The sequence below is a fragment of the Vombatus ursinus genome, unplaced genomic scaffold (genome assembly GCF_900497805.2).
Source record: "Vombatus ursinus unplaced genomic scaffold, bare-nosed wombat genome assembly UNPS02014778.1, whole genome shotgun sequence".
NCBI lineage: Eukaryota > Metazoa > Chordata > Mammalia > Diprotodontia > Vombatidae > Vombatus > Vombatus ursinus.
Window position 1 is genome coordinate 21363944 of NW_020954556.1, and position 109015 is coordinate 21472958.

The 109015-nt window shown below is 37.3% G+C and overlaps 2 protein-coding genes across 6 annotated transcripts; one reads left to right on the forward strand and one right to left on the reverse strand.

Moving 5' to 3' along the window:
- Positions 1-2687: 2687 nt before the first annotated feature.
- Positions 2688-68719, reverse strand: APLF (aprataxin and PNKP like factor). 2 transcript variants are annotated; one of them, XM_027865600.1, is made up of 11 exons: positions 68624-68719; positions 63539-63610; positions 56243-56409; positions 51998-52202; positions 51383-51512; positions 45893-46053; positions 43954-44324; positions 34330-34455; positions 16511-16557; positions 12228-12269; positions 2688-6130 (listed from the first exon to the last, which is right to left on the reverse strand). In XM_027865600.1, the coding sequence occupies exons 1-11, from the start codon at positions 68717-68719 to the stop codon at positions 5925-5927; spliced, it is 1623 nt and encodes a 540-aa protein (XP_027721401.1). In that variant the 3' UTR covers positions 2688-5924. The 2 variants fall into 2 exon arrangements, with proteins under 2 accessions (XP_027721401.1, XP_027721403.1); XM_027865602.1 differs by lacking the exon at positions 68624-68719 and adding an exon at positions 68476-68518.
- A 397-nt stretch (positions 68720-69116) lies between these two features.
- On the forward strand, positions 69117-81235 carry FBXO48 (F-box protein 48). 4 transcript variants are annotated; one of them, XM_027865003.1, is made up of 5 exons: positions 69117-69223; positions 72729-73070; positions 75610-76400; positions 77691-77834; positions 80848-81235. In XM_027865003.1, exons 2-3 carry the CDS (start codon positions 72765-72767, stop codon positions 75769-75771), a joined length of 468 nt encoding a protein of 155 aa, XP_027720804.1. In that variant the 5' UTR covers positions 69117-69223; positions 72729-72764; the 3' UTR covers positions 75772-76400; positions 77691-77834; positions 80848-81235. The 4 variants fall into 4 exon arrangements, with proteins under 4 accessions (XP_027720804.1, XP_027720807.1, XP_027720805.1 ...); XM_027865006.1 differs by having other exon boundaries at positions 72745-73070; XM_027865004.1 differs by lacking the exon at positions 69117-69223 and adding an exon at positions 69232-69318.
- Positions 81236-109015: the final 27780 nt, after the last annotated feature.

Below are 109015 nucleotides of genomic sequence, written 5' to 3' on the forward strand. Positions count from 1 at the left end.
TGCTTGATACTCATTTTAACCTGATTTCATCTATACCACAATGGTGATGGGGAAGATGGTGCATCACAATATAATTGGCCCCAAGCCTTTACACACCCCCAAAAGATGTCCTGGTCCCTAGGAGGGCACTGGAGTTCCTCTGCCTCAGTCTTCTTATTCCTTTGACCCAAAAAAGGGTGAAAAGGACATGGGAACTGACAAGGTAGTCTTCGGGAAAAGCCAATTTTCTTAAACTTTTTAGCCAAAACCTACTTTAGTGAGGTCAGCTAAGGCATTTATCTCTTTCTCCCCTTCCTCTTTTTTGTAAATTCTCCAGAAGCCATTCCCTGATCCTCACTTGCCATTACTGACTGCATGCTGTGCTCTGAGGAGCTACTTACCCCCTGAGTAACAGGCTAATATATAGAATCACCATCAATTACATGAACAGAGAATAGCACTTACTATTCAAAGAAGACAAACTCCTAGAAAATTGTTACTTGGAAAAAATACCAGAGTAAGTATTCATAATAACACAGAGGATCAAAAAGATCTTGAAATACCCATTTTACAAGGACAAAAATTGGCCTTTCAGCATTTCCACTTTCCTTCCTGAGGAACTGATTTTTTTGGGGGGGGGGTGGGGGGGGGAAGAGAAAAACCACAGGAGAAGAATTATCCTAACAATTAATGAAGATAAAGTGTAAATTGAATAACTGTTTATTTATTTAATGAAAGGAACACTGCAGTGATGATTACATAGTCTAATCACAATTTATGACTTAGCAATAAAAGCAGTGTTTAAGAAGGATTTTCTAAAACTGACTATTGATAAGAGGCATTTTTAGGGGGGAGTTATCCAAAGAGATACACATGTCTGCAGAGCTATCATTTGAATCTGATCTGTAGTGAAGCTAGATAAAAGAGGAGAAAGCACTGCAACAAAGCATTCTATTATCCAAAGTTTCATTATCAGAAGCAAGAACAAAAGAGGCCTGAAACTGTGTTTCCAGGCCCTAAACTACTCTGAAGAAACGTTTAAGACAAGCAGCATTGTTTTCTCCTGAACTGAAACTGCCTATTCCTTAGCATCTTCAGAAACCACTAGCATCTCTTGAGCCTTCATCGCCAGCTCAACCTTTTCACTTACGTCTGCCATCATCACACCACTTCCACCGCAGCCACAGAACTAGCTCTGAGAAGTCAACTTATCTCTTCCAATAAGCATTTATTAAACACTTACTATGTAAAAGGTATTGTCAGGTGCTCGGGGTACAATGACCAAAAAAAAAGAAAAGAAACTCAGACCTCAAAGGGCTGGTACTCTACTGCGGGTGGAGGGTGAGGAGTGGAGATACAACAGAGAAATGCAATTCATGGAGCTGACCCCAAATAATCCAATAATAGTAGGTCACAGGTAAGTAGTGCTGTAAGATTTACCTAACACTTCACACACATCTCATTTGTTCTTCACAACAACCCTTCAGGTACATGCTGTTAGCTGCCCCATTTTATAGGTGAGAGTTGTGTAAGCGACTTGCCCAGGATGATACAGCTAATAAATGTCCAACCCATATTTAAATCTAGATCTTCCTAACTCCAAATCTGCCTTAAGAAAGAATTAATTATTAAATTTAATATATTAAACAGCATTTATGCCCATGGATGTTTGGAAACGTGGCCTAATGTCTGCAAATGTGAAATAACTAAGAGTAAATTAATTTATCCAGGTCACAGCTTCACTTTCATTTTCACTTGACTCCATTTATTGATTTGAACAGCTAATTAAGATATTGCTGCCTCGCTTGGAAAGAAGCCCTGAAATATAACAAGATGTAGAAACATTTTTATTTAAATCTGCAATTACATGGCAGAAACCCACTCTTATGTCACTATTTTAACAAAGTCAGATTTCAACGAGATTCATTGTCTTAAGGTCACAAATGACAGATGGATAAACAGGATTTTGATGAATGAATCTGGCAACAGTCATTTCCTTTTCACAGACATTAGTCTAAGCTATTTCCATGACCAAAGATTTACCATATTACCTCACTTATGTTCTTCATATCTCAATGATATTCCTTCATATTTCATTGAAATTAAGGCCATCCAGTATGAGCTTCCTCATTTATCCTCTTGTTCATCTCAAACTACCTTTGTATCCATCACTTTTTTCCCCTCCCTCAAAGGGAGAAGTCTTTCCTCTGTTCCAAGGAAAATTCATACTCTTCTGTTCTTGATTCAAATCCTCGCATGCCCACTCAGGGACTTTACTCCATCAATTAGTCCTTCTCTTTGGTACATCTTCAATGTTTTCCTCTCCTTTGACTTCAAAGAAGCTCATGTTCTCTTCTTTTCTATCAGGCTTCTCCAAAAAGCAATTTAAGATACTGAATTTGGGGTGGTGTGGAGGGATTCATGGGTCTTTCCTACTACTTAACATCAAATGCTCTTTAAATAAGTCACTTTTGTGGTAAGTCACTGGCCACAGCAGGAAATGAAAAACAACCCTCACACCAATCACTAAATGAATAAACACATTTATTAAGTTCCTGTTATGTACCAGATATTGTGCTAAGTGCTAGGGACATAAAAAGAAACAAAAGATAGTCCCTGCCCTCAAGAAGTTTACAATCTAATGGCGCAGTCAATATGCAAACAAATACATACAAAGTAACCTATATACAGGATAAAAAGAAAAAAAATTAAAGGAAAACATTAGAATTAAGAGGGCTTAGGAAAGACTTCCAGTAGAGATGGGATTTTAGTTGGGACAGGTAAGTCAGCAGGCAAAGTTAAGGGAAGAGAGCATTCTAGGTATGAGGGACAGAGAGAGGCAAAATGCCCAGACCGAAGAGGAGGAGTGTCTTGTTTGTGGAACAGCCAGGAGATCCTGTAAGTCCTTCTTTGCTGGGCTTTCAGTATGCTGAAGCACAGTGGCTAGACCTTGTCCAAATATGGTAGGCTGACATCTCTTTAGTCTTAGCCACCACAGCCACCCATGCAGTGCTGCAAGGTTAAAACTAGCTCTTTCCTTTGTGAACCCTCCATCTGAGCTGGAGGTCAAAGTAAGTCACTCTTATATACCCCAGGATCCTCTCTGGCTTAGCTGAAAATTAATTTGAGCCAGGACAAAAGGTAATATGAGTTGAATAAGTCAATATGAGGGCATTTGAAGAAGATAGTAGAGCTCACAATCCCCACAAGGGCTGGGTAAGCATGGATGAATCACAATCTGCATTGCTGGAGGTAATATCCAAATCAATAAAATCATCCATTTGATCTATTTGAATATTGAGAAAGGTTTCCTTATAACTTTCACCTTACTTTCTAATATCCTCTCCACCCACCTTGGCATTTTCTACTTGATATTGTAACACTATTTAGATCTACATTATATTTATCTCCATATCAAAGCTATGCCTGAATCCTTAATTGTCTCTTTTTGCTTCATCTTGGACCTCCCTCCAACAATTATCCCCCATCTGTCTGGTATCATTAATCCTATGTCTTGGAGGCAATGTATACAGCGTTAGGAGCCACTGAACTTGGAAGCAGGAGGCTTAAATATTGGCTCTGTCACTATAAAATCACTTAACTACTTGGGGCACTGGTTTTCCTATGCACAAAATTAAGGAGCTAAATGGTTTCTTAGGTTCCTTCCAGCTGTAATATCCTATAGTCTCTCTCTCTGTCTCTCTCTTTAATGGTTCCTACCCTTTAGCCTGTGAATCTATTCAACTCATTCTTATCCCAATGCTTTATTCCCTTGTCTCTGTTACTGTGTCTGATTTAGTTTCTTCCTTTCACCATTCAGTTTCTGGAAGGAATGGTTTAACCTTCATTACCTACACTTTTCCATCATTCATTGTAATGTGGATTCCATTTCTACAACCTCATTGAAACAGTTTCTTTAACTTTAAATGCCCTAAGATCTGACACCACTAGGGTAGTACCATCAGGCAAAAACCAACTTCATAGTACCTGGTTTTAGGACTGCCATGGGAGTTCCCTACATGGAATGGCCCACTCAGCTGGTGAGAGGTACAATAAAAACAACTGATGGATTATATTCATTGTGGGTCATCCTCTGTACATATCTGGCACCTCAATCTGTGGAGATTATCCAGTGTGCTGGCACTTAATCTGGACTGTACTTGCAGGATGACTATCTGGTAAGACTCTAGGAGATGAAAGACATCCTGTCTTTAAATGTAGATGACCCACTATACTTCCACTTACTGTGTGAAATTCATGTGCCTTGCCCAAGGTTCAAAATCCCTTAGGTCATTTGCTAAGAGGAGCATTGCCTCTTCGGTGTTCTTTGGACAGTTATCACATGAAATACATAAGAATTAGGTCAATACAAAAATGTGTTTAAACATGAACATTTAATTCTTAAGTAGGTCAGAATGGCAAGATCACAGGAAAAGTGAGAAGAGGTATATGAACTACTAAATCAGAACCAATACAGCATAAATGAGAGAGGGCTGGCCTTGGCCTAATGAAGATCTGGGCCCATGCGGTGCCTCAGACCCAGTGCCACTGGCAACTCTCTAGGATTCTCAGTTACAGAGGAGTTGCCTATCTGAATCTGTAGAAGGAGTTTCCACATTACAATTTCTTTACAGTGACCAAATAACAAATGTGGACTGAAAACCTCCAAAACATAAAATAAGAATGGTTAAGTTCTTATGCCTAGAGAAAGTAAGTTCATCTCTCATAACCATAAGTATTGCACAATTTAAGCACTGCACAAGTACCTGGAAAGAATTTTTTAAAATATTAGTCCAATACTGATCCTAACTATGGAATTTTAACAAAAAGCTTTTTTAAAAATGAATATGAATAGAACAATATTATGGTTTAGCTTTACAAAGATACCTTTTGATTTAGAGATTAATGATTTCCATGCTGCACCTCCAATCCCTCTGACACATACACACTAGATTGCTACTGAGAGGTATGAGTAAAAGAGACCTCCTTTCCTTCACATATATAGCATCTTATTTCCCTAAGACCTGTTTTTGATACAAACTAAGCTAAAATGCAAACATCATAATTTTTAAAGTGATTTTTACTCAGTTTGATGAGTGTCCCCCCCCTCTTATGTCACTGGGAAATAAACTATTTTCACCAGCTAAAAAGGTACCAACACATGAGTTGTAATTTTCCTAGAGCCAAGGTCAATCAGGAGAACATGTGCATTGTCCCAATTATTTCCATATTCTTAAAGAAAGCTTCTTCGGAGTTAAAAATTATTCTGAGATGACAATTTCATATAAAGTTATTAAGCTTTTCCACACTTATGTTCATCACTGTCAGGATCCATTTTGACTGATTTTTTCCAAGTTCTTAAGAGTGACAGTAGTCTAAAAAACTGCAGTGGTCACTCAGACTATTTTTTTTTAAAGTACAACCATTATATAAAGGCTATCATTTTAAAAAACCTGGTTCAGTTTAAAAGAACTATGATAACCAGGAAAGATTTCAACTTCCTTACTAATGACAGAATTGTTTGCATGTACTTGCATAGCATTTTTTTTCTCTTTAAAGACAAAATTACTGGTCAATGAAAAACTGGTCTGTACAAAGGCAGATTCTCTAAGTCTATTGTTTTTCACTTTTTATTACAAGAAGAAAAGTATGTGAGAAAAAAAAGTTGCCACTTAACTGAGTTCTCTTTTGAACATTTAGGAACAAAATTTAAAAGTCAAGACAATTAAATTAAATTTATTTTTACAATACAAAAGCATGATTGCTCAGCAGCTATTTGATGATCCTGAAAGCTTAAATTTTTACATTTTCAAAAGGACAAGATTAAAAATTAAAACTATAAAAGGTAGGAAAACTACTACTTCCCAGGAACTTCAACCCTGGATGTCTTTTCTTTAAGAGAAAAACAAATTAATATATAATATTGCATATTACTGAAGGAAAAGTTACTTGCTTCTTTTCATGAACTTTTTTGCTTCTTTCAAAAGCTCTTCAACATCTTCGTCTTCCTGGTCTTCATGTGCTGGCTCCCAGTCAGAATCCTCATCTGTTGGTTCATACTCCTCTTCTTCGTCATCTAAAAAGCTGTCATTCAAATCATACTCATTCGGTTGGCCATCATCATCACTATCTTCATCCAAAACACTTGCACCTACACAAATAGAAGATTTGAATACTTAACAACTTAATTACTTCTAAATCATTACTGTCTCTTAGTTAGCTAAAGGCTAATTTCAGAAGCTCTGGTTGCAGGAGAGAAAGAAAAACCAAAAGTGAGATGAGCAGCCACCACAAAGTTCTAGGAAGTACTCTAAAAGTATCATTTATCCACATGATGGGGCAGTATAATATAATGGAAAAAGCACTGGTTTTGGAGTTAGGAAGCCTGAGTTTGAAGACTGGCTCTGACACTAGCTTTGTGACCTTGGTTATTTAATTACTTAATCTCCAAATCTCAGTTTACTCATCTGCTATATGGAGAAAAGACTTGCATTACTTACCTTACAGAGTTACTGGAACAAAGAACTTTGTAAACCTGAATAGTCCTATAGAAGTGGAAGTTATTATTATAAGGTTTTCAGCAACTGCCATTGGTTCTGATCCCCATTAAGACATAGACTGGTATAAATAAAGTTAAGTCCCTATGGCCATCATAATTACTAATAATACTATTTACTAAAATGTGCTATTGAGAGTATCAGGCCACATAATATCTGCAAAAAGTTTTGAAAAGTAAAGTTATTATAATTTTATGTTAAAAGCATTTAGCTTGTCAAAGCTAATATTTCTATAATTATACTTATATAAAAAATTTCCAAATACCATGCTCCTGGCACCCAAATGGAACCTTTATCCCACCCCAATATATAGTTCCTCCACAGTAAGCAAGAGGAAAGCAGAGTACAACCATAACCAAGAGTGGCTCCACTTTGAAAGCCTTTGCCTAAAATTCTATACTAAGTACGTCAGAACACACGAGTTTTAAACAAACACTGAAATGAAACATCTGGTTAGATGGATCTGGATCACAGGATAAGAAGTTAGCACCTTTGCCTCTGAATGCAACCCTTTTTTTTTTTTTTCACCTGAATCTAGGATTTCTTTGGTGTGGTGAACCAGAGTGTGGAAATCCCCTTCCCAAATGCAGATAGGCAGCTCATCTGTAACTTACAGCTTCAGACTGTTGCAGTGAGGGTAAGAAGATTGCCCAGATGTGTGCCCAAGGTAACACAACTTTAGTATTCATCAGAGGCAGTATTTGAACAAGAGCCTTCCTGATTCCAAGGCCAACTTTTAATCCACTACACCTTTCTGCCTTTCACCTCTGTAGACACAATGGTAATTTTTTTCCTAAAATATTTATATACAGTTGGATAGAAAATCAGAGATGGTGGTCACTGAGCTAAAGGCATCTAGAATTTAGAAATAAGCAAAGAAACAATGAAGATGAATGAAGAATTATAAAAGGCGAGGTTTTTTTTTAAGTAAAAGAAAATAAATAGCTTTATTCTTAGCCTCTTCAAGGTCAAATCAAAGCTGCTCATCTTCAAAGTCACTCTTGGCATCTGAGCAAGCTGTAATCTGAAGGACTGTAGGTTTACAGCTAGAAGGGAACTCTGAGACCTTCTGGTCCAATGACTTCATTTTACAGATGAGAGAACTGAAGCTCAATGAAGGTAAAGGACTTTCCAACAATCACTGGGATTCAAACTCAGCTCATCTGACTCAAAATCTAATGTGCTCTCTACCACACAGGCTGCTTCTCTGAGAGCCAGGCCACCTGAAAGGGAACTCCCAAGTGGTGGGCAAACAAAATTAGCTTTCTCCCAATTGTTTTATACAATAATGGACCCAAGTGACAGCAGGTCATTTTCAGCTGACATTATGCTAGAAATAACACTATATGTGTTTTAAAGCACTGACCTGAGACTGTCTGTGTACCAAACAATTATCAGACCTTCTAGCAGCAATTAAATTAGTGACTTTGAGATTTACATATATCAACAATCATCGAGTTGGGAGCTTGTTTTTTTTTAGCTTTCTAGCAGTCTAGATGTATTTTTAGGGGAATGTCAGCCCTCTTCTTCAACAAAGCCATGCCAAACAGCATTCAGTAAAGGTTAATGCATGCCTATCGGCTTGGCAAACTGCTTTGAAAAGAAGGCACTTGATCCTAACTATGACAAGCTTTCTTGTACCTTGGCAACAAGTTCAGGAATCAAGACTCTATTTCTAAAATAAATACTGCTAACCTTTTCATTTAAGTTGCTTGGGAAATAATAAGAAATTGTGCTGTGTCTATCTAAGGAATGAAGTGACTATCTTCATAAAATAAACGTAATTTACTTTTATGCAAAAATTAAATACTGGAACATTTAACACATTAAGAAAAAACACAAGTTTTCTCTGATTTAGAAAATATAGCATAATTATACCTAGAAACTGGAGATCTAAATGAAAAGAGATAAAATCTGTAAAGCTCAATGGGATTCTACAACTTTAGTTACTACAGAGACAATTCAGAAGAAGATCGCCATCCAAGAGAGTTAAGATCCTAGGGTACCAAATGAACTGTTATAAAGCAGTCTCGCCATTAAGGTGGTTGGCTGCTGGGCAACAGTCCCTAGAAGAGAAAAGAGCTACAGAAATGCCTGTAAGTCCTCTCTTCTATATGGTAAAAATCTTCAATTCACCCACCGGATTCTCGTATGGCATTATCTCAATGCCCTTCACCATACTGGTCACTCTCCTCTGGATTCTCTCCACCTTATCAATATTGTTCTTAAAACAAGGCAACCAAGCTAAGGCAGAGTATGGCAGGGTTATCCCTTCACTGACCTTAGATATCATGTCTTTATAACTATGAATATTCTGACACCTTCCTACTTTTCCAGCCTCATTATACCTTTGCTCCATATATATGCTCGATGGTCTAGCCAAACTGGTCTCACCATTCCTCACATACAACAGTCCATCTGCCATCTCAGTGCCTTTGCACTGTCTGTTCCTTTTCCTGGAACAATCTCCTTCTTCATCTCTGCCTCTTGGAATCTGGCTCAGCTCAAGCACTCTCTGAGGTGCTATGAAGCCATCAGGACCACTTTGGGGAGGCAGTGATTCTGAGTATATTATCTGGCCTACACTTCTTCATTTTGATAACAATAACAGAAAGAGATGCTATCAAATACTTGGCCATCATCTAGGTAAACTAAATCTTGATCTAAGTTTTAAAAAAAGGAAATATGGTTAATTTGGCTAGGCCTATTCTTAATGAAGTCATGGTGGCTCTTTGCAATCAAAGTTTCCTTTTCTTGATATTTACTAACTATCATTTTAATACTACATTCTAGAATTTTATCACTCTCTCCTCTTTTTTTAAAAAAATCAGAGCCTCTAACCTTCTCTTCTCTTTAGCACCTCTTCTGTTCTCTACAATCCATCAACTATCACTGGCTCAGCAATCACATCTAATAGTTCCTTCCATAACTTGGTACACCCAGTTTGGCAGAACCTAGTGATCTAAATATATCCAAGGTAGCAAAGTAATCAAACATTGATTAAATGCCTCCTATGTGCTAGGAACAGTACTAAGCACTGAGTATATAAAGTCAAATGTCAAAAAGTCCTCTACCTTGAGTAGCTTACAATCTAGTGAGTAGAGACATGTACAAAATATAGACATATAAAACAGAAACAAGGTGATGGGGAGGGAAGAAGGAAAGAAATGGAAGCTAAGGAGATCAGGAAAGACTTCATGTTGAAAGTAGTACCTCCAGGGACAGAGCCAAGATGGCAGAGCAAAGTAATCACTTTTTCCCAGCTCCCAACATACCCCTCTAAACCACTTTTAAAAAGCACATCACAACCAAATTCTAAGTGGGATAACCAATAAAAAGTCACAGTGAGTCATTTTTATAGCCCAAGGCACCTAAAGAAGACTGAAGAGTTTGTAGACCCTGGCAGCAAGGTGACAGCAGCAGCAGTAGCGATAGCACTGAGAGTGCTTAGCACCTGGGACACTTTAGAGGACCACCATGCTAGCACTAGGTGCAGGACCAGGTGCCATTTGGCATCTTCACTGACCATTACTCAGTTTCAGTTATAAGGTCCAGAGTGAAGAAGATCATTTGCAGTTGCAATGAAGCAAGGACTCCACCTGGGTAAGGACCAAAGCACAGACCAGGAAGGCAGTGACCAGACCTCTGCCCAGGTCACACTACCTAGCAAGCACTAAAAACCTACATGCTTCCAAACCTGAGAAAGCAGCAGGACATAAAAATCAGAAGACTAGACCCAACATCCCCACTGTCCCAGAGTGAGCAGAGCCCAGCTCTAAAATAAAGTCCAAAATCAAACAAAATTTAATCAAAATGTGAACTCTCTTATAGGAAAAACAACTGACCTGGAAAGGAGAGATAATTTGAGATTATTAGTCTACCTAAAATCCATGTCTGAAAAAAGGGCCTAGACATCATATTTCATGAATTTATAAAGGAAAACTTCTCAGATATCAGAACCAGATGGTAAAATACAAAGTGGCATTCCCTTTACCCCCACCCCCACTCCCACAAAACCCCTGAAAATAAGATCTGCTTTTAGGAAAAAAAAATCAATACAAGTTCTTTCAATTTTTTCCAAGTAGTAGTACTGTACATCATATAGTGCAAATAAAAACCATTTCTCTTTTTCTGTTTGTGTATCCTCAATGTTCTAAATGAAGATTTTTTAGAATCTGAATCTACATTCCCTTTATAATTTTACTGTAACTGTCCACTTTTATCAGATATTGTGTTTTCAGAATTGTTGAAGAAGTGTTTGTCAGATGTATTTTTTAAATCAGATCATCATTTTACAAGTAAATTATATAAGCAGAGACTTTCTGAAACTGCTAATTTTCCATGCAGATTTTCTGTATTGGGATTTAAGATAGCAGCTATTTTAACAAAGATCAACAGCTGATAACTAACACTTCAATATTTTCTTCTTTATTAAGCAAGAAACTTCATCAAAAAAATCTTTTTTTCTTTGTAAAAACTTTCATATTATATCTATGGCAGTTTCTTTTCTTTTAAAAGAAAAAAAGATGTGTTGGATCTGATTAGAAATGCATTATAGCAGATCATGAGTAGCATTTTCAATTTCACTGACAAGAAATATATAACATTATAAAATTTCTTTTAAAAATACACAATTTTACTTATAGAAATGCCATTTCCTTTCACGTTCCAATGTTCCAAATTGAATTTTCAAATGTAATAGAAACTTCTATTTTTAGCACTTCTCATCATCAGTGGATGTGCAGATTATGTGAAAAATGCCCCCATCTCCAACTTTGCCTGTTGAAATCCTACCCCTCTTTTAAAGCCCAGCCAAAAACCAACTCTATCATGAAATCTCTTCTTATCATTTTTTTATTTCCCTCAGTCAGATTCTCCCCAAATCAGAAAGTATTTTGTTCTGGACATAAGGAATTCATCATCAATTATTTTGTGTTATAGCTATCTTGTATTAGTTACTAACACTCTCCCCCATTCCCACCCAAAAAAGAGAAACAAAAAAAAAACCCCAAAATCCATCCAAAGAAAAAACCTCTATTTAAGATTAATATTCTTCAAGTGATGCTACATGTTATGAATCATGCAACATCACACTCTATGAAGAATCAAAATTGTGAGTGATCTAAAGTGAAATAGAAAGATACACAGTGGGCATAAGCAGGCTGCAGTCTATTACTAACAATGACATGTGCAAGAAGTGGAGGAGGAGGTAACATTGAGGAAACAACCAGAAAGGGAGGAGTAGGGAAGAACAGAGAGACAACCGGAAGGCGGCACTAATAATCCAAGAAATACTAAAGAGGAAGCCTTCTGGGACATGAGACAGATTCCTTGTGGAGGATTTGTGGAATGACACAAAAAAGAATCCTCTAAGAGGTGTGGATGGCTTGTCACTTGTGTCCTTGGAGGGAGTAACCACCTAAGTGAGGTTGGAGTTCCACTGAAATATAGTTCTTGGTCCCTCTCCCCACTAAGGGCAGGAAGTATCTCATCTAACCTTTTATCTCATCTAGGCCTTAACACAATGCAATGCCCAAAGAAGACACCTGATGTTTCTTAAACTGAATTATTTTTACATCCCAGTATGTAAGAAGATTTCATCAGATTTTCATCTTGCGTTTTTTTTTTCTTCAGTCTTTCTCGCACAGAATAGCAACCTTTTAAAAGTTTGTTTTAAACCACATTACTCACCTTTCTTAGTAGCCTTGTGTCTAGATCTTTTGGTTTTCATCTCTGCAGAAATACACACAGGTGTTATTATAGTAGTAGAGAGATACTTAAGTAGAATTGAATAAAAAATTCAAGCTTCAAAGAATATTTTTAGCAAATTACAAAGAAAATAAATACCAACTGGAGTATGACATTTTAACAAGGGATCAAAATAACAGATGAATATGGCATGGAGATTTCTTTAAATTCATTTTTGCCAAGGTAAAACTAAGTATTTATAAACTCACATACTCCTCTATCAAGAGAGACATGAGCTAGTAGATAAAATGATAGACCCAGCATCAGGAAGACTTAAATCCAGATCCCATGGGTAAATCCCTTAACTTCTAGAAGCATCAGGTAACTCTATAAGACTTAGCTACTAAGTGCCAACACTTAGAAAATTATAGATCCTTGACTTTTCTAAATTAGATTCTTCTACTACTCAAGTCCTTTTCTTTTTAAAGTAATATATTATACACTTTAAGCCAAACCAAATGAATATTTAACAAATATTTATCTTAAAATACATTTTTATTGATATATTTTGTTTTGACATCACCCAAATTTCCCCGTCTCTTTCCTCCTAAAGGGAGCCATCCTTTAAAACAAATATTTTAAAGGGAAAAAAGGGAGAAAATCAATAAAACTTTTTAATATATCAATAAAACCTGACTTATACTTAAGGTTTTGTACCCACATACCCCTCCCCTCTGCAATGGAGGGCAGGTATCTTCTCATTATTGTCTATTACTTATTTCTTCTTTGTACTTTTGCATTCTCCTTTTGTTCCCTATATTTATGCATAAAGTTATCTTTCATATAGTATATTCCTTTTTACAATCAATCAACAAACATTTATTAAGTGTTTAATACATGCCAGGCATTGTGCAAGGTGCTGGGGATACAAAGAAAAAAATTCAACCGTCCCTGCCCTCAAATAGCTTGTCATCTACCAAAGGAAGCAACAAAGAAAATACAAAGCCATTCTAGGGTAACAGGCCCTAGCAGCTACAGAGAACCCCTAGAATGACCCTGTGTTTACTTTGTTTATACCCATTGCAACGAGGCCCACGAAAAGCCTTTGATGAGAAGCAAAAGAGGCATGGGGAGCCAGTGTGCTTATACCACATTTGCATACATCTACTCTCTTAGTCTGGCTTTTCATCACGTATCATTAATTGTTAATGTTTTTACATCCTTTGAAAATCTTGGTAAAGGTATAATTTATTCAAAGGTATTCAAAGGTAAAGTTATGTTCATTCCTTGCTGCGTCCCGACCCAAGGCCCTTCAGGACTAATCCATTTGTAGACTGGTGCGTTGTCTCCCTGATGAGACACGATTCTTCAGCACAAGTACAATGCATTTTTGTCTCTTGATTCCCCCAGACCCAGTATGCTCTGTCACAGTATGAGTGCTTAGCAAATGCTTGTTGAATTGATTTGTGCCTAAGAAGGCACAAGAGCTGAACTTTCAAGAAAACTGGAGGTTTTAAGAGTCTAGGGGAAGAAGGGAATGCATTCTTGGCATGGGAGGGAGTTTGTATGAAGGCACAGAGATAAAGGATCAAATGTCACGTTTGAGGACGAGGAAGTTTGGCTGGATCTCAGATTGTGTGAAGGGGAATAAGGAATAATAAACCTGGAAAGGACAGTGGGATCCGGGCTGGGAAGTACTTTAAATTTCAGATGAAAGAATCTATATCGGTCCTAGAGCTGAAAGGGAGTCACTAGAGCTCACTGAGCATGAGAGGGATATGATCAGTCTGTACTTGAGGAATATCATTTTTGCAGGTGTGTGGAGAATGGGTTGGATCCAGGAGAGACGTGAGAAAGGGAGATCAATCAGAAGATATTACAATAATCTAGATGAGAAGTGTGAAGGGCCTGAACCACAGTGGTGCTGGGTGAGTGAAAAAAGTGCACAGATGAGAGATGCTGAGGAGACCACATATAAGACTTGTCACCTGATGAGCTATGTGGGACATGGGAGAGTGAACCTCAGTTGACTGAAGGATGATGATGCCTTCAACAGGAAGAATAAAGAGGGGGAGGGGAGCTGAAGGAAAGGGACATCCTGGGTTTGAGATGTTTCTGGACATCCAGTGAATGGTAATGTGAGACTGAGGCTAAGGAGAAAGACTTGGACTGTATCTCCAGACTACAGAATTATTTGCATAGAAATGGTAACTGTTGTTAATTCTCTCTCCTTTCATAAATTAACTTTTATTTACTAATCTGTGTCCATGTTGTATCCTTCCCGCCTTACCTCCAACCCAGCCACTCAGTAAATGCTAAGTTTCTCAAGATCAAGGACTGCTTTTTTGTTTAGCTTTATATCTTCAGTGCCTCACACAGCAACTGAAGCCTCGCCATTCAAACAGAAACTTCTCTGTTGAGCTTTTAAATCCCTTTACAGCCTGGTTCCAGCCTCAACCCCTTTTGTAGTTCAGCCAATCCGCCTTCGTGCTGTTCCTCACACACGATCCTCCATCTCTCCCTCCTCCCCTGCAAATGGGCCATCTGTCCTTCATGACTGCAACACACTACTCCCTTCTGCCTCTCAGAATCCCTTGTTTACTGCAAGTTTGCTCAAGAGACACTTTCACTCAAAGCCTTTCTATCTCTCCAGCTTCCAGTACCGACAGATTTTGTATTTCATTTAAATAAATTTTATATACACTTATTTATGTATATGTAAAGAAAGTAAGTTCTCTGAGGGCGGGAATGGTTTCATTTTTGTCTTTGTATCCTCAGTGCTTAGCACAGTGCCTGGTACATAGGAGATGTTTAATAAATGCTTATCAATTAATTGATAAATAAATGGTCATTGGATTATACTGAAAAAATTTTCTATATAGCTAATTGTTCTCCTGTAATTGTGCTTTATCTACCCTTGAATTTTCACTTATTTTGTCAAGTGAATTGTGCCTCATTATTTGCCATTAAAAATTCAAGAATTTCTTGCAAAATGGATAATTTTGATTACATTAAATTAAAAATGTTTTGCACAAACAAAGCCAAGGCAACCAAGATTAGGAGGGAAGCAGAAAACTCGGAAACAATTTTTACAACCAGTGTCTCTGATAAGGGCCTCATTTCTAAAATATATAGAGAACTAAGTCAAATTTATAAGAATACAAGTCATTCTCCAATTGATAAATGGTCAAAGGATAGGAACAGGTAATTCTCAGATGAAGAAATTAAAGCTATCTATAGTCATATGAAAAAATGCTCTAAATAGAGAAATGCAAATCAAAATGACTCTAAGGTACCACATCACACCTATCATATTGGCCAACATGACAAAACAGGAAAATGATAAATGTTGGAGAAAATGTGGGAAAATTGGAACACTAAAGCATTGTTGGTGGAGTTGTGAAATGATCCAACCATTCTGGAGAGCAATTTGGAACTATGCCCAAAAGGCTATAAAAACGTGCATACCCTTTGACCTAACAATAGCACTTCTAGGGTTATATCCCAAAGAGATCATACAAATGGTAAAAGGACCCACATGTACAAAAATGTTTATAGAAGCTCTTTTTGTGGTGGCAAAGAATTGGAAATTGAGGGGATGCCCATCAACTGGGGAATGGCCGAACAAATTGTGGTATATCAATGTAATGGAATACTATTGTGCTATAAGAAATGATGAGTAGGTGCACTTTAGAAAAACCTGGAAAGACTTGTATGGACTGAAGCTGAGTGAAGTGAGCAGAACCAGGAGATCATTGTACACAGTAACAGCTATGTTGTATGATGACTAACATTGATAGACTTAGCCTTTCTCAGCAACACAAGGATCTAAGACATCTCCAAAGGTCTCATGATGGAAAATGCTATCCACATCCAGAGACAGAACTATGGAGTTTGAATGCAGATGGAAGCATATTTTTGCTCTTTTTTTTCTGTTTTGTTTTCTTTCCTCTTTCTTGTGGTTCCTTCTATTGGTTCTAATTCTTCCTTACAACATGACTAATGTGAGAATATGTTTAATAGGAATATATACGTATAGCTTATATCAGATTGCGCGCCATCTTGGGGAGGCAGGCGGGAAGGGACAAAGAGAAAAATTTAAAACTCAAAAGCTTATGGAAGTGACTGTTGATAAATCAAAATAAATTAATAAAAAAATTCAAGATTTCTGAATGTGGATTAATATGTTAAACATTAAAATCACAACAAAATCACAAATTCACAGAATCTCAACATAAGTAATACCATTTTCATGATTTTCAGTTTTATGAAATAAAAAGATTTACCTGATGGTTCACTATGCTTATATTCTATCTTGTGTTGAGGATTCTTCCTGTAAAAAAAAAAGAACAAGCTAAAATCAAGTTTACCAATTAATAATTGCTTAGAAACTAGTTTTTGACATAGAAACAAAAACCACCAGAATTGGCAGGGACCTCAGAAGCCATGCTGTCCAACTCATCCCTGAATAAGAATCCTCTCTATAATATGACCTAAAGTGGTTATTCAACTTTGCTTAATGAAGTACAATGAAGAGGAACTTTCAACTTTCCAAGGTATTCTACAGTATTTTGAGACAGATTCATTTATTGGGAAGTTTTTTCCATCCTAGTGGCCATCGTCTGGAAACTTTCCAGCTTGTCAAGGTTCTTCCTAATATTCTACATGTAGTCTCACTGGGGCATAATCAGGTCTAACCAGGAGTATCAATTAGAGTATCAAGAAAAAACTAGGCTTCTCTAAATGCAGCCACATCTCTCCCATCTTGTTCTTGTGAAGTTGATTCTCTGGACCCAAGGAAAAAACTTTTTATTGCGCTCTATTAAATTAAAAGTCTGCTATATGGCCTAGTGGATAGACCCTGGAATCAGGAAGACCTCAGTTCAAATCTGGCCTCAACACTTAGTAGCTACATGACCCCAGGCAAGTCACTTTACCTCTGTTTGCCTTATTTTACAGGAGGCAGAAAAAAATTTTTTTAAAAAGGAGAGCAAGAAAGCAAAATGGCCTTATGATGAGGTTTTACAAATAGCTGAGGAAAGAAGGAAAACAAAAGGCAAAGGAGAAAGGGAAAGATATGCCCAACTGAATACAGAATTCCAGCGGATTGCAAAGAGAAACAAGGTTTTCTTAAGTGAGCAATGCAAAGAAATATAAGAAAACAACAGAATGGGAAAGATGATATCTCTTCAAGAAAATTAGAGCTATCAAGGGTTCGTGTAAAAATGGGCATGATAAAAGACAAAAATAGTAGAGACTTAACAGATGTAGAAGAGATTAAGAGGTAACAAGAATATACAGAAGAATATATAAGAAAGATCTTAACATTACTCATAACCACAATGTGGTGGTTACTGATCTAGAGCCAGACATCCTGGAGAACGAAGTCAAGTGGGCCTTAGGAAGCATTGCTAACAATAAGGCTAGTGAAGGTAATGGAATTCTAGCTGAACTATTTAAAATCCTTAAAGATGATGCTGTTAAAGTGAGGCACTCAAATATGCCAGCAAATTTGGAAATTCAACAGTGGCCACTAGACAGGAACAATTGCAATCACATGCCAGCAAGGTTATGTCTAAGATTTTGCAAGCTAAGCTTCACCAATATGTGAACTGAGAATTACCAGAAGAGCAGTCTGCTTTTAGAAGAGTCAGAGGAATGAGAGACCAAATTGTCACCAATTGATGGATTATGGAGGAAGCAAGGGAGTTCCATAGAAACATCTACTTCTGCTTCATTGACTACACTAAAGCCTTTGACTGTGTGGATCACAACAAAACGTGGCAAGCCCTCACAGAGATGCGAGCACCAGATCATCTTACTGGTCTCCTGAGGAACCTGTATGATGGGCAAAGAACCAACAGTCAGAATCAAAACAACTGATTGGTTTAAGACTGGAAGAGGAGTACAACAAGAATGTATACTCACCTTATTTATTTCACTTATACACAGCATACATCATGCGAAATGCTAGGCTGGATAAATCAAAAGCTGAAATTAAGGTTGCTAGGAGAAATATCAACAAACTTAGATATATAGATGATACCACTCCAGTGGCAGAAAGTGAACAGGAATTAAGAAGCCTCTTGATGACGGTGAAAGAAGAGAGTAAAGCTGGCTTGAAAATTAACATCAAAAGATGTTAGAAGATCTTGGCAACTGGTTCCATCATTCCTTGGCAAATAAAGGGAGAAGAAATGGAAGCAGCGTCAGATTTTATATTCCTGGGCTCAAAGGTCACTGCAGATGGTGACTAAAGTCATAAAATTAAAAGACACTTGCTCCTTGGAAGGAAAGCTATGGCAAATCTAAACAGCATATTAATAAACAGAGACAACACCTTGCTGATGTATGGCTGTGAGATGTATGGCATGTGGACTATGAAGAAAACTGAGTGCCACAGAATCAACACCTTCAAATTATGATGCTGGAGAAGATTTTTGAGAATCCCTTGAAAAGCAAGGAGATAAAATCAGTCAATACTTATAGAAATTAATTCAGGCTAGACAGCAAAGGATGAGATGGACAGATAGTGTCACAAACAATGAACATGAACTTAGATAGATTTTGAGAGATAGTGGAGGACAGAAAGGCCTGGCATGCTATGGTTCATAGGGTCACAAAGAGTTGGATATGACTGAACAACAATATCTCTCTTTTATTTGTCTACAAAAACAGCATGGAAGACTTTGACAAATTACTTCCTAAAATCTACATAAATGGTATCTATACATCCCTTCAACATAATAGACTAGCCACACTATCAAAAACAAATAAAAAAAAGAGATGTTAAACTGGCAGGACCTATTCTTGATAAACCATGTGAGTCTTCTTTGATCATCATTTTCATTTCCAGATGTTCACTAACGTCTATAATAATATATTCTCATATTTTGCCCAGGAATCAAAGTCAAGGTTATCAGCCTATAGTTTTAAACTCTTATTTTCTTTCCTTTATTAAAAAATAAGGATATGTATTCTTCTCAAATTAGATGGTACCTTTCCTCTGGTCTCTATAGCATTTCAAAGAATAATGACAATGGCTCAGTCATCACAGCTGCCTGCAACCTCTAGAGTTCCTAAGGACAGTTAATTTGGGCATGACTTGAACTCATAAAGCACAGCTAGACACCTCTTACTAAATCTCGACTCATCTTGGTTATCAACTTCCTATTGGCCAGTTTGAGTCTGTCCTTTCCAATGCAAAGATCATTCTCTTTGGCAGAGAATGCAATGTATCTTGGTTGATACACTGTGGTAGTTTCCCTACTAACTGTTCATTTTAAAGACCTTGTGATTAGATCTCCAAGAATATAGGAAAGTACACACTTAAACAACCTGTTTACTTTCTCAGCAACCTTTTACTCTGGGCTTGCCAACTGCCTTTCCTTCTCTTTCTCTTCAAATCCTTCTCCTCTTTATTCTCTTTCCTGAGTTCTCCTTTGTTCTTCCTAAGCTCCATCCCTGTGTAACAGACTGCCATTCCTATTTTAGGCCATGATCTAGAAGTCCAAATTCTATTCTCAAGTGTTTGGCATCACCTTCATTACCAAGCTGTTCATTTCTCAAACATGTCTACTTTCTGAAGCCCTTGCCTTCAATAGGAAGCAATGATATAAATATCTGTTCTGCGAAGTCATGGGAGCTACTCTATCATATCTTAGATACACACTCTGGGAATGAATGAATAGTATTTATCAAGCACTTATTATGTGCCAAGCACTGTGCTAAGTTCTAAGTGCTAAGGATTCAAATGCAAAGATAGTTACTGCCCTCAAGGAGCTTGTATCATAGTAGAAGGAGACCCCATCTATAAATGGCATGCTTTTTCCAGAAGCAATGGTAGTAATGATTTGGTTACTGCTCTTAGAGCATGAAGTAGTAAGCAAGGAGTGACTTAGGGGGAAGAATCAATAGGGCTAACAGCAAGGCAATAATGTTTAAGTGGACAGGAGGTGAAATATATAGTCTGGGGGCTGACTAGATAAAGTAAGCTGATGTGTTTGCTGATGTGCCAATCAAGACAGCACAATTTCTTGCTGATGGTTCCAAAGTAGAAAGAATTAAGTCACTGAGGGTACAAATAAGTCCCAAAGTTGTATTTAATTGTGGCCTGGGCTAGTATTTCTACTTCTTTGACTTGTGCAGTTTGCTAATTTCACAAAAGACTGAAATACAGCCTTGTGGAAACAAGTTGAGTTGGGGATTTTCCACATTTCATTTCAGAGCTTAAATATTAAAATACCAATTATATTTTTGACACTGTTGTTTCACTGATAATGAAAAATGGTACATCTTGTTCATTAGTTTCCTACTTTAAAATATTAGTGACATTTTATTTTTTCCTTGTTTATGACAGATAGACACAACTCACAGAGTAGCTGCATTTTAATAAGATAATTTACATTTTTGAAGAGAAAAAAATTTAAGTCATCAAATAGTTCCTGAATGAATTAAAAGCAAATTATATCAAAGATTTTAGAAATGTTTATTTAACATTCTTTGTTTAAAGTCTGACTCTACTCCCTACATGGTGTGGAGATGAGATTGAGTTGTTAAAAACTATGCCAGTAAAGTGCCAATATTGCACTACCAATATGAAAAAGTTTCTACCAATATAAAAAAGCTTCTAGTAAGGACCAGGTGATAGACTATATGTTTGTCCTCCAAAGATCTATTCTAAATTCATAAATGATCATCATCAGATGGTTCTGCCACTAGGTGATGATTTTAGCAATCATGTTTATACTAGACATGATCAGAATGTCAGTATCAGTGGGACCAAGAGAGGTGAAATCGTGACCCTCGAAGTACTGAAGGGCAATAGATAGGCCTTAAAAATAAAGGATTCTAAGACCAAACAGGGAAGCCAGGAAACAAAAGTTATTAATTATTCCATTTATTCCCTATCATTCGATGCCTGACACACAGATCCCACTTGTGACTCTCACCCAACCCGTAAAATAATCCTTTACCATCTCTCTAATCAGATTATCTAAATCCTTCAAGTACCCAACTAAAATACCTCCCTTGACCACCCCAAAAGAAGAAATTATCTCTTTTCTCTGAACTTCTCTACCACTTTTTGTCCAGAACATTTAGCACTTATCATATCATTTGTTATCTTTCCTTCTAAATGTTTTGTCTTCTCAACTCCATTGTGGGCTCCTTGAAAATAGAGACAATGTCACATAATTCTTTGTATCCATTACAATGCCTAACAGTTTTTTTCATTTATCTTGGATAGAATTGAGCATGTTTCCCATTCTTAAGAAAGAAATTTTTCTCATTGAGCGAATAAAAAATTTTCTACGAAAACTGATGTGGATAAATTCCAGGAGCCAAGATGGCGGAGTAAGCAGTAGATTGCCTCTCCCATTCTTATCCCTGAACACCCATAAAATAGCACCCCAGAAAAGATGCTGGAACAGTGGAACCAGTGGAAAGACAGAGTGGAGCAGTCTTTTGGTCCAGGAGACTTAGAGGATCAGCAAAACAGGTCCATATCACTTAGGTAAAAGGGGAGTGCAGTCCAGGATAGGAGGCATCCCAGTAAGCCAACAACAGGCTCCATCTCAGCAAACCAACAGGAGATCTTGAGCCCTAGAGCAGTGGAGCAGGCAAATGCCAACACTAGGAACCCCCATATGCATTAGCACAGCCAAGGGAACCGGCAGATTCCAGCTTCGAGAACCAACACATGTGCCAGCACAGCCCCAGGGAGGTAAGGTATCTTCCAGCAGCAGACCTCTCTGTGATTTAGCGCAGCCCTGGGCGGGCAGGAATCCTCCAGCAGCAGACCTCCACGTACTTCAGTGCTGCCTTGGATGGGCAGGTGTCTTCCTGCAGCGGACCTCCATGTGCTTCAGTGTAGCCCCAGGAAAACACAGAAAAACCACACCTGGCCTCAACACATGCCAGACACTACCACTAGGACCCCAACTCAGCAACAGGAAAGCTGCCAGACCTCTATAGCCTCCAGCAGCCAGAACCTGAGGCCCCAGGGCACAAACCTAGTGACCAGGCCCCTGGCCCCCAGCACAAGAAGCCTGGTTAAGTGTTCCCTGTGCTCCAGCAGGAGAGCTCAACTTTAAAAGCCAGGAAATAGGCAGACATCATGAGCAAAACGCAGAAACAAACACTGACCATAGACTCTTTCTATGGGGACAGGGAAGATCAAAATACAAACTCAGAAGAAGACAACACTGTCAATATACCTACATCAGAAACCACAAAGGGGGATATGAATCAGTCTCAAGCCCAAAAAGCCTTCTTGGAAGAGTTCAAGAAATATTTTAAAAGTCAAATAAGAGAGGCGGAAGAAAAATTGGGAAAAGAAATGAGAGGTATACAAGAAAGAGTCTATAGCTTGGAAAAGGAAGGACAAAAATTGAAGAAATAGTAAATAGCAAAATAGTTAAATAGTAAATAGTAAATAGTAAAATAGTTAAATAGTAAAATTGGCCAAATAGAAAAGGAGGTACGAAAGTTAATTGAAGGTACAGTAACTGAAGAACAACTCTGAGGTACCATATCACATCTATCAGAATGGCCAACATGACAAAACAGGAAAATGATAGATGTTGGAGAAGATGTGGGAAAATTGGAACACTAATGCATTGTTGGTGAAGTTGTGAAATGATCCAACAATTTTGGAGAGCAATTTGGAACTATGCCCAAAGGGCTATCAAAATGTGCATACCCTTTGACCCAGCAATAGCACTTCTAGGGCTAAATCCCAAAGAGATCACACAAATGGGAAAAGGACCTACATGTACAAAAATATTCATAGCAGCTCTTTTTGTGGTGGCAAAGAATTGGAAATTGAGAGGATGCCCATCAGTTGGGAATGGCTGAGCAAGTTGTGGTATATGAATGTGATGGAATACTACTGTGCCGTAAGAAATGATGAATAGGCTGACTTCAGAAAAAACTGGAAAGACTTGTATGGTCTGATGCTGAGTGAAGTGAGCAGAACCAAGAGAACGTTGTACACAATAACAGCCACATTGTGTGATGACTAATACTGATAAACTTAACCCTTCCTGGCAATACAAGGATCTAAGACATCTCCAGAGGCCTTGTGATGGAATATGCTATCCACACCCAAAGAAAGAACTATGGAAGCCGAATTGTTATTTTTTTCCTCTCCTATTGAGTTTTGTTTCCTCTTTCTGATGGTTCCTTCTATTGGTTTTAATTTCTACTTACAACATCACTAATGTGAAAATATGTTTAACATGAAGGTAAATGTATAGCCTATATCAGATTGTGTGCCGTTTTGGGGAGGGTGGTGGGAAGGAAGGGGGAGAAAAATTTTAAACTCAAAAGAATATGGAAGTGATTATTGATAAACCAAAATTAATTTAAAAAAAAGAAAAAAAATTGAAGAAAACAACTCCTTAAATAGTAAAATTGGCCAAATGGAAAAGGAGGTACAAAAGTTAACTGAAGAAAATAATTTCTTAAAAATCAGAATTGGGCAAGTGGAGGCTAATGACTCTATAAGACATCAAGAATCAGTCAAACAAAATGAAAAGAATGAAAAAATAGAAGAAAATGTAAAATATCTCACTAGAAAAACAAGTGACCTGGAAAACAGATTCAGGAGAGATAATTTAAGAATTACTGGAGTATCTGAAAGCCATGATGAAAAAAAGAGCTGGGATAGCAACTTTCAAGAAATTATCAAGGAAAATTCCCTGGAAGGTCTAGAACCAGAGGGCAAAATAGTCATTGAAAGAATCCACTGATCACCTCCTGAAAGAGATCCCAAAATGAAAACTCCAAGGAATATTGTAGCCAAACTCCAGAATTAACAGTTCAAGGTGAAAATACTGCAAGCAGCCAAAACGAAACAATTTAAATATTGTGGAACCACAGTCAGGATTACGCAGGACTTAGTAGCTTCTACATTAAAGGATCAGAGAGCCTGGAATATGATATTCCGGAAGGCAAAGGAGGTTGGATTACAACCAAGAATCAACTGTCCAGCAAAACTGAGTATAATCTTTCAGGGGAAAAGATAGACATTCAATGAAATAGGGGACTTTCAATCATTCCTAATTAAAAAAGAAAACAGAACTGAACAGAAAATTGGATTTTTGAATACAAGACTCAAGAGGAACATAAAAAGGTAAACAGGAAAGAAAAAAAAAGATATTATTCAATAAGGTTAGACTGCTTACATCCCTACATGGGAAGATGGTATTTGTAACTCTTGAGAACTGTATCTTTATTACAGCATCTAGAAGGGGTGTACATAGAGGGTATGGATATAAGTTGACTTTTATGTGATGATAAAAAAAAAAGGATTGTACTGGGAGAAGAGGAAAAGAAGAGGCAGAAAAGGGTAAACTGCATTACAGGAAGAGGCGCAAAGACCTATTACAGTAGAGGGAAAGAAGGGAGGGAGGCGAGCATTATTTGAACCTTAATTCTCATTGGATTCGGCTCAAAGAGGGAAAAACATACATACTCAATTGGGTATAGAAATGTATCTTACCCTAAAGGAAGTAAGAGGGGAAAAGGGAAAGAAAAGGGCAGGGGGTAGACAGGAGGGAGGGGAGAAGGGAAGGAAGAAGTAGTGGGAAAAGGGGAAAGAAAAGGGAGAGGGGCTGATAGAAGGGAAGCCAGATTAGGGGAGGTGATGGTCAGAAGCAAAATACTAGTGAGGACAGAAAGGGAGAAAGGAGAGATAAAAGCATAAATGGGGTGGAGGGGGGAGGGAGAATAGGATGGAGAGAAAGACATAGTTAGGAATCATAACTGTCAATGTGAATGGGATGAACTATCCCAACGAACGGAAGCAGATAGCAGAGTAGATTAAACATCATAATTCTACAATATGTTGTTTACAAGAAACACATGTGAAGCAGAGAGATACACACAAAGTAAAAGTAAAAGGCTTGAGCAGAATATATTATGCTTCCGTTGAAGTAAAAAAAGCAGGGGTAGCAATCCTGATCTCAAAGGAAAAGCAAAAACAGATCTAATTAAAAGAGATAAAGAAGGAAACTACATCCTGCTAAAAAGGTACCATAGACAATGAAGCAATATCATTACTAAACATATATGCACCAAGTGGTACGGCATCTAAATTCTTAGAGGAGAAGTTAAGTGAGTTACAGGAAGAAACAGACAGAAAAACTATACTAGTGGTGGACCTCAGCCTCCCCCTCTCAAAACTAGATAAATCTAATGACAAAATAAACAAGAAAGAAATTAATAAGGTGAACAGAATTTTAGAAAAGTTAAATATGGTAGACCTCTGGAAAAAATGGAATGGGGATAGAAAAGAATATACCTTTTTCTCAGCGGTATATGGTACCTACACAAAAATTGACCATGTACTAGGGCATAAAAACCTCACAACGCAATGCAGAAAGGCAGAAATATTAAATGTATCCTTTTCAGATCATGGTACAATAAAATTATATGTAATATAGGGCCATGGAAATATAGAGTAAAAATTAATTGGAAACTAAATAATCTAATCCTAAAGAATAAGTAGGTCAAATAACAAATCATAGAAATAATCAGTAACTTTATCAAAGAGAATGACAATGATGAGACAACATACCAAAACTTATGGGATGCAGCCAAAGCAATTCTTAGGGGAAATTTTATATCTCTAAATGCTTACATAAATAAAATAGAGAAAAAGGAGATCAATAAATTGGGCATGCAACTAAAAAAGCTAGAAAATGAAGAAATTAAAAATCTCCAATTAAATACCAAATTAGAAATTCTGCAAATCAAAGGATTAATAAAATTGAAATTAAGAAAATTATTGAACTAATAAATAAAACTAAGAGCTGGTTTTATGAAAAAAAAAACAATAAAATAGATAAACCTATGGTAAATTTTATTTAAAAAAAGAAAGAAGAAAACCAAATTACCAGTATCAAAAACGAAAAGAGTGAAGTCACCACCAATGAAGAGAAAACTAAAACAATAATTAGGAGCCATTTTGCTCAACTGTACGCCAATAAATCTGATAATCTAAGTGAAATGGATGAATATTTATAAAAATATAAATTGCCCAGATTAACAGAAGAGGAAATAAAGTAAATTATCCCATTTCAGAAAAAGAAATTGAACAAACCATGAACGAACTCCCTAAGAAAAAATCTCCAGGGCCATTTACTCCAGGATTTACAAATAAATTCAACGAAACACTTAAAGAACAATTCTAATACTATATAAAATATTTGGAAAAATAGGCAAAGAAGGAGTCCTACCAAATCTTTTTATGATACAAATATGGTACTGATACCTAAATCTGGAAAAACCAAAACAGAGAAAGAAAATTATAGACCAATTTCCCTAATGAATATAGATGCAAAATTTTTAAATAAAATCTTAGCAAAGAGATTATAGCAACCTATCATGAGGATATAAACTATGACCAGCTGGGAGTTACACCAGGAGTGCAGGGCTGGTTCAATATGAGGAAAACTATCAACACAATTGACCATATCAACAACAAAACTAACAGAAATCACATGATTATCTCAACAGATGTAGAAAAAGCTTCTGACAAAATATAACACCCATTCCTATTAAAAATGCTAGAGAACAAAGGAATAAATGGTGTTTTCCTTAAAATGATATGCAGTTATATTTTAGATAAATTAGCTTGTAAATTAGCCTAAAATAAAGAGAACTATAAATTAGCCTAAAATACATAGAACTATAAATCAGCCTAAAATATATAGAGAACTGTGTCAAATTTATAAGAATATAAGTCATTCCCCAATTGATAAGTAGCCAAAGGATATGAACAGGCAGTTTTCAGAGGAAGAAATTAAAGCTATCTATAGTCATATGAAAAAAATGCTCTAAATCACTACTGATTAGAGAAATGCAAATCAAAACAAATCTGAGGCACCACATGACACCTATCATTGGCTAACATGTCAAAAAAGAAAAATGATAAATATAGGAGAAAATGTGGAAAAACTGGACCACTAAAGCATTGTTGGTGGAGTTAAGAACTGATCCAACCATTCTGGAGAGCAATCTGGAACTATGCCCAAAGGGCTATAAAAGTGTGCATACCCTTTGATCCAGCAATATCATTTCTAGGGCTGTATCCCAAAGAGATCAGAAAAATGGGAAAAGGACCCATATGTACAAAAATATTTATAGCAGTTTTTTTTTTGTGGTGGCAAAGAATTGGAAATTGAGGGGATGCCTATCAATTGAGGAACGGCTGAACAAGTTGTGGGACATGAATGGAATACTATTGTTCCATAAGAAATGGTGAGCAGGTAGACTTCAGAAAAACCTGGAAAGACTTGCATGAACTGATGCTGAGTGAAGTGAACAAAACCAGGAGAACACTGTACACAGTAACAGCAACATTGTCTGATGACCAACTTTGATAGATTTAGCTCTTCTTAGCAATGCAATGATCTAAGACAATTCCAAAAGACGCCAGATGGAAAATGCTATCCACATCCAGAGAAAGAACTACGGAGTCCGAAAGCAGATGGAAGCATACTATTTTCTCTGTCTTCTTTTTTTTTCTTCTCGTTATTTTTTCCTTTTGCTCTGATTCTTCTTTTACAACATTACTAATGTAAAAATATGTTTAATATGATTGTACATGTATAGCCTATATCAGATTGCATGATGTCTTCAGAAGGAGAATGGGAGGGAGGAAGAGAGAGAGGGAAGGGAGAAAATTTAGAACTCAAATTCTTATAAAAATGAATATTGAAAACAAAAGATAAATAAATAAATACTTTTTTTAAAAAAAAAGAGAAAAATGGGGCAGCTAGGTGGCGCAGTGGATAGAGCACTGGCCCTGGAATCAGGAGGACCTGAGTTCAAATCCAGTCTTAGACCAGACACTTGACACTAGCTGTGTGACCCTGGGCAAGTCACTTAACCCCAATTGCTGAGAGAGCGAGAGAGAGAGAGAGAGAGAGAGAGAGAGAAGAAAGAAAACTAAAGCACAAGCTATATCAAAACACCCAACTTTTTTGACTAATTTTTTAGCTTCTTATTTAATGGCTAATTTTCATTTCTGATAAGACTTTGATCTTTGAAACTTCAATCTGTTTCAAATATCAATTCTAAGGAAGGGAGTTTTTCTAGTGAGAACACCCCAAGAAATGCCTACTTGTCTTAAGAAGTTGTACTGAGATCTGTAAAACTTTAACCACCAAGGATCCTCATACCACCTTAACTTTACAAACCTGGGACTTGAATAAAGCAGAATTTTCTGGCATTAACAATGTACGTAGCTTTTCTGAAGCCATGAAAATCTGACAATCAGGTTTATTACACAAAACAAAAATAAGGTTTCCTAAAATATGACTAATGAGCATCTTGAACTCCTTATTTACCTTCATTCTTGTTAAGGCCATCACTAAAGTTACTTGGGGGTGGAGAGAAAATACAGTTGTTTTCCTTTCTGATGGCAGCCTCAAAGTATATATTTCCCTTGGACCTGATCTCATTTGAGCATTAAAAACTTGGCTCTGCTAACTCTTGTTATTATCTTAACAATCATTATAAAATGAATCAAGACTCCGCTAATGAGCTGTAGTGGCACATTCATTCATTCTACCAACATAATTACTAAGTCTGAGGTAGTATGAAGAATGCTGGATTTAGAGCTGGAGCACTTATCATTCATTCCTCCCCAGATTGTACTCCTGACTATCTCACAGGATTTACTCTGTGAGATCACAGAAACCTTTTCACCTCAGCATCTCACTTTACCTCCGAACTACCTCTCACATAAAAGCACCCTCCACCCAAGGCCTTCTCTCTGATTGACCAGATCCTTCTGGAACCTCCATTTTAAGGAGACACATCTTCATTTCTCTCCGGACTGTGCTCCCGAATCTCCTGATTTTTCTCTACCATTCCCCTATACTGAATACAATCATCACCTGTCCTCCTCCATGACCTTTCCAGCTCCCTTTTAGGTATTGCTGTTTGTTCTTCATTTTGAAGAGAACCAATGACAACACAGGTGATGTCTTGACTTGCATATGAATTGGATTTTGCAGAATTGCAAAGTCATCAGAATCACTCTCTCTTTCTGAGTCACTGAAGTTCAGCGGCAGGACAAAGTCAAGGTGACTGGCAATGGCCTGGGAGGCAGTAGATGACCTTGGCATTTTTGATGTCTAACCAAACTCTTAAGAGTTTCACAGTGCCTGCTTCAGCCACCTTCATGGCCATTGGAACCAAATGTCCTCATCTAGGGAAAGTCTTCACATCCTTGGGGTAGACATTCCCCCAACGCACTGCCAGATCTGAAGCCTGCCAGTCACTCTTAACTTGGCTTAGCCTGTTTGTGGCCATGGTACATGTTAGAGCTCCTTGGAGTCACAGGGGACAGCTGGGTGAAGGTGGATACCAAAGGTGGATGAGCAGCCGTGAAAAGGGCTGTCTTTTTTTTTTCTCCATGTATTAGCATTCCCAAAATCATGCCTGGCACACAGTAAGCACTTAATAAATACTTATTGACTTGATTTGTTTACTTTTAAAAAATTTCCAGCTATATTTGACTATCTAACCTCAAACAAGTCACTTAAATTCTCTACGATTTAGGTTTTCATGTTTAAAATGGGGACAGAGGATCAGCTTAAGTCTATCTATGTTTCTTCTCTAATCCTATGATGTACTTATTATTAGTAGTAATAGTACCCACTATTTTGCAGATAACAATCTGCCTAACATAGTTGTCACCAACAAAAATTAAGTTCATTCTCAAAAATAATAGTAAAAGAATACAGTATGAATGCTACATTATCCCCACAGAATATTAAAAGACCTCGAGGAAGGTCTCTAGTATATGGGAGATTCCCTGTAAGGACTTATGGAAGAACATGGAAAAGAATCTCATAGGGTAAGAAATGTCACCGACAGGTAGCAGTCTGCACCAAATGAAACCACATACCCGTTTAAGTACTAACATATAAATACTGACATATACCTCACTCAGGACATTTCAAATGAGATAACCTTTAAAAAAAATAAAAAGGTGGACCAGAAACATAAAGGTATAAGCCAAAGAGGAACCGAAAGAGGAGAAAGTATTGTAAAGCAAGTAATGAGATAACCATGACATATATGTGCAGAGGAAAAGAGGAGTATACTAGGAGATTTACCAATTGTGGTAACTAGATTTCAGAAAAGTCAAAGTGGAACAGAGAGGAAAAGTAGCCAGGTAGATACTGAGATGATGGTAGATGAGTGTACTTGGAGGGAAAATGGGAATATCAAGAAACTTACCAAAAGCAGTGACATAACAGAGTTGGTTGATGTAATCAAATACAGAGATAATCTACTTCTGGATTCTTGCACTTCTGACAAGTTTTTACAGCTTAAATGTGGCTGAGAATTACAGTGAACTCCCTACTATGACCATCTAACCAAGACAATAAAAGTAAATGACTCACTCATACATCCAAAAACTAGGAGAGCTACACTAAAAAATCCAGGAAAAAAACATATTACTTTTCATTTACTAACCAATAGCAAGAATTAACAAGGCAAAATAGTCCCAGCTGGGTTTATATACTGTTATTGTTTTGAAAAATAAACTACTTACTGACCCAAAGGCCATTATTTATAGTTTCTCTGTTTTGCTTGAAAAAATGTGTCCCTATTTTGTTAAAAACTTAACCATTGACCTACAAGTCAGAAAGTTATAAATAATACCACCATGCCATCAGTGGTCAGACAGTCATGACTTTAATCAGTAGAAAGAAAAGAAGTTAATTTGTAGGCTTCCATCTGCATTAAGAAGGAAGATGCCATAAGCCCACAGCTCTGCAGCAGATTGTTTTTCATTGGCACATGTGGCTTCTGATGTGTGAACTGGTTTAGAGGAACCATGCTAAAGTATTTTATGTCTACTTTGATCTACACAGAGAATTAAGGTTTTGTTAGACTTAACCTGATAGGAAGTTTTGGAAGTCATTCTTCTTGGCTTTCTGTATCGCTCTCCTTTTGCTCAAGAAAGACAAATTATTATGGTTTAATGATTTATATAAATTATAAAAGCTAGAGAAAGGAGGAGGGAAATCATCCCATACCACCTTGAAGCTAATATTCTTGGAACCTTTTACCTATCTACTCATAGCTTCTCTTTTAGGAACTTTATCTAACTGTAATCTTTTATATAGGTGAAATATTTATGAAACAGTTTTAAAAACAAAGATGTAGAGATTCTTTAAAAAATACCCATTTCAGTTCTCTTTTTGTCATCCCAGACAGCAGCATGTGAAAGTGTCATGTCTTTGCACAACTAGAAAGTTCCACAGTCACAGAAAATATCGAAAGTGGAATGACAAACAGTACAAGAAAATCCATTTGGGCACTGCCCTGGAGGCCAACTCAATTGGAAGAGCATCCCAGGAAGTCAAGCAGCACAATTCTGCCACCAAAAAGTGTTTAAGAGGGAGCTAATTAAGAACGGCAAAAAAAAAAAAAACCCCAACCCTAAAAACCCTGCCTTTGTTCTCAATGATGGCTGCTTGAACTTTACTGAGAAAAATGAGGCTTTGGTTGCTGGATTTGGTCTGAAAGCTCATACTGCTGGTGATAGTCCTGGGGTCCACTTTAAGGTTATAAAAGTGGCAAACATTTCCCCTTTGGTCTTGTACAAAGGCAAGACAGAAAGACTAAGATCACAAAAATTGTATAATGCCTTTGTTATAGTGAAAAATTTCCATGTAACCAAACAAAAATACCCACTTCATCTGTAGGCTCTCCTGTTCTCTAAGTATAAACATTGCTCTCACAAACAGCACCTAGTGAGATGAGTGAGAACCCCAAGAGGCAGAGTTTCTGGGTAATTAATAATCAATTTATTAATTAGGTTATCCAGAAATCAATAAATTGATGGTCAGTGGTTTCTCCTGGTAACCAAAGATACCAGAGGAGACTCTGAAACACCTTAAATTACTTCTGAAAGGGAACTCCCCTGACAAGTGAAAATCAACCTTGATCTGTGGACATTATCAAGGAGGAGGGCTGAAAGTCTTCAGTTCCCCTGCTGAGAAGATGGTTTGCTCATGAGACTCAGCCATCTCAAGCATCTGGGCAAGGGGGAGCTGTCTCTAATCCAGACCTCTCTAGCAAGTTTTCCCCTTCATGAGCTGAGCTGCCCTAAACTCTAATGGAACGCATCAAGGACAAGGGGTCCCTACTGCAGGCAAAGGCTCACCCAGACTGGATTCTGCTTATACTCTAAATAGAAATTAGGTCTCCCAGATGGGTAGGATTCTAGTCATCTAGTTAATGAACATGAGCCTTGAGGGCTGGGAGCAAATATCATCAGTCTGGAGGCTAACTGACCTTTTCAGGAGTTGAGTTTTAATAGAAATAAAAGGAAAAAGGTGAATTACAAATTAAATAATTAATAATAATAACTGATATAATAGTATAATATTAATCTCACTAGTGTGCTGGAGAGTCTACAAAAATGTTTGTTTGCGGTTGCAAAGCTAAGCTTAGAATATGTTCTCCAAAACTGAGATGTCCATCTATGTGCATTTAAGAATCAGTCTGACAAAATGATTCCTTTTAAAAATTTAAGTTTTTAAGTATACTATCAAATACATCTTACAAGGCTTCTGTATTACAAATAAAAGTTCTGAGTACCACAAATATTTTTTAAGTGGAAAAAAATCAATTTAAAGCACATTTAGTAAAAGAATTACAGACATAGAAAATTCAGTCAATTCAAACAGATAGAAAAGTAGCCAACACTACTTCAGGTAATGGCAAGTTTTGTTGATTAGCTGTTTCAGTAGTGTCCAACTCTTTGTGACCCCATTTGGAGTTTTCTTGGCAAAAACACTGGAATGGTTTGCCATTTCCTTCTTCAGTTCATTTTACAGATGAGGAAACTGGAGCAAAGAGGGTTAAGTGACTTGGCTAGGGTCACACAGTTATTACGTATCTGAGGCCAGCTTTGAACTCAGAAGGACAGTCTTCCTGACTCCAAGTCCAGCACTCTACCCACTGTGCCACCTACCTGCCCCATTATTAAGCTTATGTTAAGCTTATAAGGGTCAAAATAAAATTAGATTAAAGACATATTACAACCTATCAAGTAAGAGGGATACATTCTAGGAAGACCAGACATTAGCCTGACAACCTTTTCCCCCTAATATCTTCCTGTTAAAAATTAGAGTATTAGGACTAACAAGCACATCAAGAGGTCACCTCCTTAATTAACCTAGATCACATTTATCACCTAAGATGGCTGGTTGGAGGCAGCACAGCACAGCAGAAACAGGAGCTGAAGTTGGGAGTACTGAACTTGGAATCAAGGGATCTGAATGCAGATTCCAATGCCATTATTTATGGTCTGTGTGACCTGGGCAAGACCCTCAGCCTCTCTGGGAGTCAGTTTTCTTATCTATAAAATGAGGGAGCTGAATGAGGTGACCTCCTTCCAGTTTTAAATCTATGACTCTGTGATTCCTATTTTGAAAGACCTTTATGGATAGAGATTAAATATTCTTTCTGGGTAAGCCTGAAATCACCTAAATGGGAAAGGTTACAGATTGTAATAAATATATTTTAGGCAAAAGAGGGCAATGCAGATGTCTACACAAATAAAAATAGTGATAAAATACCAAAATTTTCCAGAGAAGTTATATACTATTATTCAAAAAAATTAACATGTGTTATCCTTATTCAAAAATTTTAATGTGCTAACAATATGAGCTAGGAGGCACAGTGGAGGGCAGCTAGGTGGCACAATGGATAGAGCACTGGGCTTGGAATCAAGAAGACTCACCTTCATGGGTTCAAATTTGGCCTCAGATGCTAGCTATGTGACCCCAAGTAAGTCACTTAACCTAGCCCTGTTTGCCTCAGTTTCCTCATCTGTAAAATGAACTGGAGAAGAAAATGGCAAACCATTCTAGTATCTTTGCCAAGAAAACTGCAAATGGGGTCATGAAGAGTTGGATATGACTGAAAATGACTGAACAACAACAAACTGAAACCATGAGTGTGGTAACAACAACAACAACAAAAAGAGCTAGAATCTATCTATAAAAATGCTCTGCTATTCTGTAGATGTCCCTTCAGAAATGACATTTATAGATTTACGTACCTATAACAAGAAGTTCCATATGGGCACTCAGGTCTATTGTCATCCTCATCTTGATTCATAACTTGTGCATCTTCGTAATCCCTATCACCAGGGTGGCTGAACTGCTGAAAATGGACAGGGTTCTTCCTATGAATTCAATAAATACCTTGTTAGAAACAAGAACTGGCAAAATTTGAAACATTTTTTATTCAAATGTTGGGCAACCCCAACCTCATAGGCAATTCATTTTTAAAAGAAGGTTCTATTTTATGCCACTAGGTCAATGCAGAATGCTGTAGATTATCACATTCGGGGGTCAAGAACATCAATCTAATTTTTACTGATACTTTATTTTTTTTTACCAAATTTATAGTCCTCATTAGACAAATGGCCTTATAAACATAAAAGTTTCAAATATAGTTAGTATTTCTGAACTTTTAGACTACTACTAAAGAGATTTAGACTACTAAAAGAGATTTCAATATGAAATCTCCCACTAATATCCCACTCTGATGCCTTATTGTGATACGGAGGTTGACACTAGGTTCTCAAAGACTATGTCAACAGAGCCCAATCTATGTCAGGTCCTAAACGGAAAAGATTTCAAGTACAGAATATTTAAAGTTTAGACATTAGTGATGGACTGTGTGTCATGAGAGAGAGAGAGAGACAATTTAGCTAAGCAGCAATTTATGAAGCCATCTACTAGGATTTGGATGGAATTGTGATTTGTATCACTGAAATCACTGGTAATTTCAAAGTTCTACTACACAAGACTTTAAGAGCCTGCCTTTTTTTGTGTAGATGTTAAATACAAGGTGTCCCAAAAGTCTTATTGCAGTTTTAAGCTTAAATAGCTTAAGCCAGCACTAAGACTTCTGGCATGCTTTATATGTTCTATCTTCTCACCAATCCTTCCCCGACAGTCTCCTCTAGGGCAGACACTTTGTCAATTTTATCTTTTTTATTTCTAGTGCCTGGCAGTTGATGATAATTTAATAAATATTTACTTAATGAAAAATGAAAGTCATCCATAACCATAAGAAACAGTACAATGAAAGCTAAGTTACTTTGGTTTGGTCAGTCATGAGAAGAAGGTATGGCAGTTCAAATTAAAAGACAAAATTTACGTTCTCATGTCTTTCTTTAAAACTGAATTCCACTGAAAATCTGGCAATAAGTATAAAAATAGCAAACTCACTGCATGACAATTTTTAAAGACTGTTTTTAAATAACCACTAAAAGAAAAAACCTATCAAAAGCAAAAAAAATAATATTCTGGTATTAATTCAAAACTATAAACATTTGCTGATGAAACTTAAGCACATAAGAGAATATTATAACATTTTAATGGTTTATATGTTTTATTTGTTGATTATATTAAGTATGGTGTTTGGATAAACTGAATACAGTATTCAAAAGGTAAAAGAAACGTACAACACATTTTTCCTGTTGTAAGAGGGAAAGGTTTTACTCTTTTTAAGTATGTGAATTTATGACAACAATGGATATTCAATACTTTTGGAATAAAATAGAATTTTATTTCTCAAAAGTGACAATTCAGAAACCAAATATCTGGATAATAATTATCTACTTGCAGTTAAATCTGAAAGTTAAAGGACAAGATGAGAAAATACAGGGTGTTTGCAGCTTCTATCTTGATTGACTGATTCTGTTCTAAAAGTTCTAAAAGTTCACTACTGAAATAAGAACATGGATATAACCAAAAGGAAATGTTTTTTACATGTATGAATTATTCAGAAAAAAATTTAAGCTGCAAATTTTGAAAAAGTCAGTTTAATCTCTTAGAATGAAGGATTATGTGAAAAGAGGGTATCTTAATTCATAGCAGAGAGAAGGGAATAAGCAATTGTATAGCATCTACTACATGCCAAACTGAGCTAAGCTTTTACAAATATTATCTCATTTGATGATACACATATATTTCACCAAACCTATTTACATCTGAACCTAGTTACTTTCCCCCAGAGGAATACAATGCATTCTAATAAGAATGTGATAATAACTGGGAAATACAAGTAAAGTAGATACAGATGATAAATGAGTAAAGCATTTATTAAGTCCTTACTATGTGCAAACCATTGTGCTCAGCTCTGGGAATACAAATAGAAGAGTATGGCAGACCCTGCTTTCAGGGAGTTTACCTTCTAACGGGGGAGGTAACACCTATGGAAGGTTTCAGGTATAAGTCAGATGGAAAGGTCCCATGGTCCTCAGGGTACAGCAACTAAGCAGATAACAACTCTTCTTTAATGACATTTCCACTGATAAAATAATATCAGTTTCTATTGCTGAATCATATGAGAGTGCCAAGGACTTTTGCAAGAACTTTCTTTTCTGGGTTTTCAGTAGCTCTGGCTGCAGTACCCACAGAAGCAGTTGCCAGGCTGATCTCCAGAAGGGTTGTCTCCCAAGATGATGGCTGCAAGGCCTAGGCTGGAAGGATTGCTATTCTCAAGGATATTGAGGTCAAGGTCTTGAGCTGTCCCTATCAAGGGATGTGAGGGGAGATGGTGGTCAAGGTAGCGATAGTAGTCTGACTTGGCAAAAGCAGCTGGTGATGTAGTGGATAGAGAGCTAGGCCTGGAATCATGAAGATCTGAGTTCAAACCTGGCCTCAGACACCTGTGCAATTCTGGGTAAGTCACTTAACTTCTATTTGTCTCAGATGCCTCAACTATAAAGAGGAGATATAATAGCATCCACCTTGCAGGGTTATTTTGAGGATCAAATGAAATAATATTTGTAAAAAGTATTTAACAAAGTGTCTGGTACACAGTAGGTGTTATATAAATGCTTATTTCCTTCTCCTTCTCTACAGGAATAAAAATAGGCCTTCATAAAAGTTGATGCTTCATCATGATATGGAGGTGATCCTGAATTCCTAAAGGCCATTGTTATGAAAGAACAAGTTCTAGCATATTCTTACATGACTGGTTTTAGCAGCATCCTACACGCCTTACCATAAGAATCTCCTTTTTTCTCTTTCCCATTTCCTATTCTCATACCTAGTGCCGTTGCTGACCCCTGCTGTAAAGAATGAAATGTACATGTGTAAAGAAATGACTACACGCTCCCAAATTGAGGAAGCCAAACTTCTTTAAAAAAAAAAAAGAAAAAGTTTTATCTTTTAAAAATTTCTTCCTTTGTTAAAAAGGTGGGAACAATTGGATTCAATTATCATTAAAGACCTTCTCAACTCTAAGAAATTATGACACACCATACATATTTTCCTGTTTATTCAGAAATAATGCTTTTGGAGAAAAGGGAACTGGAGTTAATATGTCTTAGAGAAAAATTTCTTGAATAGTCAGCATGCAACAGTGGAAATAGGATTGAACCAATATGTCACTCTGTATAACAAGATAAGCTCCAAATGGATACACACATTAAACAAAAAGGGTGACATCATAAACAAAATAGAAACAGAAGAAAGAAACTACCTTTCAGATCTGTGGCTAGGGGAAGAGTTCATGGACAAATGGGGGACAGAGAAGATGAGAAAAGATAAAATGAATAATTTTAATTGTATAAAATTTCAAATTTTTTTTGCATTATCAAAATCAGTGCAATTAAAAATTTATGATGGGACAGTTAACTAGGAAAAAATATTTGCAACAAGTTTCTCTGATAAAAGACTCATAATCAGGTTATATAAGGAATTAATTCAAATCTATAAGAACAAAAGTCATTCTTCAATAAATAAATGATCAAAGGATATGAACAGGCAGTTTTCAAAGGAAGAATACTTATCAGCAACAATATGAAAGAATGCTGTAAATCATTTTATTAGAGAAACATAAATTAAAGAAATTCTGAGCCTTCACCTCATAACAAAGATTAGCAATACTACCAACACAGCTATCACTTCTTAAAGTGTTGGGTTTTGCAGAACTTCTCACTATCTAGCTACTTAAATAATTTGCCCATATTTGGTGTTAATAACAGACTTAGCTCTAACAAATTCTAGCTTGTAAACAGTTTTAAAACTAGTTTTCAGTAAGTATAATATTCAAATATTCTTTCTGAAAAGTATTTACTGCCAAATGTTTGCAAACTAAAATCTTTTCAACAGTCAGTTCAGCACTGTGCAGTAAATAGAAGTTGGATGAGAAAGGGCAAATTATTTAAGTTCTTTGCAAGAGCTGAAGAGAAGTATTTGCCTGGAGATCTGTTTTGGTCATGTGGGCTTTGAACTGAAAATGGAGAAAGACAAAGCAAGTGATGTAACTACACCCGGCTAGCATGAATCTGGCTATTGTAGAGGACACTGGGCATAACCCAGACAAAAGAGCAAGGGGAAAGAAAGCAATGATGTAACTGTTTTCAAAGACAATAAACACAGTGAAATAAAAACCTTAAGAAAGAAGTTAAGGGACTGATGTCTGCAATGTGGTGCTAGAAGAGAATATACTAGGTTTTTCTTTTCTCTCTACAAAATCTCACCTGGTGACCTTAGCAACTCTCAAGAGTTTAATTATCAACTCTATGAGCTCCAGTTCATTACCACCTACTGCCTTGTGGGCATTTTGAATTGGATGTTCCATAAGCATCTCAACTCAATATCTCAACTCAAACAACTCATTATTTCCCAGACCCCCACACTCACTCCTCCCCCAAACTTCTCTATCAAAAGCACCACCATCCTGCCAGTCACCCAGGCTCCCAATCACATTGTCCCCTCTGAGTCCTCACTCATTCTCCAGACGTATTCAATCAGTAGCCAAATCTTGTCATTTAGATCTGCAGACCATCTCTCACACATGCCTCCCCTTCACGCACACAGCACCATCTTAATTCAGGCCCTCACTACCTCTCACTCAGGCTACTGAAAGGCCTCCTACTTGGTCTCCCTGCCACATCTCTCCCCATTTCAATCTATCCTCAGCACACACTGATTTTCCTAAAGTGTGGTTGTGACCATGTAATTCCCTATAATCCCCACTCAATAAATTCCAGTATACTGCACTTACCTCGAGGATCAAACAAATTCTTTTTTTTCTCCATTTAAAGCTCTTCACCATCTGGCCCCATCTTACCTTTCCAGACTACCACCTTCCCTTCATTCCCTCTACAATCCAGCTATACTACCTACTTGCTTGTCCTCACACACAGTCATCTTTATCTTTTTTTTCTTTTTTTTAATTAATTTACTTTTAAGTTTTCAACATTCACTTCCACAAGATTTTGAGTTCCAAATTTGTCCCCATATCGTCCCTCCCCCCACCCCAAAATGGCATGCATTCTGAATACTCCTAATCTACCTTCCCTTCTATCTCTCCCCCCCTTCTCTTATCCCCTTCCCCTTCAATTTTCCTGTAGGGCAGGATAGATTTCTATACCCCATTGCTTGTATATCTTATTTCCCAGTTGCATGTGAAAACAATCTTTTTTTAACTTTTGTTTTTAAAATTTTGGGTTCCAAATTTTCTCCCTTCCTCCTTCCCCACCTACCATCACTGAGAAGGCAAGCAACTCAATACAGGTTATACATATGTAGTCATGCAAAACACTTCCATAGTGGCATGTTGTAAAAAACTAAGTATATTTCCCTTCATCCTACCCTCTCCCCATTTATTCTATTGTCTCTTGACTTTGTCCCTCCTTAGAAGTGTTTGCCTCTGATTACCCCATCCCCCAATCTGCCCTCCCCTCTATCATCCTCCTGCTCTCTTGTCCCCTTCTCCCCCCCCCCATTTTCCTGTAGGGTAAGATACATTTCCATACCCAATTGAGTGTGTATGTTATTCTCCCCTTAAGCCAAATCCAATGAGAATAAGATTCACTCATTCCCTGTCACCTTCCCCCATTTCCCCTCCACTGTAAAAGCCTTTTCTTGTCTGTTTCACGTGTAATTTAGCCCATTCTACTTGTCCCTTTCTCCTTCTCCCAGTATAATCTTCTCTCACCCCTTAATTTTATTCTCCAGATATCACTCCTTCATCTTCAACTCACTCTGTGCCCTCTATTTATCTATCTATCTACATACACATACACATAATTTTTCCCCTGCAACTACCCTATTACTGACAAAGATCTCATGAGTTACAAATATCATCTTTCCATGTACAAATGTAAACAGTTCTGCTTTAGTAAGTCCCTTATGATTTCTCTTTCTCATCTATCTTTTCATGTTTCTCTTGAGTCTTATATCTGAAAGGCAAATTTTCTATTCAGCTCTGGTCTTTCCATCAAGAATGCTTGAAAGTCCTCTATTTCACTGAATGTCCATTTTTTATCCTGAAGGATTATACTCAGTTTTGCTGGGTAGGTGATTCTTGTTTGTAATCCTATTTCCTTTGCCCTTCGGGATATTATATTCCAAGCCCTGCAGTCCCTTAATGTAGAAGCTTCTAAATCTTGTGTTACCCTGATTGTGTTTCTACAATACTTGAATTGTTTCTTTCTGGCTTCTTGCAATGTTTTCTCCTTGACCTGGGAACTCAGGAATTTGGCTACAATATTCCTAGGAGTTTTCCTTTGAGGATCTCTTTTAGGAGGTGATCGGTGGATTTTTTCAATTTCTATTTTGCCCTCTGGTTCTAAAATAACAGGGCAGTTTTCCTCAATAATTTCTTGAAAGATGATATCTAGGCTCTTTTTTCGATCATGGCTTTCAGATAGTCTAATAATTTTTAAATTCTCTCTCCTGGATCTATTTTCTAGGTCAGTTGTTTTTCCAATGAAATATTTCACACAGTTTTCTATTTTTTTCATTATTTTGAATTTGTTTTACAGTGTCTTGATTTCTCATAAAGTCACTAGCTTCCAATTGCTCCATTCTAATTTTTAAGGAAGTATTTAATTCAGTAAGCTTTTGGACTTCCTTTTCCATTTGGCCAATTCTGCTTTTGAGGGCATTCTTCTCCTCATTGGTTTTTTGGACCTCTTTTGCCATTTGGGTTAGGCTATTTTTTAAGGTGTTATTTTCTTTAGTATTTTTTTGGGTCTCCTTTAGCAAGCTGTTGATTTGTTTTTCATGATTTTCTTGCATCACTCTCAGTTTTTCCTCTACTTCTTTTACTTGCTTCTCCAAATCCTTTTTGAGCTCTTCCATGGCCTGGGACCAATTCATATTTTCCTTGGAGGCTTTGGATGTAGGAGCTTTGGCTTCATTGTCTTCTTCTGGTTGTATGTTTTGATCTTTGTCATCAAAGTAAGATAATATAGTCTGACTCTTTTTGTGCTGCTTGCTCATGATTCTGGCCAATTACTTGAGTTACAAACTCTTTGTTAAGTAGGAGTCTGCTTCCAGCATGGAGAATGTACTATCCCAAGCTTTGGGGGTTTTGTGCAGCTGTTTTCAGAGATACTTTTAGGGACCTGAAAATTTTCAGTTCTTCCAAGGTGCTATGATCAAGGGTGAGGTGTTTACTCCTTTCCTGTCCTGTGCTCTGCTTTATGAGTGACCACAAGTACTCTTTTCTGTCTTGGAACTGTGAGGAGGATTCTCTCTCCACAGCTACTACAAGCTCCATCATGCCAGCACTCATCCTCGTCCCAGGACTACCACCCAGAACTATGACCCAGATCCAAGCACAGGCAAAGCAAGAGATTCCTGAACCAGCAGAGAGATCCCTGCAATCCCCCTCTGATCAGCCACTCGATTCCCCCTCAGTCTGTGGGCCGGAAGCTCAGGAGGCAGCCACTGCCTCAGGGCTGCACTCAGGGACTAGGGCTGGGACCCCACGATTCTCTCTCACCACAGACACAGACTTTTCCTACTGACCTTCTAAGTTGTCTTTGGCATTCATGGGTTGAGAAGTCTGGAAACCGCCACAGCTCCCCATGATTCAGTCCTCTGAGACCTGCTCCAGGTTTGCTGTGGCCTGCATGCCCACGCTGAACTGTGTTCCTCTCCCAGCCCAGCATGATATACCTTTCTGACCAACCATCCAGGTTGTCTTGTGGGTTCTGCTGCTTTAGAATTTGTTTAGAGCCATTTCTTCCAGGTATTTGGAGGGGTTTGGGGGAGAGGTCAAGCAAATCACTGCTTTTACTCTGCCATCTTGGCTCTGCCCCCACCCCAGACATCTCTATCTTATCTCCTTGCCTTTCTGGCTATCTCCTGAATTCTCTCCCTCCTAAACGCCATCTCTTGTTTCCTTCCAGACCAGATCAGGAACCACCTTCTACATGAGGTGCTTTTGTCTTTGTATCCTCAACACCTAGTGCAAAACCTGGCACATAGAAAGTGCAAGTTTGATTATTAAGCAAATTATTGAAGATTTATGAATGGAAATGGAAGCAGTAATCAGAAGGAACTCTAGGTTCACTAACAAGTTATAATAAATGAACCAAATTTCCTTTATAATGTCACAGAAATCAGCAAGACATTGTAGTCTTGTGTTTAATGTAAAAAAATGACAAAATGTAACAGATAAAATAAAAGACTAGAATTCAAATAAGGAGCTTTGTGATCTTTTCAATCACATTAGGTTGTAGCACCATAAAGTATACTAAGGGTGGGAATGGCAAAACAACACAGTAACATATTCAGCTGCCATAAAAGGTATTAAGCAGATCCAAGAGCATACTTAGAAAAATACAAAGAGCAATGACTAGGGATAAACAACAAACTAAATAGCAACACAGCACCTGCTGTGCATCAAACACCGTGCTAGGTACTAAAGACAGAAAGACAAAAATGAAACTCTCAAAGTGCTTACATACTACCAAGGAAGATAAGAAGTGCATAAACAAGTCTATGTAGAATGTATACAAAATAAATACAAAATAATTTTGGGAGTAAGATCATAAGGAGTTAATATGAGAGAAGATCAGGAAAGGCTTCATGTAGAAGGTGATAACTGAACTAAGTCTTGAAGGAAATGAGGGATTCAAAAGGCTGAGAGAAGGAGGGACTGGAATCTGGGCATAGGGAACGGCCAGAGCAAAGATGCAAAAAAGGGAGATGGAAAGTTGTGCGTGAGGAAGGAGGCCAGTTTGGCTGGACTGTAGCATTTAATAAAGCTAAAACAGTAGGTGGGGACCACGTGTTTATTCTAGATGCAACAGGCTCTAGGGCCACTGGAGTTTACTGGGTAGGGAAGAAAAATCCCTTTGGCAGCCTGAACACAGATTGGAAAGGTGTGAGACTTGAGGCAGGATATCATTTAAGAATCTACTATGGCATCAGTGCAGGCAAGAAACGATGAGGGGTTAGGCTAGGTTGGTTACCTTGTGAGTAAAAACAGTTATTTTTAAAGAAGTCTCTGTGTCTAAAAAGATCAGAGGCAACATATGCCTAGATTAGATTTAACTTTTTAATTTGTTAAATTTTATCATTAGGCTATTTTCAGTATTACCCTGGAATTTGGGTTATGTACTATATTAATAAGTATTATGGTCATGAACAAACATTCTGCCCGCCCCTGAATTCCAAAACCTTATAAAATTATTTTTTTTAAATTTCAATTACAGAGTTGACAATCCATCAAAGCAGAATAAAACCTTTTCAAGATTTTGGTTTTTCAAAACTGAACCACCACTTTATAAACCAATGTGTTAAATCACACCTTTTTCAAATTTCAGGGAACATGCTTTGTCCTCTAATATATCTGTATCCTTAGTGTAATGAGTCTGGTAATATACAGAATTCTATTGTATGCGATCCCTTTTTACCTGTAGCAACTTGCTCCATAAATGCAAGGTGTTTTCCTGGGATGATTTCCCCCAGAATCTTGTGGAACAGCTATGCTTTTAGTTGAACTCGACGCTTCAAGGTCAGAGCTCATTTCTAGGTCAAGTTCTGGGTCCTTATTCTGTAATATGTTGTCATGGTGACTCTTGGGATTCCCAGAATATTCCATGGGCACATCTTTTTCATATTCATCCATCTTATTTCCTTTGCTTCTAGGAGATGTTGTATGTTCACCCTCCTCATTATGGAGATTTTCATCGATTTGCTCTCCTGGGATTTCAGATCTTTCAGACTCGGCCTTAGTCATTTCTGTTTTATTTACACCTATTACAACAGATGGTCCACTCACTTCCTATAAAGACAAACAAAAAAAATTGAAACATATCCTCACTATAGGAAGCTTAAAATTACAGGATCCATTTTGTTGGCTCTCTACTGCATGCCTTACAAATGCATTTCCCAATCTTTAGAGAGATGCCTAGAACACCAGACAGTTAAGTGATTTGCCCAGGTCATATTGCTAGTACACTGCTTCTCCTGAACTAAAAAGATCAGATTTCAAAAGTTGAAATTTTAATTTTTTTCCTTGTGAATACCAAAATTGTCGATAATAGAAATGTACATTTTTTTTCACTACAGTTATTCTCTACTTCAAGAGATTTATGATCTCACTGACTTGGGTACATATTCCCTCCAATGGGGCAGATCAAAAACCATCCATGCTTTCTTATTCTGTTTGACTTTTGTCAGTCAATTAAAAGCACGTATTAAGCACTGACTATGTGTCAGACACTGTGCTAAGCTCTGGGAATACAAAGAGAGGCAGAAGACAGTCCTGGCATCAAGGGATTCAAACAACAGATGAAGAGAGATTCCAAAGTGGGGGTACCTCCTGACATAGTGCCTCCAGTCAAGCAGGCTGTCAATTATCCCCAGCTCTCACGACATGACTGACCCATCTCCTTTCCTGATCATCCTATCTGCTGCTTCTATTGCACAATTCTTCCTTGGTATCACGATCCAGTTTACGCTTGCTCTAGCTGTGTAAACACATCATTCTCCAGGTGTTCCACAAATTCACCGCATCAGAGATTGTGGTAGCATATGACTCTCGGCCATAGAGTGTCACTGTAGGAATGCTGGTACTAAAAAAATAAGCCCTTGTTTCAACAAGTTTTGGATCATAAGAAATACTGAATAATTTCCTAAAGGCAGTCTTTCTTGTTCTCTCATACTAAATTTTGGGTCAAATTCACTGCCTAGCTATAATGTATAACCAGTGTCTATAGCTAATGATAGACCTGACCTATCAGTTGCCCATTCAACTATATACCATAATTGAGACAACAGGCATTCTTCATCCACTTGGTTGTTCCTAGTGACTAGTTAGTTTGAACTCTTTTGAGTGATTAGGAGCCTAATTTAGTAGACTCTGTTATGTTTTGGAAGTGCAATTACCAGAGTCTCAACTATAAATAGAAGCATCCGAAGGCCCTCAGAATCTAGAATCTCTCTTCCTTTTGGACTCTGTGCTAGACCTCCGCAATAGTACAAACACCCGTGATAAGCATAACTCCCTACTTTATACCTGACTTAACATTAATAATCACTGAACAAAAACTTTTGTGTTCTTTAAAGGAATCTTTTATGATTTTTGACAAATAACTGGGAGACCTTACTGGAACAGAGCCTTTAGGGTAGAATTTTGCTCTACCAAGTCAAATACTTTTTTTCTGTAGTCAACAAACAAAAAGCAAAGTGGAATTTTGTACTATCTAGATATTTTAGTAAATATATGCCTGTAACAATGAAACTATAAACACTTCTGTTTCATATTGACATGACCATGCTATAATACACTCTTCCCATATAGAATACCTATAGAAGAAAAAGAAAAACTAAATTTTTTTTAAAAATTACCTTTGATGAACTGGTAGATTCTTCCTGATCAGTAACCCTGCACTTTTTCTTTAGGTCTTGTTCTGCTTCAATATTTTCTGAATTTTCTGAGGAAGACAACCTTTTTTGTCCTTTTGATGATGTTGGATATGTGCAGATTCTTCCTTTTGTTATTTCATTATCTTAAAAAATAAATTATATGCTATAAACTTCACTAGGTAACGTGATCACATTAAACTAATTTTTCATTTATATTAATGCCAACTTGTCCAATAATTACTTACAAAGTGGTTTTGAATTTCAATGTCTGATTTTTCTAGCAGAGAAGTCATAGGCAAATAGGATCACAGATTTAGAACAGAAAGTGATTTCAACCATCAATCCAACTCCTTCCTTTCACAAAGGTGGAAAGAGAAGCCTACAGAAGTGAATTCAAACTCGGGACCTGCAATCCTAGATCCAGATGGCATCATCCTACATCGTCCATATGCTAAATTAATGTTCTCTCATGCAATGTTAATAAATTTTATATATGTGTTTTATATATGTGTAGGCACTAAGGAGATGTCACTTTATGTAAATTATGACCTCCCCATAAATGACAGACAATTCAAAATTTTATCAATAAACTATGGCTTAATATGCTTGAAGCCATATCACAGGCAATATAAAGCCAAATGTGAATACAACTGAAATATTTTGAGGGACTGGCCCTCTCAGGGGTAAAAAATAGCAACTTTCTTTAAAAAGTCAAGTCAATAAGCATTAGCTATCTACTGCAGGCCTGCACAACCTGCGGCCCACAGGCCACTAGCGACATATCAAAAGATTTTGGGTGGCCAGCAAAAAATGTAGAGGAAAATATGCTCCACATTTTCTGTGGGCCGCCAAAAATTCTTTGGCATGCCTGCAAGTTGTAATTGGCATGTGGGTCGTAGGTGTGCAGGCCTGGTCTACTGTGTGCCAGGCACAGTGCTAACTGCTGGGGGAAACAGCGAAACTTTAATTGTTAACATGTACATTTTACCAAGCTGCTTCCCAGATACTTCCTAGCCAAAAGGTAAACTGGTTTTGCATTCAATAAATGATCCAATACACCTCTCTTATTTCAAAAAGCCCTGTTTTTGCTGAGGGTACTATCCTAACAATACAGGTCCCAATCTCTTGCATTTAGACATTTCCTTGTTATGGCAATAATAACCAGGCAGCCAATTCTGATTACAAACCTTTCCTAAAATATATAGGCTGGTTGTCATACAGTAGATAATACAGTCTTGTCAGCTGACTTTTCTTGCTTGGTAAGACCTACCCAACTGGAGTCCCACTAGCATGGCCCTCAAAAACTAAAAACTCAGGGTTACTTCCATATCATAATGAAGCACCAGAACAAGCCTTTAGTGAAAGAAAATGAAGTCATGAAAATATCATCTCATCCTACACAAATATCTCCAAGTAGGATGCTTGAAATATGCCTAAAAGTAAAAACAATTGTCATTTTAATGCATAATTCAAACTAGAAAACTTTAGTAGCTTAAGTACTAGTTAATAAGTATCACATTCCACTTAGCCATATAAATAATCTTTTTCTATGACAGAGTCACAATTCAGAACATGCTTTAATGCATTCTCCATTTATATTAGCATAATTATGCATAAATATAAATTTTAGTTTTTTGAGAGTACAGAATGTTTCATTTTTTTAACTTCTATGCTCCTCAGTGCAAAGCACAAAGTCTGCACCATAACTGGCACTTAATGACTGTTTGTTGACTGATTGATTGTTAATCATGAAAGTACTTTAATATAACTTAGGAATATATTTGTCTTTAAATAGAGGATCACATAGCTTCCTTTACAGAAGACTAAGGCACAGAAGTAACAAGAGCTGACTTTTGTATACCTGATTATATGAAGCATAATATATACATTATTTCATCTGACATTCAAAGTAATCTTGTGAGGTGTGTAGTGGTGTGGCAGCTTGCCAGTTAGCCTTGCAGTCTGGAAGACATGAGCCTGTGATACCTGGGATACCATAGCAGAAAAATCACTGGCTCTTGACAGTCAGAGGAGTTGGGTTCCAATTCTGCTTCTGATGCTTACTACCTGCACAACCTTGTATCAGACAATTTCCTTGTGCTTTAGTTTTCTAATCTGTAAAAATGAGGGGGTGAGAGGTGAGGTGGCCTCTGACATCTTCTCTTTCAGCTCTAGATCAATGATTCGTAGTATACTAGCTATGTGACTATAAGCGAGTCTCTTAATCTCTCCAAGACTCTGGCAACTTTATAAAACTAAGTTACAAATGAGCTGCTCGTCTGTACTGGGGGAAGGTAATTCTGCACAGGAGCTCCCTGCACGCTTTCTTCCTTTCTCGATTTAAAAAAATATGAGGAAACTGAATCTGATTCTTCCAATTGACTTGTCCGTGGTCACACAGCTACTAAGTGGTAAAGCTGGGGCTGGACTAACTGCTGTGAATATTATTTGTATTCTGTGATGATTCAGAGATTCTGCAAGACCCTGTGGAACATCAGATCATCCATATGAATATTGTTATTGTATAATATTCCCACTGTATACTGTACAAGGTGCTTTTATGGCCCAAATCTGTGCTGAACTACAAACAAAACCTGAAATTGGGGATTGCAGAGAAAACTCTTCTTACTTAAGCTGCAGCTGATACATGTATTCCTCATATATGGAATTCCATCTCCTATCTCTGTGACTTTGCCACATACACACACATGCCTGGAATGTACTCCCTTAACTCTATCTCATAAAATCCATCTCTTCCTTAATAATGAAATCCAAATATCACCTCCTTGAAGTCTTACACTGCTAATGCCCTCCCTCCTAAGCTACCTTGTATTTAACTAGCTTATATTTATTTATATGTATCCTCTTCATACTTATTCTGTATGTATGTGCGTATATATGTATATATACGTATGTGTATATATACACACACACGCACACACACACACACACATATATACACACACACGTATTCTTTGTATCTGTATCTCCAGCATCTTGCACACAGCCTGGTACACAGCAGGTATTTAATAAATGCTTAATAATTGATTATGAAGTCCATACTAGAAAATATTTTCCTGCCTTAAAAAAAAAACAAAAACATTTAACACAAGAAGGTTTTAGCTGGCCTAAATGCAGTCAGAAGAATCATATCATAACACTACAGACTTCTAAGAAAATGACAGACCTGAGCACAAACCATTTTTTTTCACTGCCATTTTGAAGGTTCTATCTTTTTCATTTAAGTACATTGTGTTCTACATTAATATGTGTTGAGAACATTATCAAAATGACCTCATTTTCCAAAGCATAGCACACAAAAAGGTGCTTCAAATTTAATCTGGAATCCTGACAAGTGGAAGATAATAATAGCTGATGGTAATTTGCGGGGAAATATGTTTTAACCAATTATGAAGAAAGTTATGTGAGCAATTTTGTTGAATAAATTCCACCAAAAAATCAATTGCTGGGCAGAAGACAGTCCATTTCAGTATAATTGTTTGTCAGGTTGTCTTAAATACTGGAAGTTTCTATTCAAGATCTACTCTGATTCTTGGATTCTCAAAGGCCATCCCAGCCAAACACAAACTCATGGTGGGAGGTCCTAACAAGCTGAAAGGGCTTCAAGTAGGAGCCTGGTATCAATGAGCATTTAGTAAGTACCTAACAGGTATGCTCGACACCAAGGACAAATGCAATGAAAGAAATCCCCACCCAACGCTCATTTTCTTACAAGGTAGATGAGTACATGTATAAATGTACACAGATTCAGAGATGGCCTGTGATTTCATTATTATGGTGGACCTGATAAGGAACTTCCTCTACCAGTGCAGATCTATGACTTCAAGTGTCAGAGCTGCCTAAACCACTGTCACGTTAAGTGACTTGTCTAGGGTTGCAGAGAGAGCAGGTGTCAGTCACAACTTGAACCCAGGTCTTCTGAGCTCAGAGGCTGGCTCTCTAGGCACTGTATCGGGGTATCAAACTTAAATAGCAATGGGATCCACTAAGCCATACATCAGGATCCTTGCAGCCACATACTGACTTGGAAAACCACAAATTTTTACTACCTATGTTCTATTGTATTTTTATTTATTTTGTTAAATATTTCCCAACTGCATTTTAATATGGCTCGGGTCCAAACGGGACTTCTGAGGCTGCAACATGGCCCATGGGTTGTGCTTTGCCCTATCTCATGAGGCCTCTCAAGTATATGTAGTGAAAAAATATTTTTAAAAAATATAAAGTTATTAACTATAAGGTAGTTTCCAGGGAAGGCACTAGCAGTTCGGTTATCAGGAAAGAGTGACTCAGAGGGATTAGACCACAAGGGCTTGCATTTAATGTATTTTTTACCTCCAGGCCATCACTTCAAGGTAGAGGGGAGGAGGTGGAGCTGAAAAGACCTCCTAGAGATGGAGGCCTTTGAACTTGAAAGAATCCAGGGATGTGAAGAGACAGAGGTGAGGAATGAATGGCATTTCAGAAACGGCACAGCAAAGGCTGTGTGCAGGTGGTACATATGTAGAGATCAGCATGTAGGCTAGTACAGCTGCATCATAAAGTACATGAAGGAAAGGAAAATTAGAGAAAACGGGAAATGTGGGAAGGGGCCAGGTACAGAAGAGCTCCAAGTGCCAAACATAGGTTTTTCCAACTGTAAATGTTCTTTTAAGTCTGCATTATACCTGAAACTCTGTTGTTCACGATCTAAGGTAAAGTTTATAAAAAGGTATGATATTTTTTCCCCAGTTAGTCACGTGGAAAAAATAGCAGCTGACTATAAAAAGAGTATTGTTCATTTTTGCTGTGAAAACAAAACAAAACCAAACAAAACAAAACACTAAACTAGGAGTCTGGAGACTATGTTCCAGGCCCCACATGTCTAGTAATTGTGTAAAAGTAATCTTGAACAAGCCTTTTAACTTCTCTGAGACTGTTTCTTCAACTGTAAAATAAAGCTTTGGACTAGATCATCTCTAAGGACCTTGAGAGCTCAAAAATTCTACAATTCTGTTATTACAGTAATAAAACAATGGGAATTCTGAATTGGTTAGACTGTTATTATAATGTTTCCATCTCTTACTAGGCTGAAATTTGCAAGGTCAACTCTATGAAGAACGAATATATTTCCTTGGCATATTATATCTCTAACCGAAGTAGCTCCCAGAAGAAGAGCAGTGATTACTCAGTAGTACAGGTCAACTCATTAGGCTTTGAATTTTTATTAGTATGACAAATTTAGTATCATAGATGTAATAGAAGAAATCCTTTGTTTCAAAAATAATCAGCTAAACACAAATGATAAAATATAAAACAATAACTTGTCTATTAACCTAGTCTTTGTGTGAACTTCTAAAATTCTTTTAATATTAGATAAAGATTAAAAATTATGATTTATAATTCATTGACTATTATAGCTAAATTCCTTCTGAAGAATTTATTCTATTAGTAGCAGAAAGATAAATTTACCTTCCTGGGCAAATGGTACCTCAAGGTTTTGAACATTTAGATCTCCCTGAACCATCCAAGATGGGAGGATTCGTTTCCTCTGGACAGAGTTTGGTTGCTCACTACTGTTGCCATATTTTGCAGGAAGAAGCTGAAAAAGTATTTATTTAATAAAATTAGAAGTTATGTGGCAGACAAAAGGACACGTGATTTTATCAAGGTGAGGAACCCAGCCAGAGTGGGACCTCACTTTGGCAACAGGATTTGGTGCAGGTCTTATTGACTCTGACTCCACCACTCTACCTCCTACATCACATCCATACTGCCTCTCTTAGTAATACTATTTGTAGATAACTTACCAATACAACTATACTTGTAAATTCAGAATTAGTTATTTTGTATAGAATCATCATTAAATAATCCATTATTAACTATTCAGGGAAGTTGCTAAATGCTTTGAAAGAACTCACCACCTTTATTCACCTTTGAAATGTTTGACATTTCTTAGATTAGCTTGCAAAACAGGTCAAACACAGAAACCCATGTTGCCTTGCTTATATCATACCTACTTCTATTTTTCTCCTGTCCTATCAAAAGAACTTCTAAAAATCAGATCAAATCTTAAAAAGTTCTCACCAAATTATTCTGGGGTATAGTGACTGGCATGGCTACTTCTGTTGTTTCCTCCAGCTCTGAGCACTGGCTTGAATTAATGTGTTTGGTACAATGTGACGGTGGTTCCACTGGAGAACTAGTACATTCAATAGTAACAGGAAAGCTATTTACAGGGGATGTGGGTGATTGATTGAATAGATCATCTTCATCAAGCATCTGACTATTTCTATAAAGTAAAAATTTATTTGTTAGTGAATTATGAGCTAGGAAACTTATGCCATTATAAAAAAATTTAACGACTACACTATAAACAGGGTTTTTCTAGGATCAATTGGCAGGCATTATGAATCATTCTCTCAAACTTAATCATTCAAAAGTCAAGTTTACTGTGTCGTATTAAGCACCTTTTTGATAATATTTAGAAAACTCTGCAAACATTAAAACACTACATAAATGTTGTTGCTGCTTCGTGCTGGGGATACAAAGACAAGAACAGTCCCTGCCTTAAGGAGCTTACATTCTATAGGGAGAAAACAGTATATAGACAAAAAAGTACATATAAATAGATTCAAACCAGATACAAAATAATTTAAAGGGTATGGCATAGCACATGAGGGAAGGGGTGGTTGTAACGGAAAGTATTCCTGTAAGAGATGACACATGAGCAAAGCCTTGAAGAAAGTGAAAAATTCTAAGAAGGAAAAGATAGAAGTACAATGATAGACAGGCTGTACAATGGCACAGAGACAAGAAATGGAGTGCTGCATAGGGAACAAGTAGACCAGTCAGCTGTAACAGAGTATATCAAAGAGCTATCTATGTGCAATAATCCCAGAAGGGTAGTAAGGAACTAGATTATGAAGGTCTTTAAACAGTCTGAGGAGTGTGTACTTTTAGAGACAGTTTAATATAACTCCTTGAACAGGGACAGAACAGGGTCAGCGTTGTGCTATAGGATTATCAATCTAGCAGCTCTGAAGGGAAGAGATTTGTGGGGCAGGGGGGGAAGCAGAGGAAAGAGAGAGTCGGGAAGAGACAGAGACAGAGAGAAAGAGAGGAGGAAGAAGGGGTAAAGGAGGAAGGGAGGGAGAAGATAAGAGACAAAGAGGAAGAAAAGGAGGGACAGAGAGATAGAAAAGAGGAGGAAGAGGGAGAGGAAATTTGGATCCTGATGGAGCTTTTTATTATATAGTAATAAGTAAGATTCTGGTAAAACAAAACTCTAAAAATCATCATAATGTCTTCACAAAAAAATTTAATGGAATTTTAACAATCTAAACATTTGATTTCTATTAACTATTTCACTAAGAAAGTGAGAAACAATTTGAAGCTAAAATTTTGGGAGTAATATGGGGAGAGGAAGCACCAATTTAATATTAATCAGGAGTAAATGCAAAACATTCTTGAAATTATAAATCAATGGTAAAAAGGATTTCATTTATGAAAATGTATTTTCATACAATTTTCAAGAACATCTCTGAAGTTAATCAAGGCACAAATATGAGAAATCCAGGATTGAGAAATAGAGAAATGCAGTAAGTTGTATTTTGAAGGACAGCTAACATAGAGTTAACAAGCCAATAAAATTAAATAGTGCAATTAAAAATCAAAGCAGGAAATATAACCGAGAGATAAAGGAGAAATAAAATTTAGAGAAAAGACAAATATGAAAAAGTATAGAAAATTAAGAAGAGGAATGGTTTTATTATTTTAAAAGAATAGAAATTTGGTAAGCTATTTTTATCATAAGTATGAATTCAATATTCCCACTAATTTTCTGAATCATATTCGCAATAATACAGGGCTCCCTGCAGGCATATGGAGAGTTCATACTTGTTTAAGAATAAGAGAACAACTTTTTTTCCCCAAAATCACTCCAAGCAAAGACTTAAAAATTCATTTCAAATAGAACACTTAAAAATTCTTTATGACATGGAACTATGTACATTACTTAACAAAAAAAAAGTCATATAACTTCAACTACTCTTTTAGAAGGAATTTATTTCACTATTATCCTAAATTGAAGAGACCCAGCAAAAAGATGCAGAGAAAATAATAAATCCTCTAAATAAGGAAAATAAAATAAGCAACTTAAGTTTCATTTAATCTGGCTTGCAGATAAACATGCAAAAATGACTGGTCTAATATATTTGTGAAGTTTACCACTCCTTTCTACACTCTTTCTATCATAGCAACAAAACACTAGATATTATAACAGTCTGACAGAAAATACAGCACTAGTACTTTGAGTCTTGTTTTCAGTTTTAATGAAAATATTTACTTTTCATAGACTTCCAGTCCCAATACTATTCCCTCAAACTCTGGACTTATGTTAATTTGTACAGATGTACTAAAGACTACCAAGTGCAGCATAATTTTTAAATTAACAGATTTTGAATAACTTTAGTCAATGAAGATGCACAAATTGGTTTTATTGGGAGGCCCAATATTTTCTTGACTTATCCTCAAGCACTTTTCAGAACATAATTTTTGGAGTTCAATTTATGTAGGGCAAAGAAGTGATTCTCAACTTTTCATGTTAGCAGCTGAGCCATTTGTTTAGAAAGAGTAACCCATACTATGCCTAAAGGGCTATAAAACTGTGCATGCCCTTTGATCCAGCAATACCACTTCTAAGGCTGTATCCCAAAGAGATAAGAAAAATGGGAAAAGGGCCCACATGTACAAAAATATTTATAGCAGCATTTTTTGTGGGGGCAAAGAACTGGAAATTGAGAGGATGTCCATCAATTGGGGAATGGCTGAACAAGTTGTGGTATATAAATGTAATGGAATGCTATTGTTCTATAAAAAATGGTGAAGAGGTAGACTTCAGAAAAACCTGGAAAGACTTGAATGAACTGATGCTGAGTGAAGTGAGCAGAACCAGGAGAACACTGTACACAGAAACAGCAACATTGTATGATGACCAACTTTGATAGACTTAGCTCTTCTCAGCAATGGAATGATGTAGACAACTCCAAAAGTCTCCTGATGGAAAATGCTATCCACATCCAGAGAAAGGACTATGAAGTCTGAATGCAGATCAAAGCATATTATTTTCTCTTTCTTTTGTTTTTTTGTTTTTCCTTTTTCATGGTTTTTCCCTTTTCTCATTCTTCTTTCACAACATGGCTAAGGTGGAAATATGTTTAATATGATCATACATGTATATCCTATATCAGACTGCATGCCATCTTGGGTAGAGAGAATGGGAAGGAGGAGGGAAATTTTAGAATTCAAAATCTTATAAAAGGGAATATTAAAAACTAAAAATAAATATTAAAAAAATACTCCAAAAAAACAAGAAGAAAGAAATAGTAAGCCATTCCAGTGTCGGCTATGAAAATATACTCAGTTCAAAAAACTGTAGGAAAGCTCATACTTTTTAAAAGGTAAGATATGCTGTCCCTTAGAGAAGAGTGCCGGTTTTAAAAACGAATATACAAACTGAGTAATAGTAACTTCACTTCACTTAACTGAAATATTAAAATCATTCTCCATTTCTCAGAAGTAGAACTAAGAGAAATTGGTAGAAATTGTAGAGAAATTTGAGGAGGGGGGGACTTCCTAATAATTAAAATCATTTTTAAATGGTAAAGTCTGCCTGGGGATGCAGAGGTTTCCTCACCAGCAATCTTGCAAGCGAAAGGCAGATGACCACTAACTGAGGATGTGATTTTTAATCAGTAGCAAAGATGGTCATCATGGTCCTTTACAACTGGAATTATGTGATTCTTTTCTGTTGCAGGAATTTCTCAGAATACACAGGGATATGAGTTTTAAATTACAGTGAATATCTGATAATCATTAGTTTCTTACTTCCTCAGCATTCCTATTCTATTATTTTTAGGGGAAGAGATCAAAGACATACTTTCATATGCCGCAGTTGTGCAAAGATAGAGAATAGCTATAAACTTTAAAGGCAAAGTACAAAGAAGGGAAATATTTGTTCCACTGAAGTCAATTCAATTTTTTGCTCTTGGCTTCACACTTGGCTCTGTTTAACGAAAAATAAATCTATTCTTACAGAGGATGGTAAGCACAAATCACAGATAAGCTTGATCACTTTTTAGGCATAACAATTATCCATGAAGTCAAAGGTTTTCTAAAACACAATCTCTAAAAATCACTCGGCTACTTGATTTCTTGTGTAGTTTGGTCTTAGAATGGTTTCTGGTTAGGTATTTATGGGCTTAACATCTATAAAGGAGAAACTGTATGGCAAATAGCATTCTTTACTATCATCAAATCAGAAGACCTTACCGTAAAGTGCATTCCACTTCAGAATGTGTAGAGAAAACATGGAAAATGTATTTGTCAACTAATAAGGAAAAACTATCTCCAGGATTCAACCGATGCCATTTATTTGTCTCCAATGGCAATAGCTGGTTCTTTTCAGAAGACTGATAAAAACAAGGATTTATATGGATCTGTCAAACAGAAAAATAACAATAAAGAATATATGCTATAATTTCCTTAGAACCAATCATCATTTCTTAAAAATGTAACAAAATAAAACTATATTCAAAAGATAAAACATTCAAGCAGTATATAATTTAGGTATAAAGTTGACCCTAAATATTTTCAAATATAACCACACTGACCACATCATTATGTATAACCATACAGAGGGTCATATCTTACATGATTCTTTGTGATGCCATTTGGAGTGTTCTTGTCAAAGATAATGGAGTGCTTTGCCATTATATACTTGCCCACAAAAAGAGAGAGAGAGAAATTTCTACTGTTCCCCCATAAAAGTGGCAATGCAAAGGAAGAGCAGGCTCACTAGGAAGCTTAGGTTGGTTCACACAAAAATTCATACTCACTTGTCCCTTTTCACCCAAAAAAGACATACAACTGAATATAGTCAACAGGAAAATACAATAAGTAAATTTACGACCTTATAAACATTTAACACAAAAACTAATTCCAGAAAAATTCTAAATCTAAAAATCTTATCATTTAAGAACAACTTCTCTACTATACCCTCTGTCTCAAAAATTTCAAGTAAAATTAAAGAATCAAGAAAAGGGTGATTAGCTGAGCCAACGTCCAATGCTTTACAGCCTTTGAGCTCAGTTTGAATTGGGTCTTTATGAAATAACTTTTTTAAAGTAAATTCCAATAATATGATCACATTTATATTTTAAAATGCAAATATAAAAATATGTTACAAAGCTAACTAAGTGATTTGCAGGTTATGGAATGACTAGTTAGACTTGGTGTTCCTTATTACTCTATAATTCTATATCTACCACTTTGTATTTTCTATGCCACTGTTTTCCTCTCTTAGTATACATGAAAGTTGAGCAGAAAGCTTACAGACCTATTAGAAGTCATTTTATATGCCAACATGTTAAAGGCTTGAAATTGGTTATTCTTTTTTCAATTTTTTATTCTTAGTCTAACAAATTGCAAATATTTCCATAAACAATGTAGAACAAAAAAAATTGTACATAAAGGTATGAATCTCTACTACAAGCTGCTTAATTTTTAAAATATATATTAAATACATTAAGTATATAATAAATTCAATACATTATAATAAATCCAATATATCAATTTCAAAACTGACCCACTGGTCTGTTGTTTTTTATTAACGATTCTTCTACTATGTTCATTTTTGTAGTACTTCAATAGCATTTAATTGATAGTTTTCTTTTCTATTTTTTTCACTCTGGTAACTCTAGACTTGCTGTCCCCCTGAACTCCTCCATCAAAATGAAAGAAGAGAAAACAAAACCCTTGTATCAAATATGCACATTCAAGCTAAACAAATCCCCACTGGCTGTGTCTGAAAACGTTCCATTTTCCACTTTGAGCTCATCACCTTTCTGAAAGGAGGTGGGCATTTTGCTTCATCATCAGTCCTGTGGAATTGTAGTTGGTCATTGTATTGAGCAGTCCTTAGTGGTTAACAGTTGTTTTTCTCTACAATGTTACCGTCACTTTATAAATTGTTCTCTGGCTTCAAGCTTACTTCACTATGAATAAGTTCATGCAAGTCTTCCCAAACTTATCTGAAACTATCACTTTTGTCATTTCTTACCATAAAATAATATTCTAGTGCATTCATATATCACAATTTGTTCAGCCACTCTCCAGCTGATGGGGAACCAGTTCAAAAAGAACTGTTAAATACCTATGCATATGGGGCTTTTTCTTCATTTGACTTCTTTGGGATAAAAATCTAATAGTGGGTCAAAGGGTATGCACAGATTAGTACCTTTTAAGTATAGTTCCAAATTTCTTTCCAAAATGGCTGGGCTAATTCACAGCTCGAACAGTGTATTAGTGTGCCCATTTTCCTACAGCCCCACCGATAATTATCATTTCCTTTTTTGCTATCTTTGACAACCTGATCAGTGTGAAATGGAACCTCAGAGTTCTTTTAATTTGTATCTCTCTAATTATTAATGATTTAGAGCATGTTTTCATGTTTATTGTCAGTTTGGATTTATTTAAGAAATGCCTATGATAAAGAGGATCAAGGAAGCTTAAAAAAATCAATTCGATAAAAATAAAAAGTTTTTGCACAAACAAAACTAATGCAGTTCAAATTAGGTAACTGAGGGGAAAAAACTCTGCAACAAGTTTCTCTGATAAAGGTCTCATATGCAAGATATATAAGGAGCTGATTCAAATATATAAGAACAAGAGCCATTCCCAATAAATAAATGGTCAAAGGATATGAACAGGCAGTTCCCAAAGGAAGAAGGTGTTAACAATTGCATTTAACAAAAAAAAAAAAAAAAAGACAGAAGGGAATTCCTGGTGAACAGACTCAATTTTTTGTTGGTGAAGTCTGAGATGAAGTCTTCAGCACAGAGGGTGTAGGGAGTACAGTAGGAGGTTTGTGAAGGGACAAAAAGATCTGTAACAAGTGGTGTGGTGTGGTAAAGTAGAAATAAATCAGGGTAAAATATTAGGATTACTTTGCTATAGTAAAGGCCCAATTAAGATTAGCTAGAACAAATTTAGAGTCAACCGAATCAACATGGTTTCATTATTTTCTCCAGTTCTGTTCAGCAGCAAGTAAGGATAAGTGAAAGAGATGGATGGTGAGAATAATCTAGGGTTATGGTTTGGCAAGGCATGATCATCAACAGGATAAGGGAGAAAGAGATTCAGAAGTGGAGGACAGTTTCGAGATAAACTAATGTATCAAGTAATTAATACTGAGAAAGAAGGAGAGTATAGACAGGGCAGGAACTGTTAAGGACTGTTAAGGGGTCCCCTGAACTTGTCTTTTTGAGTTGCCATATTTTCTAGAAACACTGGACCCCACAGCATGCAGGAGGCCCTGAATGTGTCAAAGATGAAGCCCTTCCCAGCTGACAAAATTTGGTGTTTGCATCCTAAACTGGACTGGTTGTGTCTTTGGGAATCAAGAAAGGCACCAGTCAGTCTTCACTAGACTGTGAAACTGTGCAGCTGGGACCCTTGTGGATAAGGAGGCCATCATATCTTCATGGTTCAGCAGTTCCCAAGGGGAAAAAATGTGGCTTTTGCCAAGGTGACAAAAAAAATACTTCAAGCAACCAGAAAAAAACCATTCAAATATCACTGAGCCACAGTCAGTATATATAAGACTTAGCAACTTCCACGTTAAAGAGGTGGAAGGCTTGGAATATGATATTCCAAAAGGCAAAGGAGTTAGGATTACAACCAATAATAACTTACTCAGCAAAACAGAGTATAATCCTTCAGGGGAGGAAATGGATGTTTAATGAAGTAGAGGAATTTCAAGCATTCCTGATGAAAAGACAGAGTTGAATTAAGAATATGACATTCAAATAGAAGACTCAAGAAATGCATAAAAAGGCAAACATGAAAGAAATCATAAAAGAATCGATAAAGTTAAACTGTTTACATTTCTATATGGGAACATGATACATGGTTAACTCCTAAGAATTTTATCATTATTAGGGGAGTTAAAAGGTGCGTACATAGACAGAGGACATAGGTGTCAATAGATTACACTAGAATGATCTCCAAAAAATTGAAGGGGTGAGAAAGGGGAAGGGAGAGGTAGAATGGGGAAAATTTTCTCACATAAAAGAAGCATGCAAGGAAGACCTTTTACATTGAAGGGGAAAATGGAGGTGGGGTGGAGGGCAATACTTGAACTTCACTCTCATTGGAATTGGTTCAAAGAAAGAAGACTATCTATACATACTCAGTTGCGTTTAGAATTGTAACTTACCCAATAAGGACACAGAAGGAAAGGGGATAAGAAAAAAGAAAAGGATGCTAAAAGGGAGAATAAATTAAGGAAGGCAGTGGTTAGAAGCAAAATAGACTTTTAAGGAGGGACAGGATAAAAAGGGAGTAAGAAACAGAAGAAAATGGGATGGAGGGAAATACACAGTTAGTAATCATAACTACGAATATAAATGGGATGAGTTCACCCACAAAATGGAAGCAGATAGCAGAAATGGATTAGAAACCAGAATCCAACAGTATGTTTTTACAAGAGGCACATCTGAAATAGAAACACACACACAGAGTTAAAATAAAGGGCTAGAGCAGAATCAAATATGCTTCGGCTAAAGTAAAAATGGCAGGAGTAGTAATCATGATCTCAGACAAAGAAAAAGCAAAAATCATTGTTGTTTAGTTGTGTTCAACTCTTCATGACCCCATGGACCATAGCACACTAGGCCCTACTATCCTCCACTCTCTCTCCAAGTCTGTCAAAGTTCATGTTTGTTGTTTGTATGATACCTCTTTATCTCAACTTCTGCCATCCCCGTTTCCCTTTGCCTTAAATCTTTCCCAACCTCAAGATCTTTTCCAATGAGCCCCATATTCTTATTATGAAACCAAAGTATTTAAGCTTCATATTTAGTATTTGACCTTCCAGTAAATAGCCTGAATTAATTTCTTTATTGTCTGATTTGATCTCCTTGCTGTCCAAAGGACTCTCAAAAGTCTTCTCAACACCACAACTCAAAGGTATCGATTAGTGGTATTCAGCTTTCCTTCTAGTTCAATTCCCACAACCATACATTGCTACTGGAAAAAACCATACTTTTGATTATATGAACATTGGTCAGCAAGGTGATGTCTCTGCTTTTTAATATTCTATCCAGATTTGCCATAGTTTTCTTTCCAAGGAGTATCTTTTAATTTCTTGACTGCATTCACTGTCTACAGTGATCTTTGAGTCCAAGAATATAAAATCTGACACTGCTTCCATTTTTTCTCCCTCCATTTGCCAGGAAGTAATGGAACCAGTTACCAAGATCTTAGTTTTTTTATGCTGAGCTTCAAGCCAGCTTTTACACTCTCCTCTTTCACCCTCATCAAGAGGCTTCTTAATTCCTACATATCTACATATCTAAGATTGTTTCTGTTTCTCCCAGCAACCTTAATTCTGGCTTTTGATTCATCCAGCCTGGCATTTCACATGATATACTCTACATATAAGTGAAATAAATAAGGCAACAATATACAGTTTTGTTGTACTCCTTTTCCAATCTTACACCAATCAGTTGTTCCATGTTTGGTTCTAACTGTGGCTTCTTCGCCCTCATACAGGTTCCTCAGGAGACAAGTAAGATGATCTGGTACTCCCATCTCTTTCAGGACTCACCACATTTTGCTGTGATCCACACAGTCAAAGGCTTTAGTGTAATGAATGAAGCAGAAGCAGATGTTTTTCTAGAACTCCCTTGCTCTCTCCAAAATCCAGCAAACGTTGGCAATTTGGTCTCTAATTTCTCTGCTAATTCAAAAATCAGCCAGCTCTTCTGGTAATTCTCGGTTCACATATTGTAGAAGCCTCACTTGCAGAATCTTAAGCATAATCTCACTGGTATGTGAAATGAACACAACTGCCCAACAGTAATATTGACAATCAACATCTTTTAAGTAAGTTTCTCTGATTAAGGTCTCACTTCTCAAATACATACTGAGTATAAAACAGAGTCAAACTTATAAAAATAAAAGCCACTCCCCAATTGAAAATGGTCAAAAGATGGAAACAAGAAGTTTTCAGAAGAAATCAAAGCTACCAATAGCCATATTAAAAAATGTTCTAAATCACTACTGATTAGAGAAATGCAAATTAAAACAACTCTGTGGTACCACCTCCCACCTATGGGAAATGACAAATGCTGGAATGAATGAGGAGAAAACAGGTACACTAATGAACTGCTGGTGGAGTAGTGAAATGATCCAACCATTTTAGATAACAATTTGGAACTATGTCCAAGGGGCTACAAAACTGCATACTCTTTGACTCAGCAACACCACTACAAAGAAATCAAAGAAAAAAGGAAAAGGACTTCTATATACAAAAATATTTATAGCAGCTCTTTTTGCAGTGGCAAAGAATTGGAAATTCAGGGGATGTTCATAAATTGGGGAGTAACTAAACAAGTTGTGGCATGCGATTGTGATGGAAAACTATTTTGCTGTAGAAAATAACAAGTGAGGGGGTGATATCAGAAACACATGGCAAGACCTATATGAACTGATGCAAAGTGAAGTAAGAAGAATTGGGAGATCGTTGTGCACAGTAATAGCAATGTTGTGATAATGATCAACTATGAAAGATTTGGCTGCTATGATCAATACAATTCAATTCAACTCAACTCCATGAACATTTATTATGTGCTACTATGTACAAAATAGTGTATAAAGTATTGAGGATACAAAGATGAAAAATGATGCTAACAAGATACTAACCAAGGTAAGTACTATAAAACAGACATTTCTGGCTGTTAGACATTAAATTCTAATGAGAGAGGCATTTAAAAATGACTCAATAAAACAATCTCTGGAAATCTTTACTAAAACCAATAGAAAACCAAAAGAGAACAAAAAGAACACAGTGATTCAGAGAGAGCAAAAAAATGAAGGCCTATAAACAAGATTCCACTAAGCTTTGTATTAGTGCCCTTCTTTATACCTGATGTTTAATGTCATATCATACTGCCAATCAAGAAAGAACACGGACTTATACACGCATTTCTTTCATTCACATAATTCATTTGGAATACAGAAGAGAATGACAACATCACAGAGTCTCTGAAATCACAGTCTGGGAAGTCTGTCTCATTCAGAAATACTATAGAGCAAAAGTATTTTTAAGTCCTAGAACTCAGCAGAAGTTCTTAAATTTCCTTTAAAACCCTAAGCTGAGTAGTGGCTAAATTTTGTAGTTTTTTGAAGCTAAACTAGGATATGGGCAGGTTTTTGTTTTCTTTTGTTTTGCTTTGTAAAGAATAACTACAGCATATAGTAGCTACATTATTCTCCCGAAGACTATTACATACTATTATGTTTTTCCTTACAAGATTTCATTTAAAATAGGGTTAACCTAGGTAATAATATAAATTAATATTAGTACCAACCAATCTTATGTATGACAGCACTGCTTGGGAAAGAAATAGGTAACTTGTACCAACATCTCCTAACTATATATTAGCACTGCATTTCTAGCTTTACTTCTTTATTTTCCATTAGCATGCAAAATCAGCTTTCCAGACTCAGAAGGTAAGAAAAAAATTAAGTCATTAATAGAAGAGGAATTATTAACAGATTTACCGGTTTGATTCGAAGTTGATCACCTACCACCTCCAGGATGGCATGTTTTCTTGATATTTTTTTGTCTGTTATCTATAAAAAGAAATTTAAAGAATATGATCATCTCAATGCATGTTTAAATAAAGCAAGAAATAAAATGTGAGATGAATTAAAACTACAAAGGTACAGTTAGTTTATATTTAAGCCAACTATCAAAATTTGCAAGGCCCACAGAATACTAGATCTAAATGAATTCAAACAGCCATTAAGAATTGAAACAAAAATTCAAAATGCTCTTTGTAAGACTAGAACTGTACTTCAGACTACTTATGCCCATGTTCTCAAATGTACCACCCTCATAATATCACAAATGTGAACAACGTAAGTTAGCATTTTGGGGGTTCTACTTAAAAGCCTATTCTAAATAGTGGTGTAATTTTTCCAAATACAATCATTTTGAGAGCACTTCCTCCTCCTTCCCACTCAGCAGAGGACCTTGCCTCCTATTTTACTGAAAACAAAGGCCTTGAGCTTTCCTTTCTGGTTTACTACTAACCTCAAAATCCCTATTCATCATCCCCCACAATCTCTCCTCCAATGTTCCAGGTTCTGATGAGGAGATGGGCCTTCTCTTCACCAATGCCAACTCCTCCAATTATGCTATTAATCTTATATCCTCCATTAATCTCCTCTCTTAATCTCTCCTTTTCTTTCATCTTCAGTCTCTCCTTATTCACTAGCTCCTTCCCTCCTACCTCATATCCAAGTCTTTTCCATCCTTAAATCTTCATCCTTCACCTGATTTTGGCATTTCCTCAACTTACTACAAATGCTTCTCCTCCAAGCTTCCCCTTAATTAAAACCTTGCCTCACACCATTTTCCTTCAATACTCTTCAATGGAAATTGTTTCTACTCCCTAAGTCCTACAAACTTTCTCTTCACTTTAATCAAAATCTCCAAACCTTTCACATTTATTAAGCATCTACTATGTGTCAGGAACTGTTCTAAGCACTGAAAAAAAAAAAAGAAAGGCAAAAACAGTCCCAGCCCTGAAGGAGCTTACAATTTAGTAAGGAAAGACACCATACAAAGTGAAGCAGAACAGGAGTCGAGGGAGGGGAGAGATGGGTAGGTTCAGGACAGACAGGGAAGGTGAGGAGAAGAAGGTGAAGTCCAGAGTAATGTAGCTGGGGAAATGAAGGGCCTGTGGTAAGCACTGGGTCACAAAGAAAGGCAAAAAAGAGTCCTAGTTCTCAAGGAAATCACAGTCGAAAGGAGGAAGCAACATGCAGACAATTTTTTACGAACAAGATACATACACAAGATAAATTAAATAATCAAGGGAGGGGCAGCACTACCCTGGATGGGGATCATGGCTGTCCCTGTAAAAGGTAGTCCCTCAGATATCCAGTGTGCTGTGACTTGATTCTGAAGAAAAAAATATTTCTTATAAAATACACAGCCAATTTGTTTAAGTTGACAGAAAGAAGATTCTTAGTGTAAAAATACAAGTTCTACCTGGATGTCTTGTCTACTTGCCATTTCACAGAATTTCATAGTTCAAAGGACCTCAGAGGACATCTTGCTCATACCTGAACATTCTATCATTCTCCCCCTACGGCTTTTCTTCTCCAGGCTAAAAATTCCAAATTCCTTTAATCCATTCCCATATAGCATAAACTCAAGGCCTTTCACCACCCCAATTTCCTTCCTAAAGAGGACAATTTCTACTTTTATCAATGTCTTTCCTAAACTATGATGCCCAAAAGTGAACACAATGTTCCAAGTGTGGTTTGACCATGTCAAAATACAGAGGAATCTCTTTATTATGAGAAGCTATGCCTCTTCTAATGCAAACAAGTTTCTTGGTTGCCAAGTCACATTGCTGGCTCATACTGAAACTAAAACTACTAAAACACTAAAAACGAAAAAACTTGTTCTGACAAACTACTATTTAACTATTCCACTGGTATCTTATATTTAGGCCAATTTTTTTGAACCAAAGGGTAAAAATTTTGTAATTCCTATATCATTTTACTTTTATAAATTCAGCTCAATATTCCTGCTTTGCAAGATATTGTGAATTCTGACACTCGCATTCATCACGTTAGCTATGCTTCCTAGTTTTGTTTCATCTGAAAATTTAACAAGCAAGCTATGTATGCCTTTTTGAAGTCAGTGATAAATATTTTAAATGAAGTGGGCCAAGTACAAATCCCTGGAGTGCTCATTACATTGAAGACTTCCTTCCAAGCTGACAGGGAACCAACACTGACAACCGCTTCTTGGGCTCTGGCAATTCAACTACTCTAATTCCGAATCCAGCTAATTGTATTATAACCTAATCCACATCTCTCCATTCTTTCCACAAAAATAACATGAGACAAGTTATCAACAATGCTTTGCTAAAATCTGGGGAAATTCTATGGCACTTTCCTAACCTACCATTCTAATAACCCTATCAAAAGAGTTAATAATGTTAATTTCATATTCTTATTAAAATTACATTGGATCTTTCTGACCATCACTTCCCTTTCTACATGTTCACTATCTCTTTAATAATTAGTTCTGGAATTTTTCCATTAATAGGAATCAAGCTCATTAGCCCAATTTTCAGACTCTATTCTCTTCCTATTTGTGAAAATAAGGAAAATATTTGCCCTTTTCCAATCTTGTAGTACATCTCCTGTTCTCCACAATCTTTTGAAAATGAACGTCAGTGATTCAGCAATCACACCCGCCAGTTCCTTCAGTAAATGGAAAATGAACATGACCAAAATGGAAGTGGTTATCTTCAAAACCACCACTTTTGTTGAAGCCAACACTATCTCCCCACTGATCCAGATTCAGAACTTCAGTCAATCTTGACTATTTCCTTGACCTCATGCCCATTTAGTTTCTTCCACCTCCAAAATATTTCTCGTACTTATGCTCTCCTCTCTACTCACATAGCCAGCAGACTATTTCAGGCCTTTGTCATCTAACACCTGGACTCCTGTAATAGCCTACCTGCTTCCAATCTCACCTTTCCATTCTACCCAACACAGCTGTCAAAATAATATTCCTACAATACATATTTTAACAGGTCATTCCTCTGCTCAAATATCCTCAGTAATGCCCTGTTGTTTGTAGGATAAAATACAAACTTCTCACCTCAGCATTTAAGGTCTCATGCACTCTCTGGCTGCTATCTAGTTTTCTTCTTTAATAATAAATCCCCTTTGCAAACTCTCCATTCTAGCCAAACTGGAAAACAGGAACTAGTAAACTTTTCCTCAAAGCTTATTTCCTGCTTCGAGTCATTGGTAAAACTCATTCCAGGTGCCTGAAATCCACCTGCTTTTCATTATTGCCTCTCAGGTTCCATTTCCTCTGTGAAGACTTTCTAATAGTCCCAAGTCGTACTCGTTCATCCGCCTTAAAATTATTTGTATTATGTTTTGCGGACAATATGGCAGAAATTATTTTTGTCCTTGTATCCTAACTACCTGGCAAAATGTCTTGTACACAGTTATAACTTAATGTTTCTTGATTTGGAAGTTGAATACAAAGTCTTTGGAAGAAAGGCTTAGCACCTTCAAATGGAGTTTAGCAGATGCAAACCAAGTCTTTTATTTTCTAAAAAAAAAAAAAAAAAAACCCCACCAAAACTCTCACACCATCCATTCAAATAATTGAATGTTAGACTATCTATGCAGGGAAAATGTTTAAATTCTTGAATGCCTGTAAAATTCTTGAGTAGTAATATGGTAGAAACCATACTGCTCTTGGGAGTCATACTCCAATGACAGTCCCAACTTTGCCATTTGTATTACTAGCTGTGACTTAGGTCATACTTAACCTGTCTAGTCCCAATTTCCTCACCTGGAAAATAAGGACGTGGGACTAGATTATCTCTAACAATTGCCCTTCCAGCTCTAATATTTCAAAAGCACCTTTTATCCTTGCTTTTTGAACAAGAAGTTTTATGGACAAAGCAGAAAGCACCAAACTTAGGAATCAGGAAAACCTGAGTTCAAATCCTGCCTCAAACACTTCCTAGCTGGGTGACCCTGAGTAAGCCACTAAATCTCTTAGTCTGTTTCTTCACCGGTAAAATAGGGATAATATCAGCTCCTATCTCACAGGGTTGAGGATCAAATCAGACAAAACATATTAAGGATTTTGCAAACCTTAAAGCAATATATAAAGGCTATTATTTAGTACTATTATTATTAACAGCCTTCGAATCCACCTCTGCCACTGTTACTTTCTGTCTGCATCTCAGTTTTCCCATCTGCAAAATAAGGACACTGGACTAGAGATGCCTTTTGGCACTAAAATAATCCTCTATACACGTAGATATGTAAGAGGGTAAGTTTCCAATAAATCAAATGAAAGATAAAGAGCATAATTTACTTATTTCTTTTATAAGTTCCAATAACTAGCACATAGACATAGATATCTTTAAATTGATCTTCACAACAACCTTGTGAGGTATTATTATGCCTATTTTACAGATAAGGAAACTGAGGCAAACAGGTTCCGTGACCTGCAGAGGGTCACACAGCTAATAAGCATCTCTGGCAGGATTTCAACCCAGGTCTTTCGGACTCCAAGTTCAGCGCTCCATATATACTGCCACCTAGGTACTATAAAAGTAAAGGTGCTGCTGGAGCAAAGAGCCGATGTACACCCCATTTATCGGGAGAACGCTTCAATTAGGGCTTGGTGTGTTGTTTTGTTGATTGTCTGAACTTAAAAAACAGAGAAAATGGTAATGGTGCAGATTAGAATTAAAAGTGTATGGTGAATGGGGGGGAGGGTGGCCCACTGATAAAACATTTACTGGCGCACCACTTTATCGAGGATACAAAGCGACGAAGCCAAGGTTAAAATTAAAAACAAAAAGTGAAAACGGCAATGCACACTTAGGAGTCCCTCTGGGGTCTGCAAAACACTTTGCTCACAAACGCACCATCGCCCCCATTTGGCGACAGTTTCTGGGCCGTTTAAAGGGATCGCTGGGCTGGCGGGGCAGCACACGCCCACCCCCGGTCCTCTGCGGCCGGCGCGCCTGGACCCGAAGAGCCGGGGCGCACCCGGGGGGCCGCTCGCACACTTACACCCAGCAGCGGCCCGCGGCCGATCACCGTCTCCCCGGGCGGCAAGGCCACCCGCGGGCCGCCAAGCGCCGGCGCGAGCTCGAATCCCCCGGCCATGACGAGAGCAGCTTCGGCCGGAGCCCGGCCTCGCACCGCGGAGCCTCACCGGCCCGGGGACCGAGGGACGCGGAAAAAGCTGCTTCTGCCTTCCCGGGGTACTCCCGAGCTCGGCGGAAACCAAGAGGCCCAGACACGGGACACCGCCTCCTGGCCCCGCCCCGTGACGCGCGGGGATTCCCCTCATAAACCATTCCGAAGGTTTGAAAGCCCCCTACGTGTCCCTCCCCATCGCGGCTTCCCAGCGGCTCTGGTTCTTGTAGTCTTTAGCCCTCCTGCCTTCCCTTCACAGTTTCGTCTAATCCGGACTCTATAAACTACCCTTCGCAGCAGGCGCTGTGCGGCTCGCTTTTGCGCCTGCGCAGGAAGGAGCAGTTTGCTGACGAAGTGGGCGGGGCGTAGAGCCAGCTGGAACCATGGGGTTGGATTCGAATTCCGGAGAATTTAAACGGCCTTTAGAGTTGTAGGGAGTGGGGCGTGTAACGGCCGCCCAAGCCCCAGCAGGTAGGGGACCCGGACTTCCCGGCAGCCCACGCGCCCCCCATTGCCGGCAAATACAGGGAGCCTGACGCGCGGTTACCAACCTTCAGTGACAGTTGGTGGGGACCGTTGTTGTTTTTGTCATTGTCAAACTACCCAGTTATAAGGAGGCTGGGGGGGGGGGACCGAGGAGCAGGCGTGTGTGTCCCCACTCCTCAAGCCTGAGGGTGGGACGCTTCCCAGGGCTCGTGCCCTCTCCCTCCTGGGGCTGTCACCCCCAGCCCAGGACTGCACCCACTGCTGGGAGGTAACTTTATCGTGTTTGTGTTTTCATTGTGGCATCTTAAAGCTTACAAAGTGCTTTGTCTCACAACTCTGTGAAGTAGGTAGTGCAGGTATTATACCTGTCTTACAGGTGAGGAGCTCAAAAGAAACTCAGAGCAGTTCAAGTGGATTTCCAATACCTAGGAGAGGACAGACCTAGGACACTTAGTAGCTTTCAGTGACAAGGGAAATTTGTCAAAGTTCCCTTTGCAATCTTAAAAAAAAAAGTATATGGAGAAATCAGAGGTTGCTGGGGATCATTTTTTTAATTAATATATTAGCATTTATTAAGCGCCTACTATCTGCCAAGCACGGGGATGCAAAGAATGGCAAAAGACAAGTCCCTGCTCTCCAAGAGCTCACAGTCCAATGGGAGAGAAAACGTGAAAACAACATATGTACAAACCAAGATATACGCAGAGTAAACAGGAGGTAGTATCAGAGGGAAGGCGCTAGAGGACTGGGAACTGCTTCTTGCAGAAGGTGAAGCTTTAGCTGAGACCTGAAGGAATTCGGCGAAGCCAATAGAGGAGATGGGGAGAGAAATCGGTCCAGGAATAGGAGTGTCTTGTGGGAGGATCAACAACTGGTTTTAGAAGTCATGCCTTAGGAACTTAGTGAAGGTATCCTCACCTTCCTGCTGCTAGTAGATGTCTGAAAGACCTACAAGTCTTTCCATAATTAGAGGTGGAAGAATGTAAAGGCTTAAATGGTTTAAAATGTAAGCAAATGCCCTCTTGGAGTGGTAAGCCTGACTTAAAAACTCGAAGTTTTAGGATTTTGGGACTCTGAAAGAAGGTTTTTATAGAGAAGAGACAGTTACAGGACATTTGAGGGTCCCTGGTACTAAAAGGTAAACCTTCACAATTTTGCCCTGAGGACCACATTCAGATAAAGAAGGATTCTATTTTATTTTCACCATCATAACCTCAGCTCAAGATTGACTCAAAAGAAGGAAATTATTTAACTATTAGAGTACAAAAATAAACAAATAGAATGGTAGGAACTGTAGTTTGGGGAAAGCCCAACACAGAAACCTAGTTCAGAAGAGCAATATTTTGGAGGAAGAGAGTAATTTGTTACCAACAAAACATTTAAATAGACATTTAAAAGAGACCATGTATAAAACCATGTATTTTAAGTTATTTACAATTTTTTATGTTTATGTTACTGATACTCAAATGGATCTAAGTTCTTATCAATTTGTGAGTTCCCTCCAGTGATACCTATCAAACACTATTCATGCCTGCCCATTTTGAGCAAATCTTTTTTCATGTCCTCTCATAATTTCACCATAGGGGGTTCATACAATGTTGATAGAGGCCACCTTAATTTCTCCTAACATTGTGTACCAGTAGAACACTCTGGATGTCCACCTGTCAGAAACCATAACATTTACATTAGCAAAATAACAAAAAATCTTGTTTGTTTTTCTGTCAGCTTCTTGTCTCCTTCTGGGTGTTTTCCAGATTTTGTTATTATTTTCATTTTTAAAACAGCAAATCTAGGAAGTGATCTCATGCTTACTTTTTTAAAACTTTTCATCCTAATGATAGTTTTTAAAAGAACATGGAGACCTTTGTAATATAGATGAAAAACTAAATATATTAAACATAAGTAGTATTTTAAACATATTTATGTATAAAAATAGGGCACTTCAAATTGGTATCTGTCATTGAGTTGGTCTATAGGGGAGGGGGATATAAAGAGCTCTATCTTTCATCCCTGTTCTTGCCTTGTCCCCCTAGGGATCACAGTCAGCTAAGATTTCAGGTAAGTATAGGTATACTACAATGAAAATGATAGGTACATATGGAAACTAATCTTTGACATCATTAGCTCAATAGTCTAACATAGTTATTTGTGGGGGGAAAATAGTCATATAACTCAGTGTTTCTTCCTATCTTTGCAATTAAAGGTGCTGGCTGGATGGCTCCAGGAATTATTTCCAAAGCACAAATTATACCACTAAACTGTGTAGTTTAGACTTCATGCTTTTATTACTTTAATCTTAACTCCTTAGCAATTTCAGATGGTTTTAGACAGCCAGAGTGCGGGGCCTGGAGTCAGGAAGAAGTCAGTTCAAATGCAATCTCAGATTCTTACAAGCTATGTGACCCTCCACAGGTCATTTTACTAATATCAGGCTCAGTTTCCTCATCTATAAAATGGGGATAGTAGATAATAGCACTTATCTCCCAGGGTTGTTGTGAGGATCAAATGAGATTATAATTGTAAAGCACTTTACGATGCCTGGCACATTAATAAGTGCTGCATATAAATTTTATTTATTATATGTTTATATTTTGTTTATATTGATATATTTATATTTTATTTATAATAATATTTATTATTATTGTTATTGTTACTGTAGTGCCAAAATGAACTATTAGTAGTAGTTACATTTTGAGTTTTTCTCCCAACAGTCCTGTAAGTTAGTATAAGAATTATTATCTCCATTTTGGAGGTGAGGAAACTAAGGTTCAGAGTTTATGAATAAAATAACACAAATCACAAAAGGAGTAAGTTGAAGAGTGACTCCAAGTCCAGTGTTCTTTCTACTACTGTGAATGCTTTTAGAAACTATATAGCTAAAAAGAAAAACACCAAAAAACAAAACAAGCTAACTTTTTTTTTTTGCACAAACTACCTAGTAGGCCTGTTCACAAATTGACAACTAAGAGATTAATGGCATAGTATTTTTAGTCATGGTCAGTTCTGGTAGACATCAAGTATCCTAATTTTATAAGAGTTTAAGGAATTGATTTTCACATATTTAGTAACACATGAGCAACAAGCCGGGGTTAAAACATTATAAACTAAAACATAGATTCTGCCTTTTGGAAGAACATTCTTACATCATTTCAGATTAGTGTAATACATGAGAAAAAGAGTTGGACTTGAAGTCAGTGGATTTAAAGCCACTCCACCACTTAATAGCTATGTAGCTTTGGACAAGTCATTCGATTTCTGTGAACTCTTGTCTCATCCATAAAATGGAGATAATAATTTTTACACTAACTACCTTGAAAGGTCCCCATGAGGCTCAAATGCTTAACATTTGCTATTCCTACACTTTTACAGATATGGGGGGATAGCTTCTTTAAGGAAAAGTGATTCTTGAATAGAATAAAATGATAAAGTATAAGTAGAATCTGTAGTGTGTTCTGAGGAAAGAAAAAGAATGTGTTATACTGTGTTTTAGGTCACATATGAAACAGATTTACCAAAACATCAAATTATGCAGAAAATCTCCAAGAGAAATAGTAATTCACCTACTGCTGGTAAAGAACTGAACTCTGTTTGTCCTGATAAGAAGAAGAAAGAAAATAAAGACAATTTTGTTGAAATATTACCTCCAGAAGTCACTTTTAAAATTTTTAGCCAACTCGACATTCAGAGTTTATGCCGGGCTGCAACAACATGTAAGAGTTGGAATCAAGAAATCAAGAATTGTGACTACTTATGGAAACACCACTGTTTGACTGTCAGAGCTATATGTCAAAAAGAAATAGATGGCGATCGAGGAAATGGATATTCATGGAGGGTGAGTTTAAACATTGAAAATGACTGTGTTATAAGCAGTGCCTATACCTACAACAACAACAAAAAAAAAAAGGTAACATCCTAAAAATTCGCTAATTCCACATATTTATACATTGTAAAACTCAAAACCACTTCCTACTACTTATCCATCATAATCTCTAATAAACTATCCTTATATCAATATCCTTATAACACCATGTATGTATCCATATGTGTGATACATATGCCAACATAGTCATAGAGAGTTTGAGGGAAGCCTTAACCCTCGGAGTTACGACATTTCAGAGTTGGAAAGGGCCTTGACAGCCATCTGTTTCAACCAGTACCTGAAAAAAGAATCCCCTCTGCAGCCATGACAACCAAAGAATTGCCTGGCCTTTGCTACAAGGCCTCTAGTGAGGGAGAACACACTGCTTTCTCCAGAAGCATACCATTGTATTTGTGATATAGCCTTCATGTCCTTTCCAGCTCTAGATCCAGGATCCAATGAAGAGTTTTTAAGCTTTTCTTTACATCAAGCCTGAATTTGCTTCTTTGTTCCTTTTATCCATTGTTCTAATTCTGCCTTTTGGGACCATCCAAAACAACTCCTCTTCCATATGATAGCCCTTCAAATGCTTGAAGACAACTAACATATTCCCTTTAACACTCCTCTAAACTAAGCAGACTCATTTCCCTCATTTCCTTCAACCATCCTCATATGGCATGAATCTGAGGCCTTTCACTATCATGGTTACTCTGCTATGGACACTTCAGTTTCTCAAACTGTGGTGCCCCAAACTTACCAAGACAGAGTGTAAGTGCCTTTCTTAGTATGTGTAGGAACACATTATTTTTTAATGCTACATGTCAAAAAGAGATAGAGTGGTCAAGGAAATGGATATTCATGAAGGGTGAGTTTTTATTCTGAACTTAACAAACATTGAATAAAATAGGCATTTCCATATTTGCATATATATATAAGAACAGAATAAAAGGATTTTACACAAAATTGCAAATCTCCATTAATTGCAAATTGCTTTTCTTTTTAAGTGTATAAGTTTAATCTATAGCTTTCAAAGGTATACTGCTTGTCTTTGCTTCTTTCTGCTCTTCCTTCTTTTCCCTGCGTTTTTTTAAAAGATATCTCATCGACTCTCATGTCTTTTGTCCTATCCCTATTCCATCTCAACCTCCCCACCCCCTTGGAAAAAAAAGAAAAAGAGAAGGTCCTTGTAACAAATAGCAGAGTCAAGCAAAACAAATTCCTATATTAGTGTGTCTGAAAATTTATGTCCTATACTGCATCTTAAATCTCTCATTTTTCTTTCAAGAGATGAATAGCATATTTCATCATCACTGCTCTTCATTGATCAGAGACTCGACTGATAGGAAACAACACTTCCAACAGGGAGCAGCAGCAGGAGACACACAAAAGAGAAAATACAATTATAAAGACACAGAAAGAGAGCCACTGGAGGGAAAAGTATAACCCTTCATGATAGAATGCCTGTTATGGACTCTAGAAAGGCACTAAGCCTCCGAATCCAGCAAAGAGCTACACCAAAGGGGAACGTCATGAGAATGCCACAGAGGGAGAAAAGGATTCCCAACAACTAGGATTTGTGAAGTACCCCTTTGCCACATGGTTCCCTAAATGTATCTCACTACTTTTGTACTTTATACTTGAGCCAACCTTCCCCAGCAATTTTATGTGTACAAAGGGAGAGTACACTCTCTTTTCTTGGGGGGGATATCTTTGGGAGAATACACTCTCTTTTCTTGGGGGGATAGGTTTTGTTCCAACTATTTTTACTATATCATCTTAATAAATACCTTTAAAAGCCAATTAAGGTGCTAGTGGTTATCAATTGAAAGTGTACCAGTAGAGGTACATGACTGACAATATTAGAAACTCCAGCTTCTCAGGGCAGATTGTGAGTAGAAGTAGTCAACAGATCCTCTGGGACACTCAACCCCTGAATGAGAGTGCAAGTTGAGGGAGTTGCCCCAGAACATGGGCTGCCCCAAAAGAAAGTAAGGTTAGGCTAATGTGAGTTATTATTCTTCATGAAACTGTGCTAGCTCTTTGTGAGAAATACTTCCTTTTCTTTATGTTCAGTAAACATCCCTTAATAATACATACTAGAATTTTGCTAGAAATCAAACTCGTATACACTGACCTAGTTTGCAGACTCCATTATCTTCAAATGCCCTTTTAAAAACTTTGATGTATTCCCCTTTTCCAGCTAATCCACCATTTTAAACAACACCCAACTTCTCCATGAAAATTTGTTTTGCCCTTGAGAATGGAGGTGACTACTTCTTTTAACCATACTCTGCCCAAGCAACCCTTCTGTTCTTTCTCTGCCCTTATGAATGCACTTTGTAAAATATAAAGTTATTCCTATATTTTACATTTAATATTCTATTGTATATATTCATGTATGTTATATTTTTAGTTTATTATATATATTACTGTATGCCTTCATCCCTTTCCTGAATACCCAGAAAACAAAATATCAACCTGTTTTTAAATGATAATGGCTTACCTTTTTCAGGTAACACTATTGAGGAACTACTGGAAGAGTAAGGTAAAGCATGAATGGCTAAGTGGCAGATACAGCAACATTTGCTCTCCTGTTAGCCTGCCAGAAAAAAATATGTGCCCTATGGATGCAGAAACCTGGGGGGAAATTCTAGAAGCAGAACTTGAAAGATAAACTGAAAAATCCAGAAGAGGTCTCAACTTTCAAGAGTTGAAAGCAAACATTATTATGGTGCAAATACTCTGTACCTTTATTTACTCGCTGTTCATTTGTTTTATTTGTGAACTTTTAAAAGAATATTATATGAAATATAAATCTTTATTTTGCACTTTACTCCTTCCCACCAAAATTTTTATTTGATATTTTTATTGTAAGAATGAGAATTCCAGTGATGCTATTTCTAAAAGACATACTAAACTGCTGAATTGGTTTCGAGATTTGTGTAATATTGGTTTTTATAAAATGCTATATATTATTGTGAAGTAATAGGAATAGGAAAAAGTAGTAGAGTTTGAAGAAGTTGTTTCTAGTATTTTAAATGAAAAGTTCAGTATCTTCAGGAATAGAATTTGTTCAAAACAGAGTACTCTTAAATTGTGTTCTATGATATGCCAAAAAAAAAAAAAAAGAGAGAGAGAGAGAGAGAGAGATTTAAAGAGCTAACAACTATTTGGGAAAATGTCCCTAACATAAGCAAACTTTTCCTTCTCTAACTAGATATGTTTAGATGTTATAACAGCAAATAAATCTGACCAAATAAAGAAAGGATATTAAAGCACTTGGAAGTGTCACACAGCCATAAGGTATTTTAATTATCACGTATTTGTACCTTGAATGTGTTTGTGCCTACATGTGAAATTTTTTTTCCAGTTTTTTTAGACTTTTTTACTTATGTATGCTGGTTTACATTGTATCCTTTATTATATACACTTTCTTTCTTTGTTTTTCATTCCTTCTATTTCAATATTTTTGTAGTATAACTGTCTCATTTTACATATGAGGAAACTGAGGTCCAGAGAGGTGAGTGACTTGACCAAGGTTTGACAGGTAATAAAAGTCAAGGTTGAGATTCCAAAGGAAAGTCAAGAGGGAAAGTGTACGTTAAGAAGATGATTCTTCTTTCCTGACTCCACTCCTGATTCTGGGTTTTTCCAATTTCTCTTCTCTCCCTCCACTTATTAGAATCTAAGTTTCTACAGGGTAAGAACTACCTTTTCCCCCTTGTATTTGTATTTCTAGCACTTATCACAGTGCCTGATGCTTACTAAGTGTTTAATTACCTATCTATAAATCTTTAGTAGGCAGCATAAGTAGCACAATAGATAGAATACTGAACCAGGTATTAGGAGGACCTGAGTTCAAATGCAGCCTCAGAAACTTACTAGCTATGTGACCCTTGGTATGTCACTTAACCGCTACTTCAGTTTCCTCAACTATAAAATGTGGATAGTAATAGCACCTACCTCCCAGGGTTGTTGTGAGGATCAAAGTAAATAATATTTCTAAAATGCTCAGCATAATGCCTGGTTTGTAACAAACCTAATATAAATTGTTATAACAGCAAGATTGGTAAGAAAAAAATTTTTTAAAAAAACCAGATCTCAGTAATGTTTAATATGCACTGTATTGAACATCAAGCAGGTAATTCAATCACCATCTGTCAGACATAAATAGCACTTTGGGGTTTGCAGTATTTTCCTATCCACCCATTCATCCATTCTCTCATGTTATCCTCACAAGAGTCCCATGGCTATATAGGCAAATTGTACAGATAAGGGAGCATGTTACAAGCTAAAGAAACTTGTCCAAAGTTCAAGCAGCAAATTAGTGTATCGAGCTTGGATTTTGAAATGTGGTATTCTCCTTGCTCTATGTTTAGCATGGTCGTGTCAAACTCAAATTGAAGGGAGTCACTTATCTGTACAAAAGGATCCCTGCAAGCCACATATTGACTTGGTTTTAAAATGTAAAATGTATGTTTTATTGCATTTTAGCTTGTTAAACATTTCCCAATTATATTTTAATCTGGATCAGGCAGTACTCAGGTGTATTATGGGTAACCATTTCTTTTCTATCTTTTGGGTCCCTTACAGAATCATAGACTCACAGAAATTGAAGGTTGGAAGGGACCTCCACAGTCATCTCCTGTAACTCAAAACCAAAAGGATGGCTGCTATAATATACCTGGCATCTGATCGTTCAGCCTCCGAGAAGGAGGAACCCACAAACCATCCCTTGTGAGTTAGCCCATTCTACGTTTGAATAGCTCTAAGTGTTTAGAAGTTTTTCTTGCTATCAAGTATAAATTTATCTCCTTACAATCACTACCCATTGCTCCTGGTTCTGTCTTCTTGATACAAACAATCTAATTAGATGGCAGCTAGTTGGGACAGTAAGATAGAGCATTGGACTTGGGTTTAGGAAGTTCTAAATTCAAATCCCACTCCAGGCACTTACTGTGTTACCCTGGTCAGGTCCCTTAACATCTCTGTGCCTCAGTTTTCTTGTAAAATGAGGATAATAATACCTGCCTTCCAGTGTTACAGTGAAGATAAAATGAGATAATATTCATAAAGCACTTTGCAAACCTTATTGCACTATATAAATGCTACTTGTTATTATTTTATTAATAGTTCCTCTTATACATAATAGTCCTTCAAATACTTGAACACATCTATTTTATCTCCCCTAACTCTTCTCCAAGCTAAACATCCACAGTTCCTTCAACCAGTCCCCATGTGACATGGACTGAAGGCCCTTCATCATTCTGGTTGCTGTTCACTGGATACTCTCTAGCAGTGACTGATACAGAGACAGAAGGGAGGCACATCCACTTGAATCAATGCTTATTGAATTTCCTTTTGACCATTAGGTAAACTTCTTTTTATCATATGACCCACAACACATCCCAATCCTGAGCCTGATCCCACTGTATTAACCTGATTTAGAACCAGCTCAGACCATTTGTACTGAAATTTATTGCTACAAAATGTTTTCACACCCTTTCTCTCATCTGATAAACCTTAAAAAGTTTGAGTGAGGAATAAATCAGCATCTGAAAACTGAGTAGTTATTTCCATTTGATTTAGTACATGTTCTTTGAGCACCTACTCTGTATAAGGCACTGTCATTACTGGTATACATAAGGATGAATAAGATCTAAACAGTCTCTGCCCTCAGTGAGCTTACCATTTCCTTACACATATCCCATCCTGTGGTGGACAATTTGTACTAAACTGCCTGCATCATATGATTGCTGACCTCTATTATAATTTCTAATAAAACATTACTCTGTAGGCTTATACCACCAACATATGTATATATGTAAATACACACATTAAAAACAAAACACGTAGAGTTTTATATTTTATCCCCTTTTGTTTTCAGTCTTTCACAACTAACTAATCTCCTTTCTATTCTTTTCAGCATTTCCTAAAATACCATCTTTTATGTAAAATTTTCTTTTACTAGTCTGAAAGGGAGTGACTACCTCCTTTAACTATTTTTATCCAAGTGTTAAACTCCAAGCTGGCCAACTGTTGATTTGTTTTTCCCTTGCAATGTACTTAATAAAAACAATAATAGAGTTTATATTGCACTTTAAGATTTACAAAGCATTTCGTATATAATATCACTTTATCCTCATAACAGCTCTATGAGGTAGGTGCTATTATCCCCATTTTGCAGATGAAGAAATTGAGACCGAGAGAGGTTGTGAGCTGCCCAGGGTCACACAACTAGTAAGTATCTGAGGTAGAATTTGAACTCACATCTTCCTGATTCCAATCCAAGACTCTATTCACTGGTCTGCCATTTATTACACAATATGTTTATATATTTTAGTGTTTCTTTTGTAATATAAGATGGAATTAATCATGTATATATATATATATTATATATATATATAAATGCACACATATATATTGTAGTGTTTCACATTCAAGATTATGTATATTTGCTATATGATCCTCAGTCATTAAGGTCTCATTTCTGAATAGGCTGCAAACAAAATATTGACAAATGCTTTTTCATCACTGGATCTACTGGAAAAATCAAGCGAATACTGAATTGAGTGCAGATTAATAGGAATATTTTTCTCCTTTTAGAATGCCAGAAAACAAGTATGTAAATACACAGATTCTAAAAGATGAACTTGAAAAAACTGAAAAATCACAAAAAGGCCTTCTTTGTGTAAAATTAGGGAATTGGATCAGATAGCCTCTAATTAGAAGGTCCCTTCCAGCTCTGGATCTGATACTATGAACTAAAATTAATAACTTTCAAAAGTTAACAAAGCAAACAGACTCTTAAGGTATAAATGCTATACCATTATTCATTTGCGATTCATCTATTTGGAAGCACTTAGAGGAACACATTTTAAAGAACATTTTAAGACATGTAAAGCTTCATTTTTACTGTGCACTTGAATTCCCCCCTACCCCACTTTGAAGTTTTTGTTGCAGAGTGAAAATTCCAGTAATGTTATTTAAAATCCTATAATGATGAAATGGTTTCAGGATTTGTATTACATTGGTTGGTTTTGATTTATATATTTGTTTGTTTATTCATTTATGTATCTGTTTATTTGGAGGCTAGGCCTCTCTATCTCACCCAGGCTGGAAATATCGCAGCCACTCATGGGCCCAATCACACTACTGATCAGAGGGGAGGTTTGACTTGATCTCTTTCCTGCTTGTGCTGATTTGCCCTTCTTTAGGCAGCCTGATGCCTCCTTATGTTCGATATTTACCATATTGGTACCAGACTTAGTGTGGGCAGGACATCAAATGGTTTCTAGCCCTACTGAAGCTCAGAATTCCTGAGAGTTAGAGATCTAACCAGCCTCAGCTTTCCTCAGCAGTAGGGATTGCAAGTACACACCGCCTCGCCTGCCTATGTTTTGGTTTGGGGTTTGTTTTGTTTTTTAGTATCATGAATTACTGTGAATTAATAGGAGAAAAGAAGGGAGTTTGAATTCATTGGAACTCAAAGCATTTTAAAATTGAAATTCAGTGAAACTGGTCAATGATCATTCAGCATTTCTATGTTCTTCAAAATTCTGTTTAAGAAACAAACCTGTTGGTTTAAAAGAATTCTCACTAAGATTGAAACTTGGCAGAATCATATTTGCAGCACATTGGAATCTGCATTACCTCAATAGCTTAAAATAAACCTGGAGATTTTTGAGAACCTTAGGCCGCAATCACAAATGTAACAGTGTTTATTCTGTCAAATTTACTCCCTGAACAGAGACCTCAGAGCACCATCTAGTGGATTAATGTCAAATAACAAGAGTGATTTTAAGGAGCCGGGAAGTGTTTTCACCAGCTGCTACACTTCAGCCAGTCTGTGACATCACTAATATGGTCACTCCCTCCAGTAATGGAACTGGTGATTTATTAGTACTTGCTCCTGTGACTCCTGGCTGCATGTTCTGCAAATTCCCCACAGGGGATCTACCTCCTGGGCTTTCTTCTCAATTGCATCCTTCAATCAACTGTGTTCTTGTAAAGATGTGATTTGCTGGAGAATATTATTTATAAAAACTTCTCAGTTCACATCCTTCAGTCAACTGAATTATTGTAAAGATATGATCTGCTGGAGAATATCGTTTATTAAAAACCTCCCTGTTCTCAAACCCTCATCAAAGATCAATCAATGCATGTATGTGTAAACCACTCATAAAATTTTGATAGATAGGAAAGTAACTATGTGAAAAAGTAGGTATAGATATTCTCTTAATTGTCTTGGATGAGTGGGTGGTGAATAAAGTCTGTAATTTTTCCCATGCTTTTGGTATCTTTCCCTTTTTCAGATATCTTGAAAACTGATCCCTCAATGCCCTTGAAATTGTGTTTCCTCCAGCACCAACTTCCTCTGCATATATTTGGTTTAGTCCATTTGCTATTTATTGATTTTTTTCCAATGACATTTCTACTTTCTCAAGAAACATACTGAGTATTTTGACATTAAGAATATAAATGTGGGGGCGGAGCCAAGATGGCAGAGTAAAAGCAGTGACTTGCTTAAGCTCTCCCCCAAACCCCTGCAAATACCTATAAAAAATGGCTCTAAACAAATTCTAAAGCAGCAGAACCCACAAAAAGACAGAATGAAACAAATGTCCAGTCCAAGACAGCCTGAATGGTTGATCACCAGGCTAGGAGAGGAGCGCAGTTTGGCGTGGGCGTGCAGGCAGCAGTGACCCTGGAGCAGGCTTCAGAAGATTGAATCACGGGGAGCTGTGGCAGTTTCCAGACTTCTCAACCCAGGAACGCCAAAGATGACTTAGAAGGTCAGTGGGAAAAGTCTGTGACTGCAGTGAGAGAAGGAGCTAGGTCCCAGCCACAAGTCCCCAGCATGCCCTCAGGGCAGCGGCCCTCCTGAGCTCCCTGCCCACAGACGGGGAATCGAGTGACTGATCAGAAGGGGATTGCAGGAAACTCTGCTGGTGCAGGATTCTCTTGCTTTGCCCATGCTTGGATCTAGGTCACAGTTCTGGGTGGTGGACCTAGGGTGAGGAGGAGTGCTGGTCTGGTGGAGCTTATAGTGGCTGTGGAGAGAAAACCCTCCTCACAGTTCCAAGACAGAAAAGAGTGCTCGTAGACCAGAGCACAGGCCAGGAAAGGAGTAAACACCTCGCCCTTGATCATACCACCTTGGAAGAACTGAAAAGTTACAGGTCCCAGGAAGTATTTCTGAACACAGCTGCACAAAACCCCTGAAGCTTGGGACAGTACGTTCTCCACATTGGAAACAGATTTCTACCTTAACAAAGAGTTTATAACTCAAGTAATTGGCCGGGATCATGAGCAAGCAGCGCAAAAAGAGTCAAGACTATATTATCTTACTTTGATGACAAAGAAGATCAAAACATATAACCAGAAGAAGACAACGAAGCCAAAGATCCTACATCCAAAGCCTCCAAGAAAAATATGAATTGGTCCCAGGCCATAGAAGAGCTCAAAAAGGATTTTGAGAAGCAAGTAAGAGAAGCAGAGAAAAAAACTGAGAGTGATGTTAAAGGAGGCCCAAAAAAATACTGAAGAAAATAACACCTTAAAAAATAGCCTAACCCAAATGGCAAAAGAGGTCCAAAAAGCCAATGAGGAAAAGAATGCCCTTGAAAGCAAATTTAGCCAGATGTAAAAGGAAGTCCAAAAGCTTACTGAAGAAAATACTTCCTTAAAAATTAGAATGGAGAAATTGGAAGAGAGGGACAATTTGAGAAACCAAGTCACTGTAACACTAATCAAAAGGAATGAAAAAATAGAAGAGAATGTGAAAAATCTCATTGGAAAAACAACTAACCTGGAAAATAGATCCAGGAGAGAGAACTTAAAAATTATTGGACTATCTGAAAGTCATGATCAAAAAAAGAGCCTAGACATCATCTGTCAAGAAATTATCAAGGAAAACTGCCCTGATATTTTAGAACCAGAGGGCAAAATAGAAATTGAAAGAATACACCGATCACCTCCTCAAAGAGATCCCCAAAGGAAAACTCCTAGGAATGTTGTAGCCAAATTCCAGAATTCCCAGGTCAAGGAGAAGATATTGCAAGCAGCCAGAAGGAAACAATTCAAGTATTGTGGAAACACAATCAGGATAACACAAGATTTAGCAGCTTCTACATTAAGGGTCCGGAGGGCATGGAGTATGATATTCCGGAGGGCAAAGGAATTAGGACTACAACCTAGAATCACCTACCCAGCAAAACTGAGTATAATCCTTCAGGGTAAAAATTGGTCATTCAATGAAATAGAGGACTTTCAAGTATTGCTAAATGCTTGAAATTCAGACCAGAGCTGAATAGAAAATTTGACCTTCAAATACAAGACTCAAGTGAAAGATGGAAGAGGTAAACAGGAAAGAGAAATCATAAGAGACTTATTAGGGTTGAGCTGTTTACATTTCTGCAGGGAAGGATGATATTTGTAACTCGTGAGTCTTTTGTCAGTATTGGGGTAGTGGGAGGGAAAAAATTATATGTATGTATAGATAGATAGAGGACACAGGGTAAGTTGAGGATGAAGGGATATCTGGAAAATAGAGTTAAGGAGTGGGAGAGGATTATACTGGGAGAAGGAGAAAGGGAGAAGTGGAATGAGGTAAAATATCTCACATGAAACAGACAAGAAGGGACTTTTACATTGGAGGGGAGATGGGGGAAGGTGAGAGGGAATGAGTGAATCTTATTCTCATGGGATTTGGCTTAAGGAGGGAATAACATACACAATGGGGTATGGAAATCTATCTTACTCTGCAGGAAGGTGGGGGGGAAGGGACAAGAGAGCAGGGGGTTGATAGAGGGGAAGGCAGATTGAGGGAGGGGAGAATCAGAAGCAAACACTTCTGAGGAGGGACAGGGTCAAAACAGAGAATAGAATAAATGGGGGATAGGATGGGGTGAAGGGAAATATACTTAGTTTTTCACAACAGGACTATAACCTGTATTGAGATGCTTGCCTTTTCGGTGAGGGTGGGTGGGGAGGGAGTGAGGGAGAAAATTTGTAACCCAAAGTTTTAAAAACACTTGTTAAAAATAAAAAAAAAATTTAAAAACCCACAAAAAAAATAAAGAAAAAAAATAAAAAGAAAAAAAATATAAATGTGGCTCTCCCATTTAAAAAAATACAACTCTCTAATGCCTACAAAATCTGAATGTTTTTAAGGTATATTCTTCAAGGTTTATTAATTTAGCTGTCATTCTGTAGCTCAGTAAAGCAATTTATACTGGCCACTATTTATTGGGTATAGGGTACATCTATATAATCAATCTATAAACATCTATTAAGTACCTACTATGTGCCAGGCATTGTGCTAAGGGCTAGGGGTACAAAAACAGGCAAAAGACTGTCCCTGCCCTCAAGGAGCTTACATGGAGGAGACAACATGCAAACAAATATATACAAAGCAAGTTATATATAGGATAAATAGGAAATAACAGAAGACAGACACTAGAATGAGAGGAGTTAGGGAAGGTTTCCTGTAAAAGATGAGACTTTAGCTGGGACCTACAGGAAGCCAGAGAAGCCAAGAGGAGAATCTAAAGAAAAGTGTTCCAGACATGGAAACAGCCAGAGGAAATACCCAGAGTCAAGAGATGGAGTATCTTATTGGTGGATGGGACAGGTAGCCAATGTCACTAAACCAAAGAGTATAAGGCAAGGAGTAAAGTATGAAGAGACTGGAAAGTTAGAAGGGGCTAAATTAGATGGGCTTCAGATGCCAAAAAGAGCTTTTTGTATTTGATCCTGGGGGCCATAGGGAGTCACTAGAATATATTGAGGTAGGATGAAAAGGTAGCATGATCAGCCTTGAATTTTATGGTGTGATCCAGATACTGACCTCATTGATGAAGGAAGGGGAGTGACCTGGGAGTCTATAGACAACAGCTACCAGGATTTTAACTGACTAGCATGAAGCTCAAAGGAAGAGAAGTTATTATGTAAGAACCTTGAAGTCGCAGTGGGGAGCCAGGAGTATTCCAACTCCCCTGCCTTAACCAGTGAGCCTAGGGGAGTGAGTAAAGGTGCAACCAGGGAGCCGATGTTTTCAGGGGAAAGCCAAGTTTCAGTAAGATCTAGTAAAGTGTTATTATTGCTATGAAAATCTGCAGAAATGAAATAATAGATTTGAGGACCCAGTGAAGTGTTAAATGTATTAGAATGGCATAAAGTATTTTTATTAGTTAGTATTTATATCTTAATATGTTTGTGTCTAGGGAGGTATCATGGTAAATGGATAGAGGGATAAACCTGGAGCGAGAGACATGTGGGTGCAAGTCACACCTCTGAAATATATTGGCTATGTGGCACTGCGAAAGCCACTTAACTTTTTCCTGCTCTAGATATCAATTCCCTAGGACTGTACATTACAGAAGAACCACACTAGGTTCTAAGAGTTAAGGTTTTGCCTTATCTTGCCTGGAAGCAGGGTTTCGAGCCACTTCCCAGACATCTGTACATCACATGTCCGGGTCTCGCCTCTTGTCCCCTAGCTGTATAGTCATCCCCCATTAAAATGTAAACTCTTTGAGGGCAGGGATTGTATTGATTACTTATATATGCAGCCCCATCTCTTAACACGGTGTCTGAAGCACAAAAAATGCTTAAGAAAGGCTTCATCAAAGGGGCAGCTAGGTGGCACAGTGGGATAGAGCACCAGCCCTGGATTTAGGAGGACCTGAGTTCAAATCAGGCCCCAGACACATAACACTTACTAGCTGTGTGACCCTGGGCAAGTCACTTAACCCCATTGCTTAACCAAAAAAAAAAAAAAAAAAGGCTTCATCACCATTCCTTATCCCTATGTTTGGAATTAGGACTATATACCACGTGGGCAGATTATTTTTCCTTATTTCATTGGATTGTTTTCTAAAGTGCTTGCTGATTGATTTACATTGCATCTTTTTGTTTATACTATATTCTTTGTTTCTCTCTCATACTCGCACACACACATATACACCATTCTTGCTAATACCATCTTTTTTTTTTCTTAAATCTCTCTTGTCTCCTTATTCATGGACCTTTTTTCTATTGCTATTCTTATTACATTGACATACATATCTAAGATGTAGCTACATCCCTGGAAGGGACAGGCTATGTCTATAACTCAGCCAAAGAAGGGGCATTTAGACATTAGATGAAACACTTTTTAGGCAAGAAGGGAAAGGGCATCCATGATCCTTCAAAAGGCACCATCCCGACCTAATACATAAAACACTAATATAATGTACATACAATATACAATGAAAGCATTTATTATAAATGAGTTACAAGATTACATTTTGAATCTACCACATCATTTCCTAGGTTCTAATGTTCTTATAACATGAAAATTTATAAGAAAAGCAATATTTGAATGATTCTTGTGGTCACCTAAATAAAATTAGATGCTTCAAGAGCTAAATCAGGAAATGAGAAGTTTTTATCATGAAATTTAAAATGAAACTGTTAGCATAAATATAACTTGGCATTTTTTACTGTTGGGTTACCCTATGCTACAAGTGTTAACCTTGCAAGATACATATGAATACCTTTTAGTTTGAAGGGATTTGAGTGGTTTTTTGTTTTGGATTCAGTCCAGATCTCTGATTTCATCATTACAGGAAACTCTCTCCACTGAAAGAAATCTGCAACTATTTCTAACTTAGGGTCTCAGAGTTGGAGGCAGATCTTAAATACAGGTTTTCCGGTCTCCAAAGCTGGCCCTCCATCCAATAGACCTCTTGCCTTTCAGTCTGCAAAGTATTACAATGAAAAAATGTACCTGATATGTCAAAAACATGAACGTATGCCTACCATCTAGCATATACTAAAGAGCAAATTTGGGCGCTTTATAAAATTTATAAAATTTCATGTGGTAGATTTCCAAAATAAACTACTTTAATCAGACTAAGCCATTAGCAATAGACTACAGTGAAAGGGATGGAAGTAAAAGCAACCTCAGAGAAAAACCCATTGATACTGCCTAGAAACAGAAATGAAAGGTAGTAACAAAACGACCTTTTGGCCTTCTTTTGTGTTGTTTCCTTCAATAGAAAAGAAGCCACTTATAGTCAAGATCCCCAAATACTCGAGATAATATTAAAATAACTATCTTATTCTTATTTTTGCCAAAAGAGTTTGCTATCAAGAACCTCCACATGAGTATAATAGTTAAAAACAGCCTTTAAGATTTTCTGGGCCTAGCCTTTCCTGTGACAGATTTTTCTACTTCCTTTATTCTGCCTAATACCACCTTCCTATTTTGGAGTCATCTAAGACTGAAACATTCCATACCTAAAAGTTCAACACTCACATACACATCCCCATTGGGTACTTCCCTGCCCGTTGTCAGAAATGGGGGGGAAAATCAGTCCCCTTGTAAGCCCTGGCTCTGTCTTTATTGTGACCACTTGGTTGTCTGGAAAAAACCCTAATGAACTAGAAGGAGTGAGATAATCCTAGTAAATAACCTATGTATTAGGTCAAGATGACGCTTTTTGTAAGATTATTGTTGCCATTCCTCTTGTTGCCTAAAAAGTATGTCCTCCAAAGCCTAGCTGCTCTTTCCTTGGCTAAGTTTAGTTATAGCCTGTCCCTTCCAGGAATGTGGCTACATCTTTATGTAGCCTTATCCCACCCTTCCCTTCCTCCATCCACCAAGACTCTGAGTATCTTAAGTTGGGCCTTATGGCCTCCCTTTATGTGAGTTACACACTTAGAATAAAGGTTGGCTGATTATAGCATCACTGACCAGTCTGCCACTTCTGCACAAATCTTTATGTCCCCAGAAGTAGCTGCAATAGGCTACAACAGCAAACAATCAGTCCAGGATAGCCAAATATTATCCAGGATTCTTTCCTCTACAATATTCTCTCTGTAATAAATTGTCCAATAATAGTATTTCCTTTCGCAATGAAAAAGTATTAACCTTTTTTCTATAATTTGTCAGGCTTCTGTTTGTGGAGTTTCAAAATGCAAATGTTCAGGAAACGCTCTTCCTTGGTACTGCCCGTCACACATCAAGGCCTCAAAAAGAAATGATACTCCATTAACTACACTTGCTGGTCATTTGTTGAGGTGGTTTAAAAATTACAAGGTGTCATTAAGCAGCAAAACTTGCAAGTGTCTCACTTGAAAAAATGATTTTGTTAAACAAATCACCTTGTGATGGGGCCCATTCCACTTTGAGATAGTAATAATTTTCAAAAAGTTTTCCTTAAATCCAGCCCTAATGTCTGTGTATCAGAGAACCCTTGCAAAGGGTGAAAGGTAACCACCTAGCCTTCAGGCAGTGAGGGGCCAAGATAATTAGTGTTACACATGAGAAATTTATTTTTGAACCTATGTAAGATTTTACATTTACCCCAATTAACTTTCATTTTTTTTTAAGATTAGGACCAACATTCTAACCTACCAAGATATTTTTGTGTCCTCATTCTGTCAGTTCTCTCAGCTTTGTTTCACCTGCAGACACAGGAATGTAGGAATGCCACAATTGCCTTTAATCCAGTCATCAATAAGAATGTTAACATAAAGACAAACATAGATCCCTAGGGGCACTGTACTGGAGATCTCTTTCCAAACTGACATAGAAACACTGATGACTATTTCATGTCAAAGGTCAAAGCCATCAACCCAGTTCTGAATCCACATCATTTCACATCAGCTCATATCTCTCCATCCCTTCCTCAAGAAAAGAATGAAATACTTTTTAAATGCTTGCTAAAATCTAGGTAAGTTATATATGGAGTATTCCCCTTATTTACCAATCCCTTTCCTAGATGTTTACTAATTATCACTTCAATCCATTCTAAAATTCTGTTAAGAATTGAAGTCAAGCTCATTGAACTATGTTAATATAAATTGTTTGGCCATACAACTGGAAAAGATTCTTCTGCCTTTTATTTATTTTCATAAAACAGTTACAGTAAGAATTATTTTCATTTATAGTAGTTCTTTTTACAGTGGTCAAAAACTGATAATTAAGAGGGCTCCCATCTATTGGGGAGTAGCTGAACAAATTGTGATATGTGAATGTAAAGAGATCTAAGTGAGCCATAAGGAATGATGAAATGGACAGTCTCAGAGGAGATTGGGAAAACCTCTGAATTGATGCAGTGTGAAATAAGACGAACCAGAAAAACAATGACAAAAATATCATTCAGAAAAATGAATTGGAAAGACTTTAGAACTCTGATTGAGGCAATGATAGGTCATGAGTCTAGAGGACTGAAGACAAATCATGAAACCAGCCTTCTTCCAGAGAAGTGATGAACTTGGAAATCCAGAATGAGGTATTCATTTCTGGACTTGGCAAGTATGGGCATTTGCTTTACTGGACTATGTGTGTTTGGTTTAAGGTTTTTTTTAATTGTTCACTTGGGGTAGCAGTGGGAAGGAGAGATAATAAATGCTTGTAAAATGAGTATTTTTTAAAAGAAAAGGGCTATTTTGGGCATTTCTCTTTTCTTTGTCACCTGTTGTTTCCTCTGTTCTTTCACTTCTTCCTCTTCATCTTACTTTCTTATACTGTTTCCTTTCTCTTTGGCACAATTAAGATAATTAAAGTAAAATACTGCAGAACTTAAAGTATTATATAAATATAATTTATTAATATTATCTGGGTTTCTCTTATCAAAGAATTCAAAGGACTTTACAAATATGTTATTATTTAACTTAAAACTCATAGGATATTAACCCCAAAATGAGACAGCTTACCCTAGGCCAGGATTTTAACCCAAATCTTCTGATTCCCACATCCGTCCTATTTTCACTAAACCCTGCTTCTTCTTCTTCTTTGGATATACTTTTTCTAGGTCTCAAAAGTTATCAGTGAGAGTATTTCACAATTTTTCTGGTTTTCTTTGGTATTTCCATGTTACAAGACCATGGGAGCATTACCTGAAATTCCAACTCTTTTCTTCAGCTAAGAATCCCTTCAATGATGTCTTAATCTCAGATAGTGGAGAAACAAATAGAGGGTACTGTAATGGTTAACAGGATACAAGGTCTGAGGGTATTGATTCAAAGAAGACGAAAATAAGTGGTCAAGTTTTGACACTCTTTTACTATAAAGAACCCTTTTACCCCATTCAAAAAAAACCCTTGACTAAACAACAGAAAGTTTTAGTCACTTATTTTCTGGACTATCCTGAGCAATACAATGACTATCCAGCTGTTAAAGGTATATTTTTATTCTCATCCTCACTTGGGGCTTCTATAGGTAGAAGATATGGTCCAGGAGCCCTTGGGAATGAAACTATGCAGTCAAAAATCAAATACAAGATCTTTTACTAGGAAGCCAAGATGGCAGAGTAGAAAATCACTCAGCCAAGGTCTCCCAACATTCCTGGCCAAACAACTTTAAAATAATGCCTCAAATTGAATTCTGGAGTGACAGAGCCAATAAAAAGTCAGAGTAAGACATTCTTCCAGCCCAACACAACATAGAGGTCAGAAAGAGAGATTTGTGACATGGAAGAGGAGGCTATCCCTGAGTCCACATGCATGAAACACCAGTGATGGGACTAAGTGGTGGTGACAGGAGCAGCAGAAGCTTCAGGAGCTCTCAAGCCAGAGACAGGGGTCCTGGCAACTGGTCAGAAAGAGATTATAAAGTACCCCTATACTAACACCGGATGCAGGACCAAATGATATTTGGCAACTCCTTGCCTATACCTAATTCTGGGTCATATCAGCTGGAGAATGGCTGAACAAGTTGTGGTATACGATTGTGATGAAATACTATTTTACTATAATGGTTTCAGAATAACCTGTGAAGACTTATATGAACCCATGCAAAGGGAAGTGCAAAGAACCAGAAGAACATTATACACAGTAATAGCAACATTGTAAGGATGATCAACTGTGAAAGACTTAGCTACTCAGATCAAAACTGTGAGTCAATACAATTCCAAAGAACCTATGATGAAAAATGCTATCCCCTTCCGGAAAGAGAACAGATGAACTCTGAATTCAGATTGAAGCATACTTTTTTTAAGCTTTATTTTTCTTGGTTTTTTTTGTCTGTTTTCTTTTGCAACATGACTAATAGGGAAATAAGTTTTACATGACTTCGTATGCATAACTGGTATCAAACTACCTGCCTGATCAAGGCAAGGGGAGGAGCAAGAGGAAAAGAGAGAATTTGGAACTCAGAATTTTTAAAAATTAATGTTAAAAATGTTTACATGTAATTGGGAAATATTTAATGAGATAAAATACATTTTAAAATAGAAATAAATTTGCAAAGCACTTTAAAAAATAAAGCAAGTTTTGAAACTCTAGGTCAAGAATACCTACCCTAAGAGGACAGACATAGTAAACATTTTGATAGGAGAAGTCCCAACACAAGAATACACATGGCACCCCATCCACAGAAGCACAGAAACAATTGAGTGAAGAAGTGGCATCATAAAGTGGAGATGCTGCCATCATAAAGGGACACTATCTCAAAAAGAGATTTTACATGAAACTTGTAATTTACCAACATCTTTTGCTGCTCATTCCATTTGAAACCATAATGTTTTCTGTCCTACTTCATAAAGAAACACCCCACCTTGTTTGGGTTTACTGCTCCAGGCTCCATTTCCTATCTAACCCTCTGGACTTGTTTACCCCAGCAAAGCTTTTGTTTGACCCAAGATGGCATTATACTTATCTTTTTGAATCACGGCAGGGTCTAGGCATTTCCCCTTCACCCTCATGTTTATTTATTAGCCGTAATTATCAGCATACATTGATCTCACCACCAGGGGAAATGAGTATCCAACATTTAGACACATAATAGGTAAGGACAGGTAGACAGATATGGAAAGCATAAATAAACAGGCAGGGGAAGGGTGGAAATGGATGCTCCAGGCTGTGATTCAAAGTGATAAACAGAATATCATGCAAGGGTCAAGCAAAAAGTTCATTTCAGTGAACAAATCCAAAAGATTAGGGAGGAGTTATTAAAAGGAACCCAGAATAGCATTCCAAAGCTGGGAAAACGTCAGCATAGAATATGTTAGGAAATATGGGGAGGCTTTAGAGATTGATGTGCTATCAGGCTTTTAAACTCACTGCTCCACTGAAACATTATTCCAAAACTACAAATCAACAATCTCTTTGTTAACAAATCAGTCTTCTTCTCATTTGTCACTTTTCTTGGCCTTTCTAAAAGTTTTGGTACCCTTGTCCACATTCTCCTTGAATATGTTTTCCTCATTCAGCTTTTGTGACACTGCTTCTCATGGGTTTCTGTCAAGGGAGTGTGTCCTCAGTCCTCTTTTCTCATTCCCTCTCTCTCTCTCAGTGAATTCATTAGCTCTCATAGGTTTATATATCATCACAATGCACATGACTGCTCAATCTATGAATCTCTTATCTCTACCCTGAGCTATAGTCTTATCTCTCATAGACATCCCGATGTAACATGTTTAAAATAAAGCCCAATATGTTGCACACCAACACTGAGCCTGCTCCTCCTCCATATTTATCTATTTCTTATGAGATTCAATTAGTTACCAAGACTTGCCAATTCTACCTCTACAACATCCATCCGTTTCTCTCCATTCACATTTTGGCTCCAACCCACCTTTCCAAATTTATTTTTCTTTTTTCATTTGAAATTCCATTTTCTTATTTTCCATCTCGCCTAATGTCATTTGAAAAAAATCCTTATAACAAATATGCATAGTCAAGCAAAAAAAATTCCCGCACTAGCCGTTATTAAAAAAAAATATCTGCACTCTTCATCAGGAGGTACATGGCACGATTCTGATCATGGTTGGCATTGATCAGAGTTCTTAAGTCTTTCAAAATTATTTGTCTTTACATTATTGTTATTGTAGATGTCCTCTGGTTTTTCTCACTTTATTCTGTGTAAGTTCACGCAAGTCTTCCCAAGTTTCTCTGAAACCATCCCTTTCATCATTTCCTATAGCACAATAGCACTCTGCCATATTCATAGGCTGTAACCTGTTCAACCTCATTACTCCGCTTTAAGTAACATTTGGACTCTAACCTCACAGTTCTGGAAGTGCTGCATGAGGAAATGTACATGATAATGAAAGAAAAAAAAAGAGTTAAAAAGCAGCTGGATTAGACCAAATATGCAGAGCAGAGATCTGTGCTGGGAAGATCGTGGTTTTGAGAGCATTGAGGAATCAATTGTCAAGGTATCTGGAAGAGAGTGAGATACCAAAGATGTGGTCAAAAACAGCAATTAGAGGAATATGAATAACTATTGGTCCATATGCCTATCTTCCCAACTTCCCACATTTCTTTGAAAATCAAATCAGTGACTATCCCTTGTCTTCCTTTGTATCCCCAACACTTAGCATAATGCCTAGTACATAGTAGGTGCTTAATAAATGCTTGTTGACTAACAACAAAGATAATTTTGTTGGGTACCTCTCTGATCGTGAATATGAAACAAGGCATGCAGTAGGTGATGATGCTAAGCAGAGCTGTTTGCTCTTGATATGGAATATGTCCAACCTTGAGTATAAATGGAAGAAGTTCCTATAGGGATGGCCAGATACCCTAGATCCTCTTTGCACATGATACTATGTTAATCAAGTCCAAGAACTTATTGGAAAGCCTCCTGGGGGAGATTTACCATCACTAAAAGAGTTTGACCTAACAATACACTGGTGAAAAGCCAAGTTGATGAAGACTTATTGAGGCAGCTAGAAGTCATAATAGATAAAGTGCTGGACTTGGAGTTCAAATTTTGCCTTAGACACTTACTATCTGTGTAACCCTGGGCAAATTACTTAACCTCTGTCTGAATCAACTTCCTTATCTGTAAAATGGGGATGATAATAATATTGCCTCCCAAAGTTTTTGTAAGGATCAAACGAGATAAAATACACAAAGCACTTTGCAAACACTTAAGTACTATAGAAATGTTAGCTATAATTATCATTACTATATGGAGTTTGATCAAAAAATACATACAACGTGTCTATTAATACCTTTATCTAAAACAATTACTACAAATGAGTAATGGGCTGGGCTAGGAATTGAACAGGAGGAAACAAGGTTACCTTTGGGAAACTGAATAGTTCTTTTAATTGCTCAAAACTTCTTTAAACAAAGGTCCATTTTTTTTTTTTAGGCAATCAGAGTTAAGTGAGTTATCCAGAGTCACAAGTGTCTGAGGCCAGATAAAGATCCATTTTTTAACACTGATATTTTCCCATTGATTTTGTGTAGCTGTTAGACATGAAATATTGAAGTTTTGGAAGAATTGAAGTTGAGGATTACCTAAAAGGTCAGTGGAGAGCTATAAGATGGGCATGAGTAAGATGAAACACATCATAAATAAATTATTCAGGGAAACCTATATGAAACTTGCCATCAACAACATATGTGAGCAAGAAAGATAGATGGAATGTTAATGTGGGGCAACCAAGAAATAAATGATAACCCATATTCTCCTTTGGTGCTGACTTAATGTTGAAAGAATGAGACAATGGTCCTCAGCACGTGGAAATGGATTTGAAGGAGACCATAGGCAAGAATGGTACAGGATCAGCAGGTATGGATGAGTTCGATCTACAGAACTGGATGGAGTAGGCTAGATTCTTTGGTGTGTGTTCCCCTTCAAATTTTTCCAGATAAGCTGGACTACTTGCAGTTCCCTGACCTTGACCTCCCATATCCCACCTCTTGTGTCTTTTTACACAGCAATTTTGCATGCCTGTAATGCCACCCTTCCACCTCTTCCAACTTTTCCTTTGTGTCTTAGAATTCTTAAGTTCCTTCAAGGATCACCTCAGGTGCCATATCTTATGCTTATATCTTTAAATGTTAATGCTCTCATTTTCCCCAAATTATACCTGCATTTACTTATTGAAATGTTGTATACTCATCCATAGTGTCACACCTTGAGGGAAAGGGAATGAAGAGTAATAATGCAGGTCCAGGTGTCTTGGCACCTGAGGTATACCTTTCTAGGCATGCCTATGTCCCTACCTCACCCCTTAGTCCAAATATAAACTCTTTGAGATCAATAATTTGCATATAATAGTTGCCTTAACAAGTGTTCAAATGGGGATGGAGCCGGGACTCACTTGAGCTCTCCTCCAAACCCCTCCAAATACTTGTAAAAAATGACACTAAACAAAATCTAGAGCAGCAGAACCCACAAAAAGACAGTGAAACAAATTTCCAGCCCAACACAACCTGGATGGTTGATGGGAAAGGTCTGTTTCAAGGGAGAGGATTGCAGTTCAGTGTAGTCCACACACACAAAGACTTGGGGGGAGAAGGGGAGAGCGGTTGTGCCAGCAAACCTGGAGCAGGCCTCAGGGGACTGAATCAAGGGGAATTGTGGTGGTTTCCAGACTTCTTAACCCACGAACACCAAAGACAACTTAGAAGGTCAGTGGGAAAGATCTGTTGGACCTGTGTGAGAGAGGAGCTTGATCCAGTTCTGGCACTGGTGCAGCCGTGGGGCAGTGGCTACAGTGGCAGTGGCTGCTTCTGGAGATCTCAGCCCACAGAGGGTGGAGGGATTGAGCAGCTGATCAGAGGGGGATTGCGGGGATCTCTTTGCTGGCACTAAGGCAGGATTCTCTTGCTTTGCCTGTGCTTGGATCTGGGTCCTAGTCCTGGGTGGCAGTCCTGGGGAGAAGAGGAGTGCTGGCATAGCAGAACTTGTGGCAGCAGTGGAGAGGAAACCCTCCTCTCATTCCCAGGGCAGAAGAGAGTGCTTGTGGTCACTCACAGACTAGAGCACAGGCCAGGAGAGGAGTAAACATCTCTCCTTAGATCATACCAACTTGGAAAAATTGAAAACTTACAGGCCCCTAGAAGTATCTCTGAAAACAGCTGCACAAAACCCCTGAAGCTTGGGACAGTACACCCTCCACACTGGAAGCAGAGCCCTACCTTAACAAAGAGTTAAAAAGTCAAGTAACTGGCTGGTAAGATGAGTAACTAAAGGGAAAAAACCTCAAATTATAGAACCTTACTTCAATAATAAGGAAGAGACAACAAAGTCAAAACTCCTACATCCAAAACCCTCAAGAAAAATATGCATTGGTCTCAGGCTATGGAAGAGCTCAAAAAGAATTTTGAAAATCAAGTAGGAGAAGTAGAGGAAAAATTGAGAAGATAAACGAGAGTGGTGCAAGAAAATTAGCAAGTTCAAATGAAGGGAATGAAATTTAGCTCATACGAAACTTTCACTTCAATAATATTTTTTCATGTCAGTGTTCTAGTCAAGAACCTTCCTTACCTCAGCAGGTCCCATCTATACTGATATGGGACTGAACATTAGTAGAAAGAACACTGAATCAGAAGACTTGGGGTTCAGTCCTGGACCTGCCCCTTACTAGGTGTGTGACCTTGGGTAAGTCACTCAAATTTTGGTGAACCTCTGATTCTCCACATGTAAAATAGAAGCACTACCTCCTACAAGGTATTGTTCAACCTAGCACAGTGCCTGGCATACAGCTGGTGCTTAATAGATGCTTATCGCTTGATTGATTACCAAGATAATGTTTTATAAGTTTGAAAGCATAGTGTGTACATGGTTTATCATTCTTATCACATTTTTCTCATCTTTTTTTGAGAAAACTAAGTGACATAGTAGAATGCTGGATTTGAACTCAGAAAGCTCTACATTTGAATCCTGTCTCAAACACTTCCTTGTTGTATAACTCTAGGCAAGTCACTTAATCTCTCTTAACCACTCAACTTTAGTCTTATTTTCCTCATTTGTAAAATGGGGATAACCATGGCACCTACCAAGGCTATTGCGAGGATCAAATAAAATAATCTACACAAAATATTTTAAAATATTTTAAAAATCTTAAATTACTATACAAATGCTAGCTATTATTATAAAAAAAAAGATATTATCACTTTTTATAAGATCCTTATCCTTATGAGATCCTTATTATTTGATTCTAATCTTTTATAAGAATTTGTGATCATCATCATTATTATTATGATTACTATTTTTATTTCTCCTTTAAAATTTTACTCTAATCCCTCATTCTGGTTTGAAGATTACTTCCCCTAGGTTCTTGAAGGTCAATGAAATGAAATCTCTGACAGGTTCTATAAAACAGGAAAGAATTTAAGTATGTACCTAACACTGGACCTGTAATTGAAGGTCCAACCTCGATAAGTCCAAAGTAGTTCATCAATGGAAAGTTGCCAACCAACTGGCATATTTTTTGGCCATGGAAACTCCTAATTAATCAACCAACAAGAATTTATTAAGTTCCTACTATGTGCCAAACACTGTGATTAGTGCCAGGGAGACAAAAACAAAAATGAGATAGTCCCTGTGCTCAAGGAACTTTTTACCTCCAACCACAAGAGACAACAGCACCACGTAGAACTAGATGGAAAATATACATAAAGGGGAAGGAGAATAAGTATTTCTTAAGCACTTGGTATGTGCCAGGCACTGTGATAAGTAGTTCACAAAGATTGTCCCATATAGTCGTCACAGCAACTTTGGGAGGTAGGTGCTATTAAAGTAAATACAAGATAATTGGGGGTAGGGTTTGGGGAAGACGCTAGTATCTAAAGGAATCAGTGAAGTCCTCGTGTAGGAAATAGCATTTGAGCTGAATTTTGAAGGAATCTACAGATTCTTAAGGTACCTCTTAAAACAAAGTTTTGATGAAAGAAAATCTACATGGATAAAATCATGAATCTTTTTGAAATATTAAAGGAGTATTTTTAAAGTGAACAATCCAAGGTCAAAAAAGTATTCTTTCTAGTTATGAAAATCATTCACATTCACCCTCATGAAATGCTGAAAGGGTTTCATTGTTTAGGGCACTGTATTCTGAAAGGAGAGAGGAAAGGAAATCACAAGTGTATTTGTAATGAAACAACTTGGTTCATGCAATAGCTAGCAACTAATTTAGACCTCCCTGCATTTCAGACCCCATAGTTGCCCCATAGTTGGTGCCCACACATCCTATGTCTGACCAACAATGTCACAATCACATTAAGAAACCATGCTTGAGAGCGTCAGTGTGAGAGGCCTCTTAAACTAAAAGCAACCCCTTTTTTTAGATAAAAAAATATTGATCAAATCTCACATGAGAATGAGCCTTCCATCTGTGAAATTGGGGGGGGTGGGAATCACCACTATCAACACTAATTTTAAATGGTGCTGTGTTGCACAGTGAGTGAGTACATATTGTTTTGGGTTGGCATTTCATTCATGCGTCTCATTTCAGAGTATATTTGGCCTATGACCCAGATTCCTCTACTCAGTCTCTTTGCCTAGACTAAGCACAAATATAGGTCTTGCTTTGGTCTCTGAATCTTGCTAAAAACTAATGATTATACTTAATCTGGGGATTACCCCTGAAGTCTGAGGATTTGTACTTGAATTCCATATGGGAGCAAAGACCCCAGAGAAGATAGCCCTACTAGTTGTTTTTTCCAAACCACAACCTACATCTCATTTACTTAATTTGTCTCATGGTATCAGTATGCCTAACCTTGGGATTCCTGTTTCCCACACCTAGTCTGAATATTAACTAGGTCTTGTTTTAACAATTAGTTTCTCCAAAACAATCATGAAATCATAGAATATTAAATCTGAAAGTGACACAATATTCAAAACACATTTAGTCACATGGGAATTTTTGGGATCCTATGTGAACTATTTGATGCTAAATTCAAAGATGCAAACAGTTTCTCTATCACCCACCCTTATTAAGTGACATTCATTTTGATATAAAATGTCATTTGTTTATGCTCTTAACTTATCCAAAAATCAGACTGAATTTTTAGTTTCTAAAATAAGGGATGTATTCTCCTTCAAGACAGCACTAAAATGTGTTCAATCAATCAATCAAGACAGCACTAAAATGTGTTCAATCAATCAATCAATCAATAAACAGTTTTTAAATACCTACCATGTGCCAGGAGTTGTATTAGGCTCTGGGGATACAAATAAAAAAAAAAAACTTCAAATGTTCAAAATGTAAAATTTCACTTGAGAAGCACTAAGTGTGAAAATTATTCTTGGACTATCCATAGATTCAATAATATTAATCTATTAATCAATAAGCATTTGTTAAATACCGTGTGCCAGGCATTGTATTGGGTGCTAGAGATGCAAATACAGAGGAAAGAATCCTTATACACAAGAAATTTATATTCTAATGAGGAAGTCAATAAGTATATATGTACAGAATAAATTAAAATGAATAAGCACAATGTAGTTTTGGAAAGAGGGCACTAGCAGTTGAAGAGATCAGGAAAGGCTACATGCAGAATGCACTTGATCTATACCTTAAAGAAATGAAGTGACTCTAGGAAGTGAAGGCGAGGAGATGGAGAATAGTAGTTGGGTATTACAAGGATTGTTTCTTGTAAATAGTACAGCAAAGACAGAAAAAGCCACTACGTTAAAAAAAAAAACAAAAACCCTGGCCCTAAAGAATTGATTCCAGGAAAGAAAAAGTGTGACAAGTCAACCATTGGTTAGTTTTGAAAAAGTTTTCTTTCTATCATAATGATATAATTATAGGGTCAGTGAGGCATCAATTCACAAGACATCTGAAAGAGGGGAAGATAGTGTTGGAAACATTTCCAGACTTTATTAAAATGGAAAAAAAAGACCATGAGAATAACAACTTTACATTGTGTGTGTGTGTGTGTGTGGTTACTATATATATATATAAAACTATATACATATATACTTATATATGCTACTATATATAACATATTATATGTTACAAATATAACATAACATGTTACTATACACATATATATCATATACGCTATATACACACACAATGTATATATTTGGGTTAGTATACATAAATGTGTATATATACACATATGTATTTATACATATAGTATAGCATATATATAATATATGTAAGTATATTATGTATAACTGTGTGTGTGTATGTTTATATATAGTTATAATAGACAAAGGGCTCAGGTGGTAGCCAGTTAGATTTCAAAGCTGTAGAAATGATTATGTCAATGGAATTCAGGCAGCACAGGAAACAGAATCATAAAATCACAGAATTTTTAAAGCCATTTAGTCCAACTCCTACCTGAAAAGGAAAGAATCTCTCTATAACATACTTAGTATATTGTCATCTGGCTTCTCCTTGAAGACCTCCAATGATGGGGAACCTCTTCTATCCCAAGTCAGCCCAATCTGCTTTGAGGCAGCTCTGATTGACAGGAAGTTTTGCTTCCATCAAGCCTGAATGCTCTGATTTGCATCTTCTACCCATTGCTCCTAGTTCCATCCTCTGGGGCCAAAGAGAACAAATTTAATATTTTTTTCCAATGGCCAGTCCTTCAAATATTTAGATGAGCATGCCCTTTCTGGACCTTGAGTCATCTTCTCTAAGCTTATCCAGTTTTCTCAAACACTCTTCATATGGTATGGCCTCAACACCTTGGTTATCATCCTCTTGGCTGCCATCCTCCCATCACTCAGCAATGTCCTCCCTAAACTGTGGCACCCAGAACTCCAGATATGATCTGACCAAGGAGAAAGAGCATAACAATCATTTCCCTATTCCTGTGTTGAAGCCCATTTGGGGTCACTTATTCAACCTGCTCTCATACTCAAGATTTAGGGGACCATGGATAGTAATTTGGGGGTAACCCTCAGAAACCATCACTTACCAACCCCATTGGTATTCTCCCCAATAGCAGTCAGCCTCAATTGGTAACAACAAGACATTCTCCCCAAAACCTGGGGCTCAGTCATGTTTGAAATGTTTCAAATGCATTTGAAACAAAAAAAAAATTCTTACTTAACATTGAGTTAATGAAAAAATTTCAATTAGCCACACCACCACATACCCAAACATTCTGTTAATTGAGGTGAATTGCTGTGAAGCACTACTTGCTCCACTTAGAAAGGAGACTTAAAAGCTTCCGTAAATTTTTCTTAGCTCATCCTAACTTGTTCTTTTGAATCATTGTGACTCATGGGACTGAACTAAGTGGTACAAATAGTTGTGAAGAGGCAGATGCTTCAGATGGCAGCTTCATTCATCATCTTCAAAGAATGGGTTCCACATGTGCATAATTTGGAAAGAGTCACTGGCCACATAGAGACAGTCTATTCAGTATCATGTATTCACACACAAAAAATAATTGCCAGTAATATTACTTTTCAAAATATTACCTTTGTATGTATGTACATGTGAGCACATATATACACGTTCAAACACAAAACATTTGAAGTTGTATATAATAGTAGGATTTTTTAAACAACCCATTAAAAACCAGTATTGGTAGAGTATAGTTATTTATATTTATATATATATAAATATATAGTTACATATTTATAGTGATATCTGGCCTCACAGGCTACCCTTTTAGCAAAATAGGCCAGAACAGAGGAACACAGCCAAGACTAAAGAGTAACAGGAAGTACTGTGGTGTACTGATTAGTCATGAACCTACCAAGGAAAACAACCACATATCTGCCCACATTTTCTAAAGCAGCAGCATTGATCGCTGTAAGGTCAGTAGCAGCTGATCTTAAGAGCTAAACACATCAATTCAACCAACCAGCCTGGGGAAACAACCTCAGTAAGGTCACAGAAAATGGATGAATGAACCAGAATGCCAAATCCAAGTTCAAAGCAGTGTGAGAGGGATAATTTCTAGTGTTCATGGTACTGAATGGCTTGCTGGTACTAATGTTCTTGATGACCCTGATCAGACAACATCTGGTTTTCTGGGTTCAGTTCTGTTTTGGACAGAACCCCTGAGGGTCTTCCTTTCCCAGATCCATTTTTTTTTAAAGAGGTCATTCTTTGCCTCATTTTTTTAAGCCTTAATCGCTGAATGGGTGCTGTCTTAGTCAAACTGAGACTTGTTAAAGACCTTAGTTTGAAAAGGCCAAGGTTCCCCACCATATCCAGGACCATCTCCAGTCATCCTGATCCATACCTGGCCACTGGACCCAGATGGCTCCAGAGGAGAATGTGAGGCTGGTGACTTTGCACAGCCCTGCCTCACTTAAATCTAATTCACTTACATGTCATGGCATCAACTCCCTAAAGTCATGGTCCTCTTTGAGAACAAGGGACAAATAGCAGCATCAACCTGGGTGCAACATTTGAGGAAGGACATTGACAAATGAAAGGAGGGCTGACTAGTATAGTGAGGGGATTTAAACTCTGCCAGGAAGGAATGAAGAAACTGAAGCTGTTAAGCATAAAAAAAAAGACCAAGGAGATCATGACAGCTGTCTACAAATTCTTGAAGAGCTGTCATATAGAAGAAGGATTAGATTTATTAACAATAACAGCTAACGTTTCTATTGTTTGTAAAATGCTTTTACAAATATTATCTCATTTTATCCTCACAACAAACCTGGGAGGTAGGTGCTTTTATTATCTCCATTTTACAGATGATGAAACTGAGGCAGACAGAGGTTAAGTGGCTTGCCCAAGCTTACACAGCTAGCAAGTGTCTGAGCCTAGATTTGAAGTCAGGTCTTCCTGACTCCAGGTTCCGAGCTCTGTCTACTGTGCCCCTTGACTTGCTTGGCTCCAGACTACAAAACCGAGAATAAGAGACAAAAGTCATAGAGAAAAATGTAAACTCAATATAAGGGAAAACCTCTTAACAATTAGAGTTGTCCAAAGTGGAATGACCTGCCTTCAGGAGGTAGTGGGTTTGACCTCTGTTTAGTCATTCACTTGTGTCTGACTCCACATGATTCCATCGACGTTGCCCACATGGTTTTCTTGGCAAAGATACTGGAGTGGTTTGTCATTTTCTTCTCAACTGTGTCCCCATTTTACGAATGAGGAACTGAGGCAAACAGAGCTTATATGACGTGCCCAGGATCACACAGCTAGTAAGTGTCTGCGACTGGATTTGAACTCAGATATTCCTGACTCCAGGCCCATTGTAACATCTGGCTGCCATAACCTCTGCAGAGGTCTTGCAATGAAGGCTGGACAATCACTATTGCTGAGGGGATATCAGTCTCTTAGAGTTTGGCCTACCTGTCCTTTGAAGTCTCTTCTAACTCAGAGATTCTGAATTTCTTTTTTTTTTTCTCTAGAGGAGTTAATTAACCGATCAGTCATTGTATATTTACCATCTGCTATGCACAAGGTGACAAGCAGTAGGGCACAATAGAAAGAAAGTCAGCCTTGGAGTCAGGAAGACCTGTGTTCAAATCCAGGCTCAGACATTTGGTAGCCCTATAAGCCTAAGCAAGTCCCTTAGCTCTGGGTGCCCCAGGAAACTCTCTTAAGACTAGAAGCTGTAAGGCATAATTGCTGCTCTGAAATGGTACAGGGTATTTCCTCACCAGGAGTTCCTTATACCAAATGAAATTTCAAGTCTGAACACTCCACCCAAACCCCTCCATCATCAAAAGTACGAGTCACTGTGAAAGGCCTGTCAGACCAGTGATCGTTTTGTACTATCAAGAGTACAAATATAAGTAGTATAACATATGGTCCCTGCTCTCAAAGGTTTATAATCTCATTGGGTACCATAAAAATTAGCAATACAAAAATATACAAAAATAATTAGCAATATGCTATCATAAGATATAGGCTAAATGAGTTCTATAGAGCATGTTACCTAGAAAATCAGAGGAGAAAGAGATACTCATTATAGGGGAAATGATATCATCAGAAACTTAGAGGAGAAATCTATGCAAGGTGTGTTCAGGGAACATAATCACTAGTTAGAACTTGGAGTTCATGGAGTCATCTAATGGGAAATGTGGACAGAAAGGGAGGATAGACTTAGTTGTAGAAGTTTTCAATTGCCCTGCTGAAGTATGAGCTGTAGGGGGTGAGCAGACTATAGGGTGAAAGCAATAGGGAGTCCATTATGTTTCCTAGGAAGCCAAGTGGCACAATGGCAGACTCAAAGTCAGGATGAGACACTAGCTATATGATCCTGAACAAGTCACTTAACCTCTTTTCACCTCAGTTTCCTCATCTGCAACATGGGGATAGAGCAGCTAGGTGATGCAGTGGATAGAACCCTAGACAGGACTGGAGTCAGGAAGACATGAGTTCAAATCCAACCTCAGACATTTACTAGCTGTGTGAACTAAGCAAGTCACTTAACCCTGTTTGCCTTAGTTTCTTTATCTATAAAATGAGCTGGATAGGGGCAGCTAGGTGGCACAGTAGATAGAGTACCAGTCCTGGAGTCAGGAGGACCTGAATTCAAATCTGGTCTCAGAACAGACACTCCTCACTTACTAGCTGTGTGATCCTGGGCAAGTCACTTAAACCCAACTGCCTCGCAAAAAAATAAAAAAATAAAATGAGCTGGAGAAGGGAATAGCAAACCACTTCAGTATCTTTGCCAAGAAAACCCCAAATGGGATCACAGAGAGTTAGAACAACAGCAACATGGGGATAAGAATCTACCTCACAGGGTTGCTATGAGAACCAAATGAGATAACATATTTAAAATGCCTTACAAGCCTTGAAATGTTATCCAAATGCTCACTAAACCTATCTGGAGTATCACAGACCTTTCAGTAGAATGGGTAAGGCCATAAGCATATAAACTTTTCTTATAAAACTCTGCAATAATAGTGACTACAGTTTCAAAGCCTCTTTGTGCCTCAGTTTCCCTATAATAAATGGGGACAAAGTATTCAGAGTGCTTATGTTACAGGGTGGTTATGAGGCTCAATGAGAAACTATATATGAAGCATTTTGTAAACCTTTAAGCTCTGCATAAATATGATTTACTATTATCATTGATAAAAAATAAACAATAAAAATATTGAATTTGGAAAACTATTCTTTCCCTCTTCTGCTCATTGACACCATTTTAAAAATAGCCTTCCTTTTGTCCTGAAATTAAGCCAAACCTGACACTGACAATATTTTTAAAGTTAGGTTATTCTGAGCTGTCAGCTTTCCCATGACTTCCTTCCTCCTGCTGCCCGTCTCTTCTAATGCCCTTACCCACACAGCTTTGAACTTCCTTATTAGGAGGGAATAAGAAATATGCAAATAATTCCATAATGTTCATAGGGTCAGAAGTGACCTTTAATAGTCATCAAGTCCAGCCTGCTGCCCTCGCATTTAAACTTTACCCATAAAGCATACTTTCTACCCTACTTTCAAATACCAGCAGGAACTTTTTTCTTTTCTTTTTTTTAAAACCAGTTTCCAGAGGAGAAAAAAAGCAGGCCAACAGGATGAAAAAATTGTTCCTTATATGTCCTCTAAGTTTCTCATGCTGCAAAATAAACCTGTCTCCTCTAGTTTTCAGTGGAAGCAGGGAACAGCTGGTCACTTTTCCCCATCTTTTGTATATCTACAGACCAAGATCAAGTTGACCTTTGCCTTCCTCTTCTCCAAAGTAAATGATCACAGTTCCTTTAGCCATTTCCAATAATCTTTATAATAGAATTGATTGTTTTAATCATTTAGTCATTGTAATAGCATTCTCACCAAGCCTCCCCAGACTCTTTATGTTCCTCTTTAGTTGCAGGGCCCAGTCTGAACCCAGAAACTTAATAAGAGTCTTCCCACTACTTGCTATTTTGGAACAATGCAATGTGATGCAGAAAGAGAGCTAACTTGAATTTTAGGCTCAATCAAGCCACCATTTACAGTACTCAATAAAGTCATAAAATGCAGTTATAGAATCTGAGATTGAAGGATTCCCATACTCAGTGCATAAATATTCTCTACAACATTCATGAAAAGTTGTCATCGATGATTTGCTTTACCTCCTCTAATGGAGAGAGTCTCGCTACTTCGTGAGGTATCCCCTTCCATATTTGGACAACTGTAAGTGTTGGAAAGTTCCTCTTTATACTGATGTCCCTTGTGATTTCTAGACAGTTAGGCGATAGGGATTAAAGAGCTGGACTTCAGGTCAGAAAGACCTGAGTTCAAATCTAGCCTTAGCTATTTACTAGCTCTGTGGCCCTGGGAAAGTCACTTAATCTCTGTCTGCCTTAATTTCCTCAGCTGTAAAATGGGGATACTAGTAGCACCTACCTCACAGGGTTGTAGTAAGGATCAACTGACATATTTGTAAAGTACCTAGCACAATGCCTAGCACATAGTAGGTAGTTAATAAGTGCTCATTTTCTTCCTTCACTCATTGGTCCCAGTTTTACTTTATTAGCTATATAGATTAAGACTCCCACGGGATAGACTTTTTAAAAATATTTTTATTGATGTCTTTTTTTACATCATCAAAATTTTCCCCAGTATCCTTCTCCTTTCCCCTCTCAGAGAGCTACCCATATAACAACATTTTTTAAAGAAAAAAAATGAAAACGAGTAGGGAGGAAATTGACTTGACTGATCAAAATAATCTGAAAATATGTGCAATGTACCACACTTCTGGACCTCCCCCCTTCATAAGAAGGTAGGATGTGGGCATCTTCTCACATCTTTTCCTTTGAGCCATGCTTGTTCTTTGTAATTTTGCAACATTCACTTGCTGGTTTTGAATGTGGTTCCTTTCATTTAGCTGGTGAGTGAATAAGCATTTGTTAAGTGCCTATTAAGTACCAGGTATGTGCTAATATTTACCTTGTAATAGTTAGTCACTGTGTATGTTTTTCCACTTGGCTGGGCTCACTTCATTTTGCATCAGTTCATGTAGATCTTTCCATGCTTCTCTATATTCATCACATTCATCATTTCTTGCAGCATCATAATGTTCCAATACATTCATATGCCACAATTTGCTGAGATATTCCTCAATCTATGGATATCCACTTTGTTCCCAATTTTTTGACAATTGTCTATGCGGCTATTATAGATTTTTCACAAATTTGAAAACATGTATTTTGCTTCACCTGATCTTCTCAGCAGAAGTTTGATTCAGATATCATGTTGATTATAGATACGTAACACTTACTGTTTTGCTATGATTATTACCATAGTATTATCTTTTGAAAATGTATACTTTTTGTCTATTCTACCTTCATTTAAGAATGACTCTGGCCTTATGCTTTTGTTCCTATGTTTACTCTCCAATAAGGTACTAAATTTTTACCCTCATGTTGCTGATTTTCCATCAGCCACTTTAGACCCTAGACCTTTTTTCTGCTATATTCATAGCTTCTCAATCATTTCCCATCTTGTAATTCTGCCATTTGTTTTCCTTCTTTGCAATTAGTCTTACTTAACTATTCTGTTTCTGATCACGTCTCTCCTTTATCGATGTCACTTTGTTTTAGGCTCGCATGTGTGTGAGTTACTGGGTCATTATTCCAAATCTCACCCAGAGCAGGGGCAATAGTTGCCAGTGATGAGGGATCCCTGCCTGGGGCTGTGGAGGTAGGATCAGAGTTAACAGTAAGGCAAATGTAATAAAAAATACAGACATCATCATTATTGCCACCACCATGTATATAGTCCCTATTTTCTAGGCACTGTGCTAAGCATTTTACAAATACTATCTCAGGTTAGTACTGAGATATTTGTAGAGCCAAGACAATATCTAAGGAGCCAAGACAAGTGGGAAACTGGCTGCTGCAGCAGAGATTTAGAGTCAAGAAGTGAGGTCAGGAATAAAAAATTTAGGGACTGCCAGGGAGTTTAATACTTGTATACCTCAACCCGAAACCCCAAAGCTTTTTATTGCTGCTTTTTGCATACACCGTGTCCAGCAAGTGAAAACATACCATCATAGTCACAGAGAGGATCTACTTGGCTGTCGCCTGGCTCAGATACCCCCATAGAACCATGATCTGAGTATAGTAAGGACAGTGAGGGTACTCATAAATGCCAATGCCACTCATTTCAATTGACAATACAGAAACCTAGTCTCACTGAAATGAAGATCATGCTAACTCTTCTCCCTCTTCTGACTTGGCACTGTCTATACTGATATGAAATGCTCCTAGTCATTAAGAAGCAACATGGTGGTAGACAGAGTGCTCAACTTGAAGTCAGCAAGATCTGAATCCTGAGAATCCTGCCCCAGACACTTACTAGCTGTGTGACCCTAGTAACAAGTCCTTTAACTTTTCTGAATCTGTTTTTTCACCTGCAAAATGAAGTTATTAATAGTACCTATCTCATAGGGTTATTGTGATAGTATCTATAATGAAACAGTACCTATAAAGTAATGCAAATATAAAGTAATACAAATATAATGTAAATATCAGGTATTATTAACATATAACACGGAAGCTAGGAACTTGAAGAATATGTCTCTTATGTTGCCTAGATATTATCAACTTCAATCAATCTGAACCCAAGAGTTTCAAATCAATCATTTATATTGTGACTATAATTATATACCATTTTATATCATTGAACTGTAATAATAAAAGTAATAACAATGAAAGCTGCATTTATATAGTATCTATTATGTGAGGGATTGTGCTGAGTGCTTTATTCCATTTTGGAGAATTAACTACTTCCTTAATGATTCTCTAATGATTCTAGGGTACTCTTTAGGAGAAAATTTCATCTTCCCCTGCTCTGAGTGGTTATCTGGGTCTGAAATAGTTAATGCATTTTCATAGACTCTTTTCCTTCCAGGAAATTAGTTATCAGGGCTAATTTTAAATATTAATTTGTAAAGAAGACTATCTAAATAGCTCAGCTCATGTCTTCAAGCTATTTTCTATCATATTTCCTCTAAGATACACAGTAGAGTCAATTTGTTTTGAAAGGTAAATAGGCCTCCACTATCAGTCAGTCATAAACATTATTAAATGCCTACTAAATGTCTAAGGGCCAGGCACTGTGCTATGTGCTGAGGATACAAAATGAGTCAAAAAATAACACCTGCCCTCATGGAACTTACATTCTATTGCATACTACACAGGCAAAAGGAATTCATAGGATGATTGATGAGAGAACAGAAGGGAAGATTCCTTAAATGAGTAACAGTTATGAGTATGACAACAGGAGGGAAATCCATTAGACATTAAACTGCTTGAGATCAAGGCATAGGCCATTTTTCATTTTGGGGTAGCAGAAGTTGAA

Excerpts from the sequence above, each read along its gene's own strand:
- APLF (XM_027865600.1), bottom strand. The coding sequence starts at position 68,719 with ATGGCCGGGGGATTCGAGCTCGCGCCGGCGCTTGGCGGCCCGCGGGTG. Across the intron at positions 52,203-56,242 it reads GAAGTGGAATGCACTTTACG|AAATAGTCAGATGCTTGATG; the intron begins GTAAGGTCTTCT and ends TTTACTTTATAG. Across the intron at positions 12,270-16,510 it reads TAAGCATAGTGAACCATCAG|AGATGAAAACCAAAAGATCT; the intron begins GTAAATCTTTTT and ends GTATTTCTGCAG.
- FBXO48 (XM_027865003.1), top strand. The coding sequence starts at position 72,765 with ATGCAGAAAATCTCCAAGAGAAATAGTAATTCACCTACTGCTGGTAAA. Across the intron at positions 73,071-75,609 it reads GAAATGGATATTCATGGAGG|GTAACACTATTGAGGAACTA; the intron begins GTGAGTTTAAAC and ends TACCTTTTTCAG.